The following is a 122,291-nucleotide window of genomic DNA, read 5'->3' on the forward strand; positions in this document are numbered from 1 at the left end:
GTGACATTAAGTTTACTTTTGGTTGTGCAAGCTTAGTTTTGATAAGATTTAATCATCCTAATCTAAGAGGAAAAGGAACCATTATTCCCCTGAGAGCCTCCCTATGATGATATTTTTTTCCTAGACCTTCTAGTGTTGTGATGTCAAATATGGTAGAGGCTAGCTAGCTATGTGTGGTTAAATTTAAATAAGTTGAAAAATAACAAATTCAGTTTCTCAGTTGCACTAGGCAGATTTCGAGGGCTCACTGGCCACTTGTGGCTCTTGGCTATCATACTGGATCCTGTAGGAATCGAACATTTCCATCATCATTGAAAATTCTGTTGGGCAGCACTGTTTATCTTCCATGTCTCTACTTTACCTTTCTTTTGTGTGTGTGTCTGTTATAGTTATAATGACTACTTTAATATTCTTGTTTGCTAATTCTAACCCTTTTGTCAACTCTTTTTTTTTAATTGAGATGCAGTTGATTTATAATATTATAGTGGTTTACATCAGCTCTGCTGGTGTAGTGGTAACATGCAAGAGCCCCAATATTATTATATTAACTTCAGGTATACAACATGACGATTCAAAATTTTTATAGATTATACCCCATTTAAAGTTATGAGAAATATTGGCTATATTACCTGTGCTGTACAATATATCCCTGTAGCTTCTTTATTTGGTACATAGTATTTTGTACCTCTTAATTCCATACTGCTATCTTGCCCCTCTTTCTTCTCCCCATTGGTAACCACTAGTTTGTTCCCTATAACAGTCTGTTTCTTTTTTTGTGATATCCACTAGTTTGTTTTATTTTTTAGATTCCATATATAAGTGATAACATATAATATTTGTCTTTTTCTGGCTTATTTCATTAAGCATAATACCCTTCAGGTCCATCCATGTTGTTGCGAATGGGAAAATTTCTTTTTTTTATGGCTGAGTAGTATTCCATTGTGTGTGCGTGTGTGTGTATGCGTTTCATATCTTCTTTATCCATTCATCTGTTGATGGACACTTAGATTGCCTCCATATCTTGGCTGTTGTAAATAATGCTTCTGTGAACATTGGGATACATATATTTTTTCTAATTAGTATTTTTGTTTTCTTCAGATTTATACCCAGGAGTAGAATTGCTGGATGGTATGGTGGTTCTATTTCTAGAATAGAATAGAAACTATACTGGTTTCCAAGTGGCTGCACCAATTTACATTCCTGCCAGCAGTGCACTAGTGTTCCCTTTCTCTACATCCTTGCCAACATTTGTTATTTGTGGTCTTTTTGATGATAGCCATTCTGAGAGGTGTGAGGTGATATCTCACTGTGGTTTTGATTTGCATTTCTCTGATGATTAGCAACGTTAAGCATCTTTTCATGTGCCTGTTGGCCATCTGTATGCCTTTTTGGGAAAAATGTCTATTCAGGGTCTTCTGTTCTTTTTTTAACCAGGTTTTTTGTTTTTGACATTGAGTTGTTTGAGCTGTATATATATTTTGGACATTAACCCCTTGCTGGCTGTATCATTTGCAAATATTTTCTCCCATTCAGGAGGTTTTCTTTTCATTTTGTTGATGGTTTCCTTTGCTGTGCAAAATCTTTTAAGTTTAATTAGGTCCCATTTGTTTATTTCTGCTTTTGTCTCCTTTGCCTTAGGAGACAGATCCAAAAAAATATTGCTACGATTTATGTCAAAGAGTGTTCTAACAATGTTTTCTTCTAGGAGTTTTATGGTTTCTGGTCTTACATTTAGGGATTTAATCCATTTTGAGTTTATTTTTGTATATAGTGTTAGAGAATGCTCTAATTTCATTCTTTTATATGTAGCTGTCCAGTTTTCCCAGCACCACTTATTGAAGAGGCTGGCTTTCCTCCATTGTATGTCCTTTCCTCCTTTGTCATGTATTAATTGACCACTGGTGTGTGGGTTTATTTCTGTGCTCTCTATTCTGTTCCATTGATCTATGTGTCTGTTTTTGTGCCAGTATTATATGGTTTTGATTACTGTAGCTTTGTGGTATAGCCTGAAGTCAAGGAGCATGAGACCTCCAGCTCTGTTCTTTTTTCTCAAGATTGTTTTGACTATTTGGGGTCTTTTGTGTTTCCACACGAATTTTGAAATTATTTGTTCTAGTTCTTTGAAAAATGCCATTAGTATTTTGATAGAGATTGCACTGAATTTGTAGATTACCTTGAGTAGTATTATTAATACTACAATATTAATTCTTCTAATCCATGAACACAGTATATCTTTCCATCTGTTTATGTCATCTTCAATTTCTTTCATCAGCATTGTGTAGTTTGCCAAGTACAGGTCTTTTACCTCATTAGTTAGATTTATTCCTAGATGTTTTATTCTTTTTGATGTGGTTGTAAATGGGATTGTTTCCTTAATTTCTCTTTCTGATAGTTTGTTGTTAGTGTATAGAGATGCAACAGATTTCTGTACATTAATTTTGTATTCTGCAACTGTACCGAATTCACTGATGAGCAGACTAGAGAACTGTTTAAAAGCCTTCAAATCTAGTACTAGTCTGCATTCAATCTGCTTTGCAAGAGTCTTTATTTGTCACCACTTTGAACAAAATGAAACTGGAAATCCAATGCAAAGCACTAGAGGTACAATCTATACAAGAAAGACTACTCAGGACTCCAGTCAGAAGAACCATACTCAAAAGAAAGGCTTTAATGACTGGGGAATAAATATTTAGGTTAAAAATAAAATTCTTAAGTATACATATTGATAAGAATGTAGGTTAGGCGCCATGTGACAGACACCCAAAATATTAGCGATTTACTCCAGAGAAAAGTTTATTTTCCTTTCACATAAAGGTGTAAATTAGCATAGTTATCTATGGTAGCAAATAAACCCTCAAATTGTAATGACTCAGACACAATGGAAATTTATTTTTCACTCATGTAACAGGTCAAATGGATGATCCTGGTCAGTGGGTAGCCCTCCTCCACATGGTGATTCAGGAATCTAGGCTTTTCCATCTTGTAGCTCTGTCATTATCATAACTTTCTGCATATTAAATAGAGAAATAGGAAATAGGGTATGAAGCATGCATAGCTTTTCAAAGACCCAGTCTAAAAACTTCACGCGTTACCTCTCACATTCTGTTGGCTACAGCTCAGTCACATGACCACATCTAACTATTAGGGAGGCTGAGAAATGTAGTCTTTATTCTGGTAGTATATTTGTTCAGCTAAAGTCAGAGTTTCCATTTCTGTAATAGTTACCTATTACTTTGTAATAAATTACCCCAAAACATAAGGGCATGGAACAATAACCATTTGCTTCACAATTTCTGTGGGTTGAGAATCTGGTTGCAGACTAGCTGGAGCCTCTGGCTCTGGATCTCTCAGAGGTTACAGTCAAGGTATCAGCCAGGGCTGCAGTCATCTCAAGGCTGTATTTGGGGAGGATCCCTTCCAAACTCACTCAGTTGACTGTCAGCAACCTCAAAAGTTCTGCTTCTAAGCTCACCCACACCACCATTTGCAGCTGCTAGGTTCTCATTGGCTATTGTCAGAGAGATTGGTTTCTTGCCATGTGGGTGGTGAGAGATGCTCTTTGTTCTTCTTTCTTTACAAAAGAAACAAAAGGCTCAAGTTTGAGTCACTTGCCCTAAAACTGCAAACCAAGAAAGAATTGCTGTTGCAGCCCTTCCCAGGAGTGGAATTTTAAACCAATCAGTCTGGAATTTCCTGGTCAGCACTGGTGAGCAAATCTGCCTAAGACCACCCCCCTTCCTTCCCCTAAGGGAAGGTCATCTTGCCTGAAAAAACCCACTCTTTTAACTTCCTTGTCCCACCCTCTTTCTGCCTATAAAAACCTTCCATTTTGGTTTTTTTGTTCTTGTTGTTTTTTTACAGTCTAGTGTTTATTTTATGTTATGGCAGTTACACTTGAATTTCAAAAATTTAAAACATAAAAAGTGGTTAGGGACTGCCGGCTTAAAAAAAATGCACAACATGAGAGTTGTGAGTTAAGTTTTATCTGGGGCAAAATGAGGACTATAGCCCGGGAGATAGCATCTCAGATAGCTCTGAGAAACTGCTCCAAAGAGGTAGGGGGGAAGGTCAGTATACATGTGATTTTGGTCAATCAGGAGTACATGCAAACAAGCACATATTTTTTTGCAAAAAGTTTCTGCTAGTCTTGTGATGGTACTGCTGGTCATGAGGAGCAGACATGACCGGGAAGGATGTTAGTGCTTTTCTAGACATGAGGAGATACAAGAATCGGGCTCATGAAATCATCTCCTGAAAATATCTATCTGAAGATCTGTTCTGCCAGTTTTTCCCAGAGCACAGAAATGCCTCATTTCTGCTCTCCACCCTGAACTCGTTTCGGGGGGTATTGAAAGTCAGCCGCTGCAGCAGCACATGATTTAATCCTTGTAGAGGTAGATGGCACCTGCCAATTTGTATTTGACAGGACTAACATTTGTATCAACAGTTGATAAATGTCTAAGATTGTTTATTATACAGCAGGGTACAATGGTAGTGCTAATGCCAACAGGGCACTATGGAAATTAATCTAAAAATTATCATTTATCTTTATACAAGCAACAACACTTGCTGCTGTTTTAGAATTTGGGGATATAGTCTGCTTCTAATGCTAAGCAGTCCTTGAACATTTTTAATGTTATACAGTGTTATAGTAATTAGTTTGGCAAATGTTTCAAAATAAAGTAGAAATATATTCATAACATGACAGAAATGCACATCCTGTTTTGTTTTCAATAAGAACCATAATAGGTACAGGTCAGAACTCTTACCTATGTGAAATAATTTACACATGGATGAGTGCTATAATATCACCATCTAAAATAATCACTAAATAGGGGCTTCCCAGGTGGTGCAGTGGTTAAGAATCTGCCTGCCAATGCAGGGGGCATGGGTTTGATCCCTGGCCTGGGAAGATCCCACATGCCGCGGAGCAACTAAGCCCCTGCACCACAGCTACTGAGCCTGTGCTCTAGAGCCCGTGAGCCACAACTACTGAGCCTGTGCACCTAGAGCCCATGCTCCTCAACAAGAGAAGCCACTGCAAGAAGCCCATGCACCACAACGAAGAGTAGCCCCCACCCCCGCCACAACTAGAGAAAGCCCGCGCACAGCAACGAAGACCCAACACAGCCAAAAATAAAAACAAATAAATTTATATTTTTAAAAACTTATTAAAAAAATAAAATAATCACTAAACACAATTCTTTTTCAGAAATAAGCAAAGGAAAAACCTTCCATTTTGTACAACTCTTGCGAGTATCTCTCAGCTGGCCAGATGAGATGCTGCCCAAATTCATGAATTGTTTAATAAGCCAATTGGATCTTCAAATTTACCAAGTTGAATTTTGTTTTTTAACAAGGTAGTAGTTGAAGGAGCAGTATCCATAAAGAACCCTGTGAATTACAGGGAATGGAAGCAATGCTGCTTCAGAACCAGGTCATAAAATGAGGCTGTTGCGAAGGAAGAGATCTTCCTCTATCCTTCTAGGTTCCTTTGGCTAGTCTAAGAATTAAAGTGACATGAAACAGATTAACAGGGAAAAATCAAACAAAAGTTTAATAACATGTACACATGGGAGAGACCCAGGAAATCTGAATAACTCACCAAAATGGCCAAGTCCTCACCTTAAATACCATCCTCAGCCAAAGACAAAAGATGTTAGAGGTAGTGGTTTTAGGACTGCAAAGGAAAGGAAGGCAATTCACATGGACATGAAAAAGCAAATGTTAGGTAAACAAACGCCTGCTAGGCCATGCCACAGCAGAACATAACATCACACCCATAAGTTCCCAGAAATAACTAAGGGAGACTTTGGGTGAGACCTGCGGTAAAGGAGCAAATAATCTGTGACATTTGAACTATTCATGTTGAGGTGTTGGCGTTCATAACCGTGGACTGGTGGGGCCTGAGGAAATTTGAATTGTAAGTACAAAATTTGACTAAATAGAATTGGAGCACAGAGAGAATATTGACTTTGTCTAAGGAACTCAAAGCAGCTTCACAGCTCAAGTTAAGACTTTAAGGAGAAATGGGAGTCAACCTGTGTCAGGTGATAGATGTGACTAGAAGGTCAGAGGAGCTGCCTCTGCAATGGGTGACAAATCAAAGCATGTGGCATGTTCTGGGATGAGAAAATGGGACTATAGTGTGGCTAAAGCTGAGCATCGTTTTATAAACGAGACAGAAGGAGGATGGGCTGCGTGAGTTCTATTTGTTGGAATTCTTTGAGGTCTGAGATGAATTTCTCCATGGGGGAATTTAATTTGCTTCTGTCAGGCTTCTGGGGATTCTGCTAATCCAAGATCACTCTAACTTCAACTCTCATTTTGAAGTGTTTAATACCACCAAGATGACAAGGATTTGGCCTGAGAGCTGGCTTTCAGTTCTAAATTCTCACCAGTGATTCCCTCCCTTTGCTGCACTCACGTGTGAGTGTGATTCTTTCCTTTGGAGTCCCCTGGGGCTGGAGGTGAGGGGTGGGAGGTGGGGAGAGATATTTTCATGAAAAAGTTTACCCAGATACCTAGGTCACCAAATAATCAGAAACAGAAGGAAAGTCATCTTTCTTTTTTTTTTCTTTTTTTTTTTTTGCTGTACTTGGGCCTCTCACTGTCGCGGCCTCTCCCGCTGCGGAGCACAGGCTCCGGACGCGCAGGCCCAGCGGCCATGGCTCACGGGCCCAGCCGCTCCGCGGCACGCGGGATCCTCCCGGACCGGGGCACGAACCTGCGTCCCCCGCATCGGCAGGCGGACTCCCAACCACTGCGCCACCAGGGAAGCCCAGGAAAGTCATCTTTCTGATGAAAGAGGCTGGCATTTTATTTACCGGCATTTTTCTCTACTGAGAAAACTATTTCCAAAATCTTTGCTTTAGAAAATGTTGGGTAAAGGAAGGAACATGGAATGGCTGGTCCAAATGTCAGAGAGCTGGTTTTTTTTCCCCAAACATCTTTTATTTACTCACCGCTTTGCTTGTCACCGATGGACTTTAAATGCCAGAGCTAATTTTTAGTCTGGTCCCTAGTTCAGTGACATAGAACTTCAGTTGCCTCCTATGTAAAAACAGAACACTAATGCATACTGTATTCATTTTCAACGGCTGCCCTAACAAAGTACCACGCATTGGATGGCTTAAAGCAATAGAAATGTATTGGCTGACAGTTCTGGAGGCTAGAAGTCCACAATCAAGGTGCTGGCAGGGCCATGCTCCCCCTGAAACCTTTAGGGAGGAGCCTTCCATGCCTCTTCCTAGCTTCGGGTGGTGGCCATTCCTGGGTGTTGCTTGCCTTGCAGTTGCCTCACTCCACCGTCTGCCTCTGATATTACATGGTGCTCTCCCTTGTGTCTGCCCCAATTCCCCTTTTCTTATTAAGGACATCAGTCATATGGAATTAAGCGCCCACCCTACTCCAGCATGACCTCGTTTTATCAATAGTTAACATTTATCTACAACAACCCTATTTCCAGAAAAGGTCCCATTCTGAAATACTAGGAGTTAGGACTCTGCCTATCTTTTTTTGGAACTCAATTCAACTCATAACACATGCCTTTTAGGTCACTCCCTTCTGTCTTCCTCAATACACACCATGCATATCTTATATGCCTCAGTTATAGCACTTGTCATTGTTTAAAATAAACTTATTGACATATAGCATACATACAGATGAAAACATACAAACTACAAATGTACATCTTGAGGAACGATCACAAAATTAACACACACATGCTACCATCACCCAGATAAAAAAGAGGACATTACCAGCACCCCAGAACCCTCCTCATGCCCCCTCTGAGTTACATTCCTTCCTAACCAAAGGTAGTCATCCTGATTTCTAATATTATAGATTTGTTTTGCCTGTTTTTGAAGTTTACATGATTAGAATAATTTTGTTCCTATTCTGGCTTTTGTGTCGTTTATTTGATGGTATGTTTGTGGGTTAATGCAAATTGTCAGTGTAGCAATCCTTTCTTTTCTTTTTTTTTTTTTTTTTTTTTTGTGGTACGCGGGCCTCTCACTGTTGTGGCCTCTCCCGTTGCGGAGCACAGGCTCCGGACGCGCAGGCTCAGCGGCCATGGCTCATGGGCCCAGCCTCTCTGCGACATGTGGGATCCTCCCGGACCGGGGCACAAACCAGTGTCCCCAGCATCGGCAGGCGGACTCTCAACCACTGCGCCACCAGGGAAACCCTATTTTCTTTTCTGCATAGTAGTCCATTGTATGACTATATCATATTTATTTATCCATTACACTGTTGATAAACATTTAGGTTGTTTTCAGTTTGCACTGTTACAAATAATGTTGTCAAGGACTTTCTTACATATATCTTTTATACATGTAAGTATGCATTTCTGTTTTGTATATCTGTAGGAGTAAATAGCTGGATCTTAGATTTTACATATGTTTGGCTTGAGTACATTACTGTCAAACAAGTTTTCAATGTTTGTAGCAATTTACATTTCCTCCAGAGGTATACATTTGTCTATCCTCGTGCCGACAACAGTAGCATATAAAAGTTTCAGTTGCTCCAGATTCTTTTGCGGTACCCAATATGGGATACTATCAGTTTGTTAAGTTATAACTATTCTTTGGGTATGTAATGGTATTTTACACAGATACTGGTTTTAATTTAAACTGCCTCATTGACAAATGTTTTCATGTTTATTGGCTATTTGAATATCTACTTTTTTGATGTGCCTCTTCTGACATTTCACCCCTATATTTACCTACTGAATTGTCTACATTAAAAAAATTACTTTGTAGCCAATCTTTATATATTCTGGGTATATACTTTTTCAATTGTATGTATTGCAGGTATCTTCTCCCAAACTGTAGCTTGAATTTTGTTTGTCTTAGTGACATCTTTTGATATACATCTTTTGTTCAATTTATTCCTAGGTATTTGATTTTTATGCTATTTCAAATGATATGTTGCTCAGTTTTTTTTTCTTTTTTAAAAATTCAAGTATAGTTGACTTACAATGTTGTGTTAGTCTGCTGTTAACTCAGCACTACCCTCACCCCTTTCTATCCTTTCCTCTTTAAGGGGCTGGAAGGATAATGACATTGCCAAGAATTCCTTGCCAATAAGGTTCCAATTTACAGGCAATTAGGAAGATGGAAGAGAAGTATAAACTATCATTATAAACTATCATTTCTCCTCTCAAGAAGGTAGATGTACTGGCAAAAGGCAGATGCGAAGTTTGCAACAGCTTTTGGATGAACTTCTGCAAATCACCCAATTCAGTGTTATGGGCAGCTGAGATCACTGGCAACTGTTATCATGATTCTCTACTTTCTGAGTGTCTGAAAGGCAGCACCAGCTCTCCCTTGACTCTCACTTCCCCTCCCGCTTCGATGATTTTATAAGCATCAATTCACTGTACTAAAGCCCTTACTATTAAAATATCTAGAATGGTTTGTGTTTTCCTGAATGAACTGGGACATATATATGCAATAAAACATCCATGATATATATACATACATAACAATCATAATACCTGACTAAAGGTAGTTAACAGCAGACAGTATGACACCGTCCAACCATTGGGTTACTCAACATTCTTACAACCTCTCCTGTCCATGTTTATCTTCCATACAAAAGTAATAACAAAGCATCCCATTTCTGCCTAATATGATGCAGTTATCACTTCTTCAAACAAAAACATCCACCCTCTTCCCCCAAAAGTGAAGTCTCAGCGTTCCATGAGTCACTAGCTATATCTGGGTAATAATCATTCTTTTCTAATACAATCACAATCATCCTTTGACATGTAACTTCAAATTAAAATTTTAATATTCACCATTATGACTTATATAGAAGAGAAGTAAAAGGGAGAGAGAGAAAAAATTATACTCTGGCTGTGGGAGAAACAGTATTATAGATTGTTGCTGGTTTAGAGCATATACTATATTTTGTATGAGGGCATGTCAACCCCTCATGATGTTGTCACTGAACCTGAACTGAGTTAAATTTATTTGGCTATAATTGAATCTTCAACAGGCCATTCTACTGTTCTGTACTGCCAGCTGCTTTGTGTTGATGGGATACATGGTAAAATAAGCGAATCCTGTGGGTACGATCACTTCTTTTACTGTAAAATGAAATCCATTGTCAGAAGCTGTGTTGCGTGAGATACCATGATGGTAAATCGTCGTTTGGAAGTTTGTGCGTGGCGTTGCTATCCTGTCATCTGCAAACAGTGATGGTTTTACTTCTTCCTTTCCAAGTTGATGTCTCTAATTTCTTCTCCTTTTCTGGTTGATAAGTCTAGGACTTCCAATACCATGTTGGAACGAAAGTGGTGAGAGTGGGCATCCTTGTCTTGTTCCTGATCTTAGAGGAAATGCTTTTAGCTTTTGACAGTTGAATATGATATCAGCTGTGGGCTTGTCATATATGGCCTTTACTGTGTTGAGGTATGTTCCCTCTATACCCACTTTGTGGAGAGGTTTTATCAATATAGTAAATGGACATTGAATTTTGTCAAAAGCTTTTTCTATTCAGATGATCATATGATTTTTATTTTTCAGTTTGTTAATGTGGTGTATCACATTGATTGATTTGCAAATATTGAACCATACTTGCACCCCTGGGTTAAATCCCAGTTGATCATGGTGAATGACCCTTTTAATGTATTGTTGAATTTGGTTTGCTAATATTTTGTTGAGGATTTGTGCACCTGTGTTCATCGGTGATATTGGCCTGAAATTTTCTTCTTTTGTGGTGCTTTTGTCTGGTTTTGGTATACAGGTGATGCTGGCTTTATTGTGTTATGTCAATTTCTCCCTTTATGTTTGTTAATACTTGCTGTATGTATTTAGGTGATCCTAGGTTGGGTGCATATATATTTACAATTGTTGTATATTCTTGTTGGAGTGATCCCTTTATCATTATGTAATGTCTTTGTCACTTATTATAGTCTTTGTTTGAAAGTCTATTTTGTCTAAGTATTGCTACCCCAGCTTTCATTTTGTTTCCATTTGCACGGATACCTTTTTCCATCCCCCCCCACTTTCAGTATGTGTGTTTCTGTACATCTCAAGCAAGTTTCTTGTAGGCAGCATATATATGGGTGTTGTTTTTGTATCCATTCAGTCACTCTGTGTTTTGATTGGAGCATTTGGTCCATTTACATTTAAAGTAATTATTGATATGTATGTACTTATTACCATTTTGTTAATTGTTTTCTGTTTGTTTTGTATTCCTTTTTTCTTCTTATGTTCTTTTCCGTTGTGATCTGATGACTGTCTTTAGTGTTATGTTTGGATTCCTCTTTCTTTTTTTGTGTGTATCTATTATATGTTGTTGGTTTGTGGTTACCTTGTGGTTTATATACAAGAATTTTTTTTAAAGTTGATCTCTTAAATTCAAATGCATTAAAAAAAAACCTTGCATGTTTACTCTCTCCCGCCACCAAGTTTAATGTTTTTGACTTCATATTTTACATTTTTGTTTTGTGTATATCTTAACTACTTATTGTGGCTGTAGATGATTTTACTACTTTTGTCTTTTAATTTTTATTTTAACCTTTAAACTTTAAAAGTGGCTCATCTATTACATTTACCATATATTTGCCTTTACCAATGAGATTTTTCCTTTTGTAATTTTCATATTTCATATTTCTAGTTGTAGTCTTTTCTTGTCCACTTAGAGAAGTCCCTTTAACATTTCTTGTAAAGCCAATTTAGTGGTGCTGGACTCTCAGCTTTCGCTTGCCTGTAAAACTCTATCTCTCCTTCATCTGAATGATAGCCTTGCCAAGTATTCTTGGCTGTAGGTTTTTTCCTTTCATCACTCTAATTATATCATGTCACTCCCTTCTGACCTGCAAAGTTTTTACTGAAACTTTCTACTGAAAGTCAGTGATAGTCTTATGGGAGTTCCCTTTTATGTAACTGGTTGCTTTTCCCTTACTGCTTTTAAGATTCTCTTTTGATCTTTAAGTTTTGCCATTTTAATTACAGTGTGTCTTGGTGCATTCCTTTTGGGATTGATCTTGTTTGGAATCTTTGTGCTTCCTGGACCTGGATGCCTGTTTCCATTCCCAGGATAGGAAAGTTTTCAGCTTTTATCTTTTCAAATAAATTCTCTGCCCCTTTCTCTCTCTCTTTTGCTTCTGAGACCCCTGTAATGTGAATGTTAGTATGCTTGATGGTGTCATAGAAGTCTCTTAAACTATTCTCATTTAGAACAATTTCTTCTTTTTTCTGCTTCGCTTGGGTAATTTCGACTACTCTGTCTTCCAGTTCACTGATTTGTTCCCCTGTATCATCTAATCTTTTGATTCCTTCTAGTGTAATTTTTCAGTCATTGTACTCTTCAGCTCTGTTTGGTTCTTCTTGTTTATATTTTCTAAGTCTTTGTAAAACTTCTCACTGTGTACATCTTTTCTTCTCCCAGGCTTGTTGAGCATCTTTATGATTATTATCTTGAACTTGTTATTGGGTAGATTGCTTATCTTCACTTTGCTTAGTTCTTCTGGGATTTTATCTGGTTCGTTTGTTTGCAACATATTCCTGTGTTGCCTCATTTTACCTAATTCTCTGTGTTTATTTGTAGGTATTGCATAGGTTGGTTACATTTCCTGATCTTGGAGCAGTGGGTTTATCCAGATGTCCTATGGGGTCCAGCAGCACACACCCTTCTGGTCCCTTGAGCTATGTGCTCTAGGAGTGCCCCCTATGTGGGCTGCATGTGCCCTTCTGATATGGTGGAGCCAACTACTATGGACACACTGGTAAGTGAGGCTGGTCCCTGGCCCAGTTGGCTGCCAAGCCCTGCCTGGTTTGGAGCCTGCCAGCTGCGGGTGGATGGGGCCAGGTCTTGGTGTGGCTGGTTGTGCAGCCTGGGGGTGTCCCAGTACTGGTGCCAACTGTCTGGTGGGCAGGGAACCCCCTGGCACTAAGGCTAGAGGGAGGACTCCAAAATGGCACTTGCCAGCACCAACGTCCTTGTGGTAGAGTGACCTCCCCAAAATGGCTGCTGCCAGCATCTGTGTCCCCACGGGGAGTCCCAGTTGCCTCCTGTTTCTCCAGGAAGCTCTCCAAGATCAGCAAGTGGGTCTGACCTAGGCGTCTTTCAAATAACTGCCTCTGTACTGGGTCTCAGAGCATATGAGTTTTTGCATGAGCCTTTTAAGAGTGGAGTCTGTTTCTTACAGCTCTTCAACTCGCCCACATGCAAGCCTTCAAAGCTAGATGTTCTGGGGGCTCCTCTTCCTGATGAAGGACCTCAACTTGTCCTGGATATTCAACTTCTGCAGTTACAGTCACTCCAGGTGCTACCAGTCCCCCAACACACTGCTACCTCATGACAAGTTGAGGATCTTGGGCGTGAGGGGCAGGTTGTCTACCCCCAGCCCCTGGCCACTGCACCTAGGCCCCACTCATCACCCACTGACCCACTCATTGCTCCGAAGCTGGTCCAGGCCTTTCTGCCCTGTTTTAAATGAATTGAATATTCTTTGGAATTCCATTTTACCTTCTCTAGCTATTCCTATTTGAGGAATTTTTTTAGTGGTGTTTTAAAGATTACAATATACATCTTTGACTTACCATAGTTTATTTTTAAATAGTATTATACTACTTTGTGAGCAATATAAGAACCTTACAACAATATGGTTCTATTTATCTCCTCTTCCTTTGTGCTCTGTCATGTGTTTTACTTCTACATACGCTATAAACACCATAAAACATTGTTATTGTTTTTGCTTTAAGTAGCCCATAGTCTTTTAAAGCAGTTTAGATATAAGTGTATGTCTATCTCTTAAACATAATGAAATTGGTCTTTTTTAATTTACCCACATACTTTTCTTGTGTTCTTCATTCCTTCCTTCAGCTCTAAATTTCCATTTGGCATCATTTCTCTTTAGCCTGAGTAACTCTTCTAGCATTTCTTGTAGTGCAGCTCTTCTGGAGATGAAATTGCTTCACTTTTGTCAATCTGAAAATGTCTTTATTTTACGTTTGCTTTTGCAGGATATATTTTGCTGCATGTAGAATTCTAGGTTGTCTTTTTTTTCTTCAAGTGCTTAAAAGTTGTCTTTTCATTGTCTCTGGCCCACCTTGTTTCTAATAAGAAGTCAGCAATCATTCTTATTGTTGTTTCCTTGTATGTAATATATAATGGCTGCTATTGAGATTTCGTCTTTATCTTGGTTTTCGGCAGTTTGAGTCTGATGTGCCTAGGTGTGTGGTGTTCTGTGTGTGTGTGTGTGTGTGTGTGTGTGTGTGTGTGCACGTACACACATGCTCAGAGTTTGCTAATCGAAATCTTTAAAAAATTTTGGAAAATTCTCAGCCATCATCTCTTCAATGGTTTCTTCGGCCCCATTCTCTCTCCTTTTCCTGTCATACTCTAATTATTACATCTATGTGTCCCATAGATCTCAGATACTTTATTGTATTTTCTCTCATTTTTATTTTTTCATTTCAGTTTATATAATTTCTACTGTCTTTAACTTTATAGATCTTTTTCTTCCTTTGTGTCCAGGCTGCTTCTAATTCCATCAAATAAATTCTTCACTTATAATAGCATATTTTTCATTTCTAGCACTTCCATGTGATCCATTTTTATCATTTCCATCTCTCTGCTGACATTCCCCATATGTTTGTGAATGTTCTCCAGCTTTTCTAGTAGGTCCTCTAACACATTTTTGTAGTTATTTTAAAGTCCCTCTCTCATAATTCCAATGTCTGATTCATCTCCCAGTCTGCCTCTTTCCTCCCATGATCATGGGGTCCATTTCCTTGCTTCTTTGTGTGCCTCATAGTCTTAAATATACATTGCACATAGTGTATAAAAGAGCATTAGTGGCTGAAATAAATAATATTTCCTCCAGAAAATCGCTCATCCCTTATTCTGTCAGGATGCTAAGAATCCCTAGCCCTGTAGAAGCACCAAATAAGTACCAGTAAGACATCAGATGTTTCTTTGTTAATTTACAGCTTTCTGAACCATGAGTGATTTCTCTCTCTGCTTAACAGTCTGAATTCTAGCTTTTCAAGTCACTGGAAATATCTCTTTGTCCTTCGGTTCCATCCCTACCTTTATGTACCTAAAGAGATCTCTCTATGCTCTACTGTCCTGCTTTCAGTCTGGCAGTTACTGCTTTGCACTCAATAAAAGCCCAAGTGCTGCAGAGGGATTTCTCATCTCCTCTTTCTGCCTTGCTACTTCTCTGCAATGGGCCATTGTCTCAACTCGGAAAAGGTCTGAGCACCTTATATGGGATCTCTCTAAGCTCTTTTGCTCTCCTTTCAGCCTTCAGCATACTATCTATGTGCCCTTGATGAAGGCCTGTGGGAAATAGTGGCAGGTAGGTGCATACTCTTTCTGTGGTTGGGGTTCCTTGGGATTCTAATGCATCATGGTAGCTCACATGCAGTCTTTACAAATTCATTAAAATATGGCTGGTTTCTCTTTATCACCTACTATGATGTATTCTGTCTTCTTTCAGTTGCTCTGCTAGAATGAAAACACCTATAGGTCTCTACTCTTAAAGAAAGGCCTCTTTACTTTCTATATTTTCATTTGGTTAGATTCAGTTCTATCATCAGATCTCTGGTGGGTTTAAAAAATTATGATTTTGTAGCTTATCTGGTTTGTTGTTATTGTTAGGGTAGTAGCAACTACCCTTGTGACTTGAACTGAGAAGGCCTTGGCTTTTAATGGCCTCTAATGAATAGGTGACAAAGTCTGGATCCAAAGAAGGGTAGGAAGTAGAATCCAAGATTCTAGCATAAGCCAGAACTCTAAGAAGGGTTGATGTAGAAAATAATGTTTCAAAGGGAAGTTTGACTGTTTGTGTGTGGCTCTAGGATAAGCAGGGAAAGAAAGAAAGAAAGAAAAGAAAGAAAGAAAGAAAGAAAGAAAGAAAGGAAGGAAGGAAGGAAGGAAGGAGGGAAGAGGAAGGAAGGAAGGGAGAGGGAGAGAGAGAGAAAGAAAGGAAAGAAAGAAAGAGGAAGGAAGGAAGGAAGGGAGAAAGAAAGAGGAAGGAAGGAAGGGAGAGGGAGAGAGAGAGAAAGAAAGGAAAGAAAGAAAGAAAGAAAGAAGGAGAGGGAAAGAAAGGGAGAGGGAGAGAGAGAAAGGGAGGGAAGGAAGGCAGAAGGGAAGGAAGGAAGGAAAGAAGGAGGGAGGGAGGAAGGAAGGAAGAGAAAGAAAGAAAGAAAGAAAAAAAAGAAAAAAAAAAGAAAGCTCACACTCGTGCTGATTTGGGGTCATAATTCATGCTACCTACATGGTCTGAATACCAGATGCCTGGCACTAGTGGTTCAAATCTTCCCTGTGTAATTCATGTGAAACATTTATTTCAGCTCTTCCTATGCCTAGGATAGTCATGACCTACGGTCCTGAAGTACACAGCAGTTCCAAATCACTCGATGCTGGACATCCTAGCTGATGTTTTTGCCATTCATGCATCAGCTGGGCCCTCTCATCATTTTACTAAGGAAGGGACTCAAGTGTATCAGTACAGGAGAGAAAGTAAAGAAGATCTGCACACCATGGTTCCTTAAGATTGAGGGCAGGCTGCACACTGATATAAGCTACCCTGCCAGTTTCATGGGTGTCATCAACACTGACAGGAGTGGTGGGAATTTCCATCTGATCTGTGACCCAAGTTGTTCATCAAATTGTGCCTGAGGAGGCCAAGTATAAGTTCTGTGAAGTGAGGAAGATCTTTGTGGGCACCATCCGGATGGACATCTTCTGGATTGATTTGGACCTTGGCCAAATCAATTAGCCATTTCATCAAGTTCTGCTAACCCATGTACATTGATGGAAAGTGCTAACCTGGGACAGATTGATGGTATCACCAACACACACACACATACACACACACACACACTCACAGAAAGAGAGAGAACCTGACTCTTGACCTGAGTCATGTGTAGGAAGCCAATAGCAATAGCTTTGCCACCAGGCTTTCCCAACATATTCATCATTGGAGAAAACAGCAAACAATGGATTTCCTGCACCAAAGAAAGAGTACTTGCCTCAGTATTGCTGAAGACAGAGACAAAGACTATTAGCCAGACAGAGCAATGGGTGAGATGATTTCCAGAGGAGAGATGTAGAGAGCTTCTTTGGCTAATTAAAGATGTATTAGCATGGAGGAGAAAACAAAAAGAAAACATTATTTTCAGAGAATTAACACCAAAGGAATATGCACTCACAATTTTAAAAAAAATTACTAAAACACATGAAGAAACAAGCCCAAATAAACAAAAGTCAGCAGAAAAAATGTAAGAAACTAAAGTGTCAGACTCCCAAGATTGATATTGGAATTATTAGACTACACAGCAAGAACGTTTAATCTGTCTAAGTTTTAGCTGCATGAATGAAAATGAGAATCTTAAAATCATAGCGCTGAATGAAAATAAAAGCAAGTCCCAAATCAGTAAAATGGGTAAATGAATTTTAATCCATTTATACCACACAATATCACAGAGCAGTTTTTAAAAATGCACTAGAAATATGCATATCAAGATGAGGGAATCTCAGAAATAGAAAGATGAGTGAGAAAAATGTTAAAAAATACATATGAGTTCTTTATATAAGTTTCAAGACCTGTAAAAATTAAATATTATATTATTTAGGGATACGTAATAAAACTTTTTTAAAGTAGCTAGTAATTTATAATTCAGAATGCTGGTTTCATATGGATGAAAAGGGGAGGGGGAAGCTCAGAGAGGGGGGGCATGGTGGGCTTAAAAGATTTATTGGGTTGTGTTTTATTGCTTAAGCCAGGAGGTTTAACATAGAGGTATTTGTTTTTAGTAACATCACTTAAGTATATGAGTACAGTTTATTCATTATTTTGTATGAATGAATTGTTTATTTTTTTAAAAACTCAAATAAATCTTGTGTTAAGGTCAGTGGCCTAAATCCTTGCTAGGAAGACCTCACTGAATAAAAAAACCATTCTCTTTCTTGGAAGACAAAATATCAAATAGGTCCATCTAGTGGTGAATTAGAGAATCTCAAATACAGGGATACTCCAGCTGAAGGAATACACTGGGATGTAAGGCATTTACTCAAAAATAGCCCATTCAGTTAACATTGGGGTGCATGTATCTTTTTTTTTTTTTGGCCACACCGCGCGGCATGCGGGAACTTAGTTCCCCGATCAGGGATCAAACCTGCACCCCCTGCGTTGGAAGCACGGAATCTTAACCACTGTACCGCCAGGGAAGTCCCTGTATCTTTTCAAATTACGGTTTTCCCCAGATATTAAAAAAAAAAATAGCCCATTCAAAAACTACGTACACAAATAGAAAAAAAAATCTTGATTGATTGAGTGAAGAACTCTTTGTCTTCAGACACATGGTAAAATTCTTTGGTTTGTCTCTAACTGGTTGAAAGACTAAAACTCAACCTCAGGTAATTTGTGAGACCCCAGCCTCCTTTATCTGCATCACTTTTGCCCCTTGTTGGCAGGTTTCCCCCCGCTCACTTCAGGTGCTGCGGTGCTTTCCTCCAGACCTCCTGTTAGTAACTGCATCTTCCCTGCCTGAGCATTGGATGACTCCTTCCTACCCCATTCTTCATCTGAGCTCAGTACTGCTCTCACCTCTGCTTTAGAGTCATGGGCTGTACTCAGGCAGCTATTCAAGATTTAGGTCCCTCTATATATGTACGAACATATCATTAAATGAAATTGGGCAGGGGACAGAACTGCACGTAGCATGTGTTCCCATTCATATTTTTTAAAAGGATGTATATGTTGTCACGTGTATAGAATATCTGGGGAAGGACATATAAGAAACTGATAAACCTTTAGGGAAGGGCACTCTGGGGAAATTAAGTGAGGAAGAAACTTACATTTGGTTTTTTACTATTTATTGATGCTGATTGAGTTTTGTTACAATGTGCATGTATGACTTCATACAAACTTTAAAGAGAAAATAATGTGTTCTATATATGTAGATGCTATCACACTGATAAATAAGCTTCCTACAGATAAAGAGCATTGATGCTTTCTAATGGATGTTATGTCTTAGTGGTTATAAATCAACGCTGTGGTATAAGGCAGCCTTAGATTGTCAGGGGAATGGTCTTGCCTGGATTGAAAGAATCTCTCTTGCATGTCTTTGGATATATTCATTGCCCTTAATACTTAGCTGCACCTTTAGCTTTAAATGATTTATCTGACAACTGACATGTTTTTCCTATTAGGTTGAAAAAAATCAGTTTATGCTTTATATTGATGTTCGAGCCTTGATACTTTATAAATTGCCTGAAATCTAACAGCGATTTCTGACCGGCACTCTTGACCTTTGCACGATCTACTTCGGACTCTAATTGGAAGAAACACTATAATTCCTTTTGTACAGCAAACTTCCAAATGAACATGCAATCAAGTGTCACTTCAGCAAAAGCATGAGTGTTTTCTGAGCAGATCTTTTGTAGTGGGTGGCATGCTTGTTTCCTCAACATTCCTTCTCCCTTCCCATTGTGTGGCAGCAATGAGCTTTGAGGAAGTGAGCTGAGCTCCATTGGTGGGCTCTGGTCAGGAAGCCAGGGATTACTTCAAGAACCTAGCCCTACCATTGTGTGAGGGGATGTAAACTGGCCCCCAAAGGCTGAAGATAAAGACTTTCCATTTGTTGTCTTAGGGAGAGGCAATTTCTCTCATCTGCTGGATGTAAATAAAGAAGTCAGCAGGCCTTACTGTAACCAGCAGCTGTCCTACAACCCAGAGGGGAACCAGTCACCCATCGTAGAATGATACGAACCCTGTGGTTACAGAGCAAAGAGATAGAAAGAACCTATGTTCTTGATGACACAAGTGAGTTGCTCAAACAACCAACCCTGGAGGCTGCTCCATCTCTGGACTTCGTGTAAATGCCAGCTGGTCAGTTTTTTAGTGTTTGAGTCAAATGCGCTTGGTTGGTTTTTCTATTTCTTCCAACTGGAAGCATCGTGGAGCATATTTCAATAGAACAGTAAGAAAAACCCTCAATATATAAACTACACAATGTCTAGGCTAGATCATGAATACCCTTCTCTGGATGAATTTCTTGAATATTTTAATTATAGAAGTGTAAATATATTTTAGAGTATGGATATTCATAAGAAGGATTGGATTTTACATTCTCATATTAGTATGGTAGAGTGTCTTTATCTGTTCAGGCTGCTAGAACAGAATACCACGGACTGTGTGGCTTAAGCAACAAACGTGTTTCTCATGGTTCTGGAGGCTGGAAGTCCAACTTGTCAACATGGTCACGTTCTTGGTGAGAGCCTTCTTCCTGGTTTACAATGGCCACCTTTTTGCTGTATCCTCTCATGGCAGAGAGAGAGAGATAATCTCTCTCATGTTTCTTTTTATAAGAGCACTAATCTCATTCATGAGAGCTCCATCCTCATGACCTAATTACTTCCCAGAGGCCCTACCTCCAAATATCATCACAGTGAGGATTAGGGCTTCAATATATGAATTTGGGAAAGACAAACCTTCAGTGCATAGAATGGAGTATAACATGAATAGTATTAAACACTAATCAGATAAATCTTCTATTGTTAGAGAAAGAACCCTAGATTAACCATTAAGCAAAATAAGCACATGTTCAGGTGTTGTAGTTCATTTGAGCTGTTATGACAAAAATACCATAAACTGGTTGGCTTATAAACAACAAACATTTATTTCTCACAGTTCTGGAGGCTGGGAAGTCCAGGATCAAGGCTCCAGCAGATTCATTGGTGAGACAGACATGGAAGACATGCACTTCCTAGCTTGTAGATGGCCATTTTTTTTTGCTGTATCCTCACACAGAGAAAGAGGTAAGGGATCTCTCTGGGGCCTTTTATATAAGGACACTAATTCCATTCATGAGGGCTCCACCCTCATGACGTAAACACGTCCCCCCAAATCACTCCTTTTAATATCATCACATTAGGGTTTAATATATGAATTTGGGAGGGGGCACAAATATCCAGTTTATAGCATTAGGACACTAGAGAAAGAGGAGCATCACAGGGCTCCTTCAAATTTTAATAAAATCAATCTTATATCAGGTTTCATTATGTCCTGATCCTTAATTTAGAAACTAACACAGTGACTCAGAAGCTACATATAAGTTCGTTGGCTTTTTACTTATGTATTATCTATCTACTCTGCTGATTGTAGATTGTAAACTCCTAATTCAATTCCTTTCATGGTTTTAGATACATTGAAATTTTCCATTTTTCCTTAAGTCAGTTTTAGTCAGTAACATTTGTGTTTGCAGGAAATTGTCTATGTTTTCTAACTTAAGGGCAGAAAGTTGTCCACAATATTGTTTTATTTTAAAAATCCCCGGTGCACTTGTTATATCCTTTTTTATTCCAACAATTTTCTACTTTCTCCCTGACTTTTTCTTTACCAGTCATGATGTCAGGGATTTTATTTTCTCTCACTTTACTAGTCTTACTAAGCAACCATCTTTTTTTTTTTTTAATTTATAAATTTATTTATTTATTTTTAGCTGCGTTTGGTCTTTGTTGCTGCATGCAGGCTTTCTCTAGCTGAGCTGGGGCTACTCTTCGGACTGACTGATAAATCAACTATATTAAAATTAAGAATGTGTATTCCTTACAAAAACAGTAGAGTAAAAACAGATCACAAATTGGGAGAAGATATTTTCAACATATGTAATCATAAAGATTAGAGTCCAGAATATAAAGGAATTCTACAAATCAATAAGAATGACAGTTTATCAGGGCTTCCCTGGTGGTGCAGTGGTTGAGAGTCCGCCTGCCGATGCAGGGGACACGGGTTTGTGCCCCGGTCCGGGAAGATCCCACATGCCGCGGAGCGGCTGGGCCCGTGAGCCATGGCCGCTGAGCCTGCGCGTCTGGAGCCTTTGCTCCACAACAGGAGAGGCCACAACAGTGAGAGGCCTGCGTACCGCAAAAAAAAAAAAAAAAAAAAAAAAAAAAAGAATGACAATTTATCAGAAAAAATTGAGCAAAAGACATAAACAGATGGCACAGAAGAAGAAACAAAAATGACTCATAAAGCCATGTAAAGATACTTAACCTTAATAGTAATCTAGACAATTTAAATAAGAAATACGATACACTGTTTCACATTCAAAAGATTGGCAAAAATAAAAAAAGATTTACAAAACCAGGTTTGGTCAAGGAAGCCAAGCAATGTCAACTCTCATGCATGAGGTTCAGAGAACAAATGGATACAATCACTTTGGGAGACTGTTAGCATTACTTTGTAAAGTTGAACATCCCCTGTGACCCAGCAAATTCACTCCTGGATATATACCTTGGGAAGGAAAAATGTGCATGGTAGCGCTGTTGATAACAACAGTAGAAGAAACATGATGCAATTCAAATGTCCTTCTATAATAGAATAGTAAATAAATTGTGGGTTATTCCTATAATGGAGTACTACAGTTGGCCCTCCGTATCCTTGGCTTCTACATTTGCAGATTCAATCAATCACTGATTGAAAATATTTTGGGGGAAAAAAATTCCAGAAAGGTCCAAAAGGCAACACTTGAATTTGCTGTGGACTGGTGACCGTTTACACAGCATTTACATTGTATTCACAACTATTTACATAGCATTTACATTGTATTGGGTATTATAAGTAATCTAGAGGTGATTTAAAGTACGCGGAAGGACATGTGTAGGCTTTATGCAAATACTATGCCATTTTATATAAGGGACTTGAGCATCTGTAGATTTTGGTATCTGAGGTCGGTCCTGGAACCAATCCCCTGAGGATATCAAGGACGACTGTATACAAAAGTAAAAATGAATGAACTAGAGCTATACACATTAGCATGGATGAATCTCAAAAATGATGGCGTTGAGTGAAAAAAGCAAGTCAGTAAATACATACAGTATGATCCATTTTATATACAATTTGAACAGAGGAAAAGGGAAGTCATTTATTGTTTGGGGTTACATATATAGGTGATAAAATTAAAAGGAGAAAATATGAATGATTTAAAAGATAATGATTACCTTGAGGAGGGTTACGTGCATAGATTTGATTGGGGAGAGTCATTCACGGAGGTTTCAAGGTATTTATTGGTAATATTCTATTTTGTGACCTATGTGGTTGGTACATGGGTGTTCAGCTTATTATGACTGTTTATCTTTATACACTCTCTTGTATATATATAACCTACTTCACAACAAAAATTTTAATTAAACATTTACAATTCTGCAAAGTGAACATTTGGACATTTTCTTTCATTATTTACAAACATGTGTCTCAAAGCCTTTTAATAAATTAGAAATCACATTCATAAGTAAAAATAACATTAACACTAGAAAACCCAATTAATTTGCTGCTATGTGCCTGATGATTATAGAATTCTGGCTAAGTATTGAAAATTTTCAAGAATAATGAAGCTTATTCTGTACTTTGCTCCTACTAAGATATCCCTACATAATAATTACTTAAAACCTCATCTTTAAAAAATATGCTTTATAATATACATAATATATTAGTAAACTAGTACCGATATCTAACTTGTATATAAGCATAAATATTATATTGGAGCATGCTCAAAAAATTTCTTACTGAGTGGGCAATCAAAACATTTGAAGACCACTGCTCAAGAAACCGTTTGCCAGCCCCTCTGTAACCAAGGGTGCCTAAGAGTCACCTGAGCGCATGTTTAAAATGCTGTCTCCTGGACATACCCCCAGGATTCTGTTAAATTAGTATGGAGAGGGCCCCGGAACATGCATTTTTAATACACACTCCAGGCTGTTCTGATATAAGTAGCTCCCCTGCCACAATTTTGCTCTAAGTTTAGACAACAGTCAAGCCACATCTTTAGAGAGCTGTGTCCCCAGACTGTGCGGAATGGCTTTGACTGAATTGAACTTTGGCATGATGCCATTGAGGGGCTCTGGCAGAAGGAAATGGCCTTTTAAAATTCATGCCAGCAACTGGGATGAAGCTATAACTGATGATATAATGTATGGAGAGGGCAGATCATAAAGCCCAGCACAGAGTGCATGCTCAATAAATGGTCACTTCTTATGTTATAATTCTGTCTTATGTGTTAATTATCCTTATGAGAGCACTTAGGAGCAAGTTCTTTCTGCTCTAAGTATAGGGAATAATTATGCTATTCTTTATAATACAGCAATTTGATGGTCTCCTTCTTAGTTCAGTTTATTTTGATACTGGGTTTAAATGGCTGTCATAGTGACAAAAGATACCTCCCACGAATATGTTGATCCCAACAGAAAAATGAGTCATTGGTTGGACTTACTAAATGATTACACCTATTTACTTATCCTAAGTAGTCTGTTTTTATACTATAGACACTCCATTGAGTGACTTTGCATTGTTTCCTAGGCAGCTTAGAACCAAATTAGTGGCTCTTCCTTAGCATCTATGTAGAATTTCATGACATGCAAAAAAACATATAATTTTTTATACTATTTTATGTTCTTACCCCTTTTTCTCACCTACTTCTAAATAAGGCATTTGGGGGTTACTTCTATATTCCTGTATTGCCTTAAAGAGTTGTTGGAGTAGAGCCAGAGGAAGGGAAAGAAGAAGGTGTGAGTGAGTAGGAACATGGATGAGAAGAGGAAGAAAAGTGAGCAGCTAGAAGGGACCAAGGCATCTAGGTCAGTTCAAGCTCATTCATGCCCTGGGGCAATAATCAGAATTAGGGTTCAAGTCGCCAGTTCATATTCCGTGGATATTTCTCTTTCTCTTTCATGAATATTTATCCACTAGTTCTATATTTATCCACTAGTTCTATAATACTAACAAATTAATTAGCTCTTTTATAGAGAATTACCTGTTATTTTTGCTTATAGACTGGTCTCCGTTGCATCATATAAGGCAGTGGTCCCCAACCTTTTAGGCACCAGGGACCGATTTCGTAGAAGACAATTTTTCCACAGACAGAGGGATGGGGGGGGTAGGGGGGATGTTTCAGGCGGTAATGGGAGCGAGATGGGGGGCAGCAGATGAAGCTTTGCTCGCTCTCCTGCCGCCCCGCCGCTCACCTCCTGCTGTGCGGCCCCGTACTGGTCCGTGGCCCGGGGGATGGGGACACCTGGTAAAGTTTGAGGTGCATCTTTTTAATTAATTGGGGGAAATTTCCAAGTGTTCAATTTGGAGGATGATAGAGGAGCAGTCCTTCTTCAATTTTTCTTGGATTCTTAGAAAATTTATTTTAATCTTTAAATTTTCATTGGTTGAATTTTCATAGGCTAATGGAATTGTTTTCAGTCTAACTAGCCTTAATAGGACTTTGTGAGGATCACTATTTTGAAAAGAAGTTTCTATTTTTAAGTGCTAGTTAAGAGCAATTTTTCATCTTATATTTCTACCTGCTGATAACATTTAGGAAAAATATCCAAGTGCAATAATAATGGGTCTGAAATGAGTATGTTTACATAATTTTTAATAAATGAAAACTGCTCATTTTCTTTTCATTAATGCTTCACTGTTTTTAATAGCTTTTAATGTCTCATACCTTTTTGGAAAGCCTGCATGCTCGATAATTTTCCCTTTTAGACAGAACTTCAGCATTCAGAAACACCAGCAAGCTTTTTGGAGAACATTCCAATAAGAGGTATCTATATGAATGCTTTTACAGGAAGTGGGCTAGTATTCTTAAGAGGTTAATAACTTTGCTGATTTGGTCCCTCTGCAGGTTAAAATTAATTGGGAAAAAGAAGCCACTCAAATACTTTACAGGACAGACAAAGGGTATTAGGGAATGGTAAACAAATAAAACAGGTTTTAAAGTAATTCATGGTATACTCTCTCACCGACACTGAAAAGCACTGTTTTACTACAAGAAGAAATTTATTCTTATACCTTTTTAATGATTTGTAATGTCAATAAGGAAAGAGAAATAGTAAAAGGCAGTTTAATTGGCATTCTTAGAAACACGGTCCTCTGCTAACTTCTCTTCCATACAGTACAACGACAAAGATGGCACTGAGATAAAGAAGATTGAAAAAAAAAAAGCCTGCTGTATACTTATTATACACAGAGCCCCATGCTAAGTGGCTTAGATTTGTCATTTCACTAAGTACTTCGAAAAAGCATAGAGAATAAGTAGTATTATTCCTATTTTATAGATTTGGTAGGTTCTCAGAAAGATTAAATAACTTGCCTGTATCTTCTTACACTCAACACGATTGGCCACTCTCTCCTGCTTGAAATACTCTCTTTCCTTGGTATCAGTCACACTTCCTCTTGAGTTTTGTTGGCTTTTCCTGGCTATTCCTCAGTTTCCTTTGGTCACTCCTCCCTCTCTTCCTAACCTCTAAATTTTGATCCTGCAGATTCTCAGGCTCCCTGAAAGTGGGGCCCCTTCTCTCTCTCTCTAATTCTGTCCTCTGCTTAAATGCCATCTAAATGTATAGGATTCCTATATATGGCTTATCACCACCCCAGACTAGTCTGACAAGCTCCTGTCGTATATCTTCCTGCCTACGTGACACCTCTGCTTGGATCTCTTACAGACATTGCATGCTCAACATGGACCAAACTGAACAGTTGATTTTCTCCCTGACACTATTTCTCACTCTTTTTCTATCTCAGTAAATGACATCATCATCCATCCTGCTGTACAAATCAGAAACAGTTTTGATTTCTATCTTTCCCCTATCTTCAGATCCCATGTATGACTTAGTCTCATAGCTTCTTCCTTCAAAATATAGCTCGAAGTCATCTATTTCTTCCTAAGTCCCTGGGCTTTTGCCAACCACCCAGCCCTGTACAAGAGTCACTTGTTTTTCCTGCTTCCTCTCTTTCTCTCTACAAATCCATTCTCCATATAGCATTTAGAGTTATTTTTTAATGTAAATTGGTAGGAATAAATGGGCAGAGGGCAGAGGGTTTTCAGGGCAATGAAAGTATTCTGTATGATACTATAATGGTGGGTACATGTCATCATACTTTTGTCAAAACCCATAGAGCGTACATCACCAAGAGTGAAGCCTAGTGTAAACTATGGGCTCTGGATGATGATGTGTCAGTGCAGGTTCATTGATTGTAACAAATGCACGGCTTGGTGTAAGATGTTGATGGTGGGGGAAGCTATGCATGTGTGTGGGCAGGGAGGGGATATTTGGGAAATCTGTGTAACTTCTGCTCAATTTTGCTGTGAACCAAAAACTCTAAAAAATAAAGTATTTCTTAAAAAGTAAATTGGATGATACCACTCTCCTACTAACAGTCTTCTAGTGGCTTACAATTGCCCTTGACATAGAATTCAGATTTTTTATGGCTGAAAAGGCCCCTGCCTACCTCTCCAGCCATAGCGTGTGGCAACCCACAACCGCTCTCCTCTTCCCTGCAAATGCCATTCTCAAGCCTCAGGGCCTTACCCTTGCTCTGGCCTCTGTCTGAACCCCCTCCTTCATGCTTGCTTGGTTCCTTCTTTTCCTTTAAATCTCAGCTGAAATGATACCACTCAGAATGCCTACTTGACCACTGTATCTAAATCAATTTTCTACCCCCATTTCCCCCCATGGCATCCTATTTGCTTTTCTGATAGGACTTTTCTCCTTTGGAAATTACATCTTTATCAGTTTTCATTTACTGCTGTAGACCAATACCTGGTACAAGGGAAGCAATCAATAAATATTTGAAAAATGAATGAATGAATGAAATGTATCTGGCTAGTAAGTGGTGAAACCAGGGCTCAAACCCAGAATCTGTCTGACTCCAGAATCTGTGTTCTGAACTCTTATGCTAGGAGTAAAATCAATTCATGTTTAGTGGAATTTTAGAGTAAAATTAATTTTTGCATAAAAATCTAGAATTCTTTTAAAATGTGATAATCCACATGATAACCCTCCAAGGACAACAGAGTACTTGATTGACCTCTCTCTTAGTGATGCTGGATAACATAAAGTATCCAGCAGTATACAGTATGACTGTATGGATAACCTGTCCTATTTGGCATTTTATTTACTAAGATGCCCAGACAAGATTCCTTGCAATAATTCTTTCAACTTTGTCAAATATTCTGGGAAGTCAAATAAAATGACTTTGGGCAAGTTACTTAACTTCTTTAGACCAGCATCTATAAAATAGGAAAGTAATGATTTCATAGCATTATTTAGGAGGAATAAAGGAAATAGATGAAAAGTCCTCACCACAGGGTTGGTATACGGTAAGTAAATAATAACTGTGGTTCTTTAAAAAAAGTCTTAATTCTTCGGTTGATTTAAAAAGTCTAATCTTCAGGGTTAACTAAACAGGGCTCCTTTTTAAACTATTTCTCAATTCTGACATGATTTGGATGAGCTGGATTGACATGCCAAGTCATCAAAGACTAACGATAGCTGGAAAAAATAAGCAGGAGAATTGCCTCTTCAGGGGGACCCGAGAAATCCACAGGCAGCTTCTAAATCTCAACGAGCTGACTTCTAAATTTCCATTGAGTTTACACTTTATTGCAGGGGACAGCTACAGTCTGGATTTGAAGTCAGTGCCATTCTTGGAATTTGTGTCTGCTTCATGAGCTTACATTTCCGACAAAGTTTTGAGAAATATACAAGAAAAAGGGAGCAACATATATGTTTTTCCAAATTACTTTTAAAGAGAAGTTTGATTCCGTTCATTGATTCTGCCTAAAACAACAACAACAAAGTAAAACAAACACACACTGATATTTAGGGATAGGAATTTTTCTTTTCCTCTTTTTTTTTTTTTTTTTTTTTTTGCCTCAGGGGACTTTGCTTTCCAGTATTTGCCAAGTGCTCTATTTCACATGGTGTAATGAGAGTCTTGGGTCCCAATTTTTTTTTTTTTGAGATCAGTTTGAGAGGACCATATTTCTTTCATAAGAAAAAACTTCAGAATTTCTTTTCTGTCTCTCAGGTTTTGGATGTTATCGTGACAAAACTAGACAAGCTGGCAGAGGGAGCCATGGAAATTTTTGAGAATCTGAAAACATAACAAATGGAGTTGAATGGATTTTGAACAATAGATTCCACATGTATCTCAGGAGAAATTAAATAGAACTTTTGCTAAATATTTCACATTTTAGAGAAGAAAAACTCAGAGCTAAATACTACAAATTTTAAGACTCATCCTAATGAGAGTCTTTTCTTACAACTCATCCTGGAGTCTTACATTTACACGCACACACACACACACACCTGTAGAAGTAAATGGAACCTTAGCTGTCCTTGATGCCTGGGACTTAGGCAAAAGAGAATGGCCAAGGAAACAGTTTTACAACATCCTAGGGGGAAATTATTGTTATTTCTTATGTATCTTATGAACTTAATATTTATTTACTTGTTGTGCAACGTAATCAGTTTAGTGTTGTTTTAAAATATGCATTTGTTCAGAAGGTAATTGTATCAAGACACTTTGTTCTTTCCTTTATATGGCTTAGTGTCTACAAGGAATATTTTATTAAATTCAAACTTTCTTCCTCAGGGTAATCCAGTCTTTACATTTCATTTATTGGATCTGGATTCCATTAGATTTTTACTCACTGAATTAAATCTGAGGGAGTCACGCTTCTCCTTCTTAAGAATATTTCCAAACATCTCAGAAAGAGAATTAGATAATTTTCTCCTACCTTTTAACGAAATCTGCTTAGGAGTTTTAGCAAGAGAGAACTTTCCTTTTCTTATCATTTTTGGAAGGGGAAGTTAGTTACCTTTGATGGCATCTGGTCAACCTAGCTCTCTCGAGGTCCCATGAGAATTAAGGGCCAACCCTGATCCATCTGCGTTCTCTTTGCTGTCCTCAGCTGCACTTTCTTACGTGTTGGAGTGAAATCTTCTTCTCCTACCTTCACAAAACTGAAAGGTTATGCCACTCTCATTTTTCCGGCCTATGTACATTTACATTCTTCTGGTGAGAAGGAAAAACCCAGAATAAGATTGGAATAAATAATGTAGGAATTTGTGAAAATGCTTGCATTTTCAGTTGTTTATAAAAATAAAGCTGCCATAGGAGCATGCATTGTCAGTGATCACTTAATGTTTTGGAAGTGGCATTTAAAGAACCCGCTTCTAAGATTAGACTAAAAGATGAGGCATTGTGCTGTTTCTGTAATATTCAAGCACCTCAGGATGACACTTTTTGGTGGAAGACTTACATTCCACAACATTTTATTATGGAAAATTTCAACCACCATCCAATTTTAAGTTCTGTAGTTTCAAGCTGCCAACACAGTATGGAAAACTCCAACGGAGAGGAAATATAAAGAGTTCATACTGCTGTAGCTGTGAGGTCTCCTGGCTTCTAGGAGTCACGGGTGCCTCTTTGGGGGTCTACCCAGGAAAGTTGACTTTTGATGAATTTGTGTTTTTAGAGTATAATACCTGGGAACACAACAAAGTCCTCATTTGTTGTGACTGTCGTAAACTGCTCTTCCTAAAATTAAAAGTGTTTAGAGTTGTATGTGGAGATGTGTTTCCCTAGGATTTAGGCAACCTGTGCTTTCAGGGCAATTTGCCTAAATAGTGTGCATTTAAACTGATTGCAGTCATTCGCTAAATTGTTCACTATGGTCCAAGGTGGTGGTGGGTTTTTAAGATAAATATGGTAAGATTTCTCTCCCTCTGTTGACTGAGTTCTTGATTTCCACTTAAAGTTAACTAGTGAAAGTAACTGTTTATGAAAAGGGCCAAAAGGGCAAAAGTACAACTAATAAATGTTAACACATGGGAGATGTGAATATAGACTCTGCTAATCTGGAATTAATATTTAGAATATTTCCACTCCTGTCTTGGAGGTTCAAAGTAAGCATTTAGAATCTGTGGCTTTTTTAGAGCAAAAAAAAAAAAAAAAAAAAAATGTGTTCTGTGCTGCCCACAGTTTTCACTTTATGCCTTTAATATTCTGCTACAACACCTAGACACTTTCACATTTTATGTTCATTTATCATTCATCATTTTCCCTTGTCGAATTAGTTTGCCAAATTGCTTTCTGATCAGGACTCTTCAAGAGAGAGAATTCCTCTTTTGCAGGGATGCAGGTATTTCTTAACAGCATTATGCAGTCGTGAATTCAGAGACTCATGGAGAACATCATTGAATATACACTTGTAACTCCTTGATTTGAATGATCCACGTAGATATTTAAACTACATTCAAGGACTAGGACGGCTGGTTGCATTGAGAATGTTTGTGGCAGGAAAGAGGAAATAAAGGAGCCATGCATTTTTGTCTTTGATTAACATATAATTAACTTAATAGCATATATCTATGGAATAGAGTATTTAAATCAGAAAAATTTTGTGAGTTCTAGATGATCCAATGCAAAGATTTTCAAGACCTAAAGTACAATAATAAATGTTATCCTTTTCAGTAAAATCATATATTTTTGCCCAACTAAAAATAGGGTAATATCAGTGGATTATTGTACCCTAAACTATTCCCCAAAGAAATTCAGGAGTTAGTGGGGGAAATCAAGAATGGTATGTCATGGTTTGTTTGTTCTTAAAAGTCACAAAGGGCTGAAAAGACTGCTTTCATTCTCATATGTCTCATTAGAAGCTGGAAATTACTCAATAAACCTATAAGCACAAGCACACATATATGAGTGGGTTTGCATTTTTCCTTAGCTAGTACTTTAAGCCATTGTAACTTCAACCTAACGCTTTCCCTCTGATTTCTCTGTCAAAATGCAGCATGATTTAGGATTGAATAATAGTAAATACGGGTGGGAAAGCATTTGTTATGAAAGATGCTCCATGAGCATAAGGTATTGTTATTTCATCTGATGAGAGAATGTCTAAGTTTCAAAACAATTTCATCATCAATAGTTTATGCTAATGAATGAAACAACAGCTAAGCCAGAGGCCACATGCAAACAGAAACACACTGCAAAATGTACAAAGAACATTCTTCCTCCATTTGTTTCCTTAGAAAATAGAATTTGATTACCGAGTTCTTCATGGAACGATGAGTCTTTGTGTTTTATTTCTGACTATAGACAGAGATCTGTCCCTCTGCCACGGAGATGTTGTCTTATATGAGAGTCATATTTCAGCAAACATAATTAAACCATCACAAACAGAGTCTTCCATTAGTCAGACCAGAATTATGGTGGTTGTGCTTTAGATTCATAAGAAAGTATTTCACGTTCTGCTGGGGGAAAAGAAAGACCGCTAAATATTTCATGGCTTTTCTTGATCACATTGTTTATTTCTTAGCATTTTAAAGAGATACTTAATTTTTCTTGACCGCTATTTTTGTCCACACGTTAGAGAGAGAGATATTAAGGGCAAAATTTGCATGGGATGCCAAGAGCTGGTATTTTCCTGGAATGATGCTTACTGGGTATATAAGAATAAATCTCATGCTGTTCTCCAGAAATGTCCTTGGCATTTGATGTGTTCTCTAAAGCTATATTCTGGTAATGTTCCACATCTAAGGTTTCGAGGAGGGGGAGAAGTCATATTTTGATTGGTGTCGTTCAATATACGTTTGGGGTTTCATGCAAAAATAAAACGCGGACACTAGAGGGTGCTGTTTGATTTTCTTTTTCACTGAGTTGTGCTGCAGATTCCGGTGAATCAGGGCCCTGAAAAATGCCATCGTGTTCTCCTAACCAGGACCAAACTGCACTGCTGTACAGGAGGTAGAAATCCCCTGAGTTCAAGGAGAGAGGCTGGAAGGTTCAAAATGGGGTAGATGCTAAATTAATTCAGAATTAGTAAAGAAGTAATTCTTTATTACTTTAAACCTGTATGATTGTCATTTTTTGATAATTACTTAATTTCCTTGGCTGAAAGAAGTTTTATTAGATTTCAAGCTCTCACTAAATGTCAAATGGTTCTAAAAATAGCTAGAATATTAGACAATGTGAAACAATTCGTGCTTTCAAGTTTTGGCACTAGGATTTTGAGCAGAGCGCATACTTACTACTGGTTAAGAAACTAATTATAGAATTCTCAATTGTCAGAAATGCCAGACCCCGAGATGTTGTTTCTTTTTGATATCAGAGAAACACCAAGTTAATAAGATTCCCAATTAACTTCCTTTTTCACCTTCACTAAACATGTGCTTCCCCCTCACCCCAGCCCCCCATCCCCCCACCCCGCTTCCTTGAAGCAAATCTTTTTGAGTGGCAGGAGAAGGCAGTGTTCTGGAGTTCTCTAAATATATGATATCATATGGTTTATGTTTGTATCGTGTCATTTTCTAACCTAAGAATATTTTTTAAAAAGCTTAAAGTTCTCGTTTTATAGAGAGGAAAGTTAAGGTATTGTGATCTCAGATGATTTATTTCAAGCTGAGAATTAAATTAGTAGAAGGGTCAGGATCATCTCCCAGTTCTTCTGCCTTGCAGACAGTCAGCTACGGGACCTGTTTGTTTTTAGTTCTGTAGATGTGTTTCTCTTTAATACAGATAGGCATGACTGGCTCAGAGACTACTTGGCAGCCATCACCACAGATTTCCAGTTCTCCTCCCTCCCAGGTTCATGGGAAGTTCACAATTCCCCCTCTCTGAAAGTTAGTTCCAGCCATGTACCTTGCTTTGGCCAGTGAAATGGTAACAGAAGTGTGTGTGTTCCTTCTGGGGTGTGACCCCTTGCTGAGGTGAGCCCCAGAGCCTCGTGTTGAGCTGGCAGCATCAAAAGATAATGAAGTGTCAAGAAATAACAAGTGCTGATGAGGACTTGGGGAAAAGGGAATCCCTCATTGGTGGGAATGTAAATGGGTGCAGCCACTGTGGAGAACAGTATGGAGGTTCCTCCATAAATTAAAAATAGAACTACCATACAATCCAGCAATTCCACTTCTGGGCATTTATCCAAAGGAGATGAAAACACTGACTCAGAAAGATACCTGCACCCCCGTGTTCACAGCAGCATTATTTACAATAGCCAAGATACGGAAACAACCTAAGTATCCATCGATGGGTGAATGAATAGAGAAGATATGGTCTATATATACAATGGAATATTATTGAGCCATAAAAAAGGAAGAAATTCTGCCATTTGCAATAACATGGATGAACCTTGAGGGCATTATGCTAAATGAAATAAGTCAGGGAAAGACACACATAGTATGTTCTTACTTATATGGGGGAATCTAAAAACAAAACAAAACAAAAAGCATAGAATGGATTGGTGGTTGCCAGAGGCATGGTAAAATGGGTGAAGAGGGTCAAAATATACAAACTTCCAGTTATAAAATAGATACATCCTCGGGATGTAATGTACAGCATGGTGAGTATAGCTAATAATACCTATTGCATATTTGAAAGCTGCTAAAAGAATAGATCTTAAAAGTTCTCATCACAGGAGAAAAAATTGTACCTGTGTATGGTGATGGATGTTAACTAGACTTTTGTGATGATCATCTCCTAGTGTGTATATATATATCGAATCATGTCATATACCCGAAACTGATGTAATGCTATACGTCAATTATATCTCAATAATAATGTGATTCAGGGCTTCCCTGGTGGCGCAGTGGTTGAGAGTCCGCCTGCCGATGCAGGGGACACGGGTTCGTGCCCCAGTCCGGGAAGATCCCACATGCCGTGGAGCAGCTGGGCCCGTGAGCCATGGCCACTGAGCCTGCGCGTCCAGAGCCTGTGCTCCGCAACGGGAGGGGCCACAACAGTGAGAGGCCCGCGTACCACAAAAAAAAAATAAATTAAAATAAATAAATAAATAAATAAATAATAATAATAATAATAATGTGATTCTGACACAGGAACAGACAAATAAGCCAATGGAAGAGAGTCAAGAGCTCACAAACAGAACCACAGAGGTTGAAACTTGATATATGATAAAGGTGGTACTGAAGTCCCATGGGGAAAGGATAATTGTTCAATAAATTCTGTTGAGAGAAAAAAAAGATAATAAAGTCTCATCAACCTCCCTCCCAGGATGGAAGTAAGGATCAGAGACCCCTGATGTGAGAAAGAGAGAAATCTTTAAGCCACTGAGATTCTGGGGTGTTCTAATATGGCTCTACACCTAGCTTATCCTGATGACAGACAAAGATGTCAAACAAGTGAGAAAACCAAAGGCCAAGAATTAAAGTGGGGTAAGAAAGGATTTAATTAAAAATCTAAAAAACAATTATAGTGTTTAATTTAGAAATTTCTAGTGGCTTTGATATGAAAATCAATAAAGAGAAGTTATTAAATATGAAAACATTTCCTCCTTGTATGTCTTCAGTTAAAATTCATCTAAGGAAATCAAGTAAAAAAAATAAATGAGATGTTATTGTGTTCAACTCAGAATCTGATTGTGAAAACCTAAACCTTAGACTATGGAAATGAGAATGGAGCTCTGAATCTGCTGATCTTGAAGTGGGGGAAAGTCTGGAGTTGAGGATTTTCACGTGAAAAAAAAATGTGCATAACATCAATTTCCATCATGGTGAGGAAGAGATACTGTGTCTCTCCTAGAACAGATGGTTTGATTCCTTAATCCATCTCAATGTTCAGCATTTTCCCAAAAGATCCTAAGATGTCTAAGTTGAAGCAGATGCATATTTTTCTCCATCAATACTGGTTGTCCTCTTGGCCGCATAGATCTATGACTGCCAAGCTAGAGCTTGTGGACCCTCCCCGGGGCTGGGAGAGCAAAGCCGCTCAGTGCAGATTCAGTCTATACCCCGCTTCTTCAGCCCAGTGACAGTGTGATGCCAGGCCTTTTATATGTAAGACAACAGGAATCGTACCCACAACCCACGGTCAAGGATGCTAGGATTTCTGCTCAGCGTTTCTGCCCAGGGTTCCCAGAAAAAGAAAAAAATGCCATCAGCTTAAATCCAAAACAACTTCAAAATAAACTTGAAGTGGCGTTTACTTTGTTTTTAACCTTAAAAAGAGAGGCACCCCAGGGATATATTTACCAGGCCCTCTATTATGTAGTTAATTATAGTAAATGTGGGGTTTTTGTGCCACATACAAAAGAGGACGCTGCCTGCTTCTCTTCCACATGGCACCTCACTAAACGCCCTGCTAATGCTCTGTCAGGACAAATAGGCACATAACAAAACGCATTAAAGTGCTGGCCAGCAGGGCCTACCTGCTCCAACTGCTGCTGCTGTTTTTTTTTTTTTTTTTTAAACCAGAGGATGCTACTTAGTGTGCAAAGCTTAACATCGATAAGTATGATTCCAGCCATGGAGTAATGAGAATAATTGAACACAAAGTTTATTTAAGCATAAAACACATTAAAAATGATTTGGTTGATTTGTGAGAGAGAAGAGTTTGGGTCTGAAGAGACAGATGGGGTGTTGGGGTTCCCCAGGTCTGCAAACAATACATGCGGTGGCCACGTGGCCTGGCAGGGCTGGAGGACACAGTGGCGGGTGTGGGGAGGGGAGCAACACAGGCACATCGAGGTCAGATGCTTCCAAACATCGGAGAGATTCCTTAGGGGGAGTCAAACCTTCCAATCACCGCTTCTCAATATTCGATATCGTTCCAACAGGCCCTTTCTCTATAAAAACTATGATACAGAAACAGCACTGGTGGGATAGATTTCTCTGGTCAGATTTCCGACAGACTTGTCTAACCAGGATTTTTTCCTTCACCGGTTTTTCATGCGAACCAACGTTTCTAGTGACAACTATTTGGAAATTTTAGGCAAGATATATGTTTTCCACAACTGGCTTTTAGAAGCCCAGTTGCATACCTTGAAAGAGGAGCATGGCATTTCCCTCTTTTCTGGAACCCTGACCGTTTGGGGCAGGTGGCATCACTTTGAGACAGTGGGCAATCTCAAATAGGTTTTGACTTAAGGGCACACACCTTTTATCCTACAGGGAGTTGAAGTAAGTAAATTACAGTACTTTATATAGCAACCTTGAGTTAATTATGAGGTCGTGCCTGATGTATAGACAAAATGCCATAATGAAATCTGGGTCATGATGAGAAGCAGCGTCCAAACTTGAAGTTCAATGGAAGAATTAGAGGCTGTGAACAGAGAGAGACATAGTAAGTCCTGTGGAAAAAAATATACCTGTTTGACATGGATCAGACATCTTTGTGGTATTCCAATAAAGGAACCTACTTTGTTCATTGCCAAGAACCCACTTTCTCCAAATGGCCTGGACTGAGGCAGCAAGGAAGTGAAATTAACCCAACCTTTAGGAGTCCTGCTAACTTAGAGGGTACCAGGGACACCTGGCAGCCAAGGCTATTGCAGGAAACCTTGTTTGTTGGATCACACACCCCAGTCCCAGCTCAACCCAGGTAGACTTGGGGCGAGATCTAAGGCCAATATTTGGTACTTAAATGGCTGGATAACTTCCTTCTTTAAATATCACCTTCATCTATACAAGCAGCTCATGCAGCTCAATATCAAAAAAACAAACAACCCAATCCAAAAATGGGCAGAAGACCTAAATAGACATTTCTCCAAAGAAGATATACAGATCACCAACAAACACATGAAAGGATTCTCAACATCACTAATCATTAGAGAAATGCAAATCAAAACCACAATGAGGTATCACCTCACACCAGTCAGAATGGCCATCATCAAAAAATCTACAAACAATAAATGCTGGAGAGCGTGTGGAGAAAAGGGAACCCTCTTGCACTGTTAGTGGGAATGTAAATTGATACAGCCACTATGGAGAACAGTATGGAGGTTCCTTAAGAAACTAAAAATAGAATTACCATATGACCCAGCAGTCCCACTACTGGGCATATACCATGAGAAAACCATAATTCAGAAAGACACATGCACCCCAATGTTCATTGCAGCACTATTTACAATAGCCAGGACATGGAAGCAACCTAAGTGTCCATCAACAGATGAATGGATGAAGAAGATGCGGCACATATATACAATGGAATATTACTGAGCCATAAAAAGAAACGAAACTGAGTTATTTGTAGTGAGGTGGACGGACCTAGAGTCTGTCATACAGAGTGAAGTAAGTCAGAAAGAGAAAAACAAATACCGTATGCTAACACATATATATGGAATCTGAAAAGAAAAAAAATGGTCCTGATGAACCTAGGGGCAGGATAGGAATAAAGACACAGATGTAGAGAATGGACTTGAGGACACGGGGAGGGGGATGGGTAAGCTGGGACAAAGTGAGAGAGTAACACTGACACATACACACTACCAAATGTAAAATAGATAGCTAGTGGGAATCAGCTGCATAGCACAGGGAGATCAGCTCGGTGCTTTGCGACCACCTAGAGCTGTGGGAGGGTGGGAGGGAGACACAAGAGGGAGGGCATATGGGGATATACATATGCATATAGCTGATTCACTTTGTTACACAGCAGAAACTAACACAACATTGTAAAGCAATTATACTCCAATAAAGATGTTTTAAAAATCACTTTTATCTTTTAGATAAAAGAGCAGAGACCAAAAGGTTTTAAAAAAAACCCAAATGATGCTAGAATTCCTTGGGTGTTTTCCTCATCTCTCCTTCTTACTTTCTGGAAGTCTCATAGATCAGTTGCTGACCGAGTGGGCCTCACATAGGACTGTCTCCTCAGGGTCAAGAACTTCCTATGTCCCCAGCTGCCGGCCCTGAACGGGAGTCGTGCTCACCTCTGCAGCTCTTGCCGTCCTCCTGCAGGGTCCCCGTCACGCAGCTGCACAGAGGCCCGTCCACCCGGCTCGTGCAGATCTGCTCACACCCTCCGTTGTCCTCACACCAGTCCAGCCCTGAAAAAGAGCCGCTGGACAAGTTACCTGCAGACAGTCCAGCTCTTCAACTCGTATCTAAGGGCAAGGCCTTAAAGAGAGGAGTGGAAGGAAAAAATCCCGGTACTGTCATGAGTTTTTAATAGTCTGTGAAAAGATTTCATTATGGAAGAGGGCAGGCTTCTCAAACTGGGGTCCCCAAACTGGCGTCCTCCAGCTCCTTGTTCACCAGATTCACATAGTAGGCAAAACACACCCCAGGCTTAGCCCGAGCCTTCAAATCCCACTGTTTTAATCATGTATACTGTGTTTTAGGGAACATACATACTTTTTCTCCTGATAGGTCCCACTGAAATGATCTGTTCTTTAGGTTCCTTGGTGTAATCTGTGGCAATCCTGGAATTTTGAGGGCAATTCTGAAAGACAGAACACCGGAGGGAAAATTTCACACAATTAAGCTGATAAGTTATTCTTCACCACGTTTCCACCTCCAAAAGAGGCAGTGGCTCTGCCTGGAGCACTACTGCAGCTCAGATTAATTAGAATCAATCCATTCCTGATCATTGAGCCCACTGGGACTCGGGGCTTTATGTTGAACAGAATTAAATATACTCTCCACACTAGAATTAGATTCAAAGAGGCTCCCTTCCCAGGGAGGAGGATTCTGTATCAGATCAGACAATAATGTATGCAGCAGCATCTCTAAGTAGCTCTGACCATAATTCACATCTCGATTCGGCCAACATGGGGCGAGCATAAAGCTGCAATGTTAAAGGTTAGGGACCGGGTACTAGTGCAATAAAATCTTAGGGACATAGCCATACGTGGTGGGGATGTAAGCCTGGCATGGACCATATGATTGGTTTGTCACCTCATCCCACCAGCCCCTCCAGAGCCTCAGGCCTGGATGTGGATTTGGATGATCTGTGGGATAATCCCTGTCTAAAGGATACCTGGATAAAGTGTATCCTGAGCCCGGGAGTTTGCTTCTGTGGTGGAGGGGAGCTTGGCCCCATCGCTCACCTCAGATGCAGATGGCCTGGCTCCTTGAGACTCTGGCATATTGGTTCTCAGGGTTAATTTTGCCCCCCAAGGGACACTGGGCAAAGTCAGGAGATATTATCACCCCAGGTGATACTGGGGTCTAGTGGGTAGAGGCCAGGGATGCTGCTAAACAGCCTACAGAGCACAGGGCAGCCCTACAACAAAGAATCATTTGGTCCAAAATGTCTGTAGTGCTGAGGTTTGAGAAACCCTGGTCTAGTGTTATGCCAACAACAGACTGACATTTCTAAGTCAGATAAAAGGAGTAAATGGTCATCATTCTACCCTGCTCTCTTATTGTTCCAGCGCAGATGACTGCCACTCCTAGGCATCTGAAGATGGTTCCAATGCAGCCCCTGCCAGGTGCAGTGAGTCCTAAAGAACTCTAAAGAGCCACCGACGTTGGGATTCGTGACTCCCCACGTGGGGAAAACTGGAACTGAGAGAAATAAAGCTAAGCACTGAATTGTCATGCTCTCACTTACTATTTTACAGGAGTACTTTTCTGAATCACAGAGGGACACTGCGCAGTGCAGATGGACTTCATCGTAATCCCCAATGAACTTAAAGACGGTGACGTGGAAGCGACAGGTGAGGGAGACACCGTTTTCCTCGATGCCAATGGTGTTGTCTTTAATGTTCTGACACCTATTCGGAAAAAAGGGACTCTCTGCTTCACGCTTTCCTGTTTCATACAAAAACCATCATGAACGGTAAAAATGCCTTTGCGTTTGAAGGTGACCTCTGGAGTGTGTGGGTCTGTCATTGACTATGACTCCCTTATAGTTTCAGTTGGTTGGAAAAGCATCAAGTAGCACCTCAAATTAGGATCTTAACTGCAGCTGAAAACAAAATGACCGCAGGGCCTGCACTCAATTTCCCTCCCCGCCAGTTTCTCATTCCTCCCCCTCACAAGGCTGTGTTTTACTGATAGCAGTTTAATAAACACAAGATGAGTCCTTACATCTTCCATACTTTCTTCAGTTAATTATCAGTTTTGGCAGGGGCCCCTTTTTCAAGCTCTATTGGGAAATCTTCCCACAAGTGAAAACAGGTGGGAGCTGGAGAAGACGGACCAGCAGTCAAAGATGAGCTGAACGATTGTTTTGATGTAGGAATCACTCCCTTCCCCTCTCCTTGTGGTACTGAGCCAACAGGCAGGGACACAGGTATCTCGCCTCCACCTGTTAGAGTTTCTTAAATGGACCACAGTCTCTTATGCCCCAGGGTCTTTTCATGTACTGTTTCCCACACCTGGAAGCCTCTCTGCACTTCTTCTGCTGCTAACTAACCCTGCTCTTTCTCCAATGCCCATCTGTGGCTCCCCCTCCCATATACACATGCCCTGACCAGGCAGGAACAGGTGGCTTTGCCTGGATTTGCCAACAACACCCTGCTGAGCCCCTGGGGTGCAGGAACCAAGGTGTAGTCCTCACTGTGTCTCCAACACACTGGAGGGCACGCAGTACGTATTTAAAAAGATGTGGTACATATATACAATGGAATATTACTCGGCCATTAAAAAGAATGAAATAATGGCACTTGCAGCAACATGGATGGGCCTGGAGATTATCATACTAAGTGAAGTAAGTCAGACAGAGAAAGATAAATATATGATATTCTGGTTATATGCAGAATCTAAAAAAAGTGATACAAATGAACTTATTTATAAAACAGAAATCAACTCACAGACTTAGAGAAAGAACCAGTGGGGGAAGGCTGGGGGTGAGGGATAGATTGGGAGTTTGGGGTTGACATGTACACACTGCTATATTTAAAACGGATAACCAACAAGGATGTACTGTAAAACAATAAATAAATAAAAATGAAAAATAAATTAAAAAGAATACTTAGATGCTCTTTAGTCAAACTCACACAAATATTTGCCTGAGAAGCAATAAAAGCTATGACCCGTCTTTCAGCTCTGAGAGAACGTGTATGTGTATATATAAAGCTGTATTTTTACTTTTGAAACATTATGTACAGTATTAACTCTCAGAACCGATTTGTTTGAAATATGGTATTAAAATTATACTTAATTTTTAGACCAAAAAAAGAAATCTTTTTTTTAGACTGGATGAATCAGTGACTGAATGAACGAATTGTGCTTCCATGGCCAAGGTTGGCCCACTGCAGCCAAGAAGCTCTTTAAAACGATCTTATCAAGATAAAAAGGGTGACTCTTTTCCTTATGTTTCCTTCCCCTGGCCCCCAGGATTCAGTAGCTTCGTGATAAGGAAAATTAAAAATTGAAGTTATCCTTCAGCATTCCCACACCTATTCAGTTTGGTAGTTAGTCCATAAGGCAATAGTTTCCTAAACGCTTTGAAACAAAAACTTACTTGCCATACTTTTCCTTGTCACTGTGACTCATTTGAATAATCTATAAATTGGTTCAAGGATTCTACAACATTCTCAGCCCTCCAGTCTTCACGCAGACCTTCCGTCTTAAGTAGACCCCCAACTGCCAGAGAGATGATTCGAGGTTTAAGTGTCAGAAAAACAGGAAGCAGAAGGAAGGGGCCTCGGGAACCAGGGACAGGCTGTCTGGATGCCGCCTTAGGGGGACAAACAAACCGAGCACTAAAATCCTTTGTCCACTATCAGAGGAACAAGTGTCCTTTCCTCTGTCTGGGCACATGAAGAGAACAGAGAAGTGGCCTTCGTGTGCCCAGACCTTGGCATCACTGGTAGATGGCGGTGGCGTCTCTGCCCCCAACGTAGCTGGAGAGGAGCGGCTGGCCCCTCCCCCCAAATTCTGATGCGGACCCATTCTGCTGCTCAGTCGTTCAGCACTGGGCAGCAGTTTTCCCCTAAGCTCACTGGGAAAAACCAGTAACCACGTCCCTCCAAGAAAGGTCAAGAGGACTCCTGAATTAAATTCTCTCACACGATGAAATTGCTTCACACCCAACAACTGTTTAATTTGAAGACCTTCATGCAGACCCTGGGGGAGCTGAGATTTATGAGCCCGCTCACTTACTCTCCCTCTCTGGGTCAACTCTATTAAATACTATTTAAAAAATGCTAAATGCCACAGTGTCCTTCAAAGGCGACCCAAGCCTGCCCACCCAGGTTTGTTGTACAGCGGCTCAGATCAGTAGCTCTTTTACTTTGGGAAAGGACCATGGCTGGGGCGGAGGGAGGGGGAGGAAGGGAACAGATGAAGAAACGGAGACCTGTGATGTTAGCCAGAGCATCCGGGCCTGTTAAGATACCACATAGTCACCAAGTCCTTCCCTCTGCCCCTAGGGAGGCTAAAAATCAACTCAAAAAGATAGTGCCTTCATGAGGCCTTTGCTGAAAATCTATGCCTCAGCAATGCAGGCCACAAGCCACACCTGGCCAGGTAGGGAGTTGATGCGTCTTGGTGCTTGAGAGATTTCTTCCTCGGCCCCTTGCTGGTTGGGTGTCCTTGGGTGAGCTGTGTACAGGCTCTGAGCCTGTTCATGTGCAAAATAGTGGCTATTTATTGTTTGTCTGCCTAGAACCATACTCTTCTTCTTTGGGGGAACCATTCCTTCCTTCCCCAACTTTAAGGCTAATTACAGTATCCATAGCACTCCCTGACCACTCCAGGGAGGGATGCTGACTCAGGCCTGGGGTAGGGTTCAAGAAACACTACCCCCAAACCTGGCACCTTGAATATTTTAAGCTGAAGGAGTTTGAGAAAATGGCAGAACCAGGAATGTCCCTCTTCTCACCTGAAACAGGTCATAAAGCCCTTATGTGAGAGGTGCCCTCCCTATACCAGAAGGAAAGCAGCATCCTTATTTCTGAAGACAAAGGGACACTGAGATGAATCTGAACAGTCTGGCTAAGATTCCCCGCAGTTTACTACAATTACCACATCCTCTTGACCTTCTCCACGACTGTCCACTCTTCATCTAACTGGGTATAACAATACTCAGCTTGAACTGTTTCTTCGAGTCTTCGTTTCCTTATGAAGACTCCCATGTCGCGTAAAACTTACATTAGATAAATGTTATGCTTTTTTCCTGTGAATCTGTCTTTGTCCATTTAATGTTCAGACCCAGCCAGGAACCCAAAGAGGGTCAAGAAAAACTTTGTCATCCCCAACACCAGGCAATTTAATGTTGCATCTCCTCCAAACAAGGCAGAGGAAATCCATCCAAGAAAGGCTAATCATACTCCTTCTCAGGGATACCCTGAATTGGGGTCAGAAGGAATGCTCACTCCTGGGGGTTACAATGCTGAAAAAAAATGCCAGTGTCTAACGAGGTCAATGAGAGAGACAGAGACAGAGAGGGACAGTGACTGAGACAGAGAAACAGAGAGCAAGGGATAGAGGGAGGGAGGGAGTCTTGACAGCATCTGGCTTCCTGGACCCAATCATCCCTGAAGCCACATCTACTTAACGTGATTTGGTTTTGTAACCATTAAGTGCCTTGCTTTTGCATAAACTAGTTTGAAATGGCCTCTACCACTTATAAGAGAAAGAATGTTGATTAACATAGTCAACTGCTTTTAAGAATTATGGTACTGGGATGATGGAAATGTTCCAAAATTAGATTATGGTGATGGTTGCACTTCTCTGTAAACTTACTAAAAATTATTGAATTTTACACTTAGAGCAAGTACATTATATTGTATATAAATTATGTATGCAATAAACCTGTTAAAAAAGTATTGTTGCTTGACAAAACCAGTAAGTGTTTTTATAAAATAAAGATAATTATCATGGTTGTTGTTTGGTCCACAGTCTTTTCTTCTTTTTCATTCACCCATTCATTTATTCATTCATTCAACAATTTTGTTGCATAACCACTCTGTTTCAGAAAATATGCTAGGTGCTGGGCATATACTAGTAAGTAAAAAAAAAAAAAAAAAAAAGAAAGTTTATAAGCTATTATTCTAATCCCTTTTAAATTTTCATAGATTTCCTATTCACCAACCTTTAGTTATTCTCCTTACATCCTTTCGTTTGCAGATAATCCACATTTAACTCAGATTGAAATTCAAGTAGGCAGGACAGAATGCCCTTTTGAGTCACGTTGAGAGTAAAGCATTTTGTAGTTAATGCCACATGGAACTGGTGATCTATCACTAAATTGCTGTGTGATTTTAAGCACTGCTTGATTCACTAAGCCTCAGCCTTCTCATCTGTAAAATGGGGCTTATAATATCTACCTCATACGTTGTCATCAGGAATAGATAGTTCTTGGGTGCAAAATGCTGGCCCTGTAGGTCGTCAACAAATGTTAGTTCCCATTCTCTTCCCTAAAAAACAATGTAGACAAATCTAATACTAAAGGCTCTGAGACTGTCCTCCAAGAAGAGGCTACCCACCCTTCTTCAATGATGAAGTATCGGAGCTTGTCATTGCTGTCGCGGGACGGGGTGGCGTAGCATTTGTTCAGCGTCAGAATCAGATGCGTGGAATCAGCTCCAACCACAAAGACCCCTACATACAGTACATCTCGAGTCGTCAGCACCACTTCGCCCTGGCGGTATGGATGTTTGTAGGAGGCATTTTTGTAGAGCGCCATCTTGGTGGTGAAGCTGCCTTCTTGGGTTGGAACTGTCAGGTTAATGACGCTACAAGAGAAACAGTCATAAGTCGGGGAACCCCAAGCAATGTTATCTATTCAATTACCATTTTCCAAGCTGAAAATGCAGAGGGAAGGCCAAGCAGAGAGTAGTAAAGTCTAATAATTAAATTTAAATAATTAAATCTAATTTTAATTAAAATTAAAAATTCAATTCCTCAGCACCTCTCTCCCCCTGGCACATTTCAAGTGCTCGATGGCCACATACAGCTACTGTATTGGAGAGTACCGATATAGGGCATTCCCATCACTGTAGAAAGCTCTATCGAACAATGCTGGTCTAAGGCATCTAGGTTCAGAAAATATGAATTATTCTCTCCCTAGTGCTTCAAAGACAGATGCTAGTAGTTTTGACTGTGCTAACCTTAACTGTCAAGGAAAAGACAGAGCAACGTGCACAGCCCATGAGATTCTCTACCTTAGCATAGGCTTCACGACAGAGTCCAAGGAGATCTTGATATCCAGCTCATAAGCACATGAAAATTCCACACTGATCGTCCTGTCCCTGGTGATGATGTTGCCAGTATTGTTGGCACTTTCTATCCAAATGGTGTTTTTATACATGATATGAGTGGCATTGGACTGCAAAGCAAAGGGAGGTCAGAAATCATTAAATCTGGGCGTGAGTATGTAGCTTGCATTTCAAATCCACGGGCCGGAAAGTGGAAAAATGGCTTCATTTCCTATATAACCCAGAGGCCAATATAAATCAGGATGGAGCTAGTCTCAGCACTTACTAGAAAAAAAGTATTACAATAAATGTCAACAGCACCCTTCAGTCTGATAACCTTGAATGCCCACGGAGGGTGATTTCATGTACCACTGAATTCTAAGTACAACCAGTCCCCAGTTATCTGTGGGAACCCAAGCTGGGGACAGCATGAAGTATTGCCATCCTGAGGTAATATATATCTTCTCTTTCAAGTCTTAATTCAAAATCCAGCCTCTGCCAAATCTTGTACCAGACATGCCCACAAGTACTTAGATGAACCCACGCATGTTTCACTGTCTTGCAACTTTCACTCCCTGATAAAAAGTGTTAATGAACACAGTTATCCAAAAAAGACAGTAGGAAGGCCCAGGAGGAAGAGAAGTGAGATGCTTTGCTAACCTATGAATTGGATAACCCGACACAAAATGCTGTGACCTTGCTGTATTTCTGCAACCAACTGTTAAGTGATGTCTGGGACACCCTTACACCCTGAAATAGCTGAACCCAGCTGTCTTTACCTGGAAGAACAACAGAAGCATGAGAGAGGTAAAAACGTGTCAACATGCAGGGCAAAGGACAGCAGACAGCGCGAACCAGGGAAGGAAGCATGTCATTTATCTTGCTTTCAGTTCAACCACTTAGCACCCAATGATTAGTTTCCCGCTGTCCTTCATTTCGCGTATGTCTTTTGCTGTTTTCCAAGGAGCATGTTTCTAAGTCAAACCCCTGAAGTTGGCTTAAGAACAATCAATGTGCAAACACCTGGAGCTGTCACCGCCTCAGCCACATGCTCTGTCCTGCCCTCGTTCCTCACCTGCACAATGTTTCCACAGTTGCCTTTGGTGTTGTTGATCTGAAAGGAGATAAAGTCCTCTCCCTCAATGCCGGTGCACTGCCTGTCATTGATCCGCACACCCTCCCTCTCGAAGCCGAGCTGGAAGAGTTTGCACTTAGATATGGACACTTCCATCTGGGCAGCCTTGCAGATCACCTCTGCGTCAATGATGTCGTGGGAGTCTGTGGGGAAACAGTCATTATGAAAGGCATGTCAGTGGGAGTTGGTCTTGCTGTGTGGGTGGGCGAAGCACCCCATTCTCTTTAGAAGAGGCTGATGGTCTTCACACAGAGGCTGCAGCATTTCTAATGAAGCTCTGATCAAACTAAACAGGTATATGAACTCATTCAAAGCAATAACTTGGGCAATGCTAGGGCCTTTTTTTCTTTGTTTTTTTGGCCATGCCGTGCGACATGTGGGATCTTAATTCCCCGACCAGGGATCGAACCCACGCCCCCTGCATTGGAAGCGAGGAGTCTTAACCACTGGACCACCAGGGAAGTCCCCAGAGAGCCTTTTTTTAAAGATGAAAATGCTATACAAAGTGTCTTTGATCTTTTCTTCCTAAACCCAGGATTTCCGCCCCACTTTGGTGGTAGCTACTGTCCGTAAGCTCCATACCGCATCTGGCTCACTGTGGCCTGGCTAAAGAACATGCCCCAAGTGAGGGCAGCCCAGCCCTGGTCAGGCCACTCCACAGCCCAGCTGGTACCCAGGCCAGCACTAGGAGCTCTTGTTTTTTGAAATGGAATGCGCCAATGGACATTTTCCGTGAGTACACAAACACAGGCTAATAAGCACTAAAGAAACAGAGAGAAACGTTTTTATCTACTTAGGTGAAGCCTTTGAACAGCACATGTGGTCCCCTTCTGTGGAGCCTTCTGGTCAACCAGGCTTTCATTCTCTGATGATGCTAAACGTGGCGTGTGCCTTCTGAGTTCCTCGGTTCAGCCAAGGACACGGGGCTGGGAAGCAAAGCAGGTCCCCCACAAGCCAACCAAACGAGTGTGCTCTTGGCCAGGGGACAAGGCCATTCCTACCTTAAGGGGACTCCTACCTGGAGTCCTAGTTGTTTGCTGTTTGCTTCGACATTTCTGTTTTCTTCAGGACCCACTGGAAAGCTTCAGGCCCGATAAAGCTGGCTTTAAACACGTCTTACAGCACCTGGCACTCTCGTCCTGATTCTTTCATGTTTTTGTCAAACCACCTTATCTCCCTGTGAGTCTAAAAGATCAATTTGGATCCCTCTAATGTTGAGCATGGCCTCAGGTGGAGCTGGCTGATTCTATGCATGTCCAAATTTGCGTGTTATCATTTATTGAAGAAAAGGATGTAGCTACAAGGAAACGAACATCAGCCTGCTTTGAAGAGGTCCCGTTCCTTCCTTGTTCTGCTTAAATGCTCATGAAAGCTTCGTTACTTGGGTTTCTAACCCACGGTGTGGGACGTGCAGGCTCCCACCCGAAAGCCTTCCTACATGGCTGCCGGGCGTCTCCCGCGGGGCCTGTCTGGCCGGGGGTGGGGTGGCGGCAGGTGTGACTCACTGTTTCCGTAGGGAGGGGGCTCCATGCAGCCACACAGCTCCCCTCCGTTTTCCAGCTCACAGGTTCGATTGGGACAGTCCGCCCCCAGACAGGGATCTTCAACCACTCCTGCTAAAAAGGAAAACAAACAGAAACACAACTTGATTTTCACACCAATGCACGGCAGCATGTGGTCACACTCTGGACTCGCCACTTCAGTGGACCTGGTGTGGTCAGAGGGCAGATGCAAATTAACAGACAGTACAGAGTGAAGTAAGTCAGGAAGAGAAAGACAAATACCATATGCTAACACATATATATGGAATCTAAGGGAAAAAATGCATGAAGAACCTAGGGGTAAGGTGGGAATAAAGACACAGACCTACTAGAGAATGGACTTGAGGATATGGGGAGGGGGAAGCGTAAGCTGTGACAAAGCAAGAGAGTGGCATGGACATGCATACACTACCAAATGTAAAATAGATAGCTAGTGGGAAGCAGCCGCATAGCACAGGGAGATCAGCTCAGTGCTCTGTGACCACCTAGAGGGGTGGGATAGGGAGGGTGTGAGGGAGGGAGACGCAAGAGGGAAGAGAGATGGGAACATAGGTATATGTATAACTGATTCACTTTGGTATAAAGCAGAAACTAGCACACCATTGTAAAGCAATTATACTCCTATAAAGATAAAAAAACAAAAACAAAAAACAAATTAACAGACAGGGCAGCCTTCTGGGAAATAATGACGATAGCTAGTAATTGGGTCCTTGCTATGTGCTTCATGCTTTGGTGGCATTACCTCTTCTGACCCTTACAAGCTCTGCCAGCTAAGTATCGTAACTTGGCATCACAGCTGAAATGCACCCAAGGTCACACACAGGTGAAGGTAAGTGGGGAAGATGGAATACACAGACACGTTTAACTGCCAGGACATCCCGAGACTGCTGCACTTCCTGCTCTGTACCACAGTCATATGCATTGGTATCGTTATATTTATATAAAGAGTAGGGTCTAAGCCATTTACCTCTAGATTCCAGCACCCAGCCACCTCATAGTAGATGCTCAACAAATACTTGTCAACAATGAAGATTTTAGGGCCAGTAAGGTCCCAGAGAGGTCCCTCAAACCAGGACTTCTTAGTCTTTTTTTGATTCGTGGTCCAGCTACCCCACAAACTTCTACTTAATTTTATAAAAATAGACAAACTATCTACACACAACTCACCAGCATTGACTTAGATTAATGGTACTGTTTTACCAAAAAGGGGAAAACTAAGTAAAATACAAATGTATGTGAAGTGTCATCACCAACAGATTATAAACAATATTTCTGTAGCAGATGAGCCCATAGGCCACCTGTAGCTCGTCAACATCTCAGTTTGAGAACTACTAATTGAGAGCATTTCTTTTAGACACTCACTTTTTTTTTTTGAGTTCTTTATTTTATTCTTGATACGAGTTTGTTTTCTGATGATTTGACTCAATATAACAAAAGCAAATTTCACTTACATATTTCAGTTATTATTTCTAATTGTTTTCCCTTGGAAAATTTTAATTTTTAAAGTTTTGTCAAATTGTCATGCAAAAAAAAAAAAAATCAAGTAGTACTGAGAAGCTTAAAGTGAAAAATAGCAGTCCCTTGCCTAGGCCCTCTCCACTTCCCAGTTATTTTTCTTGGTCATTTTAAAAGTCTTTTGGTGGTTTCTTCAGATATTTAACTCTATGTTTGTAAATGGTAAGTGAAAACTGTTTTCATTTAATTTTTACTTTTATCAAAATAATACTGGTTAAAAGTCAAATAATGCTGTATTGAAGAATGGCAATCCCATGTCCCAATCTTCTTATCTTCCAGTTCTAATGCTTCTGAGACAACTATTTTAAATCTTTTAATTCTTCTAGCTTTTACGTTCATATTTCAAAATATCACAGTGTACTATTTTTCTTGATTTTTCAGTATTAGATCTCTATCAACTTCCTTTTAGAGAAGATTAGGATTTAGTAGACACTCACTTCTTTATTTAAAGACTGTCTCCCTATGCAGGTATAATAATCCTCCTCGTCGTCATGGCATATGATGGTGAGTTGGTGTTGAAGAAACAGCAATGATTCAATCCCAGCATGAGCCAAGTTCTCTTCAAGAGTTCAAAAACAAAACCAAACCCCTGAGCTATCCCATAGCTGCAGATGCTTCTCCCGACCCTCTGCTAAGTAACTATTGTAATACGTGGGAGGACAGGTATGGCATAGCATCAGCCTGTCTTAATTCCTAGAAAGAAGACTGAAGGAAAACCATCCGCATCAGTTAAATACACTTACTTTTTAAGGGCTTCCTTTTGTAAAGACCCTTTTGCTTGCCCAGTGGGTTCAGCACCTAACACCAGTGCTAAGCACACAACAGCCACTCCATGAATGTGCTGGTTGATTAACACAATATGAAAACCACCCAAGAGAATATGGGAAAGAAAGTGTGGAGGTTACAGCTTCCAGGAAGGAAAGAACCTCACTTACAAACATGGTGGTCCACCTACCACTTGGCAAATACAACATGCCCAATTCAGAGGGAAGTTTTAAGGTTAAAAGCAAAAATTCATACTTAAAAAAAAAATCCAGACAATTTTTAAAGTTCAAAACAGTTAAGGTTTTTAAAAGTATTGTTTATTAAGAGAACAGGGTAAAATATTGAAGTTATCAAACAAATTATTTCTGTTGCTTGCTAACAGAGACCAGTCATTTGCTTGTTAAGAGTTTCTGAAATCGCTGAATGCATATTTTAATGAACCACATTGTTTTCAGGTTCTGAATTAAGTGCATCCCTACTCTTGCTAAGGTTTGGTCTGCAAATTTACTGATGTGCACGCTCAGTCTTGGAATGAACAGGGCCAGTTTTCATGGCAGTACCTGTATGCACATCGGGTTGGTGGTGCATGTCGAGGGACAGGCACACATCCTGTTGGCCGCAATGTCATACTGCATTCATGGGACAGATTGATTATTATGTATATGTACACACATATATGGATATGACAAATTTATGTGTGATTATGTACATATTTATTTGCTCCATGTATTTGATTAACATGGAAAGAAAATGAACAAAGAGAATAATGGATAACGCAGATCAAAATAGTTTTCTTACTACAGAAAAAAAATGCAAGAATCTACAGATCTTTATTTTATCAGTAATATATGTGTAATCCCTTTATGAATCCAACCATGGCTTCCTTGCAACCAGGCAGATACAGCCAGCTCAAATCCAACTCAACTTGCCACTTGCCATGTGCCTTCTCTTTCTGATCTGGGCTCTGACCCATGTTAAGGGAGCCATGTTAAGTAGAGCTGAGTTTGGGGCACTGCAATCAATCAGGAATCCTATACTCTGTCCGGCTATCTTAAAGTCACTAACTACACTGGTCCTCCTCCAACCCAGAGAACCTCACCTTCCCCAGCTGGTTTCCAATTCCATAACTGGTCAGGCACTTAGAGGGGAGTCAGGCTCCACTGAAAATGTGCCCCATGAAATCTGCTACAGCTCACAGCTCTCCACCCTCCAACCCTGGAAGCAGATCTATGGGTCGAGATGCAGACCAGCCAGCCAGCCCTGGACACAGTGATGCCACTGTGCTTTCAACTTAGAAAAGAGTCTGCAGAAATAAAATAATTCTCTTACAGCAATTCTCTTTCTCAATCCACTCGGTGCTGAGGATCCCGAAGGAGCGGCAAGACTCCCCATAGGCAGCCAGGGAGCCGCACAGCTGGTACTTCTTGTGGTTGTAGCAGCCGTCCAGGTAGCAGGACTCGTAGAAGGGAAGGGGGTCGAGCAGCCCGTAGCAGGGTTGGAAGAAGCCCTTCATGTCCGTGAGCTTCAGGCAGTAGCCGTCGCCCTGCATCTTCTGGATGTGCACGTTGTCACACATGGCTGCGTACTGGGAGAACTGCAGCTCGTTGCAGCTGGGGGCGAGAGGTCTGGTCAGGGTAGGAGGCAAAACAAGGCATCCAAGATGGCCAATGAAAGGGCAGACCATGGCAGTGCCCTTTTTAGCTAACCCAGAAGTTAGTGTGGGATGCTGATCCCAACACTAACAGACTATGTGACCTTAGGAAAGTCAAGGTAATTTCTATTGTTACAACACTGGGATAAGTGAGGGTAAAATAAAATGATGGACTGGTAGCCAAAGTGTCAGACAAAAGGTGGATATTGATATAATAACCATTAACCTTTGATATAACTGATACAATAACTATTAACGGGTGTTCATATGATAACAACCACCACCAATAATAATAATAGTTACTATCACTATGAATAATAATAGCAATGACAGTTGGTAGAATTAAAGATTTGAAAGGAAGTCCAGAAACTTCTCAACCAGTTCCAGTTTAGCTCTCAGAGACCAAAAGTAAAATCATCACAAGAAAATTGGTGTCAGGCTGAAATCGCTTATAAAGGAAGAAAAAAAGGAAGAAATGAAGGGAAAGGAAGCTTAAACAGACTCATAATTCCTTAGGAGGAACTGAATCTTGCTCACCTTTGGAAGCCCCAGAATAGCTTAAATGTGCAAAGTAGTCATTTTTCTAACTGTGGGCCCTAGAAGTGACATTTTAGAGAAAGCATCACATTAGGAATTCTGGGATCTAATCCTGGCTTTGCCACTTATAGGACCCCCTTACGTAAATCATTCCACTCTAGCCTCTGTTTCACCTAGAAAAGAGACTGGACCAGATGGTGCCCAAGGTTCTTTCCAGCTCTGGGTCCCATAATTCACAGGATAGTTTAATTTATGGCACATTTTTCAGTTTACACCTGCAGAAGGGTCAAAGAGGGTTTGGAGCTTCATTTTCACATCTGGGAATGTAGCTGATGTTTGGCGTATTAAAGCACAAGGGGACAGAACCATCGTACAAGCAAAGAAAGGCCAGGAAAGAGAAGCATATCTATAGCTCCTGAGAGGAATTCACATAATTCAGCAGCCCAGAAGGGCCCTAAATTAAACACCTTTGGAGTAACTTGTTTAGCTCATTCTACTTCAGCTGGCCAGAGAGGGGCCTGATGACAACCTCGCGGACTTCTGCTTTTAAAAAGGCTTTCTTGATTCCTACCAACTTGTCCCTGCACAAAACCAAGCCTCTGGTAAGAGTCACAGACACACAGTCTCAGCACTGCGGAGCAAGGGATAGCCCTCATCTCCTGGGTTAAATCTTAATCCCACCCCCTAGCAGGGGTGCGCAGTTGCAGTCGGGCAGCTGGCCAAGGTTTCAGAATTCTAATCTTGGGCACACGCTTCTGTTTAGCCGAGGGCTGGATGACACAAACATTTAGACTTTTACCATCTAAGCCTAGTTCCTCCCTCTGCTGTTCAAGAAACTGCTGTGCCTATTTGTATGATGAAAACTCCAGAGACCTTCAGCTTAGCTCTTTGTAGGAGTCCGGAAGGGTGATGCTGTACAAAGTCCCTTCCTCAGCAACACCTGTCACGGACGTGGGAGGACTGGGGCCCCTGAGTCCAGCGGCTGGACGTTCTCACCTCTTTTGCATGCCATTGGTTTTCCAGCTCTGGGCCAGCACCACGCTGCTCACCACAGGCCTCCCCCGCAGGGTCACGTAATCATCGGTTAAGTCCCCATTGAAGTTGCCACAAAGGCCACACACTTTGTTCTGCAGCCTCTCGCTGATGCTGATCTTTATTACGTTGAAACCATTGTAGTGGATCTGGATGTCAGGGCTGGTGTCGATCACCAGGAAGCCCTCGCTGCTGTAGATTTTGGTTGCCAACCCGGTTATAAACGGAACATTCACTTGTGTGCCATTCACCTGTCAAAGGAGAAAGAAAAAGTCTATGACCCTCAAAGCAGGGGCTGGCAAACATTTACTGTAAAGGGCCAGAGTAAATATTTTAGGCTTTGCGGCCCATATGATCTCTGTCAACTCTGTCCTCGTGGCAGGAAAGCTGCCAGAGACAATAGTAACTCAATGAGTGAGGCTGTGTTCCACTAAAGCTTTATTTACAAAAACAGGCAGCAAGGAGATTTGGCTGAATTTCATATTTTGCTGACCCCCGCCCGAGAATTTGAGTACTCACTCATCTAACTGTCCACAGTTCCCCCCAAAGAAGCAAAATATGGAGGCAGAGAGTTACCAAAAAAAATGATGGAAAAGTATAACTCACAACAAATGACTGGATTTTTGTATAAAACTTTCTCTAGCATAAACCAATTACTGAAAATGAAATCCCAACCCTGTGCTAAGGAGGGTCTAACATGGTTAAAATGAACCTGGGATTATTGCTATGTTAATTGTTTTCTTGTTTATAATGTTGAAACAGGAGGTACCCTCCCAGAGGTCCTATAGGCACAGTATTTTCTCCATTTGTCATTTTCTTGCTTTATAACAGTTTCTTTTTTTCTTAGCCCTTAGGACAGAACATAACATGCCTTTCCTGAACTTACAAAATAAATTCTTTTCCCCCACCCCCGCCCCCAGGTTATTAGTAACTTTCATTTCTTAAAAAAAGCAGAAGCCTTTAAAAAATATGATTCTTTACTATTTTAGTGGCTGGGGGTATCTTATTCAGCACAATGTCAGTTATGCTGTCATGTGGTCCCTTTTCACTTTCTTGCTGCTGTATTCTGGACCAATGCAGTTGTGTCTATGTGGGCCAATTTGCAAAAGGAATTGGAGTGTCAAAAACAGTAGCAGCTTTCATTGACGTTAAAAACCAGTATTAAAATCCAGACTTTTCCTTTTAAGCCTGCAAAATACTGCCAGTCTTTTCCCTAATGCTGGATACTAAGCTATTTGATGACTCTTCATATAAAGATATTCCCAGTGCCCAATTATCTGAGCCGGTGGTAGAAAGAAGATACAGTAACACTCAATTTCAAAAACGCTCCTATGCGTGTGCTGGCTCTCTCCCTGGCCCTCCCTAGCTGGAACCGCAACCCGGGGTAGGGGGTGCTGACTCCATGGTTCTGGTCTGTCTGCTGTGAACAGCCTGGTTTAGCTGAGAGGCTGGGGGTCACCACCACTAGTTCCCAGCAGATTATCTTCTTAAATGGAGGGTTGGGAGGAATGCAAGTTGGAGAGGTGTATTAGTTATGGGGGTGGGTTGGAGATTCACATTTATTTAAATACGGGTCTAAGATTTACAAGAAACCAGGCATCAGGCCTAGGGAAGGGCCAATCTAAGAGAAAGCCACCATATCCCTCCTCTGTTTTCTTTCCCTTGGTGCGTCATCAGGGGGCGCTCTCATAGCGAGGGACGATCCCTCCCTGCCGTTTTTGTTTGTTTGTTTAACATCTTTATTGGAGTATAATTGCTTTACAATGGTGTGTTAGTTTCTGCTGTATAACAAAGTGAGTCAGCTATACATATACATATATCCCCATATCTCCTCCCTCTTGCATCTCGCGTTTTTATTTAGGTAGCTGTGTTTATAGGCAAACGCTTGCCTTCTCTCAGTTTCTAGAAAGGATGGCAGAGACGAAAGAGTGGGTCTTGGTACAGGTAGGCAGAGCCAAGAATCATTTTAAAGGCTCTTAAAAACAAATGAGATGCTTTTTGGAAATTAATTCAGAGTAAAAGTTGACTTAGCTACCATTTTCTCACCGGAGGCTCTATCAGCACCCACACCGACCTTATAGCCCTGAGACACTGTACATTTCCTTTGGAAATCGTTAGTCAAGGACTAAATGGGGCCCACGCTTACGCTTATAGAATCTTTATATTTTCATTCTTTAAAATCTGGTCATCGTTGTATGGTACGTATGAAGCAACAGCCTATTATCCTCAAACCTCACGGAAAACGACAGCAAACAGCCGCCTAGACACGCCCTCGTTCCAGAGTACGTTTCTTAAGAATCAAGGACAGGCTCGTCACCTTGACAGTGTGCCGGTCGTTGATGAGAATCTGCTCTTCGTTAATGTAGAAATAGACGGGAGAAATGATGGTGAGATTGGGGGACGACCACTTGTCGAAGTTGATGATGAGCTGGAAGGAGATGTCGGGGAGCTTCTGGCAGATGGTGGAGAGCACGAAGGCGCAGTTGGCTGGGAAGCGGAGGAAGGCGCCGTCGAAGGTGCGGAAGACGCCGCCGCCGGCCGCCAGGCAGTAGGAGGTCTTGGTGCTGTAGCAGCCGCGCACCCCGTTGCGCAGCGCGCACTCCTCGTCTGACTTGCACTGGCGCGGGTCGCACTGGATCAGGTTGCGCCGGAAACAGCGGCAGCGCCGCGTGCAGTCGCTGTTCCAGAACAGCTGCTTGGGCTGGAAGAGAGGCGCCGTTTGCATGCAACTCAGGCTGTGGTCAGAGTTGGGGACCCCAAAGCCCAGTCCACCTGGACCCTTTCCAGGCGGGGCTGGCCTATCAGTAATGGGGCTGGAATTTGCAACAAGGAGCAGTAGGGAGGCTGGTTCAATTCAAACGTTACATCCCTTGCATGTAACTCAGATGCCAAACAATGTGCAATTTAGTCTTTACTGGTTTCAGTCAAAAATTTGGGAATCTTTACCGCTGGATTGTAGAACTAATCACAGCCAACCAACCGGAATGGGCAGCTGCCAGAGGAACTAAGTGAAGAGGAAAAATATTTGGTAGGAAATTAATCTAACAAGTACCAGCTCCACTTCAAGGACGAAATTTAAATTCACTCAATAATGATAAACCCCACCCTTCGATCTCAAATAGGTTAAAAGAAAGCGATAACCAACTCTTACGATGAACCATTTCAACATTCCACAATACTCACTGTTCCAAACGTTTTCCTTGTATCTAATCTACTTCCAATTTACTTCTGTTGCAAATACTCCATTTCTATGTCCTGAAGTGAGAGACCTAGATAACAGTGAGGTTCCATGAAAGGAGAGCTTTGAGATCAGGCCCCCTGGGATTTGATCCCAGCCCTGCCACCCTACATGGGCCACCCTGAGGGGCACTACCAAGCTCCCAGAGTGTCAGTTTCCTCTCTCTAAACTGGAGATAATAATAATGTCTTGCAAGGCAGTTGTGAAGATTAAATAAGACATGTGAAGCACATTTTCTGGCTGAGAGAAGGTACTCAATAAATAATAGCTGCTGTTATTACCGGAGAAGGACCACTCATCCTCTTTCAGATAGTGAGGAATTATATAAAGTTATATTAAATACTACAACCAAGTGTATCACCAATTGGTGGCAGCTATTATTTTTCACTCTTTCTGCAATCTGTAGACATGACTCTGCTTGGGGACTTTGTGCTCTTGATCTTGTGCTTGTTCTAGACCAAGAATTCCAGGGAACTGTTGGAAATTGGTCGTGATTGTCACAGGCTCCAGACGCGCAGTCTCAGCGGCCATGGCTCACGGGCCCAGCCGCTCCGCGGCATGTGGGATCTTCCCGGACCAGGGCACGAACCCGTGTGCCCTGCATCGGCAGGCGGACTCTCAACCACTGCGCCACCAGGGAAGCCCCAGAGGTGTTTTAATGGCACAAGATGGGCCTATGCTACTGTCTGGTCACCATTTTCCGTTTTAATTATAGACTTATCAAAACCCTGGATATCAAATACAGATCTGACTCAGATCCAAGGGTAAGTAGATAGAGGGTGAGATCTTCCAGGAAAAGTTTTCTCAATCTGGTGCACTTCAAGATTCCAGTGCACTGCTGATTCTTTCATCCTCAAAATGAAGTAGTTCCTGGAACCAAGTCTTCCCTCCTTCCAGACCTGTAAAATATTGACTTTCTTTCTCTTATCAGATTTGCAGAATAATTGAGCGGATGGTCTGGCCTCTCTCTGATAAGAAGTCAGACATTACATGGGTGGAAAGAGAAAAATAACCTCAAGTATGTGGATATGATCAAGGGTAAATAACTCATCCCACAGGAGAACTTGATCATGAAACTAGCATCACAGTAAAGAGACAGGGCCAGTGCTGCTTTCTCCACCTTAATTAGACCTGACAACGTCAGCTGGGTGATTACCCTACATGCTAATGGCTGGATGTGTTCTCTTTTTATTTCCAAAGAAATCTGTTGAATAAACAAGCCTCCAAGCTTGTTTGAATTGTGGCAAGTAGATGTGGATTATCTGTTTTGTGAGTTTGCTACTTCCCAGATACATGTTGTTGTCAAAACCCACTGACTTTCTGATGAAAAGCAGATAATAATGTTTATAGTGCTAATAGCTGCCGAGAGCTGTAGTGTGCCTTCCTCAGAGCTCCAAGGGCTTTTACACGCATCATTTCATTAACACACCTGGATTTTTCATTTATAAAATGCTTCTTAAGAGAATTAACAAAAACAATAGCAGTTACCAATTATTGAACTACTAGGTGCCAGGTACTAAGCCACCTGGCATAGATTATTTATACAACGACTATATTGAGTTGGTATTATTAGTAATCTTTTGTAGATAAGGCAACAGAAGCTCAGAGAAATGACACAGTTTGCTCAATGTCACATCAACAGCATTAGTTCAGCTAGGATCAAACCCAAATCTCATTCCATTATGTCACAGACACTCAGGATCTCTGTGGAGGGGTGCATGACACACTTGCTAGATGGATACATTTCAGTAAATCTCTGGACAGGGGAGAAGAGATTATAATACTGTTTTTCAGTTTTGAGCCTGGTTATCTCTTCTCCCAGATTGTGGGAAAACGGAATCTATTATTATTTTCTCCCACATGTTCTGCCTCTTCCTTTCAAATAATCAATATTTCTAAGAGCTTAACTTCAAAACTCACCTCTACCAAGAAGCCTTCTTTGATCAAGTTTATGATTTTACTCTACTTTTCCTCATCTTTCTAATATAACATTTAAACAAATTTCCCACCGAAAATGAGACTGAAGGTAATGTCCATATTGATTTTCTTTTATCTCCTCTCAAAGTAAAGCCAACTTAGTTGTTCTTGAACAAGAACAATGCATCTTTACAGAAAGGCGTTATTTATTTTTTGCCTAGTTTATTTCCAGTTCAGGCATTTCAATTAGATTTTTTTAATGCTGCGGCTCTTTTTCATCTTAAAATTGATTAGTTTTCTAGGGTATTATATTTCATTTGTTGATATGTTATTTTGTAATCGTCCTCTTGTTCTTTAAAGTGCTTTTTTTTTTTTTTTTTTTTTTTTTTTTTTTTTTGTCGTATGCGGGCCTCTCACTGTTGTGGCCTCTCCCGTTACGGAGCACAGGCTCCGGACGCGCAGGCTCAGCGGCCATGGCTCACGGGACCAGCCGCTCCGCGACATGTGGGATCTTCCCAGACCGGGGCACGAACCCGTGTCCCCTGCATCGGCAGGCGGACTCTCAACCACTGCGCCACCAGGGAAGCCCTAAAGTGCATTTTTCCCCCTCTCCTGAATAGATTTTTAAGTTCCTTAAGGCAGGGAACATGCTTTATCATCCCCAACGATACCACTAACACAGCGATCTGCAAATAGCAGCTATTCCATCGATGCTATTGTTAACTGTCTACTCACCAGTGTACGGTGTTGATATCCTTTAAACAGAGAATGGCCTGGAGGCAGACCCAAGGGCTAAATACCCTCTCCAGGAAAGACCTCTTCTAGCTTAGCATTACAGCACATAAAGAAAGATTACAGGGCAGAAAAGTAAATGGTTTTGTGAGCTAATACGTTTTACTGAATGACGTCGAAGAAGGGCATCTTCATCAACTTTATGTGAAGCCCCCAGAGAGAGAGAAGCAGAGGGTAGGACACAACTCTCGGGGGATGGTACTAGAGTGACAAATGACACATGCAGAGATGGCAGCCTTCACTCCCTCTAACGGAGCTGCAATAAGCAGAAGAGGGAAAGCCCCGTCTGCCAGCCTCGAGCTCCATCTTTTCCAGTTAAAAGTGTCCTTAGCTGAGACAGCTACCAATGTCAGATTCACCACCGTCCTATTTCCAAACAGTAGCCACATCAGAAGCTTTCTAACTAAGATTCACAGGAGAAGAAATCAGAAGGGCCTAGAGAAAGGCGTGGAGGAGAGAGAAACACAAATGCTAGCGAGGAGGGGTGGGAGAGTGAGACCCAAACACGTTTCCCAGTCCGGTACTCCGTGCGCGAGAGCCTCACCAGACCTGTCCTTGACCTCTCGGCCCCCCGCTCTGCCTCCCTGCGAATCCACACCACAATCTTCGTAATCTAGTGGGAAGATGGGTCCACCGTGGCCCGCCTCTTGGAGCGGGAGAGAAATCTGCTGCCCGGCAAGGAGGACCCGGCGGGCGGGGCGCCCCTACCTCGTAGTACTTGCCGTCAGAGTAGCAGCCGCAGCTGTGGGGCAGGATGCAGCTCTTGCCGTTGAGGACGTAGCCGGCGTTGCACTGGCAGCCCTCCACGCAGTAGTGGTTGCAGTCGCTCTTCAGGCGGATCGCGGCGCAGCGGGGCTGGCACACGCTCACGCAGCTCTCGTAGTGGCTGTTGGGAGGGCAGGTGACGGCTGGAACGGGAGACGAGAGTCAAGATCGACAGTCACCAGGAGGGTCAACGCTGTCCTCTGGCCCATTGCTCACCCACTTGCGGAGACGGAGGCCCAGCGGGGAGGAAGCTTTGCCACCTTCCCTCTTTCCTACTCTCTCTGCTTATGGAAAGCCTCTATCTGACTTATCCCTGCGGAAGTAATGGACCAAAGAGCAGATGGAGGTGACGAGGCTGCTCACACCATCTTTGTCCTGTCCTCAGCCTTGTTTCCTGAGGTCCTCTAGAACCTGTTGCCTTAAACCCATCTCCCAACATGCATCTTGACTCCAGTGAGTCACTGGATGGCCTCCAGGGGGCGCCCCATATTCACTCCTGCCTTTAGGTCCCCAGGTGTATTGATCTCCCTTCCCCATGCCCTTCTTCATCCTCCCAGCCTATCTGAATCCTGCATTCTTCAAGCCCCAGGTGGAGTCCCAACTGATCTGCAAAAGTCCTTACTCTTATACCAATACCAACTCAGAACTTCCAGGACGTTTTTCTAAGACAGTAGCTTATAAACGGTAGGCCCCTGAACCTCTTGATTTCTGAGAAGGCAAACGTGCACTGTGTGTGTGCCTGTGTATACAGACCGACCCATGTCAGCTATGTTCTGTGGTTTTCAAATGCATGTAGATGCTTTTCTGGAAGGCAGTTGGGGTCCTGGTGAAGAGCGTGGGCTCTGGAGCCAAGCTGTAAGAGACTGGAGCCATTACCTAATCTCTCTGGGCCTCGGCTCCTTATCTGTACAGCACAGATACACACGGCACCACTTCATGGCTCATTGGGAGAGAATGAGTGAGTCTGTGTACTTACAACAGTGCCAAGCACCTAAGTGTTCAGTAAGTGTTAGCCAATCATTAAAGATAGGTTTGCTTAAAAGTTTTACAGAAACTAATAATGCCATTTGCAGTGACATGGATGGACCTAGAGATTGTCATACTGAATGAAGTAAGTCAGACAGAGAAAGACAAGTATCATATGGTATCACTTATAAGTGGAATCTAAAAACATGGTACAAACGAACTTATTGTCAATTCCACTCCTGGGTATATACTCAAAAGATTTGAGAGAAGTATCTCAAAGAGATATTTATACACGTTGTCATAGCAGCATTATTCACAATAGCTAAACTATGGAAGCAATCCAAGTGTCCATCAATGGATGAATGGATGAGCAAAATGTCTATATACAATGGAATTATTCAGCCTTAAAAAGGAAGGAAATTCTGCAGTATACTACAAGGATGAACCTTGAGGACATTATGCTAAGTGAAATAAACCACCCATAAAAAGACAAATACTGGGGGACTTCCCTGGTGGCTCAGTGGTTAAGAATCCGCCTGCCCCGATGCAGGGGACATGCGTTCGAGCCCTGGTCCGGGAAGATCCCACATGCTGTGGAGCAACTAAGCCCACGCACCACAACTACTGAGCCCGTGTGCCTAGAGCCTGTGCTCCGCAACAAAGAGAAGCCACCGCAATGGGAAGCCCACGCACGGCAACAGAGAGTAGCCCCCGCTCGCCGCAACTAGAGAAAGCCCACGCACAGCAATGAAGACCCAACACAGCCAAAAATAAATTAAAAAAAAAAAAAAGACAAATACTGTATGATTCCACTTCTCCAAGGTATCTAAAGTAGTTAAGTTCACAAAGACAGAAAGTAGAACATTGGTTGCCAGGGGATGGGGCGGGGTGGGGTGGGGTGGGGTGGCGTGGGGTGTGGAGAATTATTGGAATATTATAGAATGGAGAGTTATTATTTAGTGGGCACAGAGTTTCAGTTTTGCAAGATGAAAAGAGCTCTGGAGATGGATGGTGGTGATGGTTGCACAGCAATATGAATGTATTTAATTCCACTGAACTGTACACTTACAAATGGTTAAGATAGTAAATTTTATGTTATTTCTATTTTACCACAATAAAACAATTTTAATGCCATATCTGCTATGTCCTTATTTCATTTGCATTCTTTGTGAGGTTGATTGTCTTTTCATTTGTTTGTAATCCTTTTGTATGTCTTTTTCTGTGAACTGCCTTTTCACATCCTTTGCACATTTTGTGTTGGTTGAATTTTTTTCTTATTGAATTGTGAAAGCTCTTTATAAATTAAAAATAGACTTTTGTCTGCCATGTGTTAAAAATATTTATCATTTGTCTTTTGACTTTGCTTCTTTTTTTTTTGGTATGTTTGTGTTTTTGATTGTTTTTGCCATGTAGAAATTTAAAGTAATCAAATTTATCAGGTTTTCCCTTATGGCTTTGGTCATTTTGCTTAGAAAGTTCCTCTCTACTGCAAGATTACCAAAAAGACTCCTTTGTTTTTCTTCTAGTAGCTTTTTTTTTTTTTTTTTTTTGTGCAGTACGCGGGCCTCTCACTGTTGTGGCCTCTCCCGCTGCCGAGCACAGGCTCCGGACGCGCAGGCTCAGCGGCCATGGCTCACGGGCCCAGCCGCTCCGCAGCATGTGGGATCTTCCTGGACCGGGGCACGAACTCGTGTCCCCTGCATCGGCAGGTGGACTCTCAACCACTGCGCCACCAGGGAAGCCCCTTCTAGTAGTTTTATAACTTAAATTTTTATGTTTAATCTTGGTTCTGTCCGGACTTTATTTTATTTTTTTCATTCCCTTTTCTTTTTAATTTAATTTAATTAATTAATTTTTTATACAGCAGGTTCTTATCAGTTACCTATTTTATACATATTAGTGTATATATGTCAATCCCAATCTCCCAATTCATCCCATCCCACTGGAACTTTATTTTTGATTGAGGAAATGAAGGAAGGGTTTAAATATTTTTCCGCCTGCTAGTTTGTCCCTTATTGAACAGTACATTTCCCCACAGTGATCTGAAATGCCAGCTTTACTATATACGAATTTCTCTTTAGTGTTTGAGCCTGTTTCTGGACTTTCTCATCAGTCCACTGGTTGGGCTTTCTGGGAATGTGCCGGTATTGACTTGTTTTAATTACTGAAACTCTACAATATATTTTAATATCTGGGAAGATATACTACCGATTTAGAGATGTCCACTGTTGTTTCAAGTATGCTGGTCCTATTTCCCCAACTAGACAATAAACTCATTATTTTATACTTCTGATTCTTCCATGGTCCTCAAAAGAGTGCTGAGAACATGACAGGTGGTTAATAAATATTTGATTCTTGAAAACAAACTTCCAAATTCCTAATTCTGATTTTCTCCACCCAAATGAAGTACTAAGAGCTGAGAGTGATGATGCCTCTACACCTGTATTTCTATCACGGTCACGAATGTGTCTCTTGCTGTGGCCAGTGGACTGACGTAGCCTTTGTGCCCCAGGTGGGTAGGATGTGTGGGTCCCTCTGAGGAGCAATGCAGCAATGCAATAGAACTGACTTTGTTTGAGCCCTGGCTTTGCAACTAACTAACAGTGTCACCTTGGGCAGGTTACTTACTCTCACTAAACCTCTGCTTCCTCATCTGTAAAATGGGGATAATAAGTAGTAAAGATAAAATGAAGTGCGATTTTGCAAAGTTTCTGGTACAGTGCCTGGTACTTCAATGAAAGCTTCTGTTATTAATAGTAGGAGCAGTTGTAGTAATAGTAATATTAAAAAGTTGTTCCACTAGAATTTATTGAGTTTGCAGAGAAATATATAAGAAACCCCCTAATTACCAGACTTTGGACCCAGGACTCTGAAGTTGCACAAGCTGCCTCTGATAAAAGAGAAAATGATAATGATACTCAAACTTGGCTGACCATGTACCAGATGTCAGGCACCAGGTGACCTGGTTTATGAGACATCATCACAGTTAATTCTCACCATGGCCCACTGAGGTTGGTAGATGCCTTCACAGACCTGATCCTCCAGAGCTGTACACCCTCTGCAGTACCTGCGGGCTCCCCAGCTCCTCAGGGCCTCCTGGCTTGACCAGGGTAAGAGAAGCAGCACTGTACAGGGGGAGAGCACTGTCTCTGGAGGCACTTTCCAACTTACCCGAGCCACTTGCCTTGGGAAAGTCACTGAATTACTCTGAGCTTCAGTTTCTTCCTCTAGAAAATGGGACTATTAATGGTGCCTACTTTACAGGGTTGCTGTAAAGTTACAGGAGTCAATGAGTGAGGACTCATATGGCACTTAGAATAGTGCCTGGCACGTGGGCAGAGCTAAATACCTGCTATGCATTTGTTATTTGCTTCTCTCACCGTACCCTCACCATCCAGTGCTCCACTTTAAGTCCCGCATTAAGGGGTTGAAAGAATGACAAATTCAGCTGGAAGAATTTTAAGGATGGGTTAGTAATTAAGACAATCGGCCTCCCTTTTCCCCCACTGCCCCAAGTCTGTGTGTTCAACTTGGGTGACGGAGTTTTCCAATGCATTTGCAAAGAAGGTAACTGAGTAATAAATTATCCCATTGATAGGAACAGCCAATATCATTGAAAGCCAACAGCATTCTACCTTGTTACCAATAAAGTGTACATTTAACAGGCAGTTCTGGTTTAAACCTTTTTCTCCTGAAAACACCATTCTCATATCTCAACATGTGAGTGTTGAAATGGATGAATTCTTAGTGGAAGCGGGGGGTAGGCAGAGGGATGCGATTCTGCCCTTGCTTCTCAGAGATTAACGTCATGTCAGATATGGTTACAAACAACTGTATTCAAGGCAGCCTGTGTTCACTGATCTCTCAGATTGAATTGGCTGAGTTAGGACTCCATCTCCCACGGCTTTTCTCTGTTCTGAAATTCAAAATGGAAAACTAAGCTGTCTCCAACTGTGTCCGCCCCCCCAATCTCCACCCACACGCCGTCTTTAAAGTATAATTTTTTTCTCTTATTTTAGCTTTTCTTTTTGCCAGTCACCACCACCACCTCTTCAGGAGCTCTCTTTTGGATCTTGGCTCCTGTCCTGAAATGCCAAGGTGGGGGAAGGTCTATCCCTCTCGTGGTAAGGACGCTTGGCCTGGGCCTTGCTGGCAGGCAGCTATCTAGGCCCGGATGGGGCCCGTGGCCAAGGGCGAGGCAGGACAGGCTCTGCTCTGAGTGCCTTGGATGGAACTCCCTGTGACGGTGTATAGAGTAGGTAACCGATGTCTGGACAGAACTCTGAGGAGGGGAGAGGAAACGTTGCTGGTGGAGGGTACAGACGAACAAGAAAACTAGTCTTCATATGCATTATGAAGGGTATCCCTTTCCCAAACTGTTTCCCCATCCTGCACCAGTTTCAGCCCCATGGGTCCAAGCTGCATAGAAGTAGGGGACCTTCCTCCTCAAAGGTAAGGTCATGAGGGCTTACTAACTTGATTCCTTTTCTTTCCTGTGAGTGACAAAAATTGATATCCATAAATTAAGGTGAGACTTCCTGGAATTAGCCTCCTCTAAAAACAGTTCTTCCCTGTGATCTCCCTGCCCATTGCAGCTAGAGGCAACGGATGTGGGCATACACTATCCCTTGCTCCCCATCCCAGCCACGCCAGACAGCAGTGCAGTCGCCATGGCATGGCTACAGGAAAAGAGGCAACGCCCTGTGGCAGGTCTCAAGAGGCAGCGGGCAGTGTCTCCTTCCTAAAACTGTCTCCCCATCCTGCACCATCTTTAGGCCCCTGTGTCTACAGTCTGGTCTGCTGATTTAGAGGAAGGCAAGCTCTCTCGCCCCATTGAACTCACCCCAGTGAATCCAGAGTAGCTCTAGAGATTTATCCAGACCCTGACTTTTTTATAGGTATATTTATTTTACTAAAGTCACCAGAGGCCAATTAGTCTGGACAGTCACCCCTACTGGCATCGCTCCCCCCAGCCCCTCACTCAGGGACTGAGCATGGCTGAAATGGCATCTTTCCCTCCCCCTCCCCACTTCCTCCCACCCTGTCCTCCCAATCTACATGAATCCAATTATGTGGGATGTAAATGAACTGTGTGAGCATTAAATGACAACACTGTTTCTGGTTTTTTATCCGAATCTCCCCTTCCCAGGATGAAAAGGGAGTTTACTCTCCAGGACCCCTGCTGGATCACTCATTTAGAGCTCTTTGCATTCAGCATCCATGTGTAGCCTTTTTCGTACAGTTAGGCCTAAAAGAAATTTGCTATAGCTAATGAGATTGAGATGGGAAAATAGACCAAGGCAGATTGGCCAAAGACCAATACTGGTTTCTCTTCCCCATCTTTTCCTATTGTGATGTGCTAAATGCAGACAAATTATTTCACTGTGAAGTGTATGAGTTGAGGGCAGGAGCTTTGGGGCTGAAAGGTCAAACCCTGACTTTGCCACTGAGATAGTAGGACCTTAGGCAAATTACTTAACTCCTCTGAGTCTCAGCTTCTCCCTGACTAATTGGGTTACGGAGGAACAAATGTTGATAAAGTGTGTAGCACTGGGCTTGGCTCAAGGCGAGCCACGAATGTTAACGATCCCACTTAACATGCATGGAGTGTGCTAGGCTTTCAGTTACCAATTTGATCCTCCTGACGTATAAAGAGTGTAGGCAGAGCATTATCAGGGGGAAACTAAGGACCAGGGAGGAAAAGTGAAATGTTTCAAAGTCACAGTGATCCTTAAGGACAGAGCAAGGCTAGAATCCAGGAGCTCTAGTTATTTTTCTTTTTTCTTTTTTCTTTTTTTTCATTGAGATGTAGTTGATGTGCAATATTAATGTTAATTTCAGGTGTATCTAATTCTTTTTCCAATGCTTTTAACATTCTGCTATATTTCATCAACCCAGAGACGGATACATGACATATATGAATCAAATAGAAAAACACACTAAGAGAAAGTGTATAAATTATCAGTACACTTAATGATGGGTCCATGAGGTTCTAGAACAAACTAAGCAATCTACTAACTCCCTCTTCCCTCGATTCGTCCTTTGTTAGAATCTTATTGTGCCCTTCCTGAGCCCAAATGCCATATGTGCTGCTCTGTGCTTTATGTATGTGATCTTATTTCATCCTCAGAGGAATACAGGAAGTAAGCGGTATTAACCCCACTTTATAGATAAGAAAACGGAGGCTCCGGGCGGTTCAATCTCTTGTTTCAGGTAACAAACTCAATTCCAAAGTGCATTTCCTGAAATTGCCCCACTCAGTTTGCTCTGACTTGTACTGGATGACCGGCCTGCCCACACCAATCAAGATGGAAGGAGAGACAACGGGAAGGACTCACAGCAGGACGTGTAGTTCCTCCAGCCGGTCACTGCGATCCCCTGTGTCTGGCAGGTGCTGGCGTAGTTCTGCAGCCAGCTGCAGGCGGTCTGCACGGCGCCGCCATCGATGCAAGAGTCAAACAGGCAGTTCTTGTAGAAGAAAGCGGGGTTGACCTTGCTGTGACACTTGGTGAAGCCTGAGTTCTGGTTGGGGATCAGGCTGCAGAGCTGCTGCACTTTGGAGAAACCGTCCACTTTGGCACAGGAAGGGCAGCGGTCGCCACAGCCGACCTGACAGAAGGTGTCCCTCTTCACCCAGCTCTGTCCAAACTCATTGACGCTGGAGGCCAGCAGACCCATGGGCATCTCCAGGTCGTCTTCGGGGTTGCCATTATAGCGGCCACACAGGCCGTAGGTGCTGTTCTGCATGCCCCGAGGGACCGTGATGGACAGGAAGGTCTTCCAATCATACACAACCTTCAGGCCAAAGTCAGTTTCCACCACCACATGGAAGCCAAAGGAAAAGATGTTTATCTTCCCTTGTCCCAACTTCAGGGGCAGATAGAGCCTTTCATTGTTGACCTGCAAGAGCAAGAGGGTCGGCACAGACAAACACAGGTGGCCCAGACAGCCCCGCCCCGCTTTTCTAATGATTAGCCTCTGAGAGGCAGCCCCACGGGGGGTTGGAGCAGGTTGAATGAAATCTTTGCATTTAGTGTTGTTTCTGTCCCTCAACTATTATTATTAGGATTTGAACAGACTTAAATGACTATCCTTTGTACACTAATACACCTATTTATTTCAGTGCCTTCTGTTTATAGCATTATTCCCTCCAGGAGTTCAAATTATTTTCTCCAAGGTAATGAGAGGGTAATAAGAATTCAATTAAAGTTTAGACTAAAATACCCAAACCTAAAACTCTTGTGTTTCTATTTCCAGCTTTACTGTGGATTTATCTTAGACAAGCCCCAATTTATTAATTCCTCTAGGATCTTCTTTTTCCTGAAGAATGACTTGATTTTGCTGGTCCCTCTGCCTAGGATGCCATTCTTTACCTGCCAATATCCTTCTCATCCCCCAGACCCTGCTCAAATGTCGGCTCTTCTCTAAGGCAAGATTTTCGGAGCTGGTGGGCAGGATGAATCATCACTCCCTCGTCTGGGCAACCAGAACATGTTACTTATGTTACTTATACTTCTCTCGTGTTCTCCTGCACCTCTGGCCAAGATCAAGCACGTGTACCCTGCTATTGAAGCACACATCACATCTGTCTTATATTACAACTGGTTGTCTACACCTCTGTCTCAACTACAAGATTAGGAGTGACCTGAGGGCAGGGACCACACTTTATTGATCTATACATCCACCTTCCCCTCACTCCCTGCTGGGCGCCCAGCACAATGGAGAGGGCACTTGATGCATGTTTCCTCCGGTAGATTTTAAATTCAGAAAACAAGGAAATCCCTTAAAGTCAAACTCCAGAACTGCATGGCCCTTGCACCATTTTGATGCAGATGAGCCAAACCCTGCAGCCCCTGGCTGGGTGAGTGCTTGATGGAAAACAGACTGTTGTGAGGGATAGGAGGAGAGCTGGTCTTCCTCCTGAAAGAAGAAGGTGGCTGCCCACAGGGTGGTCGTAGATTGCTCCCTGCCAGGAAATAACCCCCGTCCTGACCTCCTTAATCTCTCTCCCATCTGACACCCCCGCCCCCAGCCCCACTGCTACCACCTTAGTTCAGACTCTCATCACCCTCCACCTTGACTCTTGAATATGCCCCCAACTGGTCTCCCTACCCCGGTACTGCCCCCTTCCTCCAGCCACTCACCACTGCCTCTCCAATATTTTTTAATGCAATTGAAAGCAATTAATTAATACTTAAAACCCCCTGCACAGCTTGAATAAAATGTGGGGTACGCTTAGCACATGGGACAGGGCTCTCCAGGAGCTGGCCCCTGCCTCTCGGGCCCCACCCACTCACTTCCTCTACCCCAGCCACACCCAGCGCTTTGCTGCTCCCCAGATGGACCGAGCTGCCCCATTCCGCGTGCCGTTTCCTTTGCTGCGAGTGCGGTGGTGCTTTCTGTGTCCATCCTTAGCAGTTGTGATTGTGAGTTAACGATAACTCGCAGCTGGCCTTGGCCAAACGGGGGGCCCTTGGCCCAGGAGGTTATGACCCCCCCCATCCAGCCCCACCCCCACCCTAAGGGCAGCCCTCGGCCAATGACTGACCAACACGGGGGACCAACTCTGTGCGCAGGTCATGCACCAGAGCTCCCGGTGGCCCAGGCTGATGTCCAACTTAGACCACATCCTTGCTGAGCTCTCTGCCCCTGGTTCTTCCCTCACTTTCAGGAATCCCCACCTCACACTCTGCCTCTAGGGAACCAACCTAAGACAGCAATGGTGCCCTTCCCCCATCCTCTCTTTCTCTGGGGCAATTTTCACCCTTTAAATTTCAACTCAGCCATCTCCTTGTCTATGAATATTGGTCCAGGCAGAATTCACTCATTCATCCAGGAGCCATCAGTTTGGCACTGCTGTGCACCAAGCACCGTGCTAAACGCTGGAATAAAGCATAGGGCTCTTTCCCTAGGAGCTCACAGGCATGTGGCAGAGACAAGTACATAAACAGGTAATAATAACATCATCTGATAAAAGCAACGATAGAGATAAATAGATGCACAGGCACCAGACTCAGCCTGGGGACAGAATCAGGGATGCCCGCAGAGGAGGGTGCCCACACCCGGTCCTGAAGGCTGAGTGATGTTGCCCAGTCAAGATAAATTTGGGGTTTGGGAATAAAATATACACACTACCAGATAACTAATAAGGACCTACTGTAGAGCACAGGGAACTCTATTCAATATTCTGTAATGGCCTATATGGCAAAAGAATCTACAAAAGAGTGGATATATGTATATGTATAACTGATCCACTTTGCTGTACAGCAGAAACTAACACAACATTGTAAATACACTATACCCCAATAAAAATTTTTAAAAATGTACACACTACTATATATAAAATAACCAACAAGAACCTACTGTATAGCACAGGGAACTCTACTCAATATCTTGTAATAACCTATAATGGAAGGGAAAATATAAAAAAAGACTATATATATGTGTATGTATATATACATATACACACACACACACACGCACATATATGTATGTATAACTGAATCACTTTGCTGTACCCCAGAAACTAACACAACATTGTAAATCAACTATATTTCAATAAAAATTGAAAACAAAACAAAACAACAACAACAAAAAATGAAGGAATGAGAGTGAAGAAAAGGGAATCCCAAGAAAAGGGTGTAGCCTGAGCTGAGGCCAAGAGGAGGGGAAATGCCTCATAAATATGAGGAACTACAGCAATTGAATGATGCTGGAGCATAAAATGTGTCCTCAGGGATGATGGAAGATGAAGATGGAGGGGTGGGGAGGGCCTGGACCATGGAGGGCCTCGTCTGTAACGTCCCATGAAATCAAGCCTGAAAAAGACTCATTCATTTTGCAAAGAAGAAGTCACCAGCAATCTTGGTAAGAGAACTTCAGTAGCATGATGATACCAGAGGCTAGGTTGCAGAGGTTAAACAGCAAACAGGGGATATGGAAGCAGAGATGTCTCTCTCTGGGAGTTTGGTAAGAAAGGGGAGGAGAGAGATTGTTTAGAAGAGGGATTGGATTGAATCGGAGTCAAGGTTTATCTTAAAAGGAATATGTTTATGGGTTGAAGAGAAAGGCCCAGGACACAGGAGGGGGAGGAGATGAGAGACAGGCAAGAGCCTGAGAGGGCAAGAAAGGGATGGTGCAGGTGGAGAGCGGCCATGGAGAGGGGAAGAGATAATTCGTTTTCTCTGGAACGAGAAGAGGTGAAGAGGACGTGGTGATGGGTCATTTCCGAGACAGCATGGAGGGGGGAAGAGGAGGAGGGAGGTCATGCCCGGTGAGCGTAACTTTCTCAACCGGGAGGCCCAGAGACAGAGAACACAGGTGAGCAAAGTCACCGAGGGAAGCAGAGGCCGTGGGGACTCCCACGAGCCTTGACGACTCACACGAATAAACTAAAGGCTGAGCACCCAAGGGCTCACGCGTGCTGGCTGGCTTTTCCTCCTGAGTTTCTCCACATTCTCTATTCCTGGCTAGTGGGTGTCAAGGAGGGGGCGATACCTTGGGGATGCCATGTGCCTGGATTACAGCTCAAGGCCTTCGAGTCCTGTCACTGCCCAGGAGCACCTGGGAAAGGGAAGCCTCGACGCAGACAGGCCTGCCTGGCTTCTGCCTATCTCTCAGGCCCCAGGAATGTAACCTCCACCTCTACATCACAGCCCTGTCTGTCCCTGTGAAACGGAGGGGAAAAGGGAGGCAGAGGAAGGGAGGGGTGGGTAAGGATGGATGGAAGAGGCCGGCGCAGAGGAGGAAGAGAGCAGGGCATGGGGATGAGTGGGGGAAATGTGTTCCTAATACTGAAGTATTGGAAATAAGGCCACATATTCGCTTTGCAGTAGCGAGCTTTCCTTTAAACAACTGGCCTTGATTGCTGCTACAGCTGTTCTTCAGCTGTTCTGAGGTCCCCTTCACACCCCCGCCCCGGATCTCCACTGACGTTTCCTTGTCCTAGGACGCCCTTGCCTCTTTCTCGGCCTGGCCAACGGATGCCTTCAGGGCTCAGGTCTGGATCATCTCTTGCAGAAAGCCTTCCCTCCATCCCCCCAGGTGGCTCAGGCAACCTGTTCTCTCATGACACACCCCCTTTCCCCACGGCACGTCACATTTTTCTGGGACTTCACATCACGCTGACGTTCCCTGCAAACACGTCTGTCTCTCCCACTAGACCCTGAGTTCCCTTAGGACAGAAGCCGTGTCTGACTCACATTTCTACCCGAAGGGCTTGGCACAGAACAGCGTGTCAATGCAAGCCCATCAGTTGCAACTGAGCCAGAGTGATGCTCAAAGCTTCCCTCTTCTCTGATGGCCACGGGGTGGGCAATCAGTGATAAAAACACCAGCTCTGGAAGGTCCTGAGAGCCTTCCCCTTGGCCTGGACCATGCAGGACCCAGCTGTGCAGAAGCCCGGGGGAGATGGAGGAGAGAGGCCATCTCTGTGGAGCTCGGGCTGTGGACGGCTGAGGCGTGGGCTCTGCGGTGCCCAGGAGTGGCTCACCTCTGTCACTCACTCCCACTCCCTGGCTGGTATACATATAGCATATTTATTTCTAATTTCCCTCGGCTTGGTGGGTTTCCCCACATCCTCAGTACTGCTTAATGCAGAGAAAGGTCAGAATCACAGAGGGACCCGGTGTCCCAAGGAGTCACTTCCATGTCACCTCCGTTTTTGCAAGCACCAGCAGTGACCCGGGCTCTGCGCTGTGTTTTGCCTGGCGCGTCACTGCGCGCTGTCATTATGACGGCTGTTATTCTTCTCTCAGGGAGAGATGGTGACTAATAATAACATCATGGGAAAAACAAACGCAAATCATTGAACAAGCAGATCCTGTAATGCGTATTAATAATTCAAAGGAAATGCTAAATCTATCCCCTGCGCCCCAGAAGAAAAGAACCTTCAAGCATCCTGGACTTGGTCTTCCTGTCAGAGGTTTGAAAGCTGTACACTCTATTCCCAGCTTGGGCATTCTGGACATCTTGTGACTTAGAAAGAAGAGCCCTGGAAAGGGTCCCCCCACCCCTTGAATCAATACCTCTTTCATGCCCATTACTCTCTAATTACTCCCTGCTGTAGACTGAATTGTGTCCCCCCCAAAAGGTATATGGAAGTCTTAACCCCCAGGACCTGTGAACGTGACCTTATCTGGAAATAGGGTCTTTGCAGATGTCATCATTAAGATGAGATCATGCGAGGAAAGAGCGGGCCCTCAATCCAATGACTAGTGACCTTAAAGGGAGAGAGAGATTTGGCACAGAGGGAAGAAGGCCATGAAAATATGGAGGCAGAGACTGGAGTTATGCTGCTACAAGCCAAGGGTCACCTACAGCCACCAGAAGCTGGAGGAAAGCCTGGAACAGAGGCTTCCCTAGGACCTCGGGGGGAGCATGGCCCTGAGGACACCTTGGTTTAGGACTCCTGGCCTCCAGAACTGTAACAGAATAGGTTTCTGCTGTTTCAGGCCACCTAGTCTGTGATGCTTTGTGACAGCAGCCCTAAGAACTAGTATACCCTTCCCTCCGCATTTCTTTGTGGGAGGAAGAAACCAGCTGTGTAGTTCTCATGGCTCTTGACTTTAGGCTTGAGGGCATCTCATGAGACACGTGCCTGGAAGGTGAGCTGACCCAAAGGGAGGGAAACACCTGGTGAGAGAGGAGAACCAGCCACTGGGGAGGAGAGAAGGGAGAGCAGGAAAAAGAACACGTGTTCATGAAGATCCAGTGTCTATATGTGAAAATAACTGGGTCAGAAAACATGGGTAGCCTCAGATGTCTATATACCTAAACCTTGACAGTGTGTAACACAAGGCAGAAAATACGCTTTCATAGTACACTGGATGGGACAGGGACTGTTAACAGGTTATATTTTAGAAGAAGAAAAAAACCTGAAAGGTAGAAGGTGGAAAAGTGTTGAATGTCACAGAGATAAGGAACGATATCCAAAATTATAAATCTAAGGGTAGAAATATGTCAGAGGAGGAGCAAAGGAGAAAAGGACAAATATGATGCAGCCACATGGACAAAATGATTGATGTGCTTGTTTTAACACAATTGATGAAAATGGAGGAGAGGGAAGTTATTGTAAAGAGTGACTTTGACCATCCGGACATCTGTTGGAAATCTTTTGTGGCTAAAAGCAAAGCATCTGATCCATTCCTAACCTGTCCAGGTGGCAGTTTCATCTCTCAAATTGCTGAAGAAGTGACCAGCAGCAAAACAAAAGTCGTAGGAACCTTGGAAGAAAGGGCTTATTACATCATCTCCTTCATTCATGTGACAGATGCTTTGAGTGTCAGAGCACACAGTATATTCATTTAACATAAAGATGGATTATGTGTGGTTCCTGCCCTCAAGAAGTCCACTATGAATATTGAGTGAGCGAGACATGAACATCATGGAAAAATACAGTATGATTAATGCCACAAATGATAGAGGAACCAACTGTTAGGTGAAACACAGAGGGAACCAATGGCAGTTTGGGTAAAATATCCAAGAAAAGGAAGAAGGATGTTCATAGTGAGACTTCCGTCTTAGATGCTAAGAAGGCACATTTTCCAGTAAACGTGAAAGGGAGGACGGTTTAAGAAGCTCAGAAACCTCTCTTTGTCAGAGAAGGGGGATAAAGGGAATTCTAAGGAAGGAAAGAAATCAGCAGAGTTGCCCAAGGAAGTCTTTAACAGCTCAGGATTTGAAAGGGAACGTATATGAGAGGAAGAGGAACCTCCTTAGAGATAAATTACACCGCAGACCTGGGAGGATGGTGTTAAAAGGCTGACATCCTAAGTCAGCTCCTCCAAAACGCTAAAGCAGTGGCTTGCTGGTGTCCCAAGTTTTGCTCAGAGCGGGCCCTTGGAGGAGGGGTGGCTGGCCTGTGGCTGGGGCTGACATCCTCAGGCTGGTCTCGGAGTGCATGGAACTCCTCAACCCCTACCTGCTCCTGTCTTCATGGCCAAGGGAGTGAAAAGTAAGAAGACTGCAAGGGAGCCCCAGGGTGCTCCAGATGTAGACAAGACTCCTGAACTCCCAGGTCCCCTGGGAGTGAAAGGGAGACTGAAAGAGGCAGAAGGAGGTCCGAGGAGGCAAATATTTTGATCTCAACTAAGGGAAGGAGGTGGATTAGACAGCAGTACCACTTATTGACGCCTAGTCCATGCTAGGTGCACATTCTCGTATATACACAGCGACTGTCTGAGGCTGCTCAGTGTAGCCAAGCTGGGACTCCATCTAGGTCTGTGCCATCTCCAACACACTCTGCTACAATATGAAAGGCACCGTTCCTAGAGCTGGCTCTGTTCCTAATTTGGTGCCTGTGACTTGGGTATTTTTCTCTCTGAGGGCCCTGTCTCCTTATCTGTAAGATAAAGTGATGGGAAATCTCCAGGGCCCCTCTCTGCTCTAACATCCTCTGCTTTTCCTTGGATTCTGGACCTGCCTGGTTCAGCTGCAGCCTGACTGGCTGACCCGGGACCCCTATCCTCACATCCCCACGGCTCCCCTCCTGGGGTCTGGCCTGTGACCGCTCACCAGCACCGTGTGCTTGTAGGCCCTGTGAATCACGATGCTGTAGCCCAACATGGTCACGTCCACCTGCTTGACCCACAAGGCCAGCGACGGGTCCCGGTCCTCGTTCTTGGCTGTGACGATGAACTTGGGGAATGTGTCTGAGCTCGGCCTGCTTCCTGTGGTGCACAGGATGAGCGGGCAGCTGGTCTGGAAGTCAAAAGGGTAGCCGTCAAAGGTCAGGTAGTGGCCATAGCCCGAGACGATGCAGGAGGCGTCGGTGCGGGCCTGGCAGTAGTAGAGGCCGCCCTCCTCCATGCAGTACTCGTCACCCTTGCAGGGGATGGTTTCACAGTGGACGCTGTTGTCTGTGCCATTGCAGTAGCAGAAGATCTGGCAGTCCAGGTCCACCCAGAAGGTCTCATTGGTGGCAAGATGGTGTCCCTCAAAGTTGCAGCCACACTCGCTCCTGGGGACGCACTGGCTGCCTTTCAGGGCATAGTCCTCGTCACACTGACACCCCTCGGAGCAGCTGTCCACACAGATGGGGCCCAGCGCCAGGGTCTCACAGGTCTCTGTACACATCATGCACTCCTCGAAATGGCTGTTCTCCGGGCACTCCAGAGCTGAGGGTGGGCGAGGAGGAGATGGGATTGAGAAAGGGACAGAGGTCAGAGACAGAGTCTGTGTACACTCATTGGTATGCATGGGTGTGTGCATGTATGGCTGTGTGCATAGTGTGTGTGCATGTGTGTGTGTGCAAGTATATATGCTGCATGGGACTTATCTGTCCAGCACGGTGAGCTCAGCAAATGCCATGTGACCACTGCCATCCTCATTTGGGGTGATCCACAAGGCTCAGCGAGCCCCTCACTCACGTGCTCCTCTAGTGCACTTAGCTTATCATGTAGGAGATTCTGGGACGATGGGCCTGTTCTGAGCACCTGTGGCAAGCCAGGCACTGTTCTAGGCATTTTAGTGTAATTTTCTCAACAATCTGGATGGTGAGGACAGTCACATCACCCCTGTCTTATAAGTGAGGAAACTGAAGTTCAGTGGCTTAATCCAGCTGATAAGTACTGGAGAGAGATTCGAATCTGCATCTCCCGACTCTGAGTCTCCTGACTCAAAGACTCCGGAAAGAGAGTCCTGGAAGGAACAAGTGCTCTGAGGCTGTAGAGACTTGTGGGTACCATCTCTGAGCTTCAGTTTCTTCTCTTATTAAATAAGGACAGTACTTACCTAGGACTGCTGTTCTGAGGATTAATAACCTAATATATCAAGCCCACAGTAGGGTCTCAATAAACACTGCACCCTTTCCCTTCTTACACTTCCTTCCATTACAGATAGGTTTCATGGAGGTGTTTCTACTCTACACATTGGACCTTCCCTGTGTCTTTCACCTCTCTGCTCCTGGTGTCCTCCGACCCCTTCCACCTCCTCAATGACCTCGGCACATGGTCCTGCCCACCTCCTTTATTCACACCCTTTGCCCCTCCTGCACGGCCCTCACAAAGCCAAATCCTACCCATCCTCCAAGTTTCATTTCAAGTCACTCTTCTGCCCAGAAGGCTTCCTTGATAGATCAAGACTCTGCGTCAGTAAGCACAGCGCATAAAATAACAGCACGTGCGGCTCACCATGGAATTCCATGTGACTTCCCATGTCTCTTTATTATTTTTGTTTGTCAAAACTTGACATGAGCCGGGATGAACCCAGGAATACAGAAGAAATCTACCCCCAGGTCTGTGTTTTCTAAAGATCTGTGAACGTCGTCACTGTCTCCTGGGAGTTTAAGATCTTGTCTTTAAGGCTTTCTTTAGGTCTTATGCATACGATCACTCCTTTAGAGGGCTTTATAATCCAAGGACACAAAGGACACTATAGAGAAATGGCATGGCAATAATAGTTCCGCCCACAAGTACCAGCTCAACAGTTCTGCACTGTGGCCTGAAAGCCAATCTTTTTTCCCTCTGGGCTAAAGGACTGTCTCCACCTCCACTGACTAGTTGTAGGCTAGTTCAGCACTGATTAAATATGTCTGTATAGAGCGATTTTCACATTTGTCTCTAAATTATGAATGTTATAACACTGACTGCAGGTTTATGGTGATAGCAAATAACATGACTTATTTAAATGGCTCTCATTTTATGACTTATCGTGTTGTCTGAATGTGTCTGAAAGTCTGGAACATACAGACATGAAGTAATAAAACTTCCCCTGGCTCCTGAAATGCCTCTGAAATTACTTAATTGGGCAGCCTGGCTCTGCCAGCGAGAGCTGGTTAAAAATATCTGAACACAGAAGCAGTGATTGCCTCTCTCCAGGTCCAGAGAAGATTGTGTTCCTGATTTGCAGCTGTCACTCAGTCCAATCCCCACTCGGCAAAACCCTGACCAGATTAACCCCTTAGTACCCAGAGACTTGATTAATCAAGTGTGAGCCCCGGCCCTCCACCGGAGGAAGCCATGCTCCACGTGGCTGCTTCCGTCCACAAGTCTCTCTCTAAAAAAAGCACTTATGAGCGTTTGCTCCAGCTCTGCAGGCCCTGATGAAGGATGGGGAGAAGTGATTCTCAGCAGGCTTCGCACCCGGAAAAAGAGGGAATCACTGTCATCCCGCCACACTCACTTCGCATGAGCCATGCCACCAAACTGTGCTTCCTGCAGTACAAAAAAACAATCCAGAGACACTTCCTGCTGGGTAGGAGTTCATAGTCTAAAAGCATGGCACAGACATGGCCTGGCAACAAAATGGATTTGGTATGGGGCAGACTCTGTAATCCTGTAATGTGAATGAACTATAACTAGAAAGTGGAGTACAGGAGCAGGGACAGAGATTATTTTAGACAAGCTGGAGGTGGGGCAAAAGAGGATGTGGGAAGTGGGTTAAAGAGAAGCCTTTGGGAAAGCATTCTAAGGTCCAACTAGATGTGGTGGTCCGTAGGAACCTTGGAGCCTCCCTCCCTTTAGGTGACTTTATGAAAAGAGCATGCTTCCAGAATTCCACCTGCACATTCACAGCCTCTGTTATTAATCCCTCCCCAGTGTGGTTAGGGTCACCAGGGATATAACCGCCCAACTCTGAGATGATACTCCATATGCTCCTTTGGACTTCCAGTGCTCAGAAACCAGAGCATTATTTTTAAATAATGATGTGTGTGTGGGGGAGGCAGGGGGGATATTCTTAGCTCTGTCTAAGATGTTACTATTGCAAAGCCTTAGAGGCAAGGTAAGGATACCCCAATAGCAATGGGTAAGCCTCACCCAGATCATAGCTTCTAATAACATTCCCCACCAAAATGAATCAGGATTTCTCAGAGTGATGGTTGATTCTAGGCTGGGGCAGGGAAGGTTAAGAGGTGATGTGGAGCATCTCGTTAATCTAGAAAGTAAGAAAATGACAGAGGCATATCCAAAGGACGTAGGAGGCAACTGGAAGGAGCACCCACAGGCCAAATCTGTCATAATTTTAATGCCAAAACAACAAATGTGATATGAAACATAAAGCATTGAGAAAAACAGGAATCTGTGTGTCCATGTTGATAAGATAGATAGATGATTGAGGTAAATAAATAGATGGATGGATCGGTGGATGGATGATAGATAGGGGACAGGCAGGCAGAAGAGATAGGAGGGCTCTTGCTTACAGTAAAATGACATCTGCTGACAGGCACAAGTGGAGAGAGTGCTGGAGCTGTAAACTGTCAGCATGTAATCGACATGCTGAAGATCAATACAAGCAAAAGTCATCAGTGGGCACTAAGCTGAGGAGGGGGATTGTGATGACAAGCAGGACGCTGCATGGTCTTAAAGTACTTCCCCACAGATGGCTCATTAGTCACAAGATAGAAATGTAGTGACACAGAGTGGTGATATTTGACAACCCCTGATCAGGGCATCAATGTGCCCATCACCAATGAGAGGAGGCTGGACAGAGTGTGCCCCACGTGTGACCTGATACCATGAGGAAAACATGCCTCTCCTATGCAGGGGGCTGGGTGGGATGTAGAGCAGAACCCAGCCATGGCGAAGCATCAAACCCAAATGGAGGGCCATTCTATTTCAAAAGGGGGGAGACTGTAATCTTTAAAAATGACAAGATCGTAAGAGACAAAGAAGCTAAGGAATTGTTTCAGACTTAAGGAGACCAAAGAGACATGACAGCTAAATGCCCCATGTGGTCGCGGACTAGATCTGCACGGAGGGGTGGGGGAAAGCCATAAAGGACACGACTGGGTCAACGGGCAAAACTGAAGTGGATATTAAGTTATCGCATCAATGTTAAATTTCCTAAGGCCAGTAACTGTACTGTGCTGTGAATGAGTGTCTTGATTCTAAGGAAATATACACTTAACGTATTTAGGGGCAAAGGGGGATGATGTCTGCAACTTCCCTTCAAACGGAGAGTCAGTGAGAGAGAATGACAAAGCAAACAGGGCAAAATGCTAACAACAGGTCATCTGGGTAAAAGCTACATAGATATTCTTGTAGCCCTTCTGTAACATTAAAATTATTTCAAAATAAAAAGTTAAAAAAATAAACAAACTTAGGTAGGAAGAAATATAATGGAAGAGACATAACCAGATGTAAAGGATGGAACCTCAGTGGTGGCGCTGGTCTCCGTGAGGGCCGACCTTCTTGGTGGGGAAGGGGCGGGAGATGTGGTCCAGGTTCGGCGGTCCTGGCTCCAGGCCTGGGTCCCGCCCTCAGCCACTTCTCCTTCTACCCTTCCATTTACTCCTCCCCCTGGGCTCGCCCAGAACCGAGGGGATTATATGTCTCGTCTTCCCAGCAGTTATTCTCATTAGTACAAGTACTGCTGAGAGAGGTCAGATACTCTGGGTGCAAAATGAACAACCAGGCCCATGGGAATCTCTCTCAAGAGCCATTGTCAGGTTTGCCCTGGGGAGCGGGGCTAATCTCTACTCCGGGAAAGGCACCCTGACTGATCGCCATGTGCTGAAATGAATGGGGTCCTGCCTTGCCAAGAGAGAGGGCGCCCACCGAGCCATCACAAAGATTTCCGGTCCTTTGACATGATGTGTTCCCTCTGCTAGATATAACCAAGGGTCAATAGCTAATTGTCCTACAACGAAGAGGGATTGTGTGATAAGAAACAACAATAAAGATGCGGAATAGTCTAGTCTGGGGGGACGAGCCTTCCAGAGGACATGTCAGACTAGGGAAGATGTACAGGGTTAATGAGATTGTCCTTGAGTGCGATTGCGCCAGGAAGAGAAGAAGATCCGCGGTCTCAGTGATCAACGCCCCGCCCCGGCCGGCCGCCCCCATGGCGTCACCCGAACTCACGGCAGAAGTCGTGGGTCCTCCAGGGCTGCACCTCCACGTCGGCGTTCTTGCAGGCGCTCGCGTACCGGGCCACAGAGTCACAGAGCTCGGACTCGTTGCCCCCGCTCTGGCACAGGCGGAAGAGGCAGGTGCGGTAGTAGGCGGTGACGTTGACCACGCCGTGACACTCCAGGAAGGAGCTGTTGGAGGGGTCGTTGATGATGCCGCACCTGGAACGGCTGCGGTAAAATTTCAGCAGCTCCGAGTCGTTGTTGCAGGCCTTCAGCAGGTCCCCACACTCCCCGTTGCAGATCTCCTCGAAAGTGGTCCAGCTTTCCAGGAACACCGCCAGGTTGTCCGTGCACTTGCCATTGGGGAGACAGAACTCCTCGCTGATGTTCGCGTTGAAGAAGCCACACAAGCCCCCCGTGCAGTTGAAGTAGGCGGTGGAGAGCCGGATGTACAGCAGACCCACGTCTGAGTATTGCACGGTCACGACACCCTTGGACTCGACGGTCGTGCTGTTTTTGTTTCGATAAATTTCCAGCTTCCCCGAAGGATGGAAAAAAGGCAGTTCCACTTCCTGATTGTTCACCTGAAAATTCAAATCGCTATCATCAGTTCCAGATACACACAGGGTGCCCACAGCTTCCTCGGCTGTGAATAGAGACGTGGCTCTGCCCCATGACTAGCCCTTGGAGTAAGGTTGAGAAGCAGACCGTGTGGAAACCACACAGACATCAACTGTTTCTTTCGTGGGCATCTTTGTTTCTTTCTTTCCAGGCTCCTCTGATCCAACACATTGGCTGTTTATTTGTGTGTGTGTGAGACCCTAAGCTAGTTCCAAGCAAAACTGAAGTGTGAGCAACAGTCACCGTAGATATGTGGCTTCCTCCTGCCCCCGATGTCCTGCCTCCTTCTTCTCCCTTCAAATTGTACTTTTCCTGTGTCTCAGCCCCTTGGAAGCACACAGTATATGTCTAATTATCTAGCTGTCCATCCGCCTATCTACCTATTATTATTTTGATAAATTAATTTCTGCCAGTGTGTCAATGGGAATAAAAACACAGCCCTTTCAGTGTGTGGATGTATGCTTTATTCGCTGCACTGACTTTTGCTTTCTAAATTAGATGTCATGTGATATTATGAAATGCACATGCACTGGGAGGAGGGAGATCTGCTCCTCCCTCACCCTCCCTCACCCCCGCTCTGCCACCTCCCAGCGGTCAGGCCCACAGCCCTCATTTAGCCCTTTGGGAGCCTCATGTGAAAACAAGGAGTTGCACTCGATGATGCCCAAGATTCCTTCTTACTAATGATCTATGAGTCTGCATGCTTAGTGATGGGTATTTCAGACCAGGACAGCAGGGTGTGAGGCACCATGGCAGGCACCCCTTGTGCTACTCCACACGGATTCCCATCTACAGGTAAGAGATGCAGCATAGTACAGGGTAAAGAGCACAGACTCTGGAGCCAGCTGACCCGGGCTTGAATCCCACTGTATGGCTGTGTGTCCCGGGGGAAGTTACTTAACCTCTCTGTGCCTCAGTTTTCTCATCTGTAAAATGAGAATAATGATGTTGTCTACCTCTTAGGATGAATGGGACACAGTAAGCATCCTATAAGTATTTGCTACTCTGGCGAGCTAGTCCTGCTCTAATTCGAGGAATTCCAGCTTCACTCCAAGTCTCCACCTGATGGACTTTTATTTGGTGCTGACAGTTAGAAAACGCTCCCATTTCGGAGTCATTGCCTTCCTAGAATCCGCTCACGGTCAGAGGCAGCCAGGCAAGCCTGAAGAGCGCGGCTCCTTCGCTTGGCAGGACTCATCAGAAAAGTCTCCAAGGCCGCAAGGGTCTTACCTTGACCTCCGAAGCCCCGATGCCTCCTATCTTGACCTCCTGGTCGGCCACCAGGATCCGGAGACCCCGCAGCCAAGCAGGCCCTGCCTCCGGCTTCTTCTTGTTGATGTCGATTTCCAAGTACTCTGGCCGCTCAGGGCAGGTCTTGAGGAGCGTGTAGGAGAACTCGACGGGGAAGGGGTAGGCGGCGCCGTCGAAAGTGTGCAGCACCTGGTTCTGGCTGAGCAGGCACACGGTCTCCCGCTTGGGGAAGCAACCCTGGTAGCCGTTCTCCACTGTGCACACCTCCTCGCCACGGCACGTCTTGTTGAAGCAGTACACGTCGCCGCCCTCCTCACACAGGCACTGCACCGTGCAGTTGGCCGTGGCCCAGAAGAACTCGCCCATGGCGTAGTAGTGGCCGTCGAAGTCACAGCCGCACTTGTGCAGCGGGACGCACTGGCTGGTGCTGAGGACAAAGCCTTCGTTGCACTCGCAGCCCTCCGTGCAGGGCATGGTGCATCTGTGGGAGGCCGTCAGATCTGAGCACGTGTCCGGGCAGCTGCTGGTGCACACGGAGTAGTGGCTGAAGCTCGGGCACTGCACCATGGACACTGACGTAGGGGAGAGGAGAGAGCGTGACAAGGTGAATGACCCAGGGGCTAACCGGCCAGATCCACCACGCACGGGGGCCTGGAGGAAGAACGCTCCTTCTGGACCAGTTGGCACCTAGAGGGAGGGCCAAGCCACCACTCACTGGGGGAAGGGAGACTGAGGGTGTGCAAGGAGCGCAACTGCTTTGGTAGTAACTACTGAGCAATGTGATGGACTGGGATCTCATTGGATCATCCTGACTGAAATAAAATTTCAGGCTCCTATCCTAACTAGGCTCGACTGATTATTCAATACAGGTTTAGTATCGGGTGAACTACAACCATCGAGATGGTTTAAGATCTTCAACTGATGGGCATATAAGTTGGTCTGACTTTATAGAACGTGGCCCATTCCTAGGAGGAAATAAATCCAACTCACAGGAGAAATGAAAAATCTAACTCTTAGAGGAGGAATTTGAAAAAGTGAACTTTCAAACAGGGACCAAAGAAGACTGTGAAAATGAATTCTCTGGGATATTAAAAATAAGAAAGAACCTCAGCTATCTGAAAAGAACCTGTGTGCCTATTCCCCCAGGAGACTGAACTGGGACTGGATGCCTTCTGAAGGCCCTTCTTGCCTTGGAAAACTGCGATTCTTATTTTAAGAACATCTGAGTCTGGTTTGAGTCTGGTTGACCCCAATAGGCAGAGGCTCAAGAGCTGGTAGACAAGTTCTCTGAATTAAATACAATTCATCCCACTAAAATGAGAGACAGGGAGAGGAATGTGGAGGGTAGGAAAGTAGTACCACTAGAAAAAAAATAGCCATTATAGGCAAAAAATTAGGCAATTGGATGCCCTTGGATTACACAGGGATCAAAGAGAAGTCATATTCAATCTCAACTTGAATCAGGATTTGGATACTCCAGGCGTGATAGAGGCTGGCCAGTCAACACACACAAAAACGTTTAAATGTACTGTCTTTTAGTAGCTTGATCAATTCTCTAAGAATTGATTCTGATACATATTGATTTATATGAATCCAACCTATACAGATAGGAAAAAATTGCCCTCTGGCCTGGGAACTGAAAGAAACTTTTAAATCTCACCTCCATAGCACTCTCAAATGCGCGGATAATAATTTTCGGTTTACTCATATGGAGAAAACCAAGGACCAGGAAAGAAACAAAATTCCAAGAAGCAATTTGGTTTTTCGTTTGCTTGTTTTTAACAGTTACATAACTAGGAAAAGTGAGAGGGATGTAAGTTGTATAGAAGGAAAACATAAGATAGCTAAATTGTTCCAAACGCTCAATCCAAAAGTGTAATTCCAAGGGGACAGCTGGATTTCCCACACTTTGGGGGCCTTTTTCCTCACCACCCGGCATTTTAGAACAAGGCCTCTTTCCGGGTCTGCTACCTGCCCTGTCTACTGCCCTTTTGGACCAGCTGAAATGCTCTAGAGCAGGAGTCACAGAACCTGAAGGCACTGAAAGTAGAGAGGAAACATCCAAGGACAAAAATGCCATGGGTTCCATCTGGGAGGTACATTCTTCTCCCAAAGGCTGCTCTTGATTCCCCAGGCCAGTGTCCACATGTCCCCAACAGCCGTGGGGACACCCACCTCCAGCTCAGAAACGGCCCCCTCCCTGCTCAACTCTGCCCGGGCCACCCCTGCTAAGGGCCCTCTTCGGGCCATGCATTCCGTGTCTCCTGACCACGGATGCCCATCAGTGGTTTCTTGTTTTCTGGCCACAGTATTGGGTGAGGAGAAAGGTCAAGTTGCTTTTACAGTTCATTCTTTATCTTTTGCTATATTCCAACCTCACCCTGACTCTCGGGCAATGTGTGTTAACAGGGAGCTCTCTTAGGAGCCACGAAACCCTCTCCCAGCCCCCCTGCACAGGCGTGGCCTTCCGAGTGGACAGGATGCCAGCTTACCACACCCAGTCTGGATTCGCCAGTCTCCAATCGGAATGCCCAGGGCTTGGCACACAAGGGCGTAGGCCTGGATGGCCTGACACAGGAGTGTCCCGTTGTCCCTCACACTGCACAGGTCATACACACAGCTGTGCACGAAGGCCATGGGGTCCACGACAGTGCCACACTCCCACAGGGGGCCGTCGGTCTTGTTGAGGAAGCCGCAGTAGTCGGGGCCAAAGTAGAGGGCTTCGGTGGCCATGTCACACTGGGTGCAATTATCCACGCAACCTGAGTCGCACTTCCAGTCAGCGTGGTAGACCCGCCAGCTCTCTCCTAGGTCTAAGACTGACATGGCTGGCCTGCCGTCGGGGCGCAGGAAGTCATCCAGAGGGTTTTTGTTGTAGTTCCCGCAAAGCCCGCAAGTGGAGTTGATGTAGGAGCCTGGGATGGAGATGGAGGCGTAGTGCTGGCCGTCAAACGTCACTAAGAGTCCAAAATCCGTTTCCACAGCAGTAGACAAGCCACTCTGGTAGATTTTCACCGCCCCCAAGTCTAAGGTGACGGGCAAAGAAGCCACTAGGTCATTAACCTGCCAACAACAGCAATAGTAAAAAGGCAGGTGAGCAGGGGCCAGGGCAGTGGGTCCAGCTGAGGTCAGGAAAGGGGGGAGGGATGGAGCAACTCAGTGCCACAGAGAGAGTGGCCCCCAAAAGGCTCGGGTGCCAGCAGGCTTGCCTCCCAGGAAGGCAGGGGCCCCAGAACCTTCGAGAGCAGGCTGGCGTTTGAGTTGTGACAGACGTGCATTGCTTAGTGCCACTCTAAACCCCTCTGGGGACCAGGTGGCTGTCAACACTTCCTGGCTGGCTCTTGGGCCAGCTTCACGTCTTTTCTTGAAAGACTAGTTACATGGCTTTTCCCCTTTTCTCCTCGAAATCCATTCTTCAAGTCTCAGCTTAAGGCACATACTTTCCATGACCCCCTCGCTGCCCTTAGCACCCCCGACCCCTCTTCCCAGCTGGAAGGTGCTCTATAAACTGTCCCCACCATCGAGCTCTGAGGCTGCCCTGGTGTTATTCTCTGAGTGTTTCACCCTGTCACTTCCTGATACCAGGCCTATGTCATACCATCGTTCAACACAATAAATTTGAACACCTACTGGGTACCAAGCACGATGTTAGGTGCTGAGAAATAAAGAATAAAAAAAGTAATTGTCCCTGCCCCTTATGAGGTCTGGGTCTACTGAGGAAGAGGGACACAAATGGATATTTATGACATACAGTTTTAAATACACGTTCATAGGTGATGCAGTGATGCAGTGGGAGAATGGTACCTGACCACTGATCCAGCCTGGGGAGGGGGGTCATATAGGGTTTTTAGGGGCAGTTAAGTCTGACCTGGGTCTTTAGAGATAAACAGAAGCAGCCAAAGGAAGAGTAGGGGATAGAGAATTCCAGAACAAGTGAATAAAATCACATTGTTAGAAGTAGCTGCATGAGAATAGCGACAGTCATCGGGGTGTCACTGTACTGCAGAGGGAAGGGAATGGGCGGCTGGAGAGGAAGCTGGACACAGGCAGGGTCCATTCATTCAGTAGATGTCAACTCAGCCCTTTCTGTGTGTCAAACTCTGTTCTAAGAGTTGGGGATTAGCAAAGAGTGAAACGGATGAAAATCCCTGCCTCTTGGAACTGTCTATTCCTCTTCAGGAGACCAACAGCAAACAAAACCAATACCTAAAATACATAACAACATCAGAAAAGTGTTCTGCAGGAAAATAAAGCTGGGAATGTGGATCCAAAGTGCTAGGGAAGAGGGTTTCTAATTTTAGACAGGAGGGTCTAGGAAGACCCCACGGGGAAGGGGATATTTGAGATGAGGAAGAAGCCGTGCAGTTATCTGGGGTGAGAGTGACTTACGCAGAGGGGATGGCCAGGCCCTGGGGTGGAGCGTGCTGGGCGCTGGGTTCGCACGGGCCGGTGTGGCCGGAGCGGAGAGCCAGGAGCAGGCAGTGGTCGGGGAGGGCAGAGAGATAAGAGCAGCCAGAACAGGCAGGGCCTTGTCAGCCATTGTAGAGACTTTGGCTGTGACTCTGAGGGAAGCCGAGAGCGAAGAGAGCGCCCAGAGCAAAAGATCGACATGATCTGACTTCCGTTTTGGAAGAATTGCTCTGAATTCTGTGTTGAGAACAGATCTTGGAGGGCCTTTGAAGCATGTTTTTAAGAGAAAACAAAACGCCACAAAAACAACAACTTGGATTTCTCTTCTGTAGGAAGAGCTCCAAAAAGTTTTAAGTAAGAGAATGATGTGGTCAGATTTGTGTTTGAAACAGTCCACTCTGGCCGGTACGAAGGGTATATTGAAGTAGGTGGAGATCAGAAACAGAGAAATCAGGCGGGCAACTGGTGCTGGAGGCCAGGACTGATGAGGGTGAGGCCTGACCTGTATCCAGACGTGGAGGAGGGACAGCTCGTGGTGGACACTCTGCAGGGCCTGGGGCTTTTTGCAGGGGGGAGTGAGAAATGGGGGAAGAATCAAGAGTGAGTCCCACAGGAATGAAGACAAAGACATACAGAATGGACTTGAGGACACGGGGAGGGGGAAGGGTAAGCTGGGACGAAGTGAGAGAGTGGCATGGACATATATACACTACCAAGTGTAAAATAGCTAGCTAGTGGGAAGCAGCCACATAGCACAGGGAGATCAGCTCGGTGCTTTGTGACCGCCTAGAGGGGTGGGATAAAGAGAGGGTGGGAGCGGGGCGCAAGAGGGAAGAGATATGGGAACATATGTATATGTATGGCTGATTCACTTTGTTATAAAGCAGAAACTAATACACCATTGTAAAGCAATTATACTCCAATAAAGATGTTTAAAAAAAAAAAAAAAGAGTGAGTCCCATGTGTAAGTGGCTTGATAAGCCTCCAACAGAGAGTTAGTTTTCTTCTTTTTCACCCTTAACGTGCCTGGCATCTCTAGACATCACTTTTGAGGGCTGGAATGGATGGTTAGTCCTGGAACAGCCCTGGTGGGCTGACTGTAAGTGCACGTCCAGGCTGCCCTGCACCTGTACTGATTTCTGGCACACAGAAAGATCAAGGGTCTTTAGTGCCACCATTGCTGCAACTCTCTGGGTTGTCTAGGAAGTGAGACAATAGACTGTCCAAGCATCGCTCCCAAGGTTTACCATGGCTAATGGCATGTGCAATTCCCTGTCCCTAGAAATTAGTATGACTTATGGGGGAAGGGAACAAAAAAACAGGCTTGAGATGTAAGCCATCCTATGAGAGCAGGAAGTAGAAAAAAAAACACCCAGGGGTTGATTGATTTATCCTTATCTCCCAGGTAGCAAGTTAGCTAACAAGGATGAGAAAAGCCACACGCTGAGGAAGGTCAGCCATCAAGAGCACTGGATGATTGTTGTGTATTGCTCTGTGCTGAGATGTAGGAAGTGAAATCTTCTCCAAGGCGGTATAATCATAAATGCCAAATACCTCCCTCGCTGAATGCCCTCCTCTCCTCTCACTCAGCCCCTGCTAACAAAGGACAGTGGTTGTGCTTCAGAGCAGAAGCCACAGGGTGCGGCTGTGGCGGGGGGGGGTGGGGGACTGTCTCTGGATGTTGCAACCATCCCCCTGCTGCATCCGATCTCGTCCCACGCACACTGCCTGTGTCCCTACGCCGCCCATCGGCGTTGCCCAGATTTTCCCTTTTTCTTTTCCGGCATAAGTGGTCATTTCTCCCCCTTTCTTTCTCATGCATGTCTCAGTTTCAGCCACACCTTATAGAGTCCTGTGCTTGTACCCCAGAGGGCTCGGAATGGGAGCAACTGGGGACTCTCACCCAGCCCATGGCTTCTTATTTCTTTCCTGCTGTCCCAGTCCTCAGCTCCTGATGAGCCAATGTTGATGAGTCTCCCTGTTTGCTTCCCTTCATCTCCCCGTGACCAGCCAGGACCCCCTTTAACCGTGTCTCTCCCAGGAGTGGGTAGGGGCAGGGTTAGGTGGGAGTAAGGTTGGGAGAGAGAAGTAGCATCGTAGGACAGGCCTTAGAATGAGAAGAACTTCCGGTGGGAATGAGTATTGAGTGCCTACTGGGTGCCAGGCTTTGTACTAGCTGTCGCACATATGGCTATCCTATTTCATCCTCACAACAACTTAAGAAGGTCCTTACCGTCTCCCCCTTTTGCAGATGAGGAAATTGAGATTCAGGGCTTGCATAATTTGTGGGTGACAGGACCCAACCCTCCACTGCTTCCTGCTGCCTTTGTCCAGTGCTGAGTTGAGATAGCCAAGTCCAAACTACAGCCAAGAGCCCTGCCTTCTAGACATGACACGATTACCCCATTTTACAGATGGGGAAAGTAAAGCTCAGAGAGGCCACTCAGCTGGCAGTGGTGGCCCAAGGCTTGTGCAGATCTGACCCCAGAATCAGAGCTCTTCATCACCATCAGCTATTTGGCGTTGGCACTCTTTTCCCTGGTGTACCCTAAACTACTCAGTTTTATCTGGGGGAGAAAGATGAAAACTGATAAGTATTAGTTAGAAGGAGACATTTACTATATATGGATGTTAGCTGGCTTTCTTTGGCCCCTATTAGCATACACAATCCTAAATTGTTTATTTTGTCACTTGAGAACATTTCAAAGGGGGAAAATGCATATTCAGAGCCCAGTTCCTAATCCCAGCTTATGGAGAAAGGCAACCTGTTCGTTAAGATCTGTTTGCAAGGCCCCGCCCTGCGTGTCTGGAAGTCGGCAAATCAGGCTCCTTCTTGCCTCCCACCCCCCTTGCCTGTCCCCACTTCACCCCGGGTGGGGTCTCTGCCATCCATGGAGGCACCCTCCCCAGCAGGGCAGGTGTATTCAGAGACGCTTGGAAGCCATTTGGCAAAAGGAGAAGGGAGCCATTGTTTGCTTGCAGTTGGAATCACATAACCTTTTCTTTCTGAAACATTTACATTCACGTCCACATCTCCCTGTCGCTACAGAAAATTGAGGAATCCATGCCCTACGCTCGGACGATGGAAGAGAGCCACGCAAAATTAGCAGAGCTGCTGGACCTGAAAGCAAGGGGCTGGTGTCCCTTTCTTTCTAAAAAAGGAGTCTGACTGTGAAAGGAAAAGAATTTTAATCAAAATGGAAAATAGGAATACAGCATGAAGCTTTCTTTTCCAACTTCAGATAATGTACACATCATCCCCACAAGACAAGGACGTAGGGGAGAGCTAGCAAACATTTTTCTAGCTGGAAATGTTAGCATCTATCTACAAGGACAAGTTTAGTGCTCAACAGCACAATAGAAATTTAAAAGGGAAAAACTCCAAACTTCTGCAGCCAAATTCTTCCCTCTGATTTGATTTACAGAGCTGTCTCTAGGGAGACTAACCAAATACCAAGCAAATTGGCATTTTAACCACTGTAATAGCCCACTTTTCTTATTATGACAGATACGCTGCACAGACCTAGGAAGGGCAGAGCCAGAAAAAGTGGAATTAGTTCCTTGGTGCTGGCTTTTGTTGGACATGCTGCATCAATTAAAACTACAACACGTTTTTTAAAAAAAGACCTCCCTACACCGGCATCAGTTCTGGTTTGTAATCTCTGTGATGACCTCCATGCTTGGGGATTAAGGACTGCATGGGGTTGCAGCAATCAAGCCCTTGCGGTCCTGGTTATTATTGCTTCAATAAATACATGGTTGCCGTGAGGTTTCCATTAACATCATGAAACTTGGGGCCTCCACAAATTGAGTAATTGCTACTGGCTTTTTGTTCTCCCTCTTTTGTCAATGCCCCAGCCTGAAATCCAGGTAGACAGGGACAGGAGTCATTTGCATATGCTAAACGCACCACAGAGATCCGTGTTCTCTCCCATTCCAAGCAGGAGTGGGGGATTCTGTTAAAGGGGTGTTTGGGTAAAGCTTTCAGGGGAACTTTCCACCCAGGCTTCACTAAAGAAGTCACCGAGCCCACTCCAGCTGCCTGGACAGGCAGTGCCTACGGATACACCAATCAGTTTGGACGTTTCTCTGAGAATGAAGCCACAGCTCTTGGGTAAACAGGATGGGGGGATGTGAGGAGTGTTAATCGAAAGCTGTAGTGAATTACGGGTTTGTACTTTGTGTTTACACTGTCTCCAGGGCATGGCCATGTGGCTACCATTGTTGCAAGCCAGGTTCATGAGAAACAATTTACTTCTGTTCCCAGTTATGTCTGAGCTTGGATGTGTGTGTGTGTGTGTGTGTGTGTGTGTGTGTGTGTGAACTAAGAAGTTAAATGTACTTTAAGATAAACAGCAGATAGACATGTCAAAGAGAAAGCTTAGGTTAGCTCTTGTACAAACAAAATTTAGCCTAGTAAAGAATTTTACAAGATATTTGCATGGATCTTTACAAAGATCCATGCCTCTTTTTGGTACAAAGAGCCAACAGCAGTTAGATCTGGGAAAGTCTTCCCCAGGCTGAAGCACCTCCAGCTTCTCCATCTCCCCGTGAAGGATGGAGAGGGTCTCACCTTGACTTTTCCGTAGCTTCCTTTGGGGATGAGAATCTTGTAGCCATTCACCTCCACCGAGAGCTCCTTCACCCAGGAGACGGCTGAGCCTCCCCGGTGCTCGTTCTTTGCCTCCACGCTGAAGAAGGGGAGGCTGGAAGTATGCAAACACTGTCGGGCCAACAGGTAGGCACAGGAGCCTTGGAAGTGGAAGAGGAAGCCATCAAACGTGTGATAGTGCGGCTCCCCAAATACCACGCACGTGCTGGTCTCCAAGGGGCTGCAGTAGAAGAATTTGCCTTTGGGTTCGCACACCTCGTAGGGGCTGCAGGAGGCTTCCTGGCAGAAGATCTCATTGTTGAAATCCAGACAGCGGCACTTGATGGTGCAGTTCAGGTCATCCCAGAACACCTCCCCTCGCCGAAGGAACTGTCCTGGGGAATAAGGACAGTAGAACTAACATTTATTGAGCATTTACCTTCTGTGCTGGGCATCAGGCTAAAGGCTTTACTTGCCTTATACCGTTTAATCCTCAGAAGAACCCGATTAGATATGAAGTGTTGCCCTCACTTGTCAAGTGAGGAAACTGAGGCTTAAGAGAAGTTAGGTAATTCATCCAAATCACTCAGCAACTCAACCGCGAAGCCAGGATTCCAAGCCAAGTCTGTCTGAATCCAATCTAAGCTCTTGACATTATTTTCACCACCACTGGTGAGCACACTTTCATTCAAGGAAAGACACATTGTCTCACTCCATGGGATACACCAGGACACACGGCAGTCCTTGCCTTCCTTTCGGCAATAAGAGGAAGGGTGTTCCGAAAGAAGGCCCTCCCCCACCCCCCGGGTAACTCGGCAACACTGTTGGTTCATTTGCGAACGTGATCATTCATTCACTCATCCACTCATTCAACAAACAGCTGTTGGGGGCTCAGTACGTGCCAGAAAAGAATCAGGAGTCAGACCCACAAATTTAAATCCCAGGCCTCCTGGGAAAATTCTGGAAAGGGCTGACCCCTGGCTTCCCACATTCCCAGGCTCATAAATCCTGCAGACACTGTTTAGGCAGAACTTACACCTACACGAGTTGTCTTCTCCCCTCACCTTAGGCCCGGTCTAAGTCCAGCACTCCTCTCTCTTTATCCCGTGGACAGAACTTCTTGACAGAATCTATGTCAGGAGGACAGTGAGATGGGGAGGGGAATGGTCCTAAGGGATGTGCTAATGTTTAAAATACTTCTATTGCCTTGCTAGGCATTCAGTCTTTAAAACCATTTCTCTAAATGAATGATTTCCCCCACCAAAAGCCTTGAAATCTACCAGTTCTTCATATCAACCTTCAGCTGACACGGCAGCATCTCTGGGCTGGGGGCTATGACCTAATCCTTGGTTGGGGGTCGGAGTCAAGAGAACTGGGCAATGGTCACAAGTCTGCAGTCAACTGCCAAGACTACTGACTGAACTTCCACTTGTCTTAATGTTCTAACCCATAGAATGTGGACAAGGTTATTTTCTCATCCCTGCCTCCTGGGGAACAGAGATGCTATAAAAAGTTGGCACAGGTCAATAAGGTAGAAGTATTTGTACATTGAGACTTTCTGAAAAGGAAAGTATCAAAGATACAACATTAAGAATTGTAAACACTATCATATACACCAGGAGTAACTGTAGTTTGAAACTGTAGCTTGCAAAGTTTTCTCAAATTTTTATAAAATGGAATACCTAATGCAGAGCACAAAGCTGCCAGGTGAGCCTAGGCAGAAGCCATGGCAATTGGACAGTCCTTTCAATAGCTGTCCAACAGGAACAATTATGTCTCAACGGGCAGTTATGTTTCATATGGCCCCTGAGTGGGATAATAGATGTATTCACAGTCCCAGTAGTTCAGATGCATCAGCCCTGAAAACAGGCCCCTCCAACCTCAATGCCCTTTGGCACTCACCCAGGCTGCATATACTCTAACAGCCTCCACTCGGTATGATTTCCAGTGTCTGCTTTCTCAGGCTTCCAATAAATGAGGGGGAAATGTCTTTGAATAGAGGAGGTTTGGACCAAAAGGTAGACTCTCTGAGATAATTTTGTTTGCAAAATGATGATATAATAAACCAGCTCTATGCAACACTTCCCCTGCTATCGTCCAGGCCAAATCCCCATCTCATTAGATTGACGTATGTCCAGTGGCACATTAAAATGCACAGCAGCCTGTATGAGGAGATTGAATTTGTCCTGTATGTGAAACCCAAAGCCATAACTCAGGAGGGAAAGAATGAAGTCAAAGTGAGGACTTTGTACACAGCTGGCATCTGACCAACCCCACAGCTCTGCGAGCCAGTGTTTTCCATTATCACAGCATTTCATTCCCGGGACTCAAGGAGAGGCTGTCACCCGGCACTTAGGTAGCATGGCCACAGCCAGTCAGCTCCATGACACTTGGACAAAGGCGAGAGGCATTGGGTAGGTCCCTAGCCCAGGCCATAAAAGCGAGAGAGATAACGGGGCATTGGTTTGGTATCTTCATAGACCTTAGATGAAGATGTGTTTACACTCTGTAAGGGAAGACAGTGCAATCTCTGAAATCCTGGTGACCTTTGGAGCTAGATTCTTTTCTGTCCAGTTTAATACTGGCTTAGCTCTAAACATTTATTTGCTCTTCTGAACATGGAGGACTTTACAGAGTCCACAGAGGCAAGGATGCCCAGGCAGGCCATCTTCACAAATGACCTTTCCTCAGAGCAAAAGCAGAGGTTTGATAAGTGTGACCACAGCGCAGGGGATGGGGGCAGAGGGTGTGGGCATTTCAGATCAGGTGAATATGGCTCTTCTGATTATTACACATATCAAAGCCCTCAGGGCTGCTGAGACTCAGAGGTCACCTGGCCATGCTCTCCATGGAAGGAGGGCAAGAGACCTCCTGAAATTTTCATCCCAACCCATAACTTTCTTAGGAATCTGGAAGCATTTTCCCCAGGGTCATCTTCTGTACTTACACAGTACCCTGCACTCATGTCTCTCATAATAGGTCTTACATTGTATCATCACTGTTTCTGTGCTGTCTTCTCTACCATGGTAGGGTCATGGGGGTCCAGAGCAAGCACCATCTTCAGCACCTAAGAGAGTGGCTAAGCACATTTGGAAAGATGCAGTGGCTGGAAGGCTGAATGGATGGATGGGTAGATGGGTAGATGGGTGGGTAGGTGAGTGGGTGAGTGGATGGGTAGATAAATGTACAGACAGATGGATAGATGATTGACGAATTCTAGTTGCTATAGCCTCCACTCCTAGAGGCAGAAATATGCCCAGAAATCCTGTTTTCTGAATACTTTTAGACATATAAGAAGCTGGAATCTATAAACCATGGTGTCCCTGTGAGAGTCCTGGGCTGTTTTGTACATCTGAAGGGCTTTTGGCATTTCAGAGGAGGCTCCAAACTTTGGATGCCAATGTAAAGGAAACCCACAGAGGTTCACGGAGGTTCACCTGCAGCTTGTTCACACAGACCTAAAGCCGGCTTTGATTCTCCCTAAATTCCTGCATGTTTTGCTGCTGCTTGGAGGACTTTAGGAGAAGCTACCCTAAAGACTATGACACATTTTTTCCTTTCTTTCTGATCATACTAGGAAGTACTGATTTACTCTCGTACAGACTTGGTGATGCTCCAAGCTCACCCACTCCCATGGATCTACAAAGCGCAGGTGGTAGAGCAGGAGTAAAAATGAGAAGGAAAATTTAAAGGGGAAAATGGCAACAACAACGACAACAAAAATAATGTTAGGGCTTCCCTGGTGGCGCAGTGGTTGAGAGTCCGCCTGCCAAGGCAAGGGACGCGGGTTCGTGCCCCGGTCCGGGAAGATCCCACATGCTGCGGAGCGGCTGGGCCCGTGAGCCATGGCCGCTGAGCCTGCGCGTCCGGAGCCTGTGCTCCGCAACGGGAGAGGCCACGGCAGTGAGAGGCCCGTGTACCGAAAAAATAAATAAATAAATAAGTAATGTTGAACAGGAGGGCTCTCTTCTGTCCCCCTGGCTGAGGAATCATTCAAGAGCCTCGTCCACTTTGCAGTAGTTCCCAATGGGGAGCTGTGTTCATACCCCAGGCAAAGACTTCAGAAACTGCGGTCTGGCCAGCGCAGGGTTTCAGCTCCTGGAGTGATGAACGTGCAAGCACAAATGACCTTGATCTCCATTACCCAGACGAGAGACTTCAAAGGGTAACGCATCAGCAATAAGTCCCCCCTACCGTGGCTTAAAAGCCTGCCTGTCTATCTAAACGAAGCAAACCTTGCTTTGCCTCAGAGAAGAGGAAATGCTTTTACCTCTGGAGGTGCAGCCATTGGCTGGGTCAATTTCCTTCCCATCAACTTTAAATGCCCAGCGACCTGGAACATTGACGTTTGTGGTCTCTTGGATATTCACAATATCAGGGGTCCTTGACCCCGGGAGGCTGAAATAATTGGTGATGTTTCCACCATTAAATCCTGCCTAGAGCACAAAAGGAAGAGCAGACTTTTGAGCACACACATCATCCCCTCCCCCCCGCCCCAACCTTGGTTTACTTGCCCCCATCTTGTTTTCAGCACACCTGAAATCAAGAGACCCCCTTTTCCTGGAGTCTCTGGGGCCACCATTTCAGGTGATAAAGGCCCACTAGTTCATGCCACACCCGGATACAGGTATCAAAGATGGGCAAGACTAGTCCCTCAGTCCACCTGCAGGATCAGACACGCTTCTCCAGTTCAAAGCAGGATTCCCCCCAGATGCTAAGAGCATAAGAAGAGAAGCACAGAGGAGGATGAGCCAGAGAACCACCTACCTGTGCCATCACTCCCCCAAGTCCCGTCAGGGGATCGCCGCCGCTCGCCGTCCCAGTGGTCCAGTTGATCTCGTAATAATTGAAGAGCGTGAATGTATAGGAGCCGTCGGACACCAGGACGGCCTGGAAGGTGTTCACCTGCAGGATGCGGATGGGTGGGTGGGCTCAGGACTCACATCCCCAGGAGCTCCTCTCCCCAGCAGCAGCTCCCTTTACCCTGCCCCCTCCCCACTCAAGCAGCTCAGAGCTGCTCCGACCCCAGCCTCTGTGCTCTGCCTTCTCTCCAAATATGTTCTCACCTCCAGGGGGAAAAGCAAGACATGTGGGGCTGTGCATCCAGAAGAGAAATTGCCTGAGAATAACCTAGAGGCTGACTCAGCGTCCCTCTTACATCTCTGACCGGTACCAGACAGGAAAGTCAGCGGCCCGACTCAGCATGTGATAATACGTGGGCACCTATAGATGGCAGCATGAGAATAAACTATAGGAACTAGTCAAGCCAGGGAGAGGGCTGTGAGCACCTGTTCCCAGAGCAGGTGGCGTAGGGCGTGGGGTGGGGAGGGAGAGGGCAGAGCACGCAAATGCCAGTCGGTGTGACTCTAGAGGTGGCATGGGCCCTGCTCTCTCGCTTCCTGGAACACGCCGCTAACCTTGGTGAGATGTCTCCCCCTCTTTTAAATGCAGGTTGGAAAGTGATTTTTAAAAAGCACTTGGTGGGGAGAAATTGCTCCTCTAATGGAGCATTTATGCATCACTTTATATCTGCAAAATTCTCCACCCCCCATCTGTACCTCAACCAATGCTAAGACAGGCAATTTTTTGGCCCATTCCCATCATAGGAGTTAAGAAAACGGAGGGCTCAGGGAAATGAATTGCTGGAAATTCCACAATGACCCAGCAACAGAAAACAGAATTGGAGCCAGAGCTCCCAGTCTGATCTCTTCGTGCACTGTCATTACACACGGTCTTAATTTTCAACTTTTTAGGACAGAGATGTTATATACATTCAAATCAGTCTTGCAAACAGTTTCCAGAAACAAGCTGTAGCAAACTCTGTCCTTTACTATTTCCCTTTGCTAATCCCTACCCCCTGATGCATGTTTTCAGGAAATTCAAGTAAAAAACAGAGTTAAAAGGAGAGGCTGCTTCGACCTTTTCCATTCAAACCTAGCATTTTCCCAGCTGCACGATACCGTCCTGGTTAACATTCTGTCAGATGCAGAGGAAGACCCACATCCTTATCCTGTGTAATCAGACTGGGGTAGAGGATCTTGGAAGCCCCAAATCTCCCATCCTAGACAGTCCCAGGGAGGGAGAAAAGGTGCAAGTAAAGAAAAGCCCTTTTTGTGCACGAGAACTTTCTCCTCAAGCTCCGTGCTTGCCACAGCTGATGGCGTTTATGATAGAGCCGCCCAGCTTTATGCCTCCATTCTCTGGCCCCGTTCAACAAAAGGGCAAAGTGGGACACAGAGAGGACCGAGCAGTCACCTATATGGCTGCTGTGGGGTCAGATTCATGAGAAAGGCATAAAGTCAAGGACACAAGGACCAAAGCTAAACCCTCCTTCAGACCAGGATGCTTCTTCCGGATGTGAATTCCTTCTCCTGAAATAAAGTTGGTAATATCTTTGGTCCAAGCAGGTCTTGAAAGCAACCCGTGTCTGATCCCAGAAGTCACCTTAAAACCAGCCAGCCATCCTAAGAACGTTCCAGAAGCTGGCTTGCCCTCATGCACCCTTTCCCTCACTCTCACCCCCCCGCCCCCCCCCCCCACAGGTAACTCTTCAACATGGGTTGTAAGACTGCTCTGGATCTGTTCTTGTAAAACCATGTTTTTAATTCTTGAAAAGCCCTTTTATACTTCAGAGGACTTCTAATGCTACCTGGAGGGGGCAGCTGAGGAAAAAGTTTAGGATTCAGAGCTAGGAGACTGGGTTTGCACCCTGCGCTGCCTCATATGAGGTTCAACTCCCTTTTCTTGACACTTGGGCAAGTTACTTAACTTCTCTGGGCCTGTTCCCTCACCTTTAAAGTGGACGGTGAGCTTCCTTGGGAACACTCTTGTGAGGGCTAAATGATTTGCAAAGATAGACTATCACAGCCCTGGGTTCACAGTCAGCCTCAATAAATATTAGTTCTCCTTCCTTAAAGTAAACACATCCTCTTGACTTTCTACTGGGCTTCTGCTTCTAAAAGATCTCTCATGCCCAGTGTTTAGTTGGCCTGTTGATACGTGTTCCCCTAAAGAAGGGGGTGCCTAGGATAATGGGAGATGGAAGAGGGGCCCGATTTCGAAGACAGGAATGGATGGACACTCCTGCAGCTCTGGAGGATTTTTAACATCTTTTTCTCCAAGGAGCTCAAAGCACTGAGATGTGACCTCATTCACCCTCATTGAAAGAGTCCTCACCTAGTCCAGAAATTTACGCCAAAAGTACAAACCAGAAAGTATCTAAATTATCTTGCCATTTTTACTGCCAATGGAAGTGTTTTTGAAAAACTGGTGGTCAGCATTTGATGGGCATTTCATCTCTTTTTTTTTCTCCCTCTGATACTAAAATGTATCGATCGCTGGCATCCTGCATCCTAAAGCTGTAAGGTATGAGGCTCAAGGACATAAAACATCACCCAAGGAGTCGTTAGCAATCCATAACATGACAGAGGGAAATTTTTGCTTCTTTAGAGGTTATTTCTAGCCAGTGCATCCACTGTTTAAACTTGTACCTTTCTGTTCTCCAGAACCTCTTAGTGATAAAGTGCATTGCGATGCTCTGGTCAGAAGGTGCAAAGAGGCAGGGTGCTCACAGCAGGGCAGCTACGAAATGCAAGCCCAGCACTTTTCCAACTCTGTCTCTAACTCAGTAGTTTCTGTTTCACCCTGAAACAACTGACTCATCGCCAGGGAAATCAGAAAACAGATGGAATTGGAAATAATCCTAAGAAAGCGGAGGGAAGATTTCTGAGTGTCTTTGCTTACTGGAAATTATACATTGAAGACGCATCTGCTGCTTCAAAAAACTCCATTGCCAAAGTCATCCAAACAAACGGCAGGCTTTCCTGAAAATTACGCTGTCCCTTTACGTAGAAAGTTGATTATCTCTATAATAATGCCAGTGATAATCTTTCTTATATGACTTTTATTTGATTGCCCATTTAGGATTTCTGAGCAGATGCTGAAACTTTATTCATGAAACACTTTAACTGCCCAATCCAATTAGCATCAAATATGAATAATTCTAGCCCTGGTCACAATTTTAAAAAAGGTCATAACATAATAAAGTGAGCCAGATCATTTGGCTCCAAACTGGCACCCTAGCTTCCTTTTCCTATCAGGTTTTGTGAAAAAAGAAAAAAAGGAAATTAGCTGATGGAGAGAGGCATTTGGGCCTCTGGTAAGGAAAAGGGACCTTTGGGTTCCTGGTGGGTCCCTAATCGTATGGGGTCTCAGTGTCTCAATCACTCTCCTGCAAAATAGGAATGCTACCTACTGCAAGAAAAATGTGGAGGGCTTCTTTATAGACATTTGTAATGGTTCGTGATAGAGATGACACATCTTCTGAAATATTACGGCTGACTGGACTGGTTAGGTGTGATAGCTCCCTCTGTTTCCTGGAAAGTGGGTGGCAAGACTCCTCAGTTTAACTCAAGGAAACTGACATTCTTCAGCTCTAACAATTAGACTCCTTCACAGTAGTGAAGATGGACAAGAATTAGATGTCAGAATACGAAGTGGAAAAGGGAAAATTTGAATGATTACAGGTGTGGTGCTGCTCCCTCCATAAAATGTGACTTCCTCCCAGGTCACAATGAAAACCCAAGTGGCAGAGAAGGTTGACATGTCTTTGAAGTACTTCCTGATGTCCTTGGTGGCTCTTTTCAAGATGACAGGGTCCATGGTCTCTCTGTAATAGATCTCGCCTCGAATCCCATTGTGCACATCTGCCCAAAATGGAGCAATGAAGGCCCTCCCATCCGTCAGGGGAAAAGATTCAGGCGTGAACTGGCTCACTAGCACGTTGAATGAAACAACTCCATTGTTATTGACCTACAAAAATAAAAGAGGTTTTGCACAGTGGATCTGAGACTATGACAATTTCAGAGTCATAAACCAAGACAGATGCTCACCTAATCATATGAATGGAAACGACTTTTAAACCACTGAATCAGAACCCCCAAACAGCAGCTTCCATTGCTCAACTAGGAGGTTCATTTGCTTCCAGACAAACTCATTGGTTTCCTTTCACTTTCAATTTGTAGCCAGCTGCATTTCTTATTAATAATCAGCCTCATTTTCATGTTCTGTATCCTGCCTTTATTTATACTTATCAAATGCTACTGGATTGTGTGTATGTGTGTGTGTGTGTGAGTGTGTGTGTGTGTGTGTGTGTGTGTGTGTGTGTGTGTGTGTGTTGGGCTAGGCAGTGGCTTATGTGGGCAATAAAGAAGATCCAGAGTTACAGATGCAAAATAGACAGGAAAAAACCCAAAAAACATGGAAGCAGAAAGTTAAATTAAAAAACTGAGGAACTCTATATTAGACCTTGATTTCTATTACATGACAAAAGAGGAGTGTCAGTGAAAGGTAAAGCAAATACTCCATCACCAAACTCAGATCTCGAGATGAACCATATCCCACCCTGGATGAGACATTTAAAGGATTTTTATTGATGTCAGAACCACTCGGTACTCAGAAAAAGATAAGGTTACGATCTACAGATGAGCCCAATTCCATTACAGCTCCTGTAGTTTGTTAGCTTCTTTGTATAGTCTCTGCACAAAATAGAGACGTGAAAACTTTACGTTGTATATGTAAATGACTATCTTATGGTGATTTCTTCATGATTTATAAATGGCTTAGTAAACTTATTAAATTACTAAACCTTACTGCAAATAACAAGCCGATATATATACTCATAAACAGGATCTGTAAACAATCTGCCTGTGTCTGCAGCTCAATATGTTGGTACATGAAGCTGATTTAACCCAAAGGCTTGTATGGTTTCAACAGCAGGAGTGTCTGTGATGGGAACAGCAGGAGTGTCTGTGATGGGAATACTTGCAATTCCTCAACAGAGAAACATTCTATTGTTAGGTTCATATTTAATTAGTAACATTATGGACATTAACAGTGACTCAGATCCCAGAGATAAGTAATCAGTACCTGGGTCAAGGGTATGAATGTCAACCTATTTTGGAAGCAAGGGTGTGCAGTTTGGAAAGGAAGCTGGAGATCCAGCTACAAGGACATTGAGAGTCTACTGTCTGCAAGTATCAGTGAACAACCCAGAAGCCTGAACAAGACTGCATGACTTAAAGTGTTGGAAATCCAAGGAAAAATTTGCCCTCAAATAAGCCTCCCCCAAATTAAGGACCCTCCTTCTGCAAAGGCAAGAATTATTCAGACTCCATGTCACTTAGTTCAATGGAGGAGAAAGGGGAGCTTAACTAAATACACGTGTTCTAGAGGTGTAGGAGACCAAGGCTTCCAGGATGGAAGTCCTGTGCAGCCCTCTCATCTCCAAAATCAGGTCAACACATTCGGAAACTTACAATCAGCTGTTATAGACTAAGGAGGCTCTACAGTGAGTAGAGCATAAAAGGCATTTCAGGATGCCGGAGCAATGTGTTTTCTAGGGAACAGTGGTGTAATTAAAACACACAGACTAGCAGAGGAAGTTAGTGATGACTCAGATGTGTTTTGATTATATTCTATAGTTAAGAGCAGTGGTTCTCAAACTTTTGTGGGCATCAGAATTCCCTGGAGGGCTTGTTCAAACAGATAGCTGGGCCCCTTCCCAGATTCAGTAGGTCTGGGGTGGGTCCTGAGAAGTGACATTTCTAGCAAGTGCCTAGGTGATGCTGATGCTGCGAGTGCAAGGACCACAGGTTACATAATGGAAGAGGGAACTCTTTTCTAGTGGGAGTCAGCCTTGAGCTATCAATCAAAAGTTGGGGAAGATAGAGGCCCCCGATGCAGAGAAGGCCAGAGATGGAGGCGCCTGGAGTTGTATTTCTTCTTCCAGGGCAGGGCGCAGAATAGAAGAGGATGTAATCGAATCTACATTTGCTTCACTCAATTCTTTTAAGGCCGAAAATCAAGACAGGTTCAGTTGCTCTGAATCTTCTTGTCAATGTGCTATAGTCTCACTAGCAGCAATTCCAATGATCAAACATTTAAAATAACCTGAGAACACAGGTGCGCAGGAGAGCTCTGACAGCAAATGATACCATTTCTTCAGGCAGCTTTGACAATGAGACCCTGTGGTGTATCTCAGACCCAGTGAGGTTGGCCAATTCTGCAAACAACCTTTATATAATAGTTGAGTTACCCCTCTACTCCGACTCTGCTCCAAGTTGGTAGGAAGCCTCAGAAGAGCAGATGCCTAAAGTCTTCACACCCCCAGAAGGGAAAGAAAATTGCTAGTGCTCCTATTGTGGTTCATTGTATCTTTCTATCTTGTCTCGTGGCAGAAATAATGTTCCTGGCATTGGGGTCTCTGCTTCACTTGGGTGTGTAATCACTCACAAAAGCAATCCATTGCTCTGGATACTCCTCTGCTATGAACATTACCCATGAAATATACCTTTGACTTTCTTAATCATAAAACCTATCAGCTCATGAAATCTCAGAACTCGTCATCCGGGCTGCCAACAAATCCTCCATTCCCAGAGCCCTGGAAGAAGGTATGTAAAATACTTTTCCTTAATGACCAGCAAGGTGGGAGAGCCCTAGAGCAACAGCTGGGCTGCTTGTCACTTACATAGATGGTGCGGTAAGGAACGCCAAAGAAGAAGATGGGGATGGCCAGCTTAATCTCAGGTGAGCTTCCGTCGTCTACTTTAGGGGTTTTGGTGTCATTCTGCCAAAATGGATACATGAGCTCCCTGGGCTGAACTGTCAAGAGACAGGGAGGTTAGGTAGATGGCCGATCCCTCTTCGGTTCGGCAAGCTGCTTTCCTCCCACCCGCTAAAGCCAGCTTCTTTCAGTAAGTCTTACAAACGACGTGTAAGTCAGATAGGCTTTTCATTTATCCTCAACCTCAGCTGGACACGGTGCGTTATCTTCTGCCTCTGGAAAGGGGAGCGTGGAAGTGATGGCATTTCTCCTTAAGAGAAATCACTTCCCGCTTCATTTCTATGTTTCTATACATTTAGGAGACAGCAGTGGTTAACACTGGCTGGAAGATTGTGAAATCAGCCCTGCCTGGGGCTCTCAGAGCACTGAGAGGTGCCTCTAGGTCTGGTGTGGCTTAGCCCGCTGAATCCTTGATCAGAAGGCAACATACAGAGAATGTGGCCAGTGGCTATGAGACTCCCTTCTAGCTCAAGAATTCTACTATCAAGTCTTTTCCTGAAAGGAGTCCCCTTCCTCCAGATGCACAATAGGAGAAGATACCAGATCACAGAGGAAATAAACAATAGTTGGATCTGGGACAAGAGTGGGAAGAGAGGGTTTGTAGTAACTGGCCTGTGAATGACCTTGATTGAGCTCCGGCCCCATGAGAAGTCTCTCTGCCCAGCTCCTGTTTATAAAGACAGACATGGGATCCTCTGGGGCAAAGGAGGTTGGGCCTTTGAGCACCCTTTGGGGAGGAGGCGTGGGGCGCTTACTCATCATCCTGGTCAAAGGTGCGAGTCATCGCACAGACACACACAGCTCCCCTCCTGTAACCGTGTCACCACCTCTCTTGGCAAGCTGCTTGTTTCTCAGAAGTTTCTCATCCAAACTCTTGCAAGGGGTGGCCCAGTTCAGAGAGAGAAATTAGACAATTTCCCCAGGGTCTACTTTACGGATGATCATGTCCAATGGCATTTATGAAATAATTTATATCTGGGGTGTAATGTTTCTTTGCCTCTGTCCTTTCTTTTCTTGGATGAAAATAGAGCAATAGAACATCATCTATTCTTCCATTTTCTTAAATCATATGTGGCAAATCCATCTGGGGCTTCTGCTGACAGTTCGTGAGGCACCTGCTTGCAAATGTTGATGCCCCATCCTCAGGTCGGGGGCCCCTCCTTGGGAGAATCCCTGCTCTGTGCTGATGGAGCAGATAGGCTGGCGAGAAACCACTGAGGGCTGCCCTGCTCTTTTGGGAGCCTTTAAGTGAGCAGAGAGCAGCTCATGTAAGAGAGTGGCCGAGTGACCAGAAAGCAGCTCAGTAGTGCCTGGCCAAGTGCCAACTTCTCTCCTCCTGGAGCAGGGAATGAGGGGAGGTCTGCCTGGAGGAAGAACTACTCTGTTTCCAAGGGCTAACTAACATCAGAGGGAAGTGGGGAAGACGAGCCTGGTCATTAGTGTATAAGCATCATTCCCCAACCTTCAGAAGTCTCTGTGAAGCCAACCAAAGGAAATCTTTGGGAGGTGCTGTAGTTAGTTTTATCACAAGGGCACTCAGCCCACGTGCTTTATTTAATGTCACAATCAGTAGACAAAAAAGGTTTCTCTAACAGTCATAATTACATAGAAGTAACAAATTCCAAATTCCCAGAAGGAAGCAATTAAAAAAAAATCTCTTTATAATCCCTATCATAGAATTATACACAGGTACTTATTAAATTTGAAGGGTACTGAACATTCTCAAATTAATAATAATAAATCAAATTGTGTCATGGATTTATCCTTCATGGGGAACTTTTTAGAAGTGATGTCCAAGTGTGAACAAGGTCTCAAGTTCACGCTGAATTGTAATCATTTGAATGGAAAGATTAATTGGTATTCGGGGCAGTGTTGGCCAATCTGCCTAGGATATGAGAAATCCATGCCCCTCCTAAGGAGACAGAAAACTATGGTCAGAGAGATTGTCCCTAACTTCTCTCTCTGCTCCAAAGGTGACACAAATTTGCAAGATTTATCCCTTCAGGAATGATCCTGACTAGCTCATGATTTTGAACAGGAAAGGATAGACAATCAACAATTTTCAATTTTAAGAAGAATACAAATAATCAAGATATCTAATATTGTAAGTACTTAACAAATAGTTGTTGAATAAAAAAAATATGACTAATAAAAGGGAGTAGGTTTAAACTACAGTAATTCCTACCTTAGAAGTCATTACTATTATAAAAATATAGCTTGTTAACAGCATAGCCTATCAATAGAATCAGAGTTAATAAAAGAAAGAATCTCCTTACCCATGCTGATTTTAGGCCAGGAATATTACAATAAACCTTATGTTCCCAGAACGCTTTTTTTTTTTTTTCTCCAAATAAGACATACTTTCTTAGAGCAGGAGTACGAGGTTAGAGGCAGTAGGACTCATTATTGTGGGGTTTCACACTATAGCCCGCCTGCGACAACTGCTTAAATTTATCCAATCCTAGAAAAATGTTAGGGCTCCACATGCCTTATAGATCTGTTCACTCAGACTTGTAATCATGTGTCCGCTGAACTAAACAAACAAAACAAAGAAGATGCTCTAGAATTTTAGCCATAAAAGTTTCAAATCGATATAGACTTTCCCACCTTTCTTGCCTAAAATTCAAAAACTGTAGAAAGAAATGCATGTGATCTCCTACCTACCCGGGGCAATGCTACATAGAGAAAAAGGAGGAATCACGGAGGGAAAAAATTTTCTTATTTCACTTGCAGTTTTAGAGTTTTGGCCATTGTAAATGGCCACTGATACTCAAGTCACTGACATTAATGCCACTGGAACTCCCTCATTTTGGCTTAAACAAGTGTATTTTTTAAAGTCTGTGCCACCAGTTAAATGCCTTCATTGGAATCAATCATCAGGCATGGGATGCACACACACCTACCCTGTGTACTTTTAATGAAAATAATTTGCATTATCTTAAAGACTTATTCCATTGACCTGGGGCAACTTGGTATATACAAATTGTGTTCGAAGTGAAATAAGAAAAAGTAGGAATGTAAATGAACATCATTCAGAGTTAATGTATTTTGCCCTTGACGGCAGAATTTAATTTACATTTTTCTTGTTGTAACTGTAGACACATGTACACCTGCCCTGATAATTACAGTTCCAACAAAAGCGTCTCTTTATAAATTCAAGAGCATGCTAATCACGAGCTTTATGGAATTTTGTAGTACTCACCTTGGTGCCGTACAAGTGCGAAGATGAAAGAGACCCAAATTCTAAGTAATGATGAATAATTCATCCTGGAATTTTAAAAAGAAAAAGAAAAAAAAATCCCCAGCTTGCCAGAGTAAACAGAACACCAGGTGTGTTTGGTGGCAAGTCCCAAGACACATCACAACCATCATAGAACATTCACATAACAACATCAACAGTTCTGAGTCAGGATGAAATGCCCTGGATGCTGGCAGGCCCTCCTATGTTCAACACCTCATGAACAAATTAGATTCCCCCGTGAGAAGCAGTTTGGAAGTGTAATGAGATCATTCAAATTGTCAGGAAATTATAAAGAATCAATGAGCACGGCAATGAGTCAAGGAAAGGCATCTACTCTCCAGCTACTAAAGCCCTGAAAAACAGGACCCCACTCTAAAAGTGCCTGTTGTGTCTCTAGAACAGACATCCATCCTTATGAGACCAGGCTCTCCTAATTTTCACAACAGCTTTCAATCAGGATCCCATAAAAGTCAGTTAAAACACAATGTGGCCCTACAGGTAGGAGGATTTAGAGTTTGCCATCACCTTCTGTAAAGTATGGGGCCAGTCCATCACTCTGAAGTACAGACCAGAGTCACAGGCTGTAGAAGACTGTCCACTGACTTTCCATATGTGAAATGAATAATAGACATGTAATAAAAAAAGAACCATGCCAGGGGTGGCTCCTTGGAATTACAATAAAAATAGAATCCGGTACACAAGCAAGTAATTAGTCGCAGCAAATTAATTAGAGAAAGAACATCACAAAAGTGAACTTGTTTTCATTTTAGTTACAATCCGCTGGACCAGTGGCTTTACCCCTTGGACGATCTGAGCCGCTCTGTAGAGCTGAGATGCGAGCTCCAAATTATACATACTCCTGCATCAGCACCAAGTGCATGGGTAGACACTGAAGTTTGCTTCTGATAGCATTCTTAAAACTAAAAACCTTTCTCTAATTATTGGAAGCTATCACAATTCTTCAGCCAGACTTCCATGGAAAATCAGTGAATCTCCTCTGTGAGTTTTACTGTAAATCTTCAGTTGTCAAGCACACACATTGAAATCTTAAGCACATAATAAATATTAGTCAGTTTTGCTGAAAATGGGAGGAAGCCTTTAGCAGAGATCACACACAGCTTTTAGCAGAAGGAGATGTCAGGCAGGTTTAAGACTGGAGTCCTTAGGGAAACAGTTCAGAGAGCAGGAAGGAGGATTCATTTAAATATTTGTATTTATGAAAAATGTCACTAACCTGTTCTGTAGAGACTGGAGGAATGGAGTCGGAAATATTAAGCCAAATCTTGGTAAACCAGGAAAACTTAGGTAAAACAAGAATTCATGTCAGTTCTCCCCCACTTGCTGCCAATTATTTCTGATTCCTGAAATGATGTCTGAATCCCCTACTCTCAAAACCAAAAATTCAGTTAGTCCTGCGCTAGAGTCACATAAGTGTTGAGTTGCAATCAAGTTTTTCTTCTATTGATTAAGGAAAAGTAAATCTAAAGATCAGTTTCAGGATTGCGTAGAGAGGTTCTTTTCCTGAAAAACTAGACCTTTTTCTACCCCCCTTAAAAAAAAAAAAAAAGAGAGTAGATTCAGATGGAAATGTCAGTTACTTGGAGCTGAAACCTTGGTCTTTTCTGATCGGAATCACTTTGCACTGAAAAACACAGAAGAAAACCCCCCTTCTACCTTTGTACCTAAAAAAAGGCAACTGTATAATGTTACGGAATTAGCATCCACCAGCATGGGATTCAAACGCCAAACAAAGCTACTGCCTCCAATATTTAAATAAAGTTGGTTTTCTACCAAAGTCTTTTTTTGTTTCTCTGCTTTTGAACAGCTGCCACAAATAGGCTCTACCCTGTTTTTTCACAGGTATGCATGAAGTATTGAAAGAAACTGTCTCAAACTTTTCTAGGTTTTATTCCTCCCCTTTTCCCTCTGATACACCGCAGGGCAGTGTGTTAGGCCAGGGGACAGGTAACCAGCATGAGGCAGGATCTTTCACAAGGGAAAAACCAAGGGCTCTGGAAACCTCCGCAGATACCCAGCGAGGGTCCTTGGAGGGAGTGGGGACAGATAGACCCCTCCTGACGAAAATCTGCAGTAAGTATTTAAAAGGCATCGTGAACAAGGTAAAAAGGTGTCCGGTTCAATGCAGAATGAGAAACATTGGCTAAGGCAGAAACTAAGTTTATTATCCAAAATATTTAAAGTGAGACTTGTTAAAAAAAGGAAATCATCTGAAGGTAGCAGGAGAAAACTCTCTGTAAATCAACGGGGACTTAAAAATTGCTTCAAAGTTCTCTCTGACCAGACATTTAAATGCCAACTGTATCAAAAGACATAATTCCAGTTTTGAGCAAATTGTCCTAAAATGGACAAGAGGTTTGGGAAACTAGTTTTTCAGTCTAAATTATTCAATATTTTTTCCATAATCCCATGGTAATTCAGTAGGTTTTACGAATTCTCCACATGTATTTACTTTCTGATGTCAAATGACTATTTTCCTCCCAAAGGCACATATTTATGTAACAGAAAATCTGATTTTTTGGGTGCCTGTTCATAATAAAATTAAACTCAAATCCAAGACTCACCTCAAAGAGCATTCTCCTTGCCCAGCTTTTATTAAGGTTTTAGTCTAGTAGTCAACCTAAATGTCGCAAAGCAAAATAGTTGGTTCTATTTTAAAAACTGCTAGTGTCACAGTAATTGCTTTGGTCTTCTTTCTTCATGCACTCGTGGATATTTGTATCTCAGCTTTTTGACCCATATTAAATGTTTCATCCTTCTTGGGACAGGACTACTTCTGGGATAAATGCCACCTGGGCTAACCAGATACACAAAATGGCAGCATAAATGGATCAGAATGACTGAGAATCTGGGTGCAAGCAAGTGCCAGGTGCTTGAGGACAGACAGAGCTGGCTTATTGCTGGTTGGGCTGGGGAGCCAGTTAGTGAGTGTGTATTCCGGGTATACACTCAGTGGTCACAGAGGGAAAAACGACAAAAATCTCTTTTTATGCCATGTCGGCAGGAGGGTTTATTCTGTTTGAAAGGGTGAAGTGAGCCAAGATTTAACAAGATTTAGACCAAAGGTGGTGTGGGCATGGCTTGAAGCTAGTAACCCAAGACAATTTGTGTTTTACAAAGATGGCATAGATGGATGCTGCTTTTTAGGCAGGAGGAGAGGCAGTTCGAATGGAACACAAAACAAAAAAATATTCCTAAAAATGAGTAGAATAAGCCTTATATGCTGATTGTTTTTGTTTTGTTTTGTTTTCTTAAGTTTCTTACACCTTCTGTGAAAGAGTCAGATCTGAGCTAGTTTGAAATGATGCAGTGAGAAGTGTGGATGGCCACGAGTCTCCAGCTGTGAGCTCCTTCAGGCTCAGCCTCACTGTTGGAGCCAAAGGCAACCCCATCCGTGACTGGGCGAGGTGGTGGGACAATTGCCTCAGCACTTTCCACCCAATGCAGGACTCCCCTAATGGGCAATTTTTGCTCTGGAGAACCTAGTTGAGGTGACAAAGGCTATGTCAAGGGCTCAACTGAAGCAGCTCTACTATGCCAAAATCAGGGTCTAATTGGGAAAAACTTGGACTTGTGTATATAATTTTATGCATTGGGATTTTATATATGTATGTGTGTGTATATATATATATATATTATATATATAAATATATATAATGTATATACATTGGGGTTGAAATGTCCAAATTACTGTGGCAGATGGCAGAAGAAGGGATTAAAATTCTCAGAGACATGGACACGCATGTATATTTTGTGACTCCAGAAGACCCAACATATGATCATGTTCCATGGAAAGGCCCAGAGGACCGACACATCATTCACCAAAGGCAGCAGGAATATGCTGGTGAGAGAAGCACCAGCATCACAAACAAGCTCAGTGGGGCTCCCCTCTGCAGGTCAGGGCTGGTGGCAGGAGGGGTGGTCACAGAACTTGACTGTCCGATCGCAGTGGGGATGATGGGCACCTGAAACAACAGAGACCAGGTAGCAGCACTCTACTGCCTGAAGCCAAGGGGGTCGAATCTTCATAATAACCAAGCAGGTCAGAGTCGTAGCCAAGGGGCCCTGATCCATAGAGAGTTATGGAGATGATTAATAGAGCATGGCATCCAAGGGGCAAAGTAGATGGGCAGCCAACAAGGGTATTGCTTACTATATATAATAAAAAAAGAGCAAGAATGGTTGAGCAAGAGGCCAAAGACAGTTGCCCCAATGAAAGGTCTTGATCCCTTGCTCAGTTTGTGGATCTGAGTCAGTTTTTTAAATTTGGAATCCATAGACTAAAAAGGTAACCAGGTCACCAAAGGGAAGAATCCTGCAACATCATGACAAGTGTGTACAGTAGTGATTCTCTCAGTCCTTCCCCCAAAAGACCTATGGTCATTTACTTGATTGACTGTAGACTGGGGGAGGGGAATGCCTAGATATCTTGTGGACTGTTGGACAAGGGGTTTGAGTTAACACTGATACCCAAAGACCCTGTTAGAGTGAAAACAGAGAGGCCAAGGAAACAAAAGGAGACCTGGCCAAGTCCCAGCAGGTCCACAGGGGCTGCAGACCTACCTGGATGTCAGTTCCCAAGTCCCTATATATAATTGGGTTTAATATACTTGACACATTGGGTCCTTGGTCTGTGTGGTAGAAGCTATCATAACAAGGAAGGAAACTGATCCTTCTACTCCAGCCAAGGGAGTCAGTACAAAAGAGTCTTGCATCCTGGGGTTGGGGGAAGATGGTGAAGATTAGTGTCTCTCTTAGACAGCAGGGGTGGGCGGATCTATCATATCTCCATTTAATTAGGCAAGATGGATCCTGAAGAATAACTGTGGGCTACTGCAAGCTCAACCAAGTAGTAGGTCCAGTTTGCATCTGCTGTACTAACATATCTTTGCTGGAGATACTACGTTAGTACAGATGGCTTCAGATACATGGCATGTGGCCGTTAATTGGGCAAATGCATTTTTTTCCCTATCTGATTCGGGCATGAGGATCAGAAAAATAGTTCATCTTCAAATGGAACGGACAACAATATACTTTTATAGTTTTGCTGAGATTGGATGGAATGTCTCCTATAGAACATCACCTCGATTCACAACGTTGACAACACTGATCGTCACAATGAGGAAGAAGTGGCCAGAGGCCTGGGAAACACACATGTGCTGCGAAGGTGGGAGTTACATTCCTCAGAGATTCAAGGCTAGTACTTCAGTAATACTTTTAGGAATCCAGTGGTCAGAGACATGCTGGGATCTCCCCTCCAAAGCAAAAAACAAATGGCTGCATCTTGCAACCTCTCTACAAAGAAATTCTTCCCTCTTCGTAGCTTTCTTTGGGTTCTAAAGGCCACATATTCTGTACCTACAAAAACTGCTCCAGCCCACATACCAGGTGACATAGAATTCAGCCAGCTTTGGCTTGGGTTGAGAGCATGAAAGAGCTTTGTAGCAGCTCCAGACTGTAATGCAAGCAAACCTGCCACTTGGGTCATATGTTCAGTAGGTGTTTTGTTGTCGGAGATGTTAGGGGCAGAAAAAGGTGAAATGTGCTGTTTATTGCAAACCGCAGTGGGAAAACCATAACTCAGGTCCCTGGAGTTCTGGAGCAAAGTCATGACATTCACAGCAAAAAATAACACACCTCCTGAAAATCAGCTCCTGGCATGAGAATGAACCCTGTGATGGAACATTTGACCAAGATACAAGTGACCACGTGCCCAGAAATTCTCCTCATGAGCTGGGCCCTGTTGGACCCACCAAGACATAAAGTCAGGGGGTCCCAGCAGCAATCTACCCTAAGAAGGAAATGGCATAACTGCATATCTTGGACTGGCAATGAGCAAGCTGCTGGACTAGGTAGCCCAGAATCCATGTCACCTTTCAGAGTTATACTGGTTCCACAACCCCCACACCGTGACCCAGATAACACATATGGCCCTATGTGAAGTGTGAGGTGGGCGGTGCATATGACAAGCTGAAGGAGGATGAAAAAGCCTAAGCTTGGAGTGTGGATGGATTGGCTTGGTGTGTGCCTGCAAGCCCAAAGCATATGGTGGCTACACTACAGCCTCATGCAAGGGTGGCCTTGAAAGACAATGAGAGGAATATTTTCCCAGTGGGTGGACTTGGGGGCATTATATCTTGCCCCCAAGTACCCTGTGTCAAAATGGTCTGATGTTAGAACATGTACAAATTCGTGGCAGTGGTGAATCACATATCCAGTTGGATAAGGGCCTGGAAATAAAAAAAGTGGCAAGGAGGCCTAGAGTAGAGACATGTGGGTAGACAGATGGGAATGGACATGAAGTGTGAGGATCTTTGTGTCCTATGTTAACACTCAAAAGAAAGCATCCATTCCAGAAGAGGGACTAAACAGCTAAGTAGACAAAATGACTTGGGCAGCTGATGTGAAGCAGCCTTTGTCAGTGTTGGTATGATGGGCACGTATATGAAGTGGCCACAGCAGCAAGGATGGAGGTTATGCAGGAGTCCAATAGCATGAACTCCTACTTAGCAAGGCTGAGTTAGCTATCCTGGCCTCTGAACGTTCACCCTGTCAATAACAGAGACAAAAGCTAAGCCCTCAGTCTGTCACTGTTCCTCGGGGAGACCAACTGGCCACTTGGTGGCAAAATGACTACACTGGACCACTTTCATCCTGGAAGGGCCAATGGTTCCTTTTCCTAGGAATAGACCTGGACTCTGGATATGTGTATGCTTTTCCTGCCCACAGGGCCTTAGCCAGCACCACTAGTGAGAGGCTTGCAGAATGCCTGATCCACAGGCATAGAATTCCATGCAAAATAGCATCCAACTAGGGAGGCCACTTTACAAAAAAGGGGATGTTGAGTGTGGGCCCAAGATTATAGTAGGAGCCCCTGGTTGGAGCAGTGTCCCCAGTAGGAGGAATACATGGGTCTAGGCACCAAAGTGTGGAAGCAGGAGTAGCCCCACCTGCAAGTACTCCCAATGATTATTGAGGGACTTTGGCTTCCCAACCCCTCATCTCTAGGCTGTGCAGAGTTTGACATCCTGGTTCCCAAGAAGGTGTGCTCTCACCAGGGGACACGGAAAGAGTCCCACGGACCTACAAGCTATGGCTGTGATGCTGCCTGGGTACTTTGGGTTCCTTGTTGCAGAGACTAGCAGGAAAGACGAGCCACCACCCTATTAGGAATCCCCGACCCTGAGAAGCGGACGGAGGTGGAGCTGCTGTTGTGTGACAGGCTCAAGGGGTAAGACGTGTGGAGCTCAGGTGACCCATGATGGTGGCTCTTGCTACTCCCTTGCCCAATTGTGACTGTGATGGACAAGCACAGCAACCCAAGTCTGAGCAGCATATAGTTACCAGGGATTCAGATCCCTCAGGAATCAGGGTTTGGAAAAAACCACTAGGTAAACCACTGAGACCAGCAGAGGTGATAGAATGGATAATGGAAGAGGGAGACAGTGGGTACCAGTCGTGACTCTGAAACCACCTTCAGTGTCACGGGCTGTAGTCCGTTCCCCTAACCTCCCTTTTCTGAGGTTCCCCTCTGGAAGAGAAGCCTGCCAGAGCCCTGGAGGAGCTGGCTCTGATCATGGATGGAGAATTGCACCTACACATGGCACAGGGTGGACTGTGGTACATACAGACGTGCACCACTCAGATCCACCTTCAAGAAGAGAATGCTTTCCAGCCACAGGGAGTATGGTTAGCTGACAGCTCCCAACTGTTGGCTCCTGTGGTGTCTGCCTCAGTGTTCAAGCTGAGGTCATGTTCCTGTGTTCCTCCATCAATGACTTGAGAAAAGCTTTGGTAAAAGGACCTAAGTGGGATGCCTCTAATAGGAAATCTTTGCTCCAGAGCATCTTATTGGGCTTGCAGACTTTGTCAGGGCTACTGCATGGTGTGATGCCCCCTCCTGCCCCATCTTTCTTCTTCTCCTTTTCCTTCACAGTGCTATTACCCAATAAACCTTTTGCACTCCTAACTCCACCTTAGCATCTTCTTCCTAGCCATCTGAATCTGCAACATTGGTGTCTTGGATAAATATACAAGCCCTCTACAACTCATCATTTTGCTTCATTGTATAATCTGCCATGGAGATCCCAGATATTTTTGTAGTACAGTTGTTTCTACCACTTATCCACTGATTGAATAATGTTCAACCTCCTAGATCTAGCTGGATAAGGTGATTACATCGAAGGTTATGCTTACGTTCTCCCTGAAAATGGTAGTTAGCCATAGCAGAATCCTTGAAATGGATGAGATGATATAGAAAATGCAATTATGCTCATGAAGACTTCTCCTGAACAGTAAAGATGTTCATGATGAAAGGGTCTCAAGAGCACCACATCTGGAAGTTTGCTTCTCTTATTGCCTTGGAATCTTCATTCTTGGACACCTGGGTTAACTTTCATGGGTTCTCCTGAAGTCTGTTTTTCATTCTTAAGAGAAAAATGTTTAAAAACGTGATGTCATATTTCTAAATTTTTCATATTTACTAGTATCATGGTAATAATCGTTTAACGGCAAGCTGCAAGCATTAGGAGTTTAAATTGTAGCACAAATGCTCGAGAACATGTCTTTTTTAAAGAATTAATATTATTTGCCTCTAAGTAATTTTCTTTTTGTGCTGATCTTACTCAGTCTAGACACTGGACTCTTAATTATGAGAAAAATGGCATTGGCTCTTTGAAAATCACATTGAGTAACATTAATGTTTATTAACTAGCAAGACTTTCTAGATCTAAGATCTCAATAATAAATGATGCTCAGCTCTGAAATTTAAACAAGGACTCACAGATATTTTCTGAAAGTAACTCTAGTATCTATCTCTAGGCAAGGAGTCTGTAATAGCTAATTCTAAGTAGACGAACATAACCAAAAAAAATCTCACAATTGGTCTTATTCTAACATCCTTGTTAGCACATTAGCAATAAGGTTGAAAAGGGGCAGGGGGAGTGGAGAGACACTCTATATTCCCTATTCACCAAGTAGCACCAAGTAGTTCTAGAAGAATTTCACTGGTCGGCAAGAAGCAGCTCTGATTAAAGCTTACTGCAGACAATAAACAGAGGGTTTTAGCACTGTCTATCACTTTTCAAGGGCACTCAGCTGAAACAAATGCTCATACATTGTTAAGGATAAATAATACATATACCTTCTCCTGCAGAGGTGAAATCTCACTCACCAATGATTAAAAATTGCAGATTCCAAGGAAAGAGAGCTCATAAGACAGACGATATGCATGGCTCATGCAAATCTATTATGTGTTGAATTCAAGTGCCTAGATTTGCATGCCTAATTGGGAAGAATGCCATCTTGGTTGCACTAACCAGGAATCACGTATCAAGCCCAAGATCAGTAAAGTCTTTGACTTTGCAGGGATGTGACAAGTATTAAAATCAGAAAAAAAAAAAAAAAGTTCTTTTATGTAATTCCAGTGGAGAACTATTTGGCAATATCTACCAAAATTACAGACACTCTGACCTTTTGATCTAGCAGTCCCACTTCTGGGAATGTATTCTACAGATTTATTTCAAACATGTAAAAGAACATATGCTTTTTACTGCAGCAAATTGAAAAAAGTAAAAAAGAGAGAAAGAAAGAGGGAGGGAGGTTGGGAGAGAGAACAACGAAAGACTCAAATGTCTATCAATAAGGTATTGGTCAAATAAACTATAAATCACATCTATAAATGGAATACTATATCTTATATTATAAACAAAGGGTAAGGTGATTTCGTATATGTTGCTATAGAGAGATTTCCAAGATACATTTTAAGTGAAAAAAAGCAAGGTGCATGATGGTATATAATATGCTAACTTTGCTGTATAAAAAGGGATCAATAAGTATATTCTCATTTGCTGTTATTTGTGTTGACTTGGCAAAGACACACAAAAAGCTAATAAAAGATGGAGTACAGGGGTTAGAGTAGATTTTTCCAGTGTATACTTTGTTTATATTGTTTGATTTCTGAATCATGTGAATGTTTTCTATTTAAAATGAAAATACAAATGGTTTTTAAAAGATGTCTTCTTGTAAACAAACTGAACTATAAACCAAACAAAATTTTAACACAACCAAAGCAATTCATAATGTTCTAGTTGTATTCTCTAATAGTGGAATAAGGCTTACATCTGCCCTCAAATGTATCAGGTAGTTCAGAAAACATTGTATTTTTTAATGTCTGCCTCCTCTTATTCCCATTCTTATTTATTTAACACCTTAATTGTATTACTTATAGTGACTAAGAAGCATTCAAGGATGAAGAGTCTGTGAAAGACTCAGTAAACTGAAATTGCATTGTAATTTTTTGGCAGACCTAGATCTCACAGACCATAATAGATAAACTGCCTCCTCTATTTTGTAAGCAATATTTATATTCCTCACAAGGCTCTGTCTTGAATTTTAAAGAGGAACAATAACAGTGACAGCCTCAACCTTTCCCATAACAAAACCTGTGATATGGGCTCCATTAGATTATCTACTTTTTCTCCCCCCATAAACACCAAGTTCACTTGAACATGGATGCCTCCTTAATAAAAGTCCGAGTCAAAACTGAGTGGCCTGTCTCACCTTTAGTTGTTCACGGAAAACAAAGCGTTAAGGCTCTAGAATGTCCTCAGGTTGAAGACCAAGTGACCGGTGCTCAGCATCATATTGCAGGTTCACTTCTTCTTGTCAACAGCACCCATGACAAGTGTCCAATCTGGCTCCTCCCAGGAGAGCAGGGAGGACAATGGATATACACCAATCGCAGTGTTACAATTCTGAAAATGGCATGAGGACAAGTTCCAATTTGGATTTAGAGCTATCAGCCGCATCAGTGATTTTGTTATAGAGCAAATCAATTTAGTAAGTGAACATGGAGGAACATCTCACTTTACTGTTTTAGTGAAACATAAAGACTAACAGTAATGGTGTGACTGTGGAGGGCTATGGGAGAACCTTAGCAGCAGGTAGTATAGTACAGCTCTCAATTGCAGCCAAACTGCTTGGGTTTGAATCCTAGCTCTGCTGTCATTTATCAACAGTGTGACTTTTGGCAAGTTACTCAACCTATCTGTGCCTCACAAGTAAAAAGATGGGGATAATGAACAGTGCTGAACCATAGGGATGTCGTGAACATCAAAAGGGTTTAATATAGGTAGAGCATCTAGATTGGGCCCTGGATGATAATAAACGCTCATTGTTAATGTTTAGAAGAAACATGAGAATGAAAATTGTAAGCCTGGATCCCTGGCACTGATTCACATGACCAGCAACTTTATCTGCTTTTGTCTCATCTCCCTCTTGGATTATGAGTTTGTTACTCCCCTCTTGATATGTATGCCTTAAAACAGAACGCAAGCAAATTGCTCAGGTGCCTAAACCATACTGAAGAAAAGCATAAGATGTTCACATGTTTTATACTCATATGTCTAGGCAAGTATATATATCTGAACATTTTAATAGATCAGTTTGTTAAAAAAAAAAAACCCTACACATTTTTAGTGTTATTCTCAAATTTTTGAAGGAAAAGGATTCAGAAATTCATTATATTTTAAGGAGATATAATATGGTATGCTATCCCTTTCATGTATTAACTCAATTCCTAAATCTTAGTTACAGTAAAAATTTAAAGGAGATGAAATGACTCATGTTAATATCTATCATGACCTATGTGTTTTAAAAGTTATCTGGCTAAATTTGAATCCTGAAATCCTAAGTCTAAGTTGGAGAACACAAGATAACTTCTTTTCCAGAGAAGAGGCGGAAAGACAAATGTGACTTCAAGGGTTAGCCTCCTTGTTTTATATGCATTCTGGTGGAAGTTATAGCATTTTTCAGTCCAATGGGTATTGGGTGTCTTGACATATGTCTACCTTGCAAGAACTCAGAGACCCTCATAATAAATACTAAATAGAACTTAGCACGGAGGTTAAAACGATAATTTTTTGACATTTGAATAAGAGGTAGAAATAATCTTACAATCGCGATACTTACACACTTCTGAAGCACTAAGAATTTAATTGATTGTCTTCTAAATACAGTAATGAAGTATATATAGTTCTTGGACCTTAGTTCTTGGTACAAGGTTAATTCATAACAGATTACCAAGAAATTACTGATAAGCAGACACAGTTCAAGTGCCCCAAACCCTAATTCTTATAGAAAATTATTTTTCAAAGGAAAGAAATGTCACGTGAAAAAGTGTCGCAAATTTCTAATTCATCAAAATGAGATTCTTACTCAAAAACGGGGATGCCAAATAGCTCAAAGGTGGGTTTTCATCCTTAAAAGAGCATGTTAGAAGTATAAAACTTTGCTAACAAAAAGGCAATAACATATTTCCTATGAACCTTTGTTTTGTGGTTTTAATTTCTAACTTTGGCAAGATGCCAACTAAATTTGTTAAGCTGGTCAAACTCTTTTACCAGCTTAGGCCAGTTCCCCAGAGGACTCAACCGCAGCACTGATGTTGACTTTCTGCTGTATAAAAATAAACATGCACCTTGACCCCCACGACTCCAGGAAAAAATCAGAACACAGAGAAAGTGGACTTTTAGATTTTTAATTTTTTTAAAGATTATCTATATATCTATATATATATATTAATAAAAGTGCAAAGAATAGACCTTCATGTTTAAATTATATTCTAAAATAAAATATATATTTCCATGAACTGCAGGAGACAACTGGCAAGTAAAGAGCCTGAGAGAGTCCAGTCCCTCTCCATCACTACAATGGACATATATTTGAAGGAAGCACCTATGAAAATAGTGTTCACAACACACCTGGTAACACAGAGAGCTTCTGGGTGTTCTTGAAAGCAGTTTGCAGGTCAATCTAATATGAAATGAGGGGAAAATCAAATTCATAGACAGAAATGACATTGCTTAGAACAATCTATTATTCTGTACTCTTGTTTTATTTGCCCTGGAGCCTAGCACCTCCCATGGAGCAAGCCACCTTCACACACGCGCTCGTGAAACTATCACCTGCGCGCCTCAAATGGTGATACTTCCTTGTGCAACAAGTCTTCCCTGTTCACGACACTGCTGATTTAGCATCATAGCTGAAACATCTGGTTAGAACTGAACTTTTTTTTAAAGTAAACAAACTTTTAAAACATAGCATCATAACATTCGGCTCTTGTTACACATAGCTTATGTTTTGGGCTTGTTTTCATCGAAAGGTCTTAAAGGAACAAGAGTTATATAATATCTGCTGCTTTCTTGTGTATTTATGGCCATGGTGGCAATAGATTGCAGAAACAATAGAAACTTTCAATAAAAAAAAAAGATGTATGACTCTGAACTTTTTTTTTTTCTTTAAAGCAATCTGGGATATTTCAAAAATTCAAATTCAAAAACTGATTTCCACTGTGGTGTCAGCAGCTACATGCCCACATGAAAATGATGCCTCAGTTTTTCCTTGGCTTTCTTTTATTACTCCTTTCCTTTTTCAGAACTGACAATTTCTATTTTAGAAAAGATATGTTCTATACACTGTGCCTGTAGCAACATATCCGTAATACTGGCTATGACAGAATTTTGTCTCATGAATGTCAATAATATGCTCTCACTGAATCTGAATGAAGTTAACATTAAAATACAGAGAAGCTACAATCAATTATGCATAACTTGTAGACTCAAAAGTCCATGGTCTCTCCTCTCCTTCTTTTTGACCTGTTATAAAAATAATTTTGGTTACAAGTGTCTACACAGCACCAATTTTATTTCAAAAGCAGCATCTTTACTCAGCCACCCAAATCAGTCTACACGTATACATGCTCAAATATCTTTTCTCATTTACTTCTGTTCTGTAACTCTAAAAGACCGGTAATTGCATTAGATCTTGTCTCAATCAAAAATCATTTAGCAATTATTAAAACAATCAATTACAGTGCCCTAAAAATACCCACAGCCACTGAATTAAATGAGAAGTTCCCCTGACATGCAACTGTGTAATCGGAGAATTACGCCTGCAGTTGATGAGCACTGTGCTCTGTAATAGCAGAAGGAACAGGTCTCTAACAGTAAAAAAGCATTTCATAAAACTTTGTCATATATAAAATATCTTATTAATTGTCATCATTCCACTGATGATTAAAGAAAGCATAAGTGTTTGCTCTGCTTTCTGCTGTGGGACAGTCGGGGGTCATACAACCTCAAAAAATAAGGGGGCATCTGTTTCTCAGGCTGACAAAAGCTCAGTTACACTGTTTCTCTCTCAAACTCATCTGCACTCACGCACACGTACACAAAGCATCCACAGTTTTAATCTTCCTGACACTGTTGCCACACTTTTTTCCCACTTCCAAAAACCTGTCAGGAAAATGTGATTGCAAAATAATTATTCTTGTCTATACCCAGCCTGGATCTCCATCGCTCATTTTTATGATTTTATGATTTTGAAAGATAAAGCAAAAGGAGAACAGGCATCATTCATCTTCCTCAAACCCTTTGGTTTCCACTTTCAATGTTACAGTGAATGTAGATTTGACTCAGCAGGCCTGGGTCAAAGGCTTTACAGATACTGAACCTGAAGTGCATTAAGAGAATAAACATCTGCTATCATGGCATAGGACAATTTAAAAAGTAGCATCCGTGAAGAGTTTACAAGAGTCACCTAAAAATTTCGTAAGAAATTAAAGAATTTGTAGGAGGGACGGAATCATGTAACAAAGGTCAAACGCAATCAGGTAACAATTACATTCTTTGAAAAATACTTCATGTGCACATTTTCTGCCCCAGGTGCACTAAGTCCTTCTCAAGTCTCCTATCTGTAAACATGGTGGATCCAGAAAGACATATATTAAAGAAAGAGATTACACTGATTAACAAAGGAATAGAAGAACAAACAAAAAGATTTCAGAGCAGGTAATGACTATCTTTTAAAGGAAAGTGCTTTAAATATGCTTCTGCAAAAAATATGACTTGGAGGCAAATCTGAAGTTTTGACACTTATACTTTACTCAGAGATTAGTCAGAGTTGTTCTTCTGTAGGGGCAACTAAACTGAAATGTAAAACAAAAATAATTGTTCAATTATGACATCACAAAATCCCAGGGAAAAACTAGGACTCAAAGCTTCCTTTGATTAAAATTTCCCACTTCGAATGCAAAGTGCAAGAGCAAAAGCTTCAAATGATGACAGGCAGGAAAGTCACAGTACTCGTTCTCCCATACTCCCCCCCCCCACCAGACTCCCTCATACACACTACAGAGAGTTTACTAGCTAATTCTCAGCTCTCCTGGCACGTATATCCATTGCTCTGTTGGATTCTTCA

The 122,291-nt window shown here is 43.2% G+C and overlaps 1 protein-coding gene across 2 annotated transcripts; it reads right to left on the bottom strand.

The window, feature by feature from the left end:
- Window positions 1–36,764: 36,764 nt before the first annotated feature.
- On the bottom strand, window positions 36,765–107,040 carry LOC307056061 (alpha-tectorin; the record flags this gene model as incomplete). 2 transcript variants are annotated; one of them, XM_079708525.1, is made up of 23 exons in its annotated part: window positions 36,765–36,865; window positions 38,472–38,588; window positions 38,896–38,983; window positions 40,097–40,259; window positions 44,922–45,170; window positions 45,600–45,763; window positions 46,708–46,910; window positions 48,273–48,383; window positions 51,918–52,198; window positions 53,773–54,059; window positions 56,126–56,509; window positions 60,464–60,663; window positions 67,825–68,386; window positions 76,001–76,602; window positions 81,289–81,862; window positions 83,130–83,722; window positions 85,643–86,213; window positions 92,134–92,546; window positions 96,422–96,587; window positions 96,919–97,056; window positions 100,675–100,962; window positions 103,679–103,812; window positions 106,977–107,040. In XM_079708525.1, 23 exons carry the CDS (start codon window positions 107,038–107,040, stop codon window positions 36,765–36,767), a joined length of 6,453 nt encoding a protein of 2,150 aa, XP_079564651.1. The 2 variants fall into 2 exon arrangements, with proteins under 2 accessions (XP_079564651.1, XP_079564650.1); XM_079708524.1 differs by having other exon boundaries at window positions 51,918–52,213.
- Window positions 107,041–122,291: the final 15,251 nt, after the last annotated feature.

Source organism: Hyperoodon ampullatus (genome assembly GCF_949752795.1).
Source record: "Hyperoodon ampullatus genome assembly, chromosome: 7".
NCBI classification, from domain to species: Eukaryota; Metazoa; Chordata; class Mammalia; order Artiodactyla; family Ziphiidae; genus Hyperoodon; species Hyperoodon ampullatus.